Genomic DNA, 124,704 nt, shown 5'->3' with positions numbered 1-124,704 from the left:
TGCTCCTCCTTTGATCCTCATCTGTTCGTCAAAAAGCTGCAAGACTCCGCAGAGACAGTAACCAGTCTGAGGGGAGGGTACGGTAAACATGGGTACAATTTTCTTGTGTCGGTGCTCAGGATTTAACTGTGAAGTTCACGTAATGAGATCTGATGGGGGGGAATAGCGGCCCAGGCAGGGCCTTGGCGAAGGGCTCTCCAGGGTGACGGGTCATTGATAAAATTTGAGGAGACGCTGAGATGTTTCTCCCGGGCCGGAGAGAAAAATGGCCCTATTTTCCTCTTTTCCTCCACAGTCCTGAGCAACTGAAAAGAAACAGACACCATTTGTATAAGCTTCCAAACAGTGAAAGCGCAGCTAAAGTGCAGTTTTGGCTTTGAGACCTGTGGTCAGATACACTAACAAAGGCAATTGATGGGATTTTCTTCTCTCTGTAAAGATCTTCCTTCCAGAGTTTTCTTTTGGCCACGGTGTTTTATAGCACTGTGGACCTGCAGGCACCTTCTGGCCTTACAAGCCTTCTGGCTAAGAACACCAGCGCTGAGTATAATTGGCAAGAGCAGCCTAATGTCAAATAGGATTTAAACTGTAAGCCCTCCATAACAGAATCAAGGCAATGATAAGGTCCCTCTGTAATGTAATTAAGACACTGATGAGAGTACCTGAATGCGCGTGAGGGAGGATGCATGGAGCCCGGCCTATTCGGCGCGATGGAAGTCGAAAAGCTAATGTGCTCCATTAGCTGCAGTCCATATATGTTTAGCACTGAGTTAGCGTGTGTTAGAAACATCCACTGAAGACACACTGGAGACCTCCACGGCGCACTTTGATCTCGGCGTTAGAGAGAGAGAGACAGAAAGAGAGAGCCTCGTAAATGTGTCTACCCTTTGAAGCTTTATGATATTACATAGGGCCACCTCCGCCTACAATCCCCCTCCGCGGCCCTCTCTGCTTCAGGGCAAACAAGGCGGTGTTTGCAAAGAGCATCTTTAAAAAGGGGACGTTAAACAGGCATCTTTAAGAGGGACGTTAACTTTGATTCTTCAACCTTTAACCCGCTTTGAAAGCAGAACGCTCTCGCTCTGAGGCCTGAGGGACACTGTTTGTTCCCCTAAAGGTGAGAGATACATTATGGTGTCCAAAAGTGTGTAGACACCAGCGTATCCAACGTTTCTTCTAGGCTGGTTGTTTCCCCATCGCTGCGGTGACAGGAAGGCCTAGGAAGGCCTTAAACATTGCATTTGCATTGCATTCAGCCACAAGAGCATTAGTGAAGTCAGGTGAGGTTGGATGATTAAGTCTGGGTCACAAACTCACAAACTCCAGCTCAACCCGAGGATATTCAGTTCCTCTGCTAAACCACCCAATGTTGTGGCCATCGTACTCCTCAGGGCATGCTGGACCTGCAACTCATGTAATGCTGCTTCTGGGTATCTCATACTACTGGCAATGCTGTGCAGATTAAACACAAGGGGTGTCTGGATGCTTACGGATGTACAGTACACCTAATTACCAGGCTGGACCAGCTCTGGCAGCCTATTATTATTATTGCAGCTCCCATATAGTACCACCAGGGGGAGCGCTGTCACATTCAAATATGAGGTCAGTCACCTTGCGAGAAATACAGTGGAGACTGCAACATCAAGACAACAAGCAGTAGTTTAAAAAAGACTTGAAATTGTATTAAAAAATGTATCAAAGTAAATATCTCAAATTTATCGTCATTCTAAAGAAGAATATTTACTATATGGCGGTGCTGCAACATCACATCAGAGAGTTAAAATGAGGATGCAGCCCTCAGTCTGTAGGATTTTGCATGTTCACTGAGCCAGAGATGCTCCAGCAGCTTTATCCTTGCTTCCTCCATGCCATGGCCTTATCACACTGTTTATACTCTAATAGTGAACCAGTCCAAACTCCTCCAGTGAAGACAGACCCAGCATGCATCATTTACAGACATGATTGCAGTTTGGCAAGACAAAATAATAATAAAAAAACCCACCAAAGCCCACGAGTTATGCTTAGTTAAATGTAATTACTGCTTTACACACACACACGTTTATGGTTTATGGATATACTCAGATACTGGAAGAGGAATGACTGGGATTGGGTTTATGTCCTGGACAAAGTGAGGCAGGATCTGAGTGCCCTTAACAAGAAGATATCAGGGAAAGTGGATATCAGGTATGGTGGCACACTTAAAGGGCCCATATGCTACAATTTCCTTGTACTTTCACTGAGGTTTCACTGAGGTCCTCTTATAACACTTATGTGGTTTGATTTACATACATTCAACGTCCGTTTTCTACAAGGCCGTTTATCAACCTCTCATTATTACTCAAAAATGGGCGGGGCTAATATGATATATGTTAAATAGGTGGGTAGTCACAACTACTAACTGGCTGCTTGGGTGATTTCCCATGATTCCCATGACCCTTTGAGCTTAGAGGCACTGTACTTTGTTGCTTTTGTTAGCGAATAACAACAAGTATTACATACACTATACTATAATGGGTTTTCATTGTTGTGGGCGTGGCCACATAGTTCACATCTAATCTGAAAATATTATATTGTATTATGACTTATAAATAATTCTCTATACTGGTAAAACAAATGGTGTTATTGCATCATTTGTTGATCTTTTATTAACACTGTATTCCATTTAAATTATAATTATTAAATATAATAGAAATATAAATTATATTTATAATTATATATATATTAAATATAATTAAAATTCTACAAATAAATACAAATTATATGGAAGAAGCTTTTCACACTTTATGTATTATGAAAGTCTTACCTTGCATTTGCCTGATTCAAAAGCAGTCCAGGCTGACACACTACTGATAACGTCACACTGAATGGGCGGAGCTAAACTGCTGTTGACTGAAATGTATGTAAATGCGTTGTTTTTGTGACATCACAAAAAACAACTCCCTACAGGCCCTTTAAAGATGTGAAAGTGGGCTTTTATTGGACTATTCTGATCCCTTTGTCGTAAGGAGTCCCACTTTACCTGCTCCCCCCACCATAGAAGCCCCCCCACTCCCCTCCTCCCCTCCCCACCACCCCTCTCCTGCCAATAGTGAAGCGATGCGCGCGTATGTAATCCCCGCTCCCTCCGTCAGCAGCAGCAGTCCTCCCTCTGTCATGGAGCAGGAGATGAGGGCTCGGCAGCGAGGAGCTGCGTGACGGGGGCACAGCTCCCACTCAGCCGTTCCTGCTAAGAATACACACTCAGATCAAACTCGGGAAGGATCCGGAGCTTCTCTCCTGCAGCACCATGCGCGCGGGCTCCACTCGCGGCGCGCTGCTGTCAGTCTACTACCCCCAGATCCTGCTCATCCTCAGCAGCGGCAGCTACCTGTGCGTCCACACACCTCTGCTTCATCCGGTGTTTGTCTGATGGGTCGTTTGTGAGTGATACGGGGTGTTTTCAATGTGTGTTATGCAGCACGTGCTGAGTCTGACTGGAAGGGAGCCTGGTGGTGCATGCGCTTAGTGTGAATGTTGCGTGTGTGCGCGCAAGTGCTGAGTCTTTCTCTGCTTGATGTGAGTTCAGTAGTGCGTGTGTTATGTTTGGCTTAGTTTGGCGTGTGCGTAAAGGTCCTGTGTTCAGTATGGCGTGTGCGTAAAGGTCCTGTGTTCAGTATGACGTGTGCGTAAAGGTCCTGTGTTCAGTTTGGTCGATTCTGGCGTGTGCGTAAAGGTCTTGTGTTCAGTATGGCGTGTGCGTAAAGGTCCTGTGTTCAGTATGACGTGTGCGTAAAGGTCCTGTGTTCAGTTTGGTCGATTCTGGCGTGTGCGTAAAGGTCCTGTGTTCAGTTTGGTCGATTCTGGCGTGTGCGTAAAGGTCCTGTGTTCAGTTTGGTCGATTCTGGCGTGTGCGTAAAGGTCCTGTGTTCAGTTTGGTCGATTCTGGCGTGTGCGTTAAGGTCCTGTGTTCAGTTTGGTCGATTCTGGCGTGTGCGTTATGGTGCCTGCGTTTAGTCTGGCTGGTTTAGTGTGCGCGTTATGGTGCCTGTGCTCCGTGTGGCCGAGTTGTGGTGTGTGCGTTATGGCCCTGTGCTCAGTGTAGCTGTGTTTAGTGAAGAGAGCAGCAGGTGCAGTAGGAGACGAGCGGTGCAGGCAGGAGCCGCTGCTCAGAACTCCTCTAGCTGTAGTATTGACTACTGCAGGACTTCAAGCAGTGAGATATAAGCGTGCATATAAGCAGGTGTAGTTTGGGATGTTATGTGTTCTACAATATTATATAATTCAATAAAACAATAAAAATAACAATAGCATCATGCTAGAGAAAAATGCAAACCAATTTATTATTATTATTATTATTATTATTATTATTATTATTATTGCTGTTGTTAATGAATCTATAGTAAAACAACAAGAAAATAAATGATTTCCATTAGGCTATAAATCTAGGATATAATTGTGTTATGTAATATTACTATAACCTGACCGTGGGCCTGTCTATGATCTTTGATACTTCAGTAATTACTATATGATTCTCATATGAATCTTGTAGTATTTCATTAAAAGTAGTGGTAGTATTAGAAACAGTAGTAATAGTAGTAGCAGTAGTTGTAGCAGTAGTAGTAGTAGTTGTAGTAGTAGTAGTAGTAGCAGTAGTGGTAGTAGTAGTAGTAGCAGCAGTAGTGGTAGAATTAGAAACAGTAGTAGTAGTAGTAGTAGCAGTAGTTATAGTAGTTGTAGTAGTAGTAGCAGCAGTGGTAGTAGTAGTTGTAGTAGTAGTAGTAGTAGTAGCAGTAGTGGTAGTATTAGAAAGAGTAGTAGCAGCAGTAGTAGTAGCAGTAGTTGTAGTAGTAGTAGCAGTAGTTGTAGTAGTAGCAGTAGTTGTAGTAGTAGTAGCAGTAGTTGTAGTAGTAGTAGTAGTTGTAGTAGTAGCAGTAGTAGTAGTATTAGAAGCAGTAGTTGTAGTAGTAGTAGCAGTAGTTGTGGTAGTAGTTGTAGTAGTAGTAGTAGCAGTAGTTGTAGTAGTAGTAGCAGTAGTTGTAGTAGTATTAGAAGCAGTAGTAGCAGCAGTAGTAGTGGTAGCAGTAGTAGTAGTAGTAGCAGTAGTAGTAGTAGTTGTAGTAGTAGCAGTAGTAGTAGTATTAGAAGCAGTAGTAGCAGCAGTAGTAGTATTAGAAGCAGTAGTAGTAGTAGCAGTAGTAGCAACAGTAGTAGTAGTAATAGTTGAAATAGTGGTAGTAGTAGTTGTAGTAGTAGTTGAAATAGTGGTAGTAGTAGTTGTAGTAGTAGTAGTAGCAGTAGTTGTAGTAGTAGTAGCAGTAGTTGTAGTAGTAGTAGTGGTAGTAGTAGTATTAGAAGCAGTAGTAGCAGCAGTAGTAGTGGTAGCAGTAGTAGTAGTAGTTGTAGTAGTAGCAGTAGTAGTAGTATTAGAAGCAGTAGTAGCAGCAGTAGTAGTATTAGAAGCAGTAGTAGTAGTAGCAGTAGTAGCAGTAGCAGTAGTAGTAATAGTTGAAATAGTGGTAGTAGTAGTTGTAGTAGTAGTTGTATTAGTAGTAGTATTAGAAGCAGTAGTAGTAGTAGCAGCAGTGGTAGCAGTAGTAGTAGTAGTAGTAGTAGTTGTAGTAGTAGTAGCAGTAGTAGCAGCAGTAGTAGTAGTAATAGTTGAAATAGTGGTAGTAGTAAGATTAGAAGTAGTAATAATAGCAGTAGTATTACCAGCTGCTATTTTTGCCTATTACAGAGGACATTCAGCTATAAAACCATATCAAAATATTGAATCGTTAAAAATCCTGCAACTTCACCCAATCAAACAGTGGAGACTGCAGTGGAAAATAGTAATCCACTCTCAGAGAGCTGTCGCTGTTCTCCGACTGTCCAACACTGGTCACTGGAGCAGTGGTGTTGTGGTCTCGCTTCTCTGGCTGCTCAACCAGCCATGCCCAGTGTTGAGAATCACCCCGTGAGGAACAGCAGGATTTCACACAGAAATGCTGAACTTACCGTCCACTGAGTAATGCATTAGAACACCATGCTTGCTACTGAGAGGCTGTAGCTGGACGAGGCTGTGTGAAGAACAAGCAGAATCAGTAGGTTAGAGTCAGAACAAGCTCTCGCAGTGTTTGAATATCGTCCACCCATGAAGAAAGCAGGTAGGCGCCTGTTTAGATCTTGTCTTTGGAGCACAGATCTGATGCTTCTTGTAGATGCGTTGGTCTTTACTGTGGTCGTTAAGAATGAAGCATTACTGCAGTGTACTGTCTTCCTCAGATTTTATTCTTATGCTTCATGACTGTAAGAGTGGTGGAGGGGATCCACGCGAGGAGATCTTCAGAACTTTCAGTGTTTTCTCCTCTGCTATGAAATGCTCACTCTGATCGTCCAACCATAGTTAAAAGCCTCAGTTATGAGGAGCTCAAACAAGTGGAGCCAGTGTTTTGTAGCACTTTGCGTGTATGTGGACGTATAGCTTCATATGGCTGGCTGTTAAACCTTTACAGATCTGAGCGTGGAGATAAGCTCCTCTTGTGTTTGACAAGTGCAAATAAACGTAGGACTCTATCAGGGCACAGATGGCTCGGCCTTCTTCGTTTAGGAGGATGTTTCAGGCCCTAGAAACAGGGGGATTTGTTATGCATGGCAGTGTTTTCCTGCAGTAACTACTACACAGCGTATACGTTTGGTTCCAGAGTATACTTCACTCTAGGTTGAACGTTTTCGAGAACCAGATAAACGTGGAGCAAGCTTGAGTTACAAGAATAATCCAGGTTTTATGTGTGTGGCTGTGTTTTAATTGGGCTGTATATTCCGTGATGGCTTGGTTGCGTATTGTACTCTCTCTGTAGAGTAACATACTTCGCCGTGCTAATTCGTTTGGACGTTGTTTGGGGGCCCCCCCCCCACTAAGTGTAGCTCCTTGCCTGCATGCGAGTGCTTGTTCTTGTTTACTTTATGAGAGGTTTTGACTTGTCGGCTGTGTTTTACGTGAACAGAGAATGAGATACGCTCGCATGCTTGTACTTCTTGTAATGACGTTCTTTTATTAATAGTATTTTGTAATGCTTTCTATAATGCACTGAAATTAAAGAGGAACAGTATATTTTATATAGAAATGGGAAGGAAACTATGTTAACCTCCTAAATTGCAGGGTTTCTTATATAGTTCTTTATTTATTAAAACTTTCCAGTAGTTACTGTAGGTTATTGTAGTGTATTATTATCAAAAACCTTACATTTAATGTTTTTTAATGTAACAAGATTGTATTTTTCTGTCATTTTGGACAATTTCTGTTGGTCAGGTCATGAGATTTTGACAGGCCGGCTGGCATTTTCAAATTATGTATATACTATAGTATATACTGTATATATAAACAATAAAAAGGGAAACCTCAGCATACGTACTGTATTACTGGGGCAATTACATAATATTTATCAATATCACTATAAATTACATCACAGGATGTAACAATACACTTCTCTGAGATATCATCAATACTTCTAGATCATTGACCAGCTCGTTTGAACTTATCAGATGCCTCCTTCTAATGAATGCATTCAGCCTCCTCAAGTTGCACCCATTGCTGACACAAACACACACAGCTTGTCTAGTCACTGTAGAGATGTACTGCCAAAAGAATAGGATTCTCTATAGCAGATCAACACAAACCGATTGGCACCATGCTGCCTAATGCTAGGCGTGGGCTAGAGTAGGGTATTAAGCCCCCCAGCATTGAGCTGTGGAGCAGTGGAAGAACTGTGTTCACTCAAATGATGGATGTTGCTCCATCCAGTACTTTTAGGACAAGCTGGGGAGTTGAGATGATGAGGTGGGGTGGTGATCATCCAGCTTCCTGACCTCACTAACACTGTTACTGTACTGTTGCTGAATGCAATCAAATCCTCACAGCAAGACAATCCAAAATTTGGTAGAAAGCCTACTTTACTGGACAGTAGAGACAGTTACTCCATCAAAAGCAGGATCATGTTTTTAATATGTTTGATTTTGGAAGAAACAATGAATGAGCAGGTGTCCCAATACTTTTATCCATATAGTGTAACATGATATTATGTTTGTATAACTATGTATAACTATAATATTATATATTATGGAGTTATTATTCAAATCAATACAGTTAATCTGAAACCTTTTTATTCAGTAATTAAAACTGTAATTGTGAAGGTGAGGAACTGAAATACTGTAGTCTGGGCCCTCATGTAGGCCTCCCTACACTTCTATGAATGCTCACAAGATAAGGCTTCAGTAACTGTAAGGCATATTTCTAAGGTCTTAAAGTATATAAATTATAATTAAATTATAATTATATAAGTTATAATGAGTTGAATTAAAATTCATCTAGGTGGATAAATTCAAGTGGATAAGTCAGATTATCCTGCAAGTACTCTTAATTAATTTTCATTGTGTGTGTGTGTGTGTTGTGCTCTACAGGGCCCTGTCCTCGGTGGTGGCTCTGGGTGCAAATATCATCTGCAACAAGATCCCCGGCCTGGCCCCCCGACAGCGTGCCATCTGCCAGAGCCGCCCGGACGCCATCATCGTCATCGGCGAGGGCGCTCAGATGGGCATCAACGAGTGCCAGTACCAGTTCCGCTACGGCCGCTGGAACTGCTCCGCCCTGGGCGAGAGGACTGTCTTCGGCCAAGAGCTGCGAGTGGGTCAGTAGATCAGCTCAGAATGCTGCCTTTCATGCCTGTGTATGTGTGTCTGTGTGTGAGTACAGTGCTGTGCAAATGTCTCAGGCCAGCCAGGACAGCAAGTGTTTGGGGCAGCAAGTGATGTTTGGCCTGTAAATCACCTTAGAATAAATACAAATAAACATTAAAGGAATACTCCAGCAATACCCCTTTCAACCTGATCTCTGTCTGCCACATCTGTAGCATGTGGTCACGGACCACAGGCAATCATTTAGACATGCCCCTGTACTTATAACAGACGCCCACGGGCAGGTGCTGAAATAGCCACAGATAGAGCTTAGGATTGAAACAGTAAGACGTAAAATGGTTATGCTGCTAGGTTTTAGAGCATTGCTGTGAGGATTTAATTGCATTTGGCCACAAGAACATTAGTAGTGAGGTCAGGATGTTGGATGATCACCACCCCACCTCAGCTCCAACTCCCCAACTCATCCCAAAGGTATTGGATGGGGCACCAAGTCAAGTCAAGTCAAGTCAAGTGGATTTTATTGTCATTTCAACTACATACAGAGTACACAGTGAAACGAAACAACGTTCCTCCAGGACCATGGTGCAACATAGACAGTGCATACAAGACACAAGTGCAACACAACAAACAAGTGCGGACAGACAACACAACACAGTACAGACCAGAGGATAATAAATAATTGACGGTAGTGTGCAAATTGTGCAATGTGTAATAAATAGAGTCCAGTGAGGTAGTAAAGTAAAGTAAACCACCATCCATCATTCCAGAGAACACAGTTCTTCCACTGCTCCACAGCTCAATGCTGGGGGGCTTTATACCCCTCAAGCCCACGCCTGGCATTAGGCAGCATGGTGCCAATAAGTTCATGTTTAACTGCTCCAGATGGTCCTATTCTATTGACAGTACTTTTCTACAGTGACTAGACATGCTGTGTGTGTTTGTGTCAACATTGGGTACAACTTAATGGAGGTTTAATGCATTTATTAGAAAGGGTGTCCACAAACATTTGGACATATAGTGAATATGGGGGGATATGGACCGTTACACAGTGCTACAGCTAACCCCAGCTGTACTTTAGCAAGGCTAAACCTCACTGCAAGTATTTTGTGTTCAATCGAAGCATGAATGGTTCTATATGGAACAAAAAATGGATGCTTTGGCTCATAACAATAGCAGAACATATATATATATATATATATATATATATATATATATATATATATATATATATATATAAAGAACCATCTAATAAAGAACCACAGGTTTTCCATCACAGTGAAGAACCATTTAAGCATTCTGAACGTTCTTTGAGATCCCATGGTTCTATAACTACCGCCTTTTACTTTTCCCTTAAAAAGGGTTCCTCAATGGCATGTAGAACCATTGCAACTCTAAGAACCATTTGTAATCAAAGGGTTCTTTGCCTGGTTGAATGGTTCCTCATATACAAGGACAACCTTTTGTAGATGTTTCCTCAAAAAAACTTCCGAAAAGGTTCTGCTATGGTTAAGACTCAAAGACCTCAAAGTACCATCCAACGTCAAAACATCTGACCATTTGAGGCCTGGACTCCACAAGACCTCTGAAGGTGCCCTGTAGTTTCTGTGGCACTCAGACCAACATTAGCAGCAGCAGTGAGGTGGGACCTCCATGGATCATATCAGTGAGCCTTAGGTGCCCATGATTCTGTTGTTGTTTCAGTGGTTGTCCTTTCTTATAGTGGTTTTGGTAGGTACTGACCACTGCATACCAGAAAACCCCCACAAGACCTGTCTGATGTTTTGTTGGAGATGTTCAGACCCAGTCGTCTAGATATCACAATTTGGTTCTTGTCCTGGGTTCTTAAGCTTGTCCATTTGTCCTGATTTTAACACCTTTATCACCTTCAACAACTGACGGTTCACTTGCTGCCTGATATGTTTGTGGCCAGCTCTCTCCAGATGCACGCGCATGTATGAACATGTGGATCCGATGTATTCAGTGTTGCTGTGCGCTGCAGGGATGTAAGCAGGGTGGAGGATGGCTGCCAAATGTGCAGTTTCTGTGGTGGTGCAGCCTGTAAGACAAGAGAGGAGATGAAAAGAGGTTAACCATGGGGGGAATCTGTCCTCAATTGCTGCGGGAGACTAAGTGAAAGCAAGTTTCATTCTCCCACCAGCAATGAAATTACTGTGAAGAAATCTGTGTCTGCGTCACGCACATACACACATACACACACACGGATGTTTCCACTGACTTGGACTGAACCTCAAACTACATGACAGTTGCCGAGGTTCACATTCTGTGGATTTATTCCTTCATAATGTGGCTTTTAATATGGAGCGCTCATATAAATGGCCTTTCAGTCAAAAATGTTTTGTGTCGGTCAGAGTGTGGTTTGAGGCTGTGTTTAATCCAATGGCCCTGGTAACGATCACTCTTTTGGGGGGGTTTGGGGGGGATGGTTGGCTCAAAGCTGGCTCCTTTTATTCCTTTTGTTCAATTAACTGTATCTGTTTCTCAGCTGTGGCGTTCTCCACCATAGGCTTCGCCTCGCTGCGGCATGTCCCTCTCTCATGTTCTTTGGTGTGTGTGGGTTTCTGAAGCTGGTTTTCACATCATGATCTCAAAGGCAGCCCCGTGTCATTATGACGGTTCTCTTTGTATGCGCCGGGTGTAATATTTGTGTATCGTTGCTGTCGTAACGAAACCCTCGTTCCTGAAACTGTAACTTTATAGGAGCTGGGAAAAATGTTCTCAGCAGCAAGTGCGAGTTCATGTAACAGGGTTTCGTTCAAGTACTTTTGAAGCATTCCTATTGGCCCATTCGTCATGAAATGCTGAATCCCACAATGTAAAGGGCAGCTGGCATTTCCTCATGGTGTAAAGAAAGGAAAAACTGAGCTTTTAAATATGGATTAGGTGGGATAGTGACCAGCTACATGACAACTTTACAAGAGAAGGTAAAAACCTTCTTAGTTTTCAGTGGAAGTGAATGTGAAGAACATTTTAGAGCATTTCTGTTGGTCCATACATCTTGAGATGTTCACATAATGTAAAAGGCAGCTGCCTTTGTCTAATGATGTAACAGCAAAGTTAGCTTTAGATATCATTTTGATAGGATTGTGACCAATTGCATATTATTTGTGTCATGAAAAGACCTTGTAGTGACAACTTTACAACAGTATGTAATATTCAATGGAGTCAATACCATTTTTATTCCATTTTAGTCAATATTTCCATTATTTCATTTATTTTGGAGCATTTCTATTGGCCTATTGGTTATGAAATGTGCCCACAATGTAAAGGGCAGCTGGCATTTCCTAATGGTGTAAAGAAAGGAAAAACTGAGCTTTTTATATATGGATTAAAATATGGAAAACCAGCTGCATGACAAAACCTTAAATTTCAATGGAAGTCAATGTAAAAATATTTTATTTATATGAAGTAATTTTAGAGCATTTCTATCTGTCCATTCGTCATGAAATGCTCCCACAATGTAAAGGGCAGCTGGCATTTCCTAATGGTGTAAAGAAAGGAAAAACTAAGCCTTTCAAATATGGATTAGGTGGGATAGTGACCAATTATAGGACAACTTTACAAGAGAAGGTAAAAACCTTCTTAGTTTTCAATGGAAGTGAATGTACAGAACATTTCTGTTGATCCATATATCTTGAGATGAAATGTAAAAGGCAGCTGGCTTTGTCTAGTGATGTAAACAACAGAAAACTGATAGATTTAGATATAAATTTTATAAGATTGTGACCACTTACATATTATCAGTGTCATGCAAAGATCTTGCATCTACAAAATGGCAACTTTACAGTAGAAGAAATACAAATGTAATAATCAATGGAAGTCAATGTAGAAAGATTGTTTTCCATTTATTTCATTTTATTACATTTTTATTTCATTTTAGTCCATTGTATACATTTTAGTCCACAGTATATTTTTCTTTTGGAGAATTTCTATTGGTCCATTCATCATGAAAACCTTCTTAACTTTTAATGGAGGTCAATGTAAAAATATTAGATTTTTAGCGATTATATTTAATTTTCATTTCATTCATTTTGGAGCATTTTAATTGGTCCATTCATCTTGAGATGTTCACACAACGGAAAAGGCAGCTGGCCGTGTCTAGTGATTTCAACAGAAAATTAGATTTTGATATCATTTTGATAGAACTGTGACCCTTTACATACAATCTGTGTCACGCAAAAACCTTGTATCTCCAAAATAGCAAATATACAGGAGAAGAAAAACACTTCAGAAAGATTTTCCATTTTTAATACATTTTGTTCATGTTTCCATTATTTTATTAGTTTTTGAGCATTTCTTTTGGTCCATTCATCAACCGCTGTAAGGTTTAAATGATGCAAAAAAGTGAAGTAAAATGTAAAAACAAGCCTTTAAGTGACAAAACTGGTATGTTTTACTATTTCTTTTCATAACTGCATCCGACATTTACCAAATAAAGATGTGAATATTCTGTATACATTACACAATCAAAAAATTGTGAGCTCGGAGGTTTTGATATGATGACAGTGTAATTCTTCTTCAACTCTCGGCTTATTCATTTGCAGCTTTGACACACAGTATTAGTTATATGCTGGGTTCTGACAGAAATGATTGTTGGCAGGAATGAAGCGGAACAGAGTATTTCCCTAAAACACACTGCCATCCATTCAAGCCAGCGCTGAGGCTGAAAGCATAATGGATTCCTCAAAATTCAGAGTCTTTATAGGAGTTTGGACTGTCAGCTCAGATTAAAGTATTATTACCACGCTTCCCATTTCAGCTCTTACCCAGAGCATCTTACGCTAGACAGCAGAAATATAGCTACGAGCCGCACGTTATCAGCTGAGATCTCCTCCATGACCTTTCTGGCTCATGGTTCATGACGAAGCTCTCTGCCCACTCTGCTCCCTCTCTCCCCAACTGTTATTCCATTATCATTGTGGGCTGCTGAGAGAGGCCTGCAGCGTGTTCGCCCTCAGAATGCATGGGAATCACGCTAGTTTAAATTCATCAGTGAAACCAAGCACGCATTACTGGTCAATCAGCTTACAGACTGCGCTCGCTAGACGCTAGACGCAGACTCTTGGCTGGGTGAGGGAAAATTCCTCGCTCTGCGCCACCCGATGACCAGCGAGAGGGCTTCTCCATTCGGTTGGAGTTAAGAGGGCTGGCGTGATCACAAGTGCAGTGCATTAATAACTGAGCTTTTTTCTTTTTTAAGTGGAACAAGAGCCAGCCTGTCTTTGCTGTGGCAAAATATTCATAACAGAAAACAACTGCAATTTGGTATTTATTTCCTCTTCAGTGAGTTTATGTAAATCTGTCCTGGAAAGGGGAGGTCAGGGGCAGGCTAGAAGAACTTTTTTGGCAATGTGATTTGATAGAAAGTCACGCAGTTGCAACTGCATACTACCAGATTACGCTAGGTCAGCCCAAAGCAGCTTTCTGTGTAAAATACAGTCACGCAGAATGCCCTGGTGGGAAATGCTTCATTCTGGAGGACTTCTTTTCAGTGGTGGTGAATGGAACCTAGACGTGTAAAGCCTCTAAAAGCTACATCACAGCAATGTGTTTACATGTTATTAGATCATTAATATGATAATAATAATGATAATAATAAATGTGACGTTTATAGCGCCACTATAGTTTCACAAACGCAAGGCCACTTTACAAATTGCAAAGAGGCGGGCGGAGTTAGACACTGTTTTATGGTACGTTATAAAAAAAATAATTTGACCTAAAATCCATACACAGTGTAGAGGTACAGGTACAGCAGTCCTCTGTGATTATGATTGTTTTGAAATTTCATGATGAATGGACCAATAGAAACGCTCCAAAATGAAGGACAAGAGGCTTTCTTTCCTTCTCACAGAGAATACTATTATTTATATATTTACTATTATGTATTTTTACTATTATGTATTGCTTATGTACGAATGGTTGATGGGAAGTCCTTTCTACATCAGGTAGTTAAGGACTGATCTGGAGGTTGACTGAGGTAAACTGAGCAGACTTCCAAGCTCTGTGATAAATGTAACACATCTAGTGTGTTAGAGACAGCTGGAGATCTACCTGGTTTAGCATAATATAATATTTCTATTGTATATTTATAGATACACTGTATGTCCAAATGTTTGTGGACACACCTTGTAATGAATGCATGGGATACATTAGGGAGTTAGGGAAGAGGTGGGGTGGTGATTATCCAATGCTCTTGTTGCTGGATGCAATCAAATCCTCACAGCAATGCTTCTCCAAAATCTAGCAGAAAGCCTTCTTCCCTGGACAGTAGAGACAGCTACTCCAACAAAACTCCAAAAGCAGGAGAAGCTCATTTTTTAAGACCCTTGATTTCAGAAGAAACAACAAATGAGCAGGTGTCCCAATACATTTGTCCATGTATTGCATTTACTTTAATACCAATAATTAATAAGAGGGGAAAAAATAAAACCCAATATGTTTTATAGTAAATAGTGAAGTGTAGATGGATGGGTGAGATTGTTAGACAGTGGATGACTGATATTAGAACCAGTCTGAGAGTCAGGGGTAAGAGGGATACATGCTTTGGGATAATTATGATAATGATGTGATGAGAAGTTACAGCACTGCGGCGACTGTGCTTGAGTTCCTCTGATGGCGGTTTGCCGCTCTTCCACCATATTGTGAACGCTATTTATTAATTAAAATATTAGAAAAACACTTCATTAAACTGGTCAGTGGTGCCCCCCCAATGCTGAAATGTAACCTAAGGTCAGTTATAAGGGCCCATCAGGCCACCAGCAGGGGTCACTTTTGTCCCCCACGTCCCACTGCAGATGGAAGCTGAGAGAGTGATCACAGTTCAGGTTAGATGCAGGTTAAAAACTCTACTAACACCCACCACCCAAATACTACCTGCTCTGTGGTGGTCTGTCCTTTGGGGGTCCTGAGCATTGACGAACTGGGTGAAAGGAGGCCAATAACAGAGTGTTCAGAGAAACAGATGGATACAGTCTGAAATTATACTAATAATGCTCCTGTATGGTCAGTGGAGCTAATTTATTTACAGCTGAGACGCTGTTAAAATGTCCAGTACAGGGGTACTCAGGATTCCCAGGATTGGGAAATGGGAAATGCAACATTACTGAACTGTTCATTGTAGTTTATAGGTGCCCCAATCCTTCAGTTTTTTCGAACCCTTCCAATATTCCATCAGAATATTACAGTAGTCTCTGTTCTCCCTCCTCTCCCTAGGCAGCAAGGAGGCAGCGTTCACGTACGCCATCACAGCAGCAGGCGTGGCCCACGCAGTCACAGCGGCCTGCAGCCAGGGCAACCTGAGCCACTGCGGCTGCGACAGGGAGAAGCAGGGCTACCACGACCACGAGGAGGGCTGGAAATGGGGTGGCTGCTCGGCCGACGTCAAGTACGGCTTGGAGTTCTCCAGGCGCTTTGTGGACGCCCGTGAGATAAAAAAAAACGCCCGCAGGCTGATGAACCTGCACAACAATGAGGCAGGCAGAAAGGTAAGCATTCTTTAACCCAGTAAAAACACACAAAAGCAGGTCTCTGAGCAAAACCCTGGCATGGTCAGTATTTAGTAACACCCCTTTTAGCATATAACCGCTTTTCGTAGCCAGATAAGAGTCTTTCAGAGAGAGTGAAATGTTTTCTGTGCCACTGGCTGCAGCACAAGCCTTCCACCATGCTTAACAGTTGGACAGGTGTTCTTTTCATGTAAGTCTGCCCCTTTTTCTCCAAACATTCCATAACTGTGGCCATAAGGTTCTATTTTAACTTCATCAGTTCACAGGTCTTGTTTCTAAAGGCTTGTTTAGATGGTCCTGAGAAAACGTCTAGAGAGCTTACCCTGGTTTTGCTGCAGTAACTGTCTCTACTGTCCAGGACAGATGGCTTTCTACTAGATATTGGAGAACTGCTGTGAGCATTGCGTTCAGTGACAAGAGCATTTGTGAGGTTAGGATGTGGACTGATCAGCACCCCACCTCATCCCCAACTCTCCAAATCGTTCCATAAGCACTGGATGAAGCACCAACCATCATTCTAGAGAACACAGTTCTCCCACTGCTCCACAGCTCAATACTGGGGGGCTTTATACCCCTCGAGCCCACGCCTGGCATTAGGCATGATGTCAATAGGTCCATGTTTACCTGCTCCTATTCTATTGGCAGTTGTGCCACCCTATATTATTCTCCTATACATACACTATATGGACAAAAGTATTGGGACACCTCCCCATTTACAGTTTCTTCCAAAATCAAGAGTATAAAAAAAAAGGTTTACTGTGGTCAGGATGTTGGATGATCACCACCCCACCTCCTCATCCTCAACTCGTCCCAAAAGTTTTGAATGGAGCACCACCATCCATCATACCAGAGAACACTTTTCCACTGCTTCACAGCTCACTGCTAGGGGCTTTATACCCCTGGCATTTATACCTGGCATTAGAGATGGTACCTATAGGTTCATGTTTACCTGAATCATATCTATTCTATTGTCAGTCCTTTTCCCTACAGGGACTAGACGAGCTATGTGTGTGCATTTGCACATCTGTATCAGCAATGAGTGCAACTTAAAGTAGCTGAAAGCATTTATCAGAAGGGTTGTTTAGCAGTTAGTGGATGTGTTGGAAGCAGTCTATCCCCTCTTAAAGTTCTATTTGACTGCTAGTGTTTAGGGAGCAGGTGTGTTATATTGGGTCACTTCACATTTAGTTGAGCTACATTTTTGGCGTGTGATTGTTTTGGCAGTTTGCAGAACGCTAATGAGTGGCTAGAAGCTTCCATTACATGTTAGCTAGAGTGCAGACCTGAAGAACCACTCTTTTGACCCCAAGCTACATTATCCTGGTAGCGGCACTGAAAAAACAAGCAACCTGGGGACACGAAACATGTCTTGAAGTCTGATTAGATTTGTGGTTACGGCAAAATGCTGCAAATTTGAAAATGATGGTAACGGCATAGCAACTCATTAAATGCAGAGTAATTAACAGCACAGCAGAGGTCTGCAGGTCTTGATAGATTTCGTATGTCTGTAAGCAAAACCTTTAGCAGTGATCATTTTCTCCAGAGCTGGTCAGTTTCTCCAGGTACAATATATAATTAAGCCAAGTCGGTATCCATTATGGACCCGTTCCACCTCCCGATTAACCCAGCCTGCCCTAAGCCGTGCTCCCCAGCTTCATTTGTCACTTCAGAGGCCAATAAAAAGGGGGCCGTTAGGCGTACAAAAGCCATCCATAAGTAGGGAGCCTAATGGAGCTGGTTATAGAGTTGAGGCTTTCGTCGTGTGTGACGGGAATGCAAAGGCCAACCGCTTGCCAGTTGGAACTCTGCCACAAGCCCTCAGTCCGCTCATTGAATTACAGAGCATTAAGTCAGGATACAGGATATTATTGCTAGTCTCTTTCTCTTCCTCTCCTTCGCCCGCTCACTCGCTCTGTCCGCACAGTTAAAGCAGGACATGCACAACTCTTATCAGCGGCCCATGATGAGGCCTTCTTCAGTCCAGAAAACGGGTCAAACCAAAACTGAACAGGTTTTATGCGAGTCTTGATTGGTTGCGTGATTTACAGTTGTTATAAAAATAAATGAACACTGGGAGAAATGGCCGCCTCCTATTTTCTTAGACCGTCAGTTGGGATTTGAGGGAGGAATAGCTTGTGACAATATTATTTTAGTTATAAAAATGATAAACTCTGCCTGTCCACAGTCAGTGGACACAGAATCAGGGTCATTACCAGTGAAATCTTCAGTCTTTTCTACTCAGACAAGCCAAATGAATCCAAATGAAATGGTTAACAGTTGACTGTCTGCAAAAGATATTCCCGACACATCAAAAAAGCAAACAGATCCACATTTAACTCAAACGCAACCATATACACGGTTACTTGAGAGTCATGGACATTTTCTTGCCCTTTGATGCGGCCCTTCGGAAGGTAGTGAAAATTACAGGGTATGTTTTGGCAAAAACCTAATTTTTCCTCTCCGATCTGACATATAGCTGGCAACACTCACCGAGTCATTGCTCAGGATCTATTGAATAATGGGTTTTGGTTCACGTTGCTGAAAAGAGTCACAGTAGAATGTCAAGCATTTCCTCCATCAGTCAGCTGCATGAATTTGCTCATGCCACAAATGTCAAAACTGATGAAATAATTTTTAGTGTCAAATTCTTAGAGGTTAATAATAAAACTGTTTGCTTATACAAAATCAATATTTTTGAATTTGAAGTAGAGGCTATATACACATTGCAAAACCGCTGTTACTGAAAAACATCTCAATTTAGAAAGTATAGTCTTTCAGCTGTTAATGTGAAAAGTAGTGTATCAGCCCCTATCAGATCAGAAAATCACTGAATGAAACGCACAACTGCAACTAATACTATTTGTACAGCTCAGTTTTTTGATTGAATTGACACTTCCCAAGACCTTCCTGTGGTCCCTGCTGTTCACATGCGTCATTTTTTCTACTCTCCAGTTCACGAAGGGCTTTAAAACTAACTGGAGTGAGTTTCCCCAAAGCGATCTCTCTTAGAGAATAATGAACCAACTAACGAAGGATGTGACAAAAGAAAGAGTCAATTCAACAAGCTTCCCGAAAAGCTTCGCAAACTCAAACTTAACGAATGAGCTCAAAGAATGTCTTTGTTGACTCCTCCCCAAAACAGCATGACCAGTCGCACCTCGAGCATCTATTCAACTCAGTCAGATGCTCAGTATGTCTTTTTATTACACACAGAAATATCATTATACTGATTCTGTGATCTGATTGGCTGACAGATGTTCTTAGCTGTTGTAAAATACTCTATACTAATAATAAAAATACTAAAACCTATATTAATGCCAAAAATACATTATTATTGTCACCCTTTCACAGATTTTTATTTACACTCAGTCTTATACAAAAGTATGGCCATCCCTGGTAAACCTTTATTGATTTCCTAAATGTAACTAAGTGAATAAATGTATTAAAAATAAATGATAAGTTAAATATAAACTTTTTTTATTGGACATTTAGCCATAAATCCTGTTACTTTCTGAATTAAAATTTTTGTACATGTTAAATTCTGTAAATAATATAAATGAAGAGCAGCAGCGTGTCTCTGGAGACTTTATGTGATTTACACCCATTCAGAAAATCAAACACTTGCAATGTACCTTGCAAATTGTAATTCATTATGTGTATTTTTATATATTTTTCTATATTTTATATTTGATAATACAGATCAAATGTTTATTATTGCTATGTTTTCATGTGGATCCCTTCCCCCACGAAAAGTGCTGAACTGAAACCAAACGCAGCTAAAGAAGCACTGGGTTAATAACGAGCAGTTTGAGTTATTTAGGAATTTGAAAGCGAGTTCAAGTAGCACTTCAGTTACGGCGGTTTTTGGGAAACGCTTGTTAATTAACAAACTAGTAAAGAGCCAGTTAATGAAGTACTTTGCGTTATCAAGCGTTTGGGAACTCACCCCTGTTGGGTTGCCCAGAGTGGTATAGTAGAGAACTTGCTGTATTCAGCTTGGTTCCCATCAACTACAGAACTTGATTTTGACAATGCCACCATGTTCTAGGGTACTCAGATTTAGGTGTCTTGGCTCTCAAGCATGTGGTCTTCAGTACTGTTCGCTAAAGTTCTCTTTGACTTCATTTAAAACATTGTTCATAATTTCAATCCTTTTGGAGTATTCTTTAGTTTCATAGCAGTCACAGATATTTTCCTTAATGGAAAACCTTGGAATGCCCAGTAGTTCAGATCTAGGCTTATTCCCTGTCTGGGAATCTTCTGAAATCAAGGCTGTTATTAAGAAGTCCATCTTCCTTTCCTCGACTCTTCTTGGATGATTTTACAATAGATGTTGGAACATTGTGAACACAGTGAGGATGTGTGTGCATTCAGCCACAAGAGCATTATTAAGGTTAGGTAACATCAGCTGATGTTGGTTGATTAGGTAATCTATGAAGCTCCATCACCCCAGAGAACTGGGGCAGTGCTGGGCAGCTTCATGCCCCTCTAGAAAGTGTGTCCCACTGGGTTTCAGAACGGCCTAATGGTACATAAAAACAATGTGGAGAAAGTTACCACAAAATAATAGTGCATTTGTGTGTGTGTGTGTGTGTGTGTGTGTGATCTCAGGTCCTAGAGGAAAGGATGAAGCTGGAGTGCAAGTGCCATGGCGTCTCGGGCTCATGCACCACCAAAACATGCTGGACGACGCTGCCCAAGTTCCGGGAGATCGGTTACGTGCTGAAGGAGCGTTATGGGGTGGCTGTGCAGGTGGAAGCGGTGCGGGCCACTCGCCTGCGGCAGCCCTCGTTCCTGCGGCTCAAGCAGTCACGTGGCTACATCAAGCCCACTGACACGGACCTGGTCTACCTGGAGCGCTCCCCGAACTACTGCGAGGAGGACGCGGCCACGGGCAGCGCAGGCACACGCGGGCGATTCTGCAACCACACCTCGCCCCACCCAGACGGGTGTGGCCTCATGTGCTGCGGGCGAGGCCACGACACCCACCAGTACACCCGGGTGTGGCAGTGCAACTGCAAGTTCCAGTGGTGCTGCTTCGTCAAGTGCAACACCTGCAGCGAAAAGACAGAGGTGTTCACCTGTAAATGAGGACAAGGAGAGGGACGAGGATGAGGATTGGGGAAGGACGGGCAACATGCCACTGAAAAGGAAGCGGAATCGGGAATACTTCGTGTTTTCGTGGCTTCGTTTTGCACATAGGGCACTCTTTACGAATAGAGAGGCAAATGTCTAGAAGAGTCTTTAGGGGAAGAACCGAAAAGATGCATTGACTGCAGTCTCACTCCTACTTTGATCCCAAGTGCGGGATCAAGGAATTCAGAGTTCTCGGCCTCTGAAGCTCAAGGAAGGTCAGTGGAGGCTTCTTCTGTGGATCTAAACTGACTCTTGACATCGACTAAGAAATGGCAGAGAAAGAGGCTACGTAACGGATGAGAAAATGGAACGACCACAAAATCTCAAAACCAGAGGAGGTGTCAGATATATAGAGGAATGAAAGGAAAGGGTGGGAAGAAAGACTCTGGTGACTTCCTCGACGTGAAATGCTGGAACGCTTCGAATGCTCAGTCACACTGTATCTCCTGAACACTGAAAAAACGACTGCTTTTCTTTTTCCTTTCATTTGATAACAGACTGATAATGGACTGATGTCTCGTGCTGACCTTGTTAAGACAGATGTTTCTTTGATGACATCGAGAATGACTGCTACTGATATGTTGCTAATGTATTTCCATGTCACATAATAATACACTACAGCCGTACACACGGAAACGTTGTCATCTCAGCCGGCATACAGACTTCAGTGGTAACTGTTAATGCTTAAGACCCCCTATGCTATACTGTATCCCAGCACTACAATGTGGTGACGAGATACTGCATTGTCTGTCTCGTCATCCTCAGTTTGTGAATGTGTCTAAGGCTGCCTCTGTGTACATGTACGGTTAGAAGTACAAGGACGCTGTTAAAGAAATGCTCCAGTGTTCACCACTTTGACCTCCATTTGCCAGATCTGAGGTGTATGTTTGATTAAAATGGACAGAAATTGGTGATGTGTTTCCCTGCATTTAGAAAAGAATAGAAGACACTGTGTCAGACTCATAAAACTCAGCGCTGCTCTCTCCTCACTGCTGCAGTATTTCTACATGCAGCTTGTTAAATACAAATATTCACTGATCAGCTATAACATTAGCATTATTAACATACATTATTATATTATTTTATATATTACTTCTATATATATTATTATATATAAAACTTCAGCAAACAATCTTCAGCTACAGTGACATCTGTCAAGGGGTGGATATATCAAGCAGCAAGTGAACAGTCAGTTCTTGAAGGTGATAAAGTTGTTAAAAGCAGAAAAAATAAAAAGACAAGCTTAACAAAATGAGACACTTTGACAAGAACCAAACTGTGATGGAGACTAGACGACTGGGTCAGAACACCACCACCAAAACATTAGGCAGGTCTTGTGGGGTTTTTGTGGGGTATGCAGTGGTCAGTATCTACCAAAAGTGGTCCAAGAAAGGACAGGATCATGGACACCTAAGACTCATTGATGTGATCCACGGAGGCACCACCTCACAACTTACAGGGCTTAAAGGATCTGCTGCCAGATACCACAGGACATTCACATTCAGAGGTCTTGTGGAGTCCATGTCTGACTGTCTATGCCAGATCTGTTGTGGAGGCACATTGGGACAGACTCAGTATTAGGCATTGGTGGTGCTAATGTTATGACTGAGCGATGTGGTGCAAAGAGCTCATGGATCTCAAGATCAAGGTGTTTGAAGATCAAGGAAAATCAATGGGTGCTTACTCTGTGGATTTGAATAGAAAAAACTGATATTACAGTATCAGATGTCAAAAACGTGGCAGGAAAACTAAAATTTCAGATACAGTCATTGTTTCACATCTTCTTTTAAATGTTATAAAAGCAGCAAAGTTGTAATTCTCCTCAATTTGCTCTGATTAGCCATTATCAAATAGTCAATTCTTATTTTCTGCACTCAAATCCTTTCAGATAGTCACATTATTTTCAAGTGCAGTTGTAATGTGTGCCAGGCTGCTCAATTTAACCCCACAAAAATGCCTTTTAAATATACTTAATAACCTGAGTGAGTATATGTGCATAATTCATGACTTTCATTCATGACAGCATTTACACCTGGTCTTTTTATGTGACTAGTATCTGGAATTAAATGCCACATGCATTTGCACTCAGTAATCAAATGCATCTCCGGTTAGTCAGACTGAAATCTGATTGCTGTGTGAGACAGAATATGCAATTTCGCTTGTTGTTCAGCAATTATTACTGGTGTGTCCACTGTACAGGGAGGGGTTTTGGTTGTTAATGGTGTCTTGGAGAGACAAATGTGATTACACTGCTATAATGTGGCTCAAATGCGCCTCAGACCACCTCCTGAAGGAATTTAAGTGATGGGATTTTTAATTTACACTTGCATTTTTATGTGACTTGGCCTTATCCAGATATAATCCTGATAAAGGGGGGAAGGGGTCTTAGATAACATGGTGTTTGCCTGAACATTTTAGAAAACACAATGGCTGGGAAATTTACTGGTGGTGGTTATGATCTGCTAATGTCACATGTCAATAAGGGCAAAGAAAATCAATGCCTTTATTACACAAACAGTGAAGCACAGCAGTCATCTGTGCTTATCTAAGAGCAAGCATGCTGCTATAAACCTACTTCTCTACTAACATCATTGGGAATCTGACGGTGTGTTTAATGAATCTGGCCCAGTGTCTCCATTGGCACATGTACACGTAAGGTCAGTGGTGCCCACTGGCTTATAAGCCAAGCCTGTTTTGAGTCAACAGTTTTTTGTTCTTTCAGGGAAGTACAGGAAAAGGCCTTTAAATTGTTGTGCATGGTAATCGACCATACTGTAGAAATAAGCATTCAGAGGATATTTTAAAAAACACTAAAGCATTCCTTTAACATGCTTCACCAAAATGCATTTGTGTGGCCAACCCGCACACACAAGGTTCTCATGAATTCCAGAGACATGGGGTTCCACATCACTGGCCTCGCCTCAGCCAGTTCTATTCCGCCTGAGCCATTGGAATTTGCCTAACCATACAGCTGGGGTCTGAAACCGCTAAAGGTCATGCAACTATTTTGGTAGCAACTTCTGTTTTTTGTTTTTTATTCAAAATTTGTACACATTTTGTGGCTGGCAAATTTGTAAAGGTATATTTTTTTATGTAGAAAATATGGCACTTTACGTCATGTATATTCAGAACAAAAACAGTAAATATTACCATTTTCCTTATTATTATTATTACATTGTTTCCTCATGATTTGAGATTATTTGAGAGCCAGAGATGCTGAATTCTGTCCCAAAATGATTGATTGTTTCTTTTGTCTGCTCCCAGTTTTATTTGGACCCATCTCATCCTTTTGTAGCCTGGTCATACTTGTGGTGTTTTTGGCAGGAATGTAAATCAGTAGGTGAATAAATGAATCAGTGTTTAAGGATATCTGAACTGAACAGCTGCTTTTCTTGTCCACCATTTTCATTCATTCATTCTTTTCAAGACAGAAAACAGAACTGCACACTGTCGTTCTCGCAATGGTTTTATCTGCAGGGCTCAGTTGTTTCTCAAACGCATGGCTGGTACAGTAAACTATTCGCCATTTCTCCAACTGCATCAGTCGAATGATGTGCGATCATGGATGGTGTTCTTGCTGGGCCCTCCTCTTCTCTCCTCCCTGTCCTGCCTGGCGAGCGCTTGAATAGCTGTACCTCATTCATTCCCTCGCTCAGCGCTCTTTTTCCTGTGTGTGAAAAGCATTGCAGGCAGCCAGCGGAGCAGAAGTAAAGGGGACGTGTTTTGTTAGCCGTCTGAACCGCTGGCCACCGGAACCGCGTAAGCTCCCCACACTATAGCCTGGATTGGGAGAAAAGTCAACCCTGATTGTTTCACACAAACATTTTGTCATTAAAAAAATATGAGGCAGAGCAAACAGGCGAGGAGAGGCCTCTGCGGCGGGGTATTATGGAGGTGTCAGGACCACTCAGCTCATTCTGTGGACGAGATGTCATCCCTGCAAGCTAATGCTTCTGGTCTGGTTGAGCGTGGAGCGGTGTGCTTCGGTCGAGCCGGACCTGGACGCACCCGAGGGACATTGAGGGATACAGAGGTGCTGGCAAAAAGGGGGCGAAAGCCTGGGATAGCCAGAGAAGAGGTAGCCTTTTTCTTAAAGCAGACACTTCTGCATCAGAAAGACAAATCCAACTCATTTATAATAATAAAGCTACACGAATACTCACCAGGATTTAGCAATGAAGAAGCTCCACACAGGTAGTAGGATTGGCATTAGTTCATTTAGTTTTCAAAGAGAAAAGCAGCACAGGGATTTTGTAGGCCTGTAGATAAACCGGTGATGTTCTAAAGCACAAAACAGAGTCCCCCCCCCCCCCCCAAAAAAAAAACCCTCAAAAAACAAAACAAACCCAACAAGGGGAACCAAGTCCCACGGCTATTGAGTCAACCCTTGTGTGAACGGATCAGGAGGCCCCAGGTCTCTCCATAAAACTCACTGGATTAGGGATTAACCTCTATTCCCCACTGGTCACCAGAATCTCTTTGGTAGCTGAAAAGCCAGGAAGACATGGGTCTCCTTGTTTCAGAGGATTTGAATCCTATTCAGGGGGGACTCTGGAATCAAAGACCACTAAATGCATCACAGACATCAGCATGAGTCCCTGGAGAAAAGCCCCTCTGCGTTCTTCTTCTGTTGATGGCACAAAGCACAGCCCCCCCCAACCTTTCTCTCCTTGTGTTCTCAATACTGATTGGATATTAAAATGCCCTCTGCGTTTTCTGTGTGCACAACGGACTCAGTGGGTGTCTTAAGCTGTCTCCAGAGTGTAATTTAGAGCACAGGGGAATTGGACGGGGTGGAAAGAACTCTGGTGCTCTAGGGTTAGCGCTCTCCCGGCTCCTCCTCCTCTTTCTTCAGTGGTCTGAGGAGCAGGCTGCCGTCCCTCTCCTCCACACGGAAGCCCATCTCCCTTAGCATCGAGTCGTCAGCCACCCCCTGCCTCCTCAGGCCCTGCACCAGCTTCTGGTTCTCCAGGTTGTGTTCCAAAATGTTGCGGATGGCAAAGACGGCCCATTGGCTAATGACTGGATTAAGAGTGAAGGAAAAATAATGGAAATTGAAGTCACACAATTCGATCAGCCAATACATGTTTGGTGTCTTGAATTTTGCACTGGAGATGCGAGGCTGATGTAGCTGACGGGTAGTGGAAGCTTATACAAAGATATTTTGACATGCAGACATAATGAATGCATCAGTAGCATCAAATTCTTAAAAGCTGCTACTCAAATACTCTCCTATACAGAGTCGAGTAATTTATATTCAAAATCTGCCGCACTTCGTACCATTAAACAGCACTAATTACACTCCTTGTACTGAAAGGTGTAGTTGGTCAGGGTTCTTTTAGCACTGACGATATCCACAATACACTCGCTTGTATCCCGATAACAAAATTCATCAAGTAGATCAAATATCGTCACACTGCTCACATCTAGAATGGGGTACATTACATTTTGCTCTATTGCTTTAAATTTAGTCTATGCAGACATATCTTTCCCTTAAGGCACAATTTAAACAGACAAGAGAAATTTGCTTCTGCGTCTTCAGAACATCAGTGCCAACATCAACCAGGGAGACTTCACTAGCATGGTTGTGACAGATCAGATTATTGAGTTATTAATGACGCGTACAGCAATGAATGGACTTGGCAGGAGCGAAGTCAATATCATAAAAATGCTAAATGTCTCATAAGTTCATTTAAGAGGCTGTTTCGGCCCAGGGTTTCAATCAAGTGTCAAACATCAGTTAAAATGACTCTCTCCCCTCGCCACATAATCATTCACAGAAAGAACACATATATTTAGCTCCATAAACTATTACGATCAGATATTTCACAAAAGACGACTGATGTGTGAGGCCGAGAAAATGATCGGGGAATCAGCTCTGGTATGCCTCGTCACACCAGGGGATTTCTTTCATTTGCTTGGGGCTGCATTAGGTGGAGCGCCTTATGACAGCCGGGCACAACAGTGGCCGTGAACTCCAGCCAACAACATCCACATTTTGACCCTGATAGAGTGATCATACATAGTGTGGTCAACCCTCCATTAGTAATGCAAGCTGAGGGGCTTTTTTGCTGTGCTATTTTCACTTTCACGAGTGATATTTCAGCGTTTTTTGTGGCGGCTGCTGCTAAACCAGAAGATTGTCATTACAGCGTCCGCAGAAGCACAGACGTAGGGGGCCGAGAGAAGGAGGCATGACCAAGGATACACGGATTGTTGCTGTCGATGCTGCAGTTGTCCAGGATGAGGGCTATACCGTCCAGTTCTCTGACCTAGAGAGACAACACATGGAAACGAGAGTGAGGACAGGATACGTCTGAGGGCTAATTAGCAGCACACAGCAGTTACTGCAAGCTAAGGGTGTTACAGGCCAGATCAGTTAAAGCACAATGACTTTCCAAGGAGCATAAGTGCATGTGGTGAAGTTTTGGTTTGGAGCAGTCATGTCAGTCTGCGCTGGTTTCTGTCACATACCGTATCTCACTGTACATTAACCAATATGTTCACTGTAACTCAAGAAGGGTCATAAACCACCTTAGTGAAGGGAAGAAAAAACCCACACAACAGCGAGGTTAACTACAGGCCTATTCATTCTGCGCTATATGGAGGGCCAGCCAGGAGAATGTGAGCGATAAGCCAGTTCCAGAAATGAAACTATAACAAAATAACTGAAGTCAGCACATCTTTGTGCCAGCGCAGACCCAATATGCTACAAGCAGGGGAACCCATGAGAACGCAGCAATGAGCGGCAGCCTTCATAAGTGAAGGATTACACGGTCAAATAGTGAGAGGACAATCTCGGGGTCCCTCGCTATTGTTTTTTGCCCTCTGACCCTCCCTTGTGTGCCCTGACCCCATTTAACAGGGCTGGTACACGTCTCTGGCTCTCAGCTGACTGAATGGGACACATCTCAAAAGGGTGCAAATTCCGTCATCACAGGAGGGTGCTCACAATGGAATTCATTAAAAAGAGAGACAGAGAACAAAGTGGAAAACAGCTCAGGGAGGGGAAGAAGCGATGATACAAGCAAAGAGATTCAGATTGGTTCTGGAGCCTTTATCAGTACATGCTAATCCCTAGATTAGTTTTCAAGGAGGTAGCCTGCACCGACAAAAAGACAGAACTGAAGCAGTTAGTCAATAAGGGTCTAAAACCACGACAAGGGAGTTCACAGCAGATGGCTTTCCGTGCTCAATTCGAAGCACGGAAGCAAAGTCTTAGGTTTCCTCTTTCCATCTACTGTCCATTTCTGAAAATCGTTCTACTTAATAATAATGCGTACAATTTGGAGGGGCGGAAACATGAGTGGTGGAGATTATCCAGAAAAGGGGGAAAAAAAAAGATTTTAGTTGCTTCGGTTTTTTACTGTCTAGGATCTTACCATCCATACGCTCCTTATTTTTTAACAGAAATTTAAAGAAACATGTATGTATGTCACTAATAATGACTGAAAGCTAATTCAGCCTACACAAACAATGACACTGGTGCTAATTAGTCTTCATAAACTTTAATTCACTTAAAGCTATTCTATTTCTGTGCTGAAGTGTTCCTTTAAACCTTTAATCCTGGTCCAGGAGATCTACCATAATAATAATGTCAACCACAGTCCAACACACCCGACCGGCCTCTGAATGTCAAGAGCAAGGCGTGTTTGATCTGAACTCTCCAGAATAGTAGATCTCCGAAACCAGGACTAAGCACCACTGCCTTAAACAAACAACTACACAAAGGTTTCACGTCCACGAGTCTTATATGGGGTACCTGATCCTGGTTGGTTGTGTGGCTGTGGCATAGGTTTCCGATCAGCCGGATGAGGTGGGCTTTGAAGCTGAGTGCAGGACGAGCACAAGCACCCCCTGGACCTGTGAAGGTGAACTCTTGCGCCACACTGAAAACGTTTTTACTGGCCTTCCCCAGCAAGTGGACTTCCTTCAGGAGCTCTAGAACATGAGAGAAAATAGCAATACTTAAATGAATACCTCAATCTCTTGCCTCAACCTTTACAGAAGGTCAATACATCCATGGGTTTAAGGGTTAAACAAATAAGGTGAGTGAAAAAGGGGAGTGGACAAAGGAAACTGCAGGATGGACTGCACCTTACGAGGTGCAAGATCAGACGCACTAGAAGAATGTAGGTCGTGTATTCCTGTGGTTTGACCTGCCGGTGGACTGAGTTCCCTGCCTTGGCCCATACTGATGACTGCTTTGTATGTGTTCTGAATGAGAGTGGCTGCAAACAGCACAAACTGGCCAGAAGTGCACACTTTCCAGTCATTTGAGTGACCGCAGGATACAGAGACTGAAAAGTATCCCATCACCAAGAAGGCCAAATCTGCTCACCCAACCAAAACAAATACCTTGTATCTAAAAAACAAATGAAAAGTACCTCGCTGTCTAGTAGCATTTGCCTTTTCATATAGATCACATCAATAACTTGTTCCAATTGTGAGTTTACAGTAAGCCTACCATATTCCCTTACTGAATTCTCCATTTACGGATTCCCGTTAAGCTGACCACCCTGAGAGTATTTACCAACTGTTGTTCGGAGGAGATCTGGGTGATCCTGCAGGGCCATAAACGTCTTCTGGTCAGAGGTCATCTCGCAGAGAATATCCAGAAGCACGATCACTGCCAAGGCCTTCTTTACAAACACAGCCCAATGAAGAGACAGTCAGTGCTCAAGTGATTAAAATCCAGACTGATTTTTACTTACTAAGGTCCACTGGGTATTCGACATAGTTACCTGGTCGTCTGCCGATACATCAGAGCTGAGAGCAAGAACATCCTTGCAGCTGTGCTGAAAGCAGGTGGCCAAGAACTGGGCTGTTCTCAGAGGAACCAGACAGTCCTCTTTACCTTCCCCAAGCTGGGCTGAGACTAGATCCAGTAATGTGAGCCTTTTCAAAGAGAGAAAAAAAATAAAAAAATAAAAAAATTATGAGACACAAGATAACATAACAGTACACCGTAGACACATACAGCATTAATGCACGTAATACATGCTTATAAGGTGGGCTTTTTTTGTCTTACTGTAACAGTACATGATTAGGCAGACAGTATCTCACAGTATCTTTTTTGTTTTTCCCTTGTGCCACAAAAATAAAATGCTTCAAAATAGTAATCAGTACAGCCTAGTTACCATGTCATACAAACAGAGAGAGATCGGTACATACTGCATATCACTGAACTCATTTATTCTATGGAGTTCCTAATCCCATCCAGTGGATCGGGATCAGGGCTAATCCAGACACTTTTTTTATGGATCGGGTATTGGATATTTTAAACCTGATTCACTTCTGATCTTTAGCTTCTACCACAGTGTTCTAGCAGAGTGCACTCTGGCATTCTCTAGGCACCCCTAACAGATATTATTCACAGGCCTCAGCATTGACAAGGGTTCTCAGAAGACACCAGAACTATTTTACAGTGAAAGACTAAAACTCTGAAAACTAGTGGTTCTAATGCTTATACTGCATTTGAGCTGCTTTTCCTTCACATGACTGTCAGCTTCCTGTCATTTTTGCCAGTAGCACCAAAACTGTGTACAAATATACTCCCACCACCTTTACTCTTAAATATGGCTGGTAAGAAATTAAACTATGGTGGAAAGACCATTTTACTAGCAGTAGTACCGCAAAATCAGTGTGTTCAAAGAAGGAGGATTATGCTAATGCATGCATGTTATAGAAAAAGTAATTGCACTTTCACAAAACTATAAAACAGCTATTTCACATCAGTAACCAACAGGTATCAGTTCAGAGTGTGTACCAATACACACACCCCAAACATGAAGTGATTTCACTGCAGCATTTTAAAAGTAACTGAAAGCTGGATGATCAGGGAGGTCAGTTATACTGTATTATAAGACAATAAAGCCTTACACCTTGTACGTAGACCCACACTTCATTTCACTCTCACTTGCAACACTCTCATAATTAGTGATAACTTCATAGGCTCTTAAACTTAAATGGCTACTAAACAAAAATTCTAATGGTATCTGCAATGGGACTTACACATTACTAAACAGTAAATCTATGATTCACAACGTTAAACACACTATAAAAAGGTCATTTTTTAAAAACTGTAGTTTATCAAAGAACATAAATCTGTCCAAAATTCTACATTCTTTAAATCGTTTACTAAAATCTAAGTGACTTTACTTCAGTATTAATATTTTGTGGCTGTATTATCTACTAAGATTGAAATCAGACAATATTTGATTTTAAATAGGGATCAGGGCCAAAGAACTGGATCTAGACCTCCCTGGTTTGGTACCAACAAGTAGCACAAAATTCAAAACCCACAGATGAAAATGTGTTTGGGAAAACGAGGACGTTATTTTCTGAAGAGAGAACTGCAACATTTTCCTATAAACTGACAGCTGAACCTCACTGTAAAGTGAGTACCCTGACGTTCTGGCCCATACATTATAAAATGTACTTAAGTATTTGCCAGTGTTCTACATTACTCCTGTCACTGTAATTTGCTGCACACATTGAGCACTTATGTGTCTCTTTATCAGTTTGATTTCACCCTTTCTAGTTCTTCCATTGGCTACTGGATATAAAATCCATGTACATTTTCAGTTGGAAAAATGAAATATTCTGGAGGTAGAACACAGGGCTTACAATTGGCTCCTTTCTGCTCTCACATCCCCGGATCATCTGTGAAGACAATCTCTGTAAAAATGAGTAGGGTGCGCCCAGCTTCCAGAAACATGTCCAACAAAGTACATTTACACCAGTTTGCTTTAAGGGCTAGACAGTTCGATTTCAAACCACTTTATGAATAAACTTCTTGTTGTCGCAGCAGATATAACAGGTAAATATGAGTAAGTCTGGGTCATTAAATGCGAGCAATTCCATTGCAAATGGGAACACAACTGAAAAAGCAACCACATGTAGTGTAGCTCTGATGAGACTAACAACTCTAGCAGGTGGTTTGCTAGAAACAAATCCTGTGTAAATATACACTATAGTACTGGGTAAAAGTATAGACACCTACGGTCCAGTATTTTTTGTTTACTAGTTTGCTGTGAACAATTGATTGCATTCAATGACAAGAGCATAAGTGAGGTCAGGATGTTGGATGATCCCCATCCCACCTCATCCCCAACGTATTGGAAGGAGCACCATCCATCATTCCAGAAAGCACAGCTCCACAGCTCAATGTTGACCACCCCTGTAGCCTATGCCTGGCATTAGGCAGCATGGTGTCAACAGATTAATGTTTATCTGCTCCAGAGAGTCCTATTCTATTGGAGATACTTCTCTACGGGGACTAGACAAAATGTGTGTATGCGCATTTGTACATCTGTGTCAGCAATGGGTGCAACTAAAAATACCTGAATGCACTCATTACAAGGGGTGTCCACAAACATTTGAACATATAGTGTATTTCTTTGTTCTTAAATGTTGGCTCAACAGCTCATGAGTAATCACCATCAACCGCTGCATGCAATTGGCTCAAGTGTTAGCATTAGCACATTATCTCATCTGAGGAGGGAGGTCTCCTTAAACTTAACAACAAAAATCTAGCAGGGTTTATCAGCTTCAGCAAGATTCCCTGACTAATAAAACATGTTTTGAATGTACACCTACTGATTTTCTATAAGCTCAATGTGAGTGCAATGGTGTCAAATGTGTTTTTTACAAAGATCATGCAAATTCAAATTTAGGCCAATTCAGTACTTAAGGCCTTTAGCCTAATGCTCTTTGCAGCTTCACTGCAGAATACTGTAAAGATTTACCTTTACCTTTCCTGATCATTCATCTCAGTATACATCCTCTGGGTGAGTTCGGATGATCTGAAGAAATGCCGTGTGACAATCAGCACTCTGCCAAATAAACACAGTATAATTCAGACATTAAGGTCTGACCTAAGTCTCCACAGACAGAATCAGACAAACTAAAAGGTGTGCGCCACTACAGACACCTGCGTGGAATAACTTATTATTATTATTATTATTATTATTCCATTTAAAATTGTTCCATTTGGAAGTTGGATGCCGGAGCTGGGAATGACATCATATCAGAGATGACCGCATTGCATTAGCTAAAGACTTTACCAGCGGTCACCACGGCGGGTTTGGTGTGGCAGTGTTTTCTGGCGAATCTAGCCCACATATGCCCCACTTTGTAGGTTAGCATTGGCCCAGGTTAGCACTGTTAGCGGTTGACAACACATACTGTATACTGTATTACACAGATAGAAGTTGGACAGTACTGTTTGTACGATTGATTTAATGAGACACTATTGGATAGTAGTGCTAATAAACTGTATAATACTACTGCTTTTACAGCCATCTTGGATTTTGAACTTGGGGTTGGTGAGGCTCTCCCAAATTTCCCAGAAAATCTGCCATCCCAGTTGAAACAGAATGCAACAAGTGTACAGAACCTGTGTATGTAGTGATTTCAGTAGTGTGGCCCAATACGCCAGTCCACATGCAGAACCCCCCCCCACATCTGACTTCAACGTACGTCCAGTCTACGTCAGGCAGGGTCCGGCACAGCTCTGTGACCTTCAGCGCCACCTTCAGCTGCTGCGGCTCTGTCCTCAGCTGCTCTATCCTGTTCTCATCCAGACAGGTGTGCAGCACCATGCACGTATACGCTACAGCCTTCTCATCGGGGAGGTCCAGCAGATCCCTGAGAGGAAAGAGGACCCAACTCAAGAGGCAGGACTCGTTCAGGGCACCAGCACATATGGAACTCATCTTACTGTTAAGAGTTAAGACCTTCAAACAACGATTTTGAAATAGTGTTGGTTGGTCTGGTGCAAATTCACTTACGAAAATATGTGTGGAAAACCATGGTCCCAAATGTCAGTTTTGCAGAGCTGGTTCCCAACTGCAATGTTACCGAGAAACTGAATCCCACATCGGAGTGCTGCCAAAGCAGAGATGTGGACAGCCACTCAAATCACTCAAAAATGCAAATGTAGTCTAGACACATTATCATTTTACCACACAACATGCTACTGATCTAGACAAGGAAGGAACAAGAGTAGGCATACGCCTTTATGGAACGTCAGGACGGACCAAATTCAATTTCTGTTCTTTTTCAAGAGCATTTCCACACAATAGTGTGCAAACATTTGGGCACTGCTGGTCAAAATATCTGCTATAGTGAATAGCTAAGCAAGTAAAAGATCATCTGATTTACAAAGTTAAAAATAAAGCATTTCTTTAATTTTTAACATCCACTTTGGCAAGTATCTCGGCTTGCAAATGCTTTTTGTAGCAGCTACAAATCTTTCAATTTTTGGCACTTGCAAAAGACTTCCAGTTCTGGGATATTTTTAGGCCATCTTGCATGTGTTGCTTATTTGAGGTCCATCCAAAGATGTTTAGAGCATAAGACTGTAAAGGCCAAGGCAACACCTTCAGCTTGCACCTCTTGAGGTAGTACACTGTGGATTGATTCCCTTCTTCCCTTCACCAGTGATATGCTCCGCATGCCATTGGCTGCAGCACAAGCCAAACGTATGATCAGGTCACCTTCAGCTTAACAGTTGGAAAGGTGTTCTTTTCATGAAAATTCTGCTCTTTTTTTCTCCATTGAAATTGTCTGATGCTTTGTGATGTGACTCCATGACAGTCACAGAACAGTGCATCACCATTCCAGACTCTGCTTAATCTTTGTAAAGGCCTTTTGTAGTCAAATGGTGGCTTTTATTGGCCTGGCCAGCAATACTATGAGCAGTTTATTTGTAAGCAGTTTATTTGTTTTCTTGGTCTTACAGACCAAATTAGCTGCAATTTCCAAACTACATTACAAACTGAAGAAACATCTACCTGGCAACTCTTTGCAATCTTCTTACACCCTGCTCCTGCTTTGTGGGCATTAATTATTTTTATGTCCAGAGTGCTAGGCAGCTGCTTAGAGGAGCCCATGGCTGCTGGTTGTTGTAACACGGTTTGCGGCTAGTAGGATTTATAAAAGCTTCGAAATTTACATCACCTGGAATTTGGAAAGTCTGAGAGCTCAAATCTCTTGGGGTGTCCAAACATTTTAGTGGTGCTCCTTAATTTCTTTTTTTTACTCTACAACCGTACAAAACAAAACTAACAAATATTTTTTAAACGTGAAAATAGTATCATCTTTAACTTATCAATCTTATGTCTTTTGTGGTTGGTGTGGCGCTATGGATAACACCACTACCTGCCACTAGCCACCACACCACGTGGGAGACTGGGGTTCGATTCCCGGTCTGGGTGACTGTGCTGCGCTACACCAATAAGAGTCCTTGGGCAAGACTCCTAACGCTACATTGGCCCTCCTCTGTAATACGAGTAACCGTGTAAGTCGCTCTGGATAAGAGTGTCTGCTAAATGCCATAAATGTCAATGTCAATGTCTTTTGGTGATCTGTTCTTCTTCTACTCATTTAATTATTTACAGTGACAGAAAGGTTGATTAGGACATTCTATACACAAACGATGTATGAACTGGGAGAAATCTACTTGGATTAGCATAACATTTGTTGAGGGTTATAAACGCATAAGAAATAGCCAATTGCTTTAAAATTATAATTCAGGGGAAAAGATCCAGGAGTTTGTTTCCATCAAACTAATTTAATATTAGTGAAAAAAACGCTTTATGTTGTATAAAATAATTTCCCGCAAAATCATACGTTCTGATTCAGCATTAAAGAAATCGACATTTGCTATATTTACATTTTCTGACTTCCTCATAACCTCCTGAAGTTAATTATTAATTATTATAATTATTAACAATATACTTATATTTCTCTGACATTTTGAGATAAACTAAGACACAAAATGAGTTTTGCGTTTGTTCATTTGGGACAGAAGTGCTCAGTGCAGGTGCTGGAGATCGACCTCTCAGGAGAGTTCATATTTAACATACTTGCCTTTAAAATTCAAATGCCATCAGGTGTGTTAGATAAGGGATGGAGCTAAACTATGCAGGGCGGTGAGATCAGCAGGACCAGAATTGGTCAAAGCAACTCTCAACCTTAAGCAAAGAGACTTACCATCAAAAAAGTAATCCGAGGCTCCAGACGCAAGCTTGAGAAGCTTCCTCAAAATTTCTAACGATACCTGGATGCAGCCTTGATCTCTATTGGACAGAAAAAAAGATTAGCTAGAGTTGGACGTGAAGCCTGCAGGCTGGTAGGTGTCCAGTAAGATGATTGTGACCACGGGTCTAAATTGTTACAGTCTGAGTGTGCAGTACCGGTACCACATCCAGTAAGTTACCTTAGAATACACTGGTTGCGGGAACACTGCACACAGGCATTTCGTTGAGCTCGGAAACATTCGGCTGTAAGCTGAAGACACAGCAAAGCAGACTGTTGTTCTTGGTTCTCTTCGCTCAGAACCTGAATCTCCTCCGAGAGCCTGGACAGCACTGCGGAGAGTCTCTCAAGGACGTCCACCTCAACACTGAATCTGAGAGCACAAAACATGAGTAGGACCAAAGTTGATGAGTGAATCAGATTCCGGTTTCCCAATCAGTTTAACAATTAGCCAAAAGCACGGGTAAAAACAGAGCAACAAATGAGGCGTGTGTGTGTGTGTGTGTGTGCTTACAGCTCATCTGTGAATGTGTGTAATCTCAGTAATGGCAGGCATTAAGGCACTCTGCATATACATCACTGTGCAAAAGCCTGAGCACACGAACCTGAGCCTTCTGCTGCAAACTTACAGGAGAAGGGGACATATTTTAAGTCATTAACTAAGAAACTCAACATATTTTAAGTCATTAACTAATAAACAACATATTTTAAGTCATTAACTAAGAAACTCAACATATTTTAAGTCATTAACTAAGAAACTCAACATATTTTAAGTCATTAACTAATAAACAACATATTTTAAGTCATTAACTAAGAAACTCAACATATTTTAAGTCATTAACTAGTAAACTCAACATATTTTAAGTCATTAACTAATAAACTCAACATATTTTAAGTCATTAACTAATAAACAACATATTTTAAGTCATTAACTAAGAAACTCAACATATTTTAAGTCATTAACTAGTAAACTCAACATATTTTAAGTCATTAACTAATAAACTCAACATATTTTAAGTCATTAACTAAGAAACTCAACATATTTTAAGTCATTAACTAATAAACTCAACATATTTTAAGTCATTAACTAAGAAACTCAACATATTTTAAGTCATTAACTAATAAACTCAACATATTTTAAGTCATTAACTAAGAAACTCAACATATTTTAAGTCATTAACTAATAAACTCAACATATTTTAAGTCATTAACTAATAAACTCAACATATTTTAAGTCATTAACTAAGAAACTCAACAAAATGATCATTACAGCAACATAAAAACTCAATAAACACTAAATTATGATTTCTTTAATCACCATCAGCCTCGTGCACCATCTGGTTGGTTAGTTAGTTGGTTAGTTAATAAACTGGCCCTTTTTTGGGGGTAAAAGGAAGCATAACACTAGCTACTATTTGATAACTATTGATAACCTGCTTGTTTGAAATATTCCTTATTTAATAAATAAGGAAATATTTGCCTTGCGATGGACATATTACAAAAGTAGATGTTTTATAATCAATTAAATTGAGTAATTCTTTATTAAAAACTTAACAATTGAGTCATTAACTCTAATAAAAACAACTGAATACTGAAGTTTCTGCACTTTTTACAGACTATAGGTGCTAACATGCTTTCTGCTGAGACAGGACTTCTGCACAGTGATTATATGCATAGTTTAATTAACTAATTTGACACTGAAACTCAACAAAATGATCATTACAGCAACATAAAAACTCAATAAACACTAAATTATGATTTCTTTAATCACCACCTGGTTGGTTAGTTGGTTAGTTAATAAACTGGCCCTTTTTTAGGGGGTAAAAGGAAGCATAACACTAGCTACTATTTCTAAAACATTGATAACCTGCTTGTTTGAAATATTCCTTATTTAATATAGCTATCATTTATATTTCCAGCAGGTTTTAAGACACACTGGCTTTTCTGTGGAGTCTGTGTGCTAGTTTGTGGAGAAGCCTCTGCCACTAAGCAACCCCAGGGATGCTAACCGGCTAACCGGCTAACCAGCACCGTGGGACCCCCCTTTTCACTTTGGCCCCTAAAACACGTCCCCGCACCTGAACTGCTCATCTCGTAAAGCCTTCGCCGCAGCCTGCAAGACAGCGAGATGCTGCAGCGCTAATCTGTCCGCACACAGCTCCTCCAGCTTCACTGACTCCAGGCTAGACATGCTGCCTGTCCTGACACTCTCAGGAGCAACGCAGTGACAGACAGGAAACGCCACACTTCAAAATAAAAGTCTCTGAAAAGAAGTTTCTGTTCAGGTCACTGTGGACTTTTCTACTGCAGTGGTTTAAAAAAGCTTAAAAAAATAAAAATTAAAAATAAAACTTTTTTTTCCCCTTCACTATAATACTGAGATTGAGGAAATACACTAATTCTCTTACTACTCAGAGTTGTGCAATATCTGTAATTATATTGTATATATTTTCATCATCCACTGTGTAAATTTGTGTGTATATATATATATATATATATATATATATATATATATATATATATATTTTTTTTTTTTTTTAGTTGTGTTATTTATTGTATGTTTAAGCACCTTAAGGATTGCTGCTCAATTTCGTTGTACATTGTGCAATGACAATAAAAGTATCGTATCGTATCAACTGTCTAATAAACCATATCAAATACACTATATGGACAGAAGTATCGGGACACATGTTCATGCATCATTTCTCCTGCAAAATCTTTCTCCATATTATATTATCCTTATCTGAGATGAATAGATCTAGTAAAAGTGCATTTAATATTGTATTTTGTTTTTACTGTTTTGAAATGTTTTCCCGATACAAAATCAAAAATAGTAATTTATTAATATAACCCCTCATTTGTAAGATTTCAATTATAGGTTTTATTGCTAATTTAACTCAAATTATTTTTTAAATTTTCTATATTATGACAATTGACTAAAGTAATTTTTTTTTTAATAAATATGCGTACATTCATTCATTATGCTTTATTATTGTCAAAACCCCCAGTGTTTCAATAGTGACCACACTGTTTCTGTTGGGACTACAGCTCATTGTTTACTTTTTTTTTTCTTCATATTTTCCAGCCATGTTTAATCTTAAATATTAGCCTTGCTATGGACATATTACAAAAATAGATGTTTTATAATCAATTAAATTAATAAATAATAGTAATAAAAGACATAACAATTGAGTCATTAACTCTACTAAAAATAACTGAATACTGAAGTTTCAGCACTTTTTACAGACTATAGGTGCTAACATGCTTTCTGCTGAGACAGGACTTCTGCACAGTGATTATATGCATAGTTTAATTAACTAATTTGACACTGAAACTCAACAAAATGATCATTACAGCAACATAAAAACTCAATAAACACTAAATTATAATTTCTTTAATCACCGTCAGCCTCCTGCTGAACTACAGTTCATTGTTTACGTGTTTTTCATAAATTCCAGCCATGTTTAATCTTAAATATTAGCCTTGCGATGGACATAATACAAATATAGATGTTTTATAATCAATTAAATTGAGTAATTCTTTATTAAAGACATAACAACTGTTCCCACCATGCATATCCACTTGATTTAAAGGGTAAACATTACTTTTCAGTCGCCACTTCAGCATACAGTTTATTACAAATGAGAAATCCTTTTAACTAATAACTAACAAAGTGAGTTCAGCTTAAAGAAAACCCTCAATATAGTAGTGACTGGTTTGGTAGTGACCAAAAAAGTAAAAAAAAAAAAAAGCTGTGAACAGTTGAACACAGACAATCATAGGCACCAACTGTGGCGGGGAGGCTTGCGAACCTTTTTTAAAATTATTTAAATATTAAACTCATTTCTCATAATCTAAATATCTGAACACTTCTTAAAAACAATACTGAATAAATACAAAATTAGTTATTATAAGTATTATTTTCACAATTTTTTTTATTTTTTATTTAGGTGTCAAGATTCCTCCTAACAGTACCTCCCAAAAGTAAATACCCTATAAAGTATGACGTTGTGTGTATTTAACGTATTACCCTCTCAATTAAGCTTAACTATTTTAATGTGTGTTGGGAAAATTGCGGTTTTACTAAAGCCGTAAAAGTCCAACTGTACGCTCAGCTGTTACATCAGTATTACTCCATGATGTAACATTTTCAGCCTACTACTTTAAGAACGACATCACCATCACCACCACCAGCACCATTAGAAACCAGGCCATCTGACATTCATTCATCTGAATCAACTGTTCCCAAGGCTTTGAGATCAATGGCTCCATTTTTCCCAAACAAGTTGCGGAGACAAGTGCTCCAGCTGCAACAACAAAGGGCAGCGTTCCCTTTTGAATTTTCATGAGTGCTGGACTATTTTTGATCCCTGGCTCCCTGGTCTGTGGTCCATCTCATGTTTTCTCTGGTCTAGGAAATGCAGCAGAGGAAGCTGGTTGAGGCTGAAGAATATAATTACAGGTGGCCGCGTATCAGACAGCTATCCTCTGGCTAGGGTGGGCCCACAGCTAATACACAGATGGTGTGCTGAAGCGAATGACCAAACCCTAAGATAGACTCATTGATCATTTGAGAAGGAGGCAAAGTGAAAGCATCTACTTCATGGCTTAGCTGAAAATGTTCTGCTCGCTGTGTCTGTCTTTGAGCAGTGGAAGGGTGGAATGTGTAGTTAATCAACATGTGTAGATTACGCAGATTGAGGAAATACATGCTAATAACTATACTAACACAAATAAATAAATTGACAAAAGTATTGGGACACCTGCTCATACATTGTTTCTTTTGAAATCAATGGTATTAAAAAGAAGCTTATACTGCGTCTGTTGGAGTAAGTGTCTCTACAGTCTGAGGAAGGCCTTCTCTTAGATTCTGTAGTTTTTCTGTGAGGATTTGATGGCACTCAACAGCGACAACAGCGTTATGGGAGTGAGTTCAGGATGTTGGATGATTACCATCACACCTCATCTCCAGCTCCACAGCCCATCCCAAAAGTATTGGACGGATCACCAACCATCATTCCAGAGAACACAGTTCTTCCATTGGCTGGCATTAGACACGGTGCCAATGGGTGCCAATATTAATCCCATACTATTAGCAGTGCGTAAATAGTGTGTAAATAGTCTCATTTGTTAATTTTACTAAACTAATGAAATCAAATTAATGCAAGGAGTCGTTCCCCCCAAAAAAAGGCAATCAAACGGAGTCAGAGATTTACACCCTAAAGGTCCATCAGTTTGGTCATCTGCCATGTGATCTAATTACACATCAACTCCAATAGTAAAACTAAAGCTGGAAAGGTCGTGTAGTTCCAACAATGTTCTGCAGGCCTTCAGACATGCCGAGCAGCTGATAGGTGTTACTCTCTTAAGAGCCAAACACTCTCATTTGACATGGGGGATCTCTGCCTCCTTTCTAGAAAAATCACATCTGGCTTTTGTCTCCCTTGTTCCCAGCATTCTCCAACCTAAACTCTCCCTAATCACTCTTGCATCTGACCCCGATTCACTGGGGGGAAAGTGGAGTGTGACTGGGTGCCAGAGGATTTTTCTAAGAAGCCCTATTGTAGAAAAGGAGCGATTGCTAAGGAACAAATATCCCAGTGTTTATATTCTCTGTCAGTGCTCCTTTTCTTAGAGGAGCACTTGTGACATTTGAGCTCACACGTCGCCAAATTGCAATCAGACTGCCACTAGAAATGTCTGTCTGCTCAGCAAACTCTCCATTTGCCTTACAAATGGTATTAGGTGGAAAGAAGCTCCCAGTTAATGTGACGTGTTTTCAACTAGGGAGATCTATTCAGGGCTGTCTACATAGTAACACACCCCCAAAAGTATTCCTACACTTACCAGCCAGAATCCCTGGAACCTTAATGGCTGAGAAGTTAAAGGGCCCCCGTCCTACAATTTCTTGTACTGCACCGTTTTCCCAGAGGTCCACTTTTAACCGGATCACGTACCAACAGCAGTCAGAATTGACTTTTACATAACCAATAACATAACACTGTGCCTTTAACACTGATGTATGTAAATGATTTCTGCTCTGATTGGTTGCCCAGCAGTCCAGGTTAATGGAGTGTTGATGGAGGACTACACTGCTGTAGGATGAATAGGTAGAAGTACGTAAGTGCATTGGTTTTTGTAGCCTCATAAGTCGGTGGCTCAGTGGTTAGAGCTCCGGGCTGTTGATGACAGGGTTGTGGGTTCGATATCTGGGCTTGGCAAGCTGCCACTGTTGGGCCCTTGAGCAAGGCCCTTCACCCGCTCTGCTTCCCCAGGTGTTGCAGCAATGGCTGCCCACCGCTCCGGGCATGTGTGCTCACAGTCACTGTGTATGGGTGTCTTATCTTGTCTTGACTTGACTGACATGAAAACCAACCAATCACAGGCTGTTTCTATTACATGTGAAGGGCATGAGATTTTCTAAATGGTAATACAGCAAAAACAGACCAGCAGGAAACAAACAGTGCATTATCTTGCTTCTTACCCACATGTAGTCAATGTTTGGTGTCTAGATTTAGCTTCTCTAGTCTCTAGCTGGAGGTATGAGGCTAATGTAGTTAACAAACACTAAAAACCAATTGCCACCAAAATCTTTCCCAGGTTCTCTCAACCCACTCAGCCTGCATCCAGGTCTTCACTGAGGAACACTGGGTACTGCCATTCTGGACAAGAAGTGCTACACAGTAAAGCTTTGTTGATTTGGCTGCACCCAGTGTTCCTTAATAAAGACCTGGATGCGGTTTGAGTGGGTTGAGGGAAGCTTAGACAAGACTTGGGTGACTATTGACTTTTTGTGTTAGCTTACTACCTGTTGGCCTTTAGTTATTCATTTTTATAGCTCATAGTAAATCACAGTACGTCACCTAAATGAGGCCTTAATGAGGACCTGGACATGGTTTGTGGGAGTTAAGAGAAGTGTTTTAGCGTGACTTTTGACTCCTGATGTTTGTTAGCAAGCATTAGCATTAGCCTTGTAGCTCCAGAGCTGGTTTATCTCTACAGGGTGTTCCCAATACAAAGTACGCCACGTTTGGACTGCTGTACTTGGTAGTGCTGATTTGGCAAATTCAGCTCACGAGGACGGGAGGATGCCGTACAGTAATTCTGCAACTGGAACAGCAGTATGGTGTGTAATGCATTCTGGGATATTTGGATGTGCCAATTAGTACATCAAACTTTTTTGTTTAAACAAGCACAATGTGAAACCTGTAGCATATATATATATATTTTTTTTTATTTATTTATTTTTTTTTTTTGCTGCTGCCCTCCCTAGTCAGGGAGTGAACTTCACTTTTACACCACTGTTGTAAATAGAGCAGTTGTACACATGCATTTGTTGACAAGCTTAAGAATATAGAGCTGGCAAAGACAACCTCAGGAGTGAAAGGCCCATTCGACTGACAGGATTTACACAAATGTGACTCTGCCTAGTTTTAGTTCAAGATATATTTCACATAATATACACTGAACAGTGGCAGTCATTCTAAGCTAGCCGAGGTAGGTTTGCAAAGATGACTCTGTCGTGCAGATTTCTCCTTTTCAACATCCGGAGAATTCGACCCTTCCTCTCTAGAGAGGCCACACAGGTGCTTGTTCAGTCTCTTGTCACTTCAAGACTTGATTACTGCAACTCCCTTCTGGCTGGTCTCCCTTTGCGCACCATCAGGCCCCTGCAACTGATCCAGAATGCAGTAGCACTGTTTTTTCAATGTTTCTATGTTCAGTCATGTAACTCCTCTGCTGCGTTCTCTCTTCACTGGATTCCTGTAGCTGCTGCCTCCATCAGGTTCAAAACCCTGATACTGGCCTACAAAGCCAAGAATTGACCAGCCCCTCCGTACTTGATGCCAATGGTCAAAAGCAGATCTGTACCAAGAGCCCTTCCAGCTTCAAGTACGGCTCGGCTCGACCCGCCATCCTTTAAGATCCATGTAAGAGCATCCAGGCTCTTTTCTGTCCTGCACCATAGTGGTGGAACTTCCCCTTGGAGTCCAACACTCGCTGTCTTCAAACCCAGACTGAAGACCCTCCTCTTCCGGGAGTACTTGGGCAAAGAGTGTTGTGGTCTCCATATTGACTTTTGTGTTTAGTAGTATCTAAGCCTAGAGGTATTTTTTTTTATTCTAGTCGTCTGAAACTAGCTAAGGATATTTTCTGAGTAAACAGTGAAGCACTTTTGTAAGTTGGTCTGGATAAGAATGTCTGATAAATGCCTTAAATGTAAATTTGTAAAGTCTTTTTCACAATTGCTTGGTTTCTTTGTCGGCCACTTTCTTTCTCTCTTCTTCAGACAACGTCTTCTTCAGTCTTTTTGGAGCCTCTGCCATGATGTCCTTACTGGGAATACTGAGCTAGCTTCTTCTGATAGCTAGCTGAAGTCCCTGGGTGCATCCCAATTGCATACTAATTACTAATACTAACTAGTTTTAGTATAAAGTATGTGGTATAGACCAAATTGTCAAAGTTGAGTATACTCAAATATACTCACACCTGTGCTTCTGTGACCGGTTAAATCAGCATCTGGTTCGTTTTCACCTCTGGTGCGATTTGTTTGGGCAAGAGATTCGAACCAAAACAACCACAGCAAGACTTTAGAGGTTCATTTGCGGTGATAACGTGATCTGACCTCGATCCAACCCAGCTATCTGGTATACTTTGCAAGTTGAGCTAAACGGCTCTCTTGGCCAGGTGTTAATCTGGTACACTGCTCAGGTGATTACTACAGCTATGAACGAATGCCATCTCTCCTCTCGATCCATGTTAAATTGCATAGAATGGCTGTTTCCCATTTGCATACTACACACTATAAGATACTATAAGGTATATATACACTAATCGTAATGATTTGTGTGATTCTGCAGGTTAGTACCTAAAATAAGTGATAACACATTGCTGTGCCAACATAAGACACTGCAAGTTCTCCTGACACCATTACCCGCTTGAGAGAAACTTTCTAATAATATACTCTTTCTAATAATCGTTCTAGACATGAGTAGCTCCCTCTTTCTGCTTAGCATTGCATTGTTGGATAATACACTACATACTTCATACTCAAAAACTGGTAAACTAGTATTAGTAATTAGCACACCCCATGGGACACACCCTTGCACCCACTAGTCCAAAACACCAGACGTTCTTCCTGTATTTACTTTCTAACTCCCGCCCCAGACAGGTCTGACCAATAAGCAGAGAGAGCGTCCTCATGGGGTTTGTTGTGATGTATTTTAAAGTAATTGGATTTTCCCCTTTGTGACAATAAACCAAACCAAGGGGAAAAGGCTCCAGAGCAGTGGCTTATAGCATAGCAACCCTCCCTTTACTTCCTGTTAGTATGATAACCCTGGTCATGGAGGCACCCTGCCCTGCAGCTCTTAAAGGCCTTGTTAATGAGCTGATTAGTTGAATCAGGTGTGTTGGGAGCAGGGAAAGCACTAAGAAGCTTGAGAAACACTGCATTAGTAGTTTGTGCACCAACCTGCTATTACGATTAGTCTGTACCTTATAGGATTAGTGTGTAGTATGCAATTGGGACACAGGCCCATGGTTGTTATTGTGCAAGGTGTGCCACACTAATTAAAAAAATGCAAGGCTTTCCATGATTAATTTTCTCTTTAAAATCTGTTAACTACTGACATCATGTGCTATAATATAGCAAAATTATACTCACTGCAAACTCGACTGGCACTAAGTACAGTACACAGCATTAATGTACATAATAAGACTGTTCTCGTGTAGAATAGACCCACCACATCTTCCTGGACAGTGTGTTGTAAATAAAGCTTGATTCTCTAGCTCAAGGCACTGAATTGGATTGTAACTGGCACACAGTCTTTCCAAGTTTGTAAGTTTGAGCTACAAAGCCACAAAATGGTTGTGTGGTAAAGGCTGGTGCTAATGCTGAGTTAGACAGGGGTAATACATCTTCTGCAGCTTTCTGATAAATCCTCAAATGCGGTAAGTGAAGTTTCCAGGCACATAAGAAAAAATAAAAAGAGGGAACCATCAGTTGTTAAAAATAACGCATAAAGCAGACTAGGCAACAGTGGAGTGAGGTGCCTCTGCATGTCTGTAGAATCTATACAGCAGCACACAGGCTGTAGGTATATAGATAGGAGGAACCCATCCAACCCATAACGGAAAAGATCCCATAAAAAAAAAAAAAAAAAAAAAAATCACATCCATGGCTATTTCTCAAAGATCATTTACAAGTAGCCTATTGATTACTACCCAAGACCAACAGAGAAAGACATTATTCATCTTCTCCACAGTGAAGTCTCCCAGCCACAAACTGTGTGAGCCTCCACATAGCCAAATATAGAGAGCACCATTATTTTCACCATTAAGCACTTTCACCACTTTCACCCTGTTTCTGGAGGCTTGATTAGCACAATAATTAACACAATTACTGTAATTCACAAACTACTGTACCTGGGCCTACTGGTTTTATTTCACCAGCTGATGTCTGGTAAGAAAACCAGTGATTGGGAGAAAATAGTCTGATCTAGATCAGTCTAAAGACAAGTGGAAAGACAAATACAGAAGAGGAACAGAGGCTTTGAATATGCAATGGATTAGCAAGAACACTTACACCAAGAGGTACTTTCAGGTCACGCTACAACAAATCCCAGAGCAAGTGCCTCCTCTACTGGTCACCCATAGCATTGCAAACAACAATCACTAAGAGTGTGTCATTCAACCGGACATCCAGTCCTAAAAATAGAGGAGCTTCCAAAGGTACTTTAAGCAATGCCGTAGAAGGACCACTTTTGGTTCCATGAAGAACCATTAGTTGTGTATGTGTAAAGAACCTTTTAAACTGGTGATGAATCTTTACATCACGTAAGGGTTCTTCACACTCTCACATATGGTTTCTTTACGGAAATGAAAGTGTTTTTGTATGGCATCGCTCCAAGAACCTTTTGAAGCTCCTTAAATTTTAAGAGAGCATTCAGTACAAGAGCATCAAACAGACTATATATAGAATAGGAAAACACAAACACAAAAAAGTTCTAGATTCTGTTGACTGAAATATTAAAAGACCACTTCTAATTTAAAAAAGGCATAAAAATAATACCAGTATTAATTAATATCCATATTAAGTCAGGACCTTATTGAGTTTTGAATTTACAGTCCAGAAAGAGTTGGTTGTACCAGTTTGTCCTGTATAGCTGGAGTTGTATGAATACAATAGCTGGTTTGGCTTGGCTTGTACCATGGCCTAACCCACTATATGGATGACCGGGATCTATGTCCAATGCCCAGGGGTACTTAAAGCCCAGGGGTACTTAATGTCCAGGGGCACCAAAAAGGTAAAATCATCTATTACCATGTCCTGTTTGCTTAAAATCTATTCATACACAGTGTCTAATGTTCCTGATAAATTGGTGGACATCTACTTCTACACTACATGGCCAATGTATTGGGACACCTGCTTGTTCAATGTTTCTTCTGAAATCAAGGGTATTAAAAAAGAGCTTATCCTGTTTTTGTTGGAGAAACAGTCACTACTGTCCAGGGAAGGATCTGATTGCATTCAGCATCAAAAGTGTTAGTGAGGTCAGGATGTTGGATGATCACCACCCCACCTCATCATCCCCAACTCCTCAGCTCATTCCAAAAGGGCACCATCCATCATTCCAGAGAACACAGTTCCACTGCTCCACAGCTCAATGCTGGGGGCTTTATACCCCTTGTAGCCTGAGCATGGCATTAGGCAGCATGGTGCCAAAAGGTTCATGTTTATCTGCTCCAGAGGGCCCTTTTCTATTGTAATACTTCTCTACAGGGACCATTCATGTGTCATCTGAATGCATTCATTAGAAGGGATGTCCACAAACATTTAGATGCAGTGTATATTGTGACGACTAAACAGAGCAAAAGTGTAGCATGGTCTTTTTTAACTGAATTTGGACATACTGAATGTTTAGTAAATCGAGATTTGGTGATAATAATAATAATCATAATAATGATAATAATGAACTATTATTATTATTATTATTATTATTATCCGTAATAATCCACTAATTCTTTGTATAGTGTGTCTGTGGGTCGCTGTGCTAAAACTGCAGGCTCCTCAGCTTATCCTCGTCTGTGGTTTCTCTGCCTCGTGTGCAGTGACTGGCTCCTGGGGTTCTGCCTCATCTTCTGTGTTTGAGGCCTGGCTGTCGGAGAATTCTGTTTCGTGAGCGACGTTTGGTTGGTACTTGGTGATGAACTCTGTGCTGGTCAGCGCCTGGCCGTGTTTGGGGCAGTTGGCCTTCACTGGCAGGCGTTCCATCTTGTCTATACAAGGACAGAGGGAAGACAGCAAGCATGTGGTTAGATGAGCTTTCAATTAACTCATGTGTTGCGTTGGCATTCTGTATACTCTCCTTGTCCTAAGCGTCAAAAATGGCTCGGAGACAATCTATGTACTCTGGTGGTGGGCAGCTTTTATGGAAGTACATGTACAAAGGCGATTTGTCTAATGTTGGGTTCAGCCTAGGAAAGGTATTAAATTTCAAGCTGAAAAAAATAATAATTTAGGGGTGTTACCTGCTGGTGTGATGGGCTTCATAAGACAGTTCATTTGGACATTCCATGGTCTCATATACTGAACCTTTAAATGTTTCTTTGACATTTTCTGTACAGAGAAAAATGAGAAAAGCACATCAAATGAAAATGCTGGAAGAACAACTATATTTGCATATAGCCACTGCCATCTTGTTTGTAAATTCCTGATGACTCTATAATAAAATACAGTTTTAGATCTGGATCTGTTTGTTTATGTTTTTCATATTCTACAATTTTTGGTAAAGAGATGAGATCTTCTCAGAATATTCCACATTTTCCATGCAGCTTCTATGCGGTTGATGCACATGCACATCAGCTCCTCATCATTTTTGCTTTCCGCCCCCTGGTTGTGTGCGCATCTCTATGATGGCGTTGAACAAACCCCCCTCATATTGTCTTACATGCTGTAGCCATCAAGCTGTCTATTTAGTGTTCTATCAGTTAACCTTCTTTCTCTCATGCCTTCTTGTTGAAATGCACAGATTGCATTTTATTGGTTAATTCCAATTTCCATTTCTTTTTAAACCTAACTTATGTGAATAGAAACTTATCAAATCTAGCACTAGGTTGCAGGACAAACCTTTTACTTTTTATAAAGCAAATAATTAAAAAAAAAAATTAATTGCAGTATTTGTATAGGCTCGCAACAGACTTGTAGCAGGGCGTGTTTATGTGTGTGTGACGCCAGATTAAAAAATTATGAAAACACAACATCCAAGAAGTATTGCCTATTTTGTAATGTGTGTTTTAGGCTAGTGTAATATATCAAGTTCCTAAAAGCTCTTTATCAACAGAAAACAGCTGGTAGTAAGACAGCAGAGGCCGCTTTAGTCTCTTTGCCGCTGTCTTTTCTTGCTTCTACACTCACAACATGGGAGTGTGGGTGTGCTGCTGTCGCGTGAAGTTAAGTGTTATATGGTGCATGAGTGTAAATTTGACCAGCATAGAACCGAATATTTGAGACTGATCGGCCAGTCATCAGTCATGGCTGATCAAGCTGAGAATCGGTAGATTCCGGTCATCAGCCAATCGGTTGGTGCATCTTCACTTCTTTGTACCTCGGGGCTGTACTGATAGGTCTCAGCCACTTCTGTAGGAGGATGGTCTGCGGGGGAGGTTGTCTGGGGTTTGCAGGGCTGAGTAACCACAGAGGGGGAGAAGGAAGAGGAAGTGGAGGAGGCAGAAGGGGGGTTGTGGTGCTCTTCATCCTTTAGGGGTTCCAGTACCTCCTCTTCGTTCTTCTTTGTGGGAACAGGAGCCTCCATTTGTTTCTGGAGAAGTATCAGCTCACTCAGCTTACCCTGCTCCTCCTCCAGTTGCCTGTGAACCCCCCCACACACAAACAAATATTTGTGAGTACTTCTTTTTGTCTGTGTGACTGTGTAAGCACTCAATCTATTATAATTTAGTAGATTTTACATCTACTGCGAAACATTACCCTACCTTTAAACCGTGGTGTAATGGGTAGTAATCAGTCTATATACAACGATGAGCCATGGGCACCTAAAGCTCACTGATGCACATCGAGGTCCCACCTTACAACTTACAGGACTTACAGGAAGTTAAAGGATCTGCTGCTAACTACTAGCAGATGCCACAGGACACCTTCAGAGGACTTGTGGAGTCCATGTCTTGATGGATAAGAGCTAGAGAGCTGTTTTGGTGGCATGAGAGGTATCTACACAATATTAGGCAAGTGGTGTTAATGTTCTGGATGATTGACACATGTCTCTCTAGGGCCAGTGTAGTGTAATGTAGTATTGTCTAAAATCAAACACTGGTGTTTTGCACTAAAACAAAATAGTGTCTACCCTGAATCATTGAATCATGCTAAGGTTGGCAGTGCCCACCCTGAATCACTAAATCATGCAGAGGTTAGCAGTGCCTACCCTGAATCATTGAATCATGCTGAGGTTGGCAGTGCCTACTCTCAATCACTGAATCATGCAGGGGTTAGCAGTGTCTACCCTGAATCACTGAATCATGCAGAGTTTAGCAGTGCCTACCCTGAATCACTGAATCGTGCCTAGGTTAGCAGTGCCTACCCTGAATCACTGAATCACGCAGAGGTTACTAGTGCCTACCCTGAATCACTGAATCATGTCTAGGTTTGCAGTGTCTATCCTGAATCACTGAATCATGTCTAGGTTTGCAGTGTCTATCCTGAATCACTGAATCATGCAGAGGTTAGCTGTCTCTATCCTGAATCACTAAATCATGCCGTGGTTAGCAGTGCCTACCCTGAATCAAGCCTAGGTTAGCAGTGTCTACCCTGAATCACTGAATCATGCAGAGGTTAGCAGTGTCTACCCTGAATCACTGAATCGTGCCTAGGTTGGCAGTGCCTACCCTGAATCATTGAATCATGCTGAGGTTAGCAGTGTCTACCCTGAATCACTGAATCATGCCCACCTTAAATAACTGAATCGTGCCTAGGTTAGCAGTGTCTACCCTGAATCATTGAATCATGCCGAGGTTAGCAGTGTCTACCCTGAATCACTGAATCATGCCGAGGTTAGCAGTGTCTACCCTGAATCACTGAATCGTGCCAAGGTTAGCAGTGTCTACCCTGAATCACTGAATCGTGCCAAGGTTAGCAGTGTCTACCCTGAATCACTGAATCATGCCCACCTTAAATAACTGAATCGCGCCAAGGTTAGCAGTGTCTACCCTGAATCACTGAATCGTGCCAAGGTTAGCAGTGTCTACCCTGAATCACTGAATCATGGCCACCTTAAATAACTGAATCATGCCGAGGTTAGCAGTTAGTTTAAATTACGATGGAAATGGATCTGCAGAGTCATATCAGTTGTTTCTGTGTCTGACTGTAGTTACGAAATAGGACAGGAAGCAGCAGCAGGTGCCTGCCTCTGACATTTCCTGAGCTGCAGTGTTGTATCTCTGCACTCTTATGATATAAAGAGTGCAGAGTAGCCTGACTCTCACAGGGAGTTAACAACTACTGATTAATCAAGATGGTGCGTTTTAATTGATCCCTTTTTTCATTGTAATAGTGACAGCCTCATCCCAAACTTCCAAACATTTTAATGTTCTGGAAAAATATCTTGGATTAATCTACCTGTGACCTCCTGAACCCTGCATCTGCTACTTAATAACTACTATATATTATTCTGCAACAGAAATAAAACTTGTATATATAAGTTATGTAGTTGTCAAAGTGACGAACTGATCAGCTTATAGGAACGATTCACATATACACTATATTGACAAAAGTATTGGGACACCTGCTCATTTGTCATTTCTTCCAAAATCATTTATATATATATATATATATATATATATATATATATATATATATATATATATATATATATATAATAGTTTATCCTGCTTTTGTTGGAGTAACTGTCTCTACTGTCCAGGGAAGAAGGATTTCTACTAGATTTTGGAGTAGCACTGCTGTGAGGATTTGACTGCATTCAGCAACAAGAGAATTAGTGAGGTCAGGGTGTTGGACGATCACCACCCCACCTCATTTCCAACTCTCTAGCTTAACCCAGACGTAAGGAGAGCACCATTATTCCGGAGAGCATAGTTCCCCTGCTTCACAGCTCAATGCTGGGGGCTTTATACCCCTCTAGCCCACACCCGGAATTAGGCATGGAACCAATAGGTTCATGTTTATCTGCTAAAAAGAGTCCTGTCCTTTTGTGTGCATTTGCACATCTGTGTCAGTGATTCAGGGCAAGTGTCTGAATGCATTCATTAGATGGGGTGTCCACAAACATTTGGACACAGTGTTATAGGGTCTAAGGGGTTAACTGGTTAAATATGTTTTGTGTTGCTGACCTCTCAAGCTCATGCCGGATTTTCTCCTCCTCTAATCGAGCCTGAATCTGCAAGTTAAGAGCCTCCTCCAGTTTCTGCTGAGTCAGCTCCAGCTCATGAATTCTCTTCTTTTGCTGCTGTACCTCCTTTTCCATTTTAGCCAGTTCTGCCACCATGCTCTCCCTGACCTGTGCAACGACCAGCACACCGTCAAATAAACCTAGTTATCTTAAAAAAGCCTTAAAAGAAGAAAGACAATATGATAAAAACACTGTCAAATCGACAGTCTTATCTGACTGTGTTAGCCTCCTCCAGCTGTCTCTCCAGCTCTTGCTGCCTCTCCTTCTGCTTCTCTTTCTCCTGGGCTTCCTCCTCTTTGCGCTGTGCCTCCTTTTCCAGGTGTTGCTAAGACAAACACACAAACACAGGCCTGTGAGAGGTGTAAACAGCTACCTGCCAATTGTGTCATTTGTTCTGGTCACGCCTCTGACTTGCCAATTTTTGGTTTAACATTTGTGACATACTTAATCCAGTCTCCACTCTTGCAATTGAGACCTTAATCCCTTAACAGCCCTATTTGGTATCCCCCTGATTTGTGCCTACCTGTAACACCTTCACAACATGTTATTGCCTTTACTACTTTACTGGCAAGAGGTGGCATTCTTCTTAAAGGCAAACATGCCTCCCCTCCAAGTTCTATCATGCATTAGGTTAATAGAAAAAAACAATGATTCTCCCTGAAAGACTTACTGGAATCCTTTTACAGAACCTGGAATCCAATTCTGAACTTTATTAACAACCTTACTATTTCACCTGAAGAGGATAGCAATGCCCAAGTGTGTCATTCGAGAGAGGGGCCCTCCCTTCTCCCTGCCCCTAATTTTAGTGTACTGACTACACTCTAAGCTTCATTAACAGAAGTTTTACCGGCCTTGTTTTGTTAGATACTTGATGAATTATTGTTAGATTCTCAGTTAGATTTGCCGCTTGAGAAGGTGGAAAGGGTTTGAGGGTGGTGGGATGGGTGAAGGGTTGAAGGGTTAGCAAAAGATATCAAAACATACCTTTTTACAGTGGTCTTTGTATATGTATATATGGTGTGTTTGTGGCTCGAACAAATGCAATAAAATGTTCAGATTTAAACACACACACAAATTGACACAAAATCAGGAATCATATCTGTATTGGTGAATAATCACTTAGGCAGATATAAATTTAAAGAAATGGCATTGGACAGATGATTTTACATATAGTTGGACATTTTGGAAACAAGTCCTGTAGACTGCTGGAGTTACTCAGCCAAGGTATGTTTGTAGAAAAAGGGTGCAGAATTTCATGTAAAAAGAATACCTCTCCAACTGTTAAACACGAGGGTGGATCAATTATGCTTGGGTTTGTGTAGCAGCCAGTGGCACTGGAAACCTTTCACTGCTAAAGAGAGGGATTCATCATTTCGGCTCCAGCAAATTCCAGAATTAAGCATTCACACTGTCTAAACTAGCTGAAGATAAAAAGAGGATGAGCTTCTACAGCAGGATAACGATCCTAAACATACCTCAACATCCACAATGGACTACCGTAAGAGGCACAGCCCTGTAATCTCACAGAAACCTGATGCACCAGAAGCCTGTTGGTCAAAAATCCATTCTATCATCTGTGATAATGTCCAATCATCAATAGTTGATGACATATTAATTGTCCTCCTGTTTACAGTATATATATCTATATCGTTAGTCCAGGTGCATCTAGCAGTGTTTTCGCATTGGTATAGACCTCGGTACATCAAAAATGAACATGGTGAATCAGGTGAACCCCTCTTACCTGGATGATGTCTATGATCTCCAGGTCTGGTTCCTTGGTGTCTGGCTCCCCATGGTTTATCCCAGTGCTAGGCTGTTCACCCTCAGCAGGGGGTTCACTCTGGCTGCTCTGTCTGCTGCTCTGACCACTCTGGCCGCCGGTCTCACTGTTCTGTCTGCTCGTGACAATCTGGCTGCTGCTCTGACTGCTTTGGCTGCACTCCCGCATCTCTCGCCGGCGCATCTTCAGCTCCTGATGCAACGAGTTCTTCCCCTCTGCCTTCAGCCTCAGCGCTGTCTGCATAGCTAAGGAGCAACCACAGCGGTCACAAGAGCACAGGACACACTGAGCCAAACACACCCTGCACTACCGCCACAAATCAAACATTAGCGTATTAACATCTAGAATCCTCTCTGAACTTCTCAGTGCAGGGGCTGACTTTGGCTCAAAAATGTAGCTAGAATGGAGAAAATTTACTTTATGACATTCTAAACTAAATGATATTCCTAACTAAATATTATTATACAGTGTTTCTGAGGGTTTTAATGAAAGGCTCTCACCTTGAACCCACTCCACTCTCTGTTTCTGGTCTGGAGCACTCATCTCATATGTCCTGCCTGGAGTCTTCATACAGAACAAACAGCGTTTCCCTTCCTTGTCAGGGATGGTCTGGCAGTCACATAAAAACAGAATGAATGAAATATTTTTGCTATTTTAAAGACAAAGACAGCCACATGCACCATTTGTGTTAGACGCAGATGAAATTTGGCCCATCTGTCTGGTGAACATACCTGCACAGTGGTAATGTGAGCACTCAAGCCCAGAGCGGTGGGCTGCCATTATCGCAGCACCCATGAAGTAGTGAGGGGTAAGGGTCTCGCTTACTGGCCTAACAGTGGCAGCTTAGCCAATCTGGGTATCAAACCACAACCCCGTTAACAATAACCTGGTGCTCTAACTACTGAGACACCACTGCCCCTGGTTTCATCGTAGACCTCTGAAGTGCTTTCATTGAAAAAAATGTCGCTTGACTATGACACTCAGACTTTTCTCAGACAGAGTTTCCTGGTTTGCACAGGCTATTGTTGTGAGGTTCCCGCCCTTACAATGTATTTCAGCATCTCCAATACGACAGGCAGGTCTTTCTTTGGTTTTTCTGGTCTGCAGCAGTTAGTACCTCACAAAAGTGCTCTAAGGAAGGACAACCGGTGAACCGTCAAAAGGATCATGGATGCCTAAAGCTCACTGATGCTAGTCCACCTGGTCCGATCCCACAGGAGAGCTACTGTAGCACTGTAGTCAGTACTGAGGTTTTGCCACTAAGAAATATCTTAGGGGCAGTGGTGGCTCAGCGGTTAGAGCGCCAGGCCATCGATAACAGGGTTGAGGGTTTGATTCCCGGGCTTGGCAAGCTGCCACTGTTGGACCCTTGAGCAAGGCCCTTTACCCTCTCTGCTCCCTGGGCGCTGGAGTTGGCTGCCCACCGCTCTGGGTGTATGTGTGCTCACTGCCCCTAGTTCCCCAGTGTGTTCACTACCACAGATGGGTTAAATGCGGAGGACACATTTCGCTGTACAGTGTACACTGTACAGTGACAAATGCCTGCACCTTTACCTTCTTCTAAAGAAGCTGCTTAGAAGTTTCTAATGGGCGTTTTCACACCTGCATTCTTGGTCTGGTTAAATCATACTCTGGTTGGTTTTTACCCTTCTTCAGGTGCGATTTATTTGGGCGAGTGTGAAAACATTAGTCACTCTTAGTCACTCAAATTGCAGGGTGCACTCTGCAATTTTGAGCCAAACAGCTCTCATAGCCAGATGCTAACCTGGAAATGAATTACGACAGAAATGAAGAAATGCCATCTATGCTGCTGCTCCATGTTAAACTGCACAGAAAGCAGCACTAGTCCAGAACACAGGACTGCTTCTTCCTGTATTTACTTTCTTGCTCCCACCCCAGACAGGTCTGACCAATAAGCAGATTGAACGCCCTCAGGCGGTTTGTTGTGACGCATTTTGGTGAGCTTGAATTGTTCCCTGTGTAAAACAAACCAAACCAATTCCTTAACTGATTCAGAGTAGAGCAAACCAACTGTAGGTATGAAAATCCCCCCTAACAACTCCTGAAGAAGCCACAGTGATTCCCCATAGAATGACCCAACCCACCTCAACCACACAGCTCCCGTCCAGCTGCACATCCCCTTTCTTCTCCTTCTGATCCTCGTTGACATAGTAGACCACAATGTCCGGCTTTAGCACAAACCAGCGCTCCTGCCAGTTCCTCCGCACATGCCCCTTTTTTAGCATGTACCCCTGAAAAAAGGTAGAGGGGCAAAAAGTAAAAAACATGTCAGTTTCAGGCAGTCAGTTCTTGAAGGTGATGTGTTGGAAGCAGGACAAATGAGCAAGCATAAGGATCAGAGCCACCTTGACAAGAACCAAACTGTGATGGCTAGACCACTGGGTCAGAACATCTCCAAAACATCAGACCGGCCTTTTGGGGTGTATGTGATCAGTACCTACTTACTAAAAGTGCTCCAAGAAAGGACAACTGGTGAACCGGTAACAGGATCATGGGCTCCCAAGACTCATTAAAGCGATCCATAGAGGCCCCACCGCACAACTGACTGGACTTAAGAGGATCTGCTTCCAACATCTTGGTGCCAGATACCACAGGACACCTTTAGAGACCTTGTGAAGCCCAATGCCTTAACGGGTCAGAGTTGTTTTGGTGGCACAAGGGGCCTACACAATATTTATATGGCATATGGCTGATGTTATGGTGTAAACTACAATGTAGAGTACCTGAGTGAATGCGTACAAGCAGGGTGCACAGGTACACAGTGTACAGCTCTGGGCCAAGCTGTTTCCGAAGTTCATTGGTATCGGTATTACTAACTACACTAGATGGCAAACAGCAAGTATGCATGCTGCCTTATCTAGAATAACCAAGCTTTGAAAGTTCGAAGTGTTTAAGAAGGTGTTGCTTGGTTTATTTACAGCTGACAAAACCCTATTTCTTCTCTGTTTGTTAACCACTTTGTGTGATGTTACTAACTAGCAGTATGGCACTCTATCTATTTTTAACAGATGTGCACTGTAGAGCTGGCCCTGGTGTGCATGGCAATAAGAACAAGGCTGCTCTAGTGTGTTTCAGGGTGAGTGAGAGAGAGAGAGAGCTGCAGCTACAATATGCTGAGAACCAATGGTTTATAGAACCTAAAGAGGGGATCATACAAACGGATCATGTGCCGTGACTAACTGTGAAACCATGACACTGTAGCAACACAAAGTCCAAAACGTCAACATGGCAACAGGCCTGTGCTGCATATGGTATCTATTTCAATCACCTTCTTTAGTACGTTGTGGTACATCTCCATGAAGACTTCATCCAGGGCGAGGCTGAAAGCTTCCTTGCTGTCCACCCGCATGAGGCGTCCCGCACTCAGGTGCTCCAGGAACATCCATACAGACAGGCCGTCCTGCAAAGACGGCTCCTGCGCCAGCAGGATCTCCAGCAGCTTCCCATCCCACTCTTGGCCCATTGCTGTGAAGATTTTCTTTAGAAGATACTCCAGCTGAGGCAACAGAGGTGGGATGTATGTGAGCCATCAATGTGAGGACATTAAAAAAATGTAATTCACAGACCAATTTAACCCTAACCCTATAGCTCACCACGTCTAATAACAAGTGCTTTCTCCAAATTCAGCAATAAATGCCTCTTTTAATGACGACTGAGATCTCAGAATTATTCAACCCCTGAACAGAATCCCTCAGAAGAGCACACATTTGCAATTCAGGTGGCAAATCAAGGTCTTCGTTAATTGCACCTAGGGGGGTTTGTTGACTGTGACGTTTGACTGCATGTTAGAAAAATAGCAATGGGCCAAGAAGTAAGGCAAGAGAGTTGTCCAAAAAGTTCAGAGAAATCCCTGCCTTCACAATCAAGGAAAAATATACAAAGCACTGAATGTTCATAGAGATACAACTGGAAGCATAGTTCACAAGTTCAAAAATTAAAAGGACACCAGGATGTGGTAGAAACAGGAAGCTATAAACGGCTTCCAGATTCCTGAGAAGACAGGTGGTCAGACCTGAAGTTACTGCAAGTATGACCTGCATCAAGGTTTGGGGCAGCAGGCTCTGAGGTTTAAGTAAGGCACAATCGAAATACTGTCGAAATAAAGTCTCAATGTCCGTACACCTCTACTTGTCCCAGAAGGACAAGAACAGTTGTCTCCAATCTGCTCAGAACCCTATAAATAAGCCACAGTTTTGGGATTTAGGTCTGGGGAGTGAGTAAACAAATCTGGAACTGTTCAGGCCTGTGGATCAGTGGTGTGTCTGGAGGAGGAAGAATGAGGCATATGCTGGAAAAAACACGCAAGGTGGCCCGGCGATGTTCTGAGCGGGATTCGTTTCCTCTTGCAAAGGAAACTTGCAGCATGTGAAGGGCGGGATGGATTCAATCAAGTGCCTTCTGTGAGGAAGCTGAAGCTAAGGAGTCGTTGGACTATCCAACAAGACAACAATCCCAAGCATACTTCAAAATCCACCAAGACTTTGAGGTATGAGTTTTTAGAAGAAGTCCTGGAAGATTCTGGAGTGGCCTTTACAGCAAACCCAAGAATATTAGTCAACTGGAGGCCACTGCTAATGAGGAATAGGCTAAGATACCTCAGAAACGCTGCCGGAAGCTGGTATCTGGCTATGCATCACGTTTGCAGCAGGTCATAACAGCAAAAGGGTGCTGTATTCCGAGACTGCAGTCATCATTAAAGGTGGCATTCAATGTTGCATGTGGAGAAAGCACTTGTTCTATTAGGTGTGTTGCGATATTAAAATTGGTCTTGTTTGATTGGTTTATTATAGACAGCTGAAAGTTTTACATTTTGTTTTTTTACACAAGTTTTACCTTTATAATGCAACTGTATTTTCAAAAAGAAGAACCTTTTTAAAAAAAAAGTAGCAGGACCAGCAAATTTCAACACATGCTCTAAACTTTTTGTAGATCAAAATGTTGCATGAGTGCATGGGTAATCATCAGGAAGCCTTATGAGTGATATTTTTTTTTTATTTGACTCCCCTTCAACTTCCTCTCTAGCACTGTTGTTGTATCAGATTAGTCACATATCAGGTCTCTGTATCCCTCACTTATGCGCTAGATCTTATCAACGGTGCACTTTACATTTCTTAGACAATTACTGCTTTTTTCAAACGTTTTAATGAGTCAAACATGGCAGTTTGGGAAGAGAGCTGAGTCACTAATGACATTTAAATCCAACTAAACAGAAGAGCATTTACTGTGATCAGAACTCTAAGCTATTTTAAGACACCTGGTGAATTCAGACAGCTTTTTCTTTAGGCAGCGGTGTATCTCTCACTATCTATCACTGGTGGTTTCTCTCTTTCTCACACTCACTCCCACACATTCACAAACCTCAGGCTGGATGATGACAAGCGGGTAACGGTCCTCAGACAGCAGATTAAAGAGGCAGAAGAGTTTGAAGCAGTCTCTCTGTGAACACAACCCCTGCAAGACACTGGGCTTCAGGTTTTTCTTAGCGGTCATCATCCAGCAAAGATCATCAAATGTCTCCTTGTTGAATGTTCCCTCAGTGGCCTGAGTGTCAAAAGGACAAAAAAGGGCAAATACAGTAAAAATCAAGATCAAATTCATGAACATGAACCGTTTCCCTTCATAAACAGTACTCTCTATTTATCTATTTATTATCTTTATGTGCATATACTCCGTTAATAAAGTTTAAAAAACTGAAACTGCTCAAATTTAAGATTTTGCTAACCAAAGATAACAGAAGATAATAGGAAAAAAGCTGCTCTTATTTGGTGTCATTTGACAAATCATGCTTAACATAACCAGGGACAAGAAACTAACAAGGTAAAAGGGTCTGTCCTCATTCGTTTCTGGTTGAATTTGAGCAGACCTGAAATAAGTAGTTAGGCCTTTAAAGCAGTACAGAGTGCACTACTGGATAGTACAGAGATACGTTTAGCAGAGGAGTCAAAAGTATGAATAACAGAACCTTTGCCAAAATGTACTGGTTGAGGTATGGCATATAGCCGTTGCTGGACACCGGCCCATTGTCGTTATCCTGGAAGTGCTCCTCCAAGGCCACAGGGTCATGGGGGATGTTCAGAGCTGTGTATAGATTATGGGAGAGCACCTGTGATACAAATGCAAAGAAATAAAGGAAACACCACACATCAGTAGAGCGTCATAATCAGACTGACATATATATATATATAAAATGCAGAAATGAGGGGGTAAGAGTATAAGTATGCAGTCTGTAAATAGGTATGTTAAAAACAACACCAAAACCTCAACTGGACAGATCTGTGTGACTACTAGTGGACAACACATTTTATATTACTTTCAACTTAAACATGTATGAACACATAAGGCAATACATTTAGTCCATTTTTACACATTTTTTTGCCTTAAAAAGCTCCTCGGTTGGCTTTCGCAGTATGTTTTTGGTCAATATCCATCTATACAATGTAGCAGCAGTTTTGCAGCATTTGGCTGAATAAGAAAAAGTATAGTTTCACACACTTCAGAATTCATCCTGCTACTCTTGTCTACAGTCTCATCATTACTCAACACCCAGTGCCCCAGTTTCACTGACAGCACATACAGTGCCATAACAGTGCCTCCGCCATGTTTGACAGATGATATGGTTTGATATGCAGATCATTAACGCTTTTTTGCTTTCTTTGGCCCAAATGATTTTGTTCCAGTTCTGGGTAGACTGTTTTACATGTTCTCTATCAATCTGATCTGACCTTTCTGTTTCTGAGTCTTATCAGAGTCTTGAATCTTAAAGTAAACCTACTGTATTTAAATTCCTGAAGGCACGTCATGCCTGTAGATTTTGATAATAATAGGCCTACTTCCTTCAAAGTGTTCTTGGCTTGACTAGATGAACTGCAAGGCAATATAAATTATTCTGCAATGGAAAATATTCAGCAGAAAATGGCAAAAAAAGCACTAATAAGTGAAAATACAGAATTGTTTATACAGAAGAATGACGTGAGGAGCTCCTTCTAAATGTAGCAAACCTGTTGGCTGAGTGGAAGCATTTTAAAGACCCAAGAATGGCTGTTTGCAGATACTGTTTTGCCGAACTGTCAAGAGGGGGTACATCTGCAAAGAGTTACAGCACAGCAATGGTGAAAGAAGTGGCAAAATGAATGAAGACCTGTGAAAAACCATGCTTGGTTATCCGTTTTCAGCCTTCGGTAAATGTGTCATTTTGTTGAGTTTCGATTTCAGTAAAAAGCATATTCTAAAATTGTCCAGAAATGGATATGAACTCCTGGGTAATCTCCCCTAGTGCTTCTTTGTAGTCCTCCAGGTGGACGGTCGTGTCTGGTTGAGACTATGCTGTGGGCAACTGGCTCACGTTTCTCGTTGGGGTGTGTGCTGGACGATTGTTGAGTGTAAAGCGTCCCTGAGTATTAGAAAGGTGCTATACAAGTGTAACGGTAACTGTGAAAAAGGAAGAGCTACTTAACAAATGTCTGTAATGTTTTTCTCAAATCCCTTGAGTTAAAGCTGAACGTTTACACACAAGATATTTACTGCTTCAATTCAAATCCATTGTGGGGGTGTACAGAGGTAAATTACAAAACTAGTGTCACTGTCCAAATACTTATGGACCAGACTGTGAATGTGTAACAGGCAATGCGAAAAGTGCTGTTTATCATATACCTTCTCACATGACCACTTTGCCCTGTTAAGATTATTTTGTAAAGCAGACAGACAATAAAGGTGTGGTTTATTGGTGGTGTCATAAGATCTACCTCCTAACCTACCTAACCTACATTTTCCTACAGCTGCTCTCCAGTAAAAAGGTCTAGAGGTGGTTTGCATGTGAGACGTCAATGTATGTAGATAAAAAATGTGAAACAAGAACATCTGAACACGTCTAAAGTAATATAATAATAGTTCCAAGTGTCTAAATATCAGGAACTGTTTATTTATGACACTGGATTTACTGTTTTTTTATGCTTTTTTGTGATTAAATGATTTTTCAAGTAATCGAGTAAATGATGGCACTGTGGAAAGAGCAGAAAACAAGGAATTTCCTTCTCCAGGACCATACACTGACAAAGGTATCTTTGCCTGGTGCACAGCATGTCTAGACGACTACCTGTTGCTGCATAATTTCAACCAATTGGCCAAGTGGGACGTGTTTCAACATGAGGGCTTCCAGAGAAACAGGTAGTGAGACCATCAGTTTAACAGTTTAACTTTTTTTCTTTCGCAGGAATAAAACCCCACTTGCAAAAACATCTATACCAACACTACAGGACACTGTAAGACTCCTGTAATGCAGAATGTATAATAGCAGTCTACATTAAATGCAGTAAATTATAATAAAGGCTTGAGCCTACAGAGCTAATCAGCCAAAACATTAACACCACCACAACCTGCCTAATACTGACTAGGCCCCCTTGTGCCACCACAACAGAGCACAACAGACCTCCGAAGGCATCCTGTGATATCTGGCACCAAGACCAACATTAGCAGCAGATCCTAAAAGTCCTGGAAGTCGTGAGGTGGGCATCCATGGATCACATCAATGAGCCTTGGACGCCAATGACCCTGCTGGTAGGTACTGACCACTGCACACTGAGAACACCCCACCAGACCTGCCTGAGGTTTTGGTGGGGATGTTCTGACCCAGTCGTCTAGCCGTCGCAGTTTGGCTCTTGTCAAAGTGGCTCATATTCTTATGCTTGTCCATTTTTCCTGCTTTTACCAGAAACATCGCCCTTAGGAACTGACTGTCCACTTCCTGCCTAGTGTGTAGATCTCAGCCCTTTTGACAGATGCAGCCAATGTTCTTCACGTGGTATTAATGTTCTGGCTGTGCAGACTGGCAGTGTATGTGCTGAGGAGGCAGAGGCTACCCTCAGGGTGCATTTTCTGAGCTTCAGGTCGTTAGACTAGTTTAGGAAGGACTGCAGCGTGGTGGCATGCTGGAAGTTCAGTCGGTGAGAAGGAACTGGTGAGAAAAGAAAAGGCTGAGGAGCTTCTCACCTTCAGCTGAGACTTCGACACTTTCCCACTGTGCTCGACGTCCAGAGAGGTGAACGCGTACCAGATGGACTTCAGCAGCTCCGACTTTAGATCCATGCTCCCATGCTGAAGTAAGAGCAACAGTGTGTTAATGTGTGTGTGTGTGTGTGTGTGTGTGTGCTCCACCGAACACCAGTGGCGAATGTGCTAAAGGGCTGTGCTAGTGGGCGGGTGCGGTTTCAGCTCAACACCCTGCTTGTGCTGCAGCTCCTCACTCAGGTAGAGTCAGGACTGGGGGGCAGCTGCTGATCTGCTGATACTGAGGTGGTCTTCACTGCTGTAGCCACTGGGCACCTTCACTGTAACTGTAATCAGGTTTCAAGGCCCAAACATGAATAAACAAGCTCAGCAAACACACACTTGGTTCATAGCCCACAGGGAAAGGTGTCGATAGGCTGAGGTAGAAGTGGGTGGACTTCTCTGTGGTCAGAGTCCAGTAAGCGTTTGAGGCTAAACAAGCTGTGGAGGAATCCAGCGTCTGGCACCTCGCCCGTCCTCCTCCTGGGCCTGATCTGTGCATACATTATATACACATGACATAAACATAACTCATTTCATTTCTTTTATTATTAAGAGTTTATTACGGATATGTTTCATGAACAGTATTTCATTTTTATTTTAATTTGATATTTTTGGAAGACCAAGTATAAATATATGAAATAATGTAGTTTTAGTCTGGATAAAATAATAGTTAATACATATTTAATTCATTATAATTAATAAACAATAATTTTATATGTATAAATAATTAGAATAGATAATTGTCTCCATGCTTATTTTTTTTGGAAAGCTAATATATTGAAACACTTCCTACTCGGTCAATCAAAGGGTAATGAAGTGGGAGACTTCAAAGGTAAATAAATAAAAATATATTAAAAATATCTTCTATTGCTGTTTGATTTATTTTGCATAATAAAATTTGTGTTTATAAATAAATGAAATACTTTCAATTATAATGTAGTATATATAACTTCTAATTCTGATTATTTATTTTTTTTAAAGCTATGGATGCATTTAATTTGTTTAATACATTTAAAAACAATACATTTAAATAAATAATTTAGATAATTAAATAAATAAATAAAATTATAATTAAAGCCACTGTGATTGGATGAGCTATACACAAACCTCCTTAATTAGTATTATGTTTTTTTTAACATTAATGACATAATTATCAGCTACTTATTACAGTTGTGCTATACAGTAGTTGTTATTGTTTATAGGCTTAATAAGTGGTCTACATGCCTCTATAATGCTAATAACATCTAAATTGACCAAATTTTCGACATTTTTATATACTAGCATCGTTATGGCCATTAGCAGATATGCACATGAAAAACATTGCCATAAGCCCAGAATACCAGTATTGGTGCATCTTTGGTATATAGAATTATGTCAATAACTTGCTATACAGCCAATTGCAAAAAGCGTTGCAAAAAACTTCTCAGAGTAGAAGTGCTGATCTAGGATCTGTTTCTGTCAGTCAACATTGTATCAGCAGTTGTACTTTGCGAAGCTGCATGATTATGTACCCTGAAATGTTATTGTGTCTCAAACATCAGCTATTTCCAGCCGACACTAAAAACCTTTTATCTAAACCTTCTACTACAAACGTGACATGTTCCACTAACACATGTAAAGGAGAGGGGCAAATGTAAGACCTCTGAGGTGTGTGGATAAGCGTGGTTTGGCAGAAATAGTGGGAGGTGTGCAGGTGTTAACCATAGGTGACAGTCAGTCAACATTAGGCTAATGCACTGAGCTTAAGAAGTGCTTTAATGACTGGCAGGATAGAATAGGTATGTAGTTCTTCATACTTTATGCAGTATTGAGACTGATATCACTTCCGCTGGACTCGTGACAGGCTCTGACCATGTTGTGAATGACTTTTGTGTTGTGTTAGCACAAGTGACACGATGAATCATTTAGTGCATTAAGGCAGTAGATGGTGCTGTAACACAGTAGGTCAATGTCTATGAAGAAACAACTGCAGTTGGTGGTGCACTTGTAAGACAGAGAGTGCTGGAGCGAAGGCCTTAACGCTTTTCTTGAAATTACACAGGACCTAGACTGTTCCTATAGCCTCTCTATAGCTTTTGGAAACACAGTTTCTTGGTCATATCGTCTGATTCTGATGCAGTTGAGAATGAGGCCAATTGTTCGGCTTTGACAAGGTCCTAAACCCCAAATGGGATGTCTTTAACTCAGAGTAGTTTACACAATAAACACATTTTGCACTATAAAGAATGGTGTCACCTAAAAAACAACTTATATAAACACTTTAAATTTATTATAAATAAGTATTATTTACAATTCCATTCTACCCATTCAATTCATTATCTTCATCTACTTCATCTGTCAAGGGGTGAGCAGGTGAACAGTCAGTTCTTCAAGGTGACGAAGGTGTTCAAAGCAGGAAACCTGGACAATCATAAGAATCTGAGCCACTTTGACATGAGCAAAGTTGCAATGGCTAGTGGACTGGGTCAGAGCATCTCCAAAACATCTCCTTGTGGGATTTTCCTGGTATGCAGTCAGTGGTCAGTACCTACCAAACATGATCCAAGGAAGGACTACCGGTGAACTAGTAACAGGGTCATGGACACCTAAGCCTCATTGCTGCGATCCATGGCGGCCCCACCCCACAACTTACAGGACTTAAAGGAGCTGGTGCTAACACCTTGGTGCCAGATACCACAGGACGCCTTCACAGATGTTGTGGAGTCCATACCTTGAATGCTTGGATCTGTTGTGAATGTTAGGTGCTAATGTTATGGCTGATCAGTGTAATACAGGTCTGCAGCTAATAATATTTTAAGTAGTGTGGATCTTTTTTTTCTTTTTTTTTATTATTCTGTATATAGCCTATCTTCAGTAGGCCATGCATGGTCCATTTTTACATGTTTTTAATTAATTTATTTATTTATTTATTTTTAAAGATTTTTTAAAATGCCCTTTTTTCCTTGGTAGCTCCTGAGAACTCTTGATCATTCCATGTATGGTTTGTAGTGCAAATTTTTCACTCACTGCTCAGCTAAAAATAGCAATGCAAAGGTACTAGGAATTTGTTCTACCCACATAGCACTGTATTCTGTTGACAGTTTTACATGCAATGCTATACTGAGCTGTTCTCAATTTTTGGAACATTAACACCACATTCTGTTGGAATTCTGCTTTTTTATGTTGTGCATTTTATACCTGTAATGTTTCATAGAAATGTTGACGGAAGTTTTAAAACTGGACCATCACAAATTCCTTGTAATTCAAACAGGCCCAGAATATGCACTGGTGTACAATGAATAAATGAGGTCAAATAACCCGACGGACCCGACAGTCACGTTTAGCTGGCAGTAAATTGTATGTGTAGAGCAATTGAATGGACATGATTAAACCCTAGTAATAATACAATTCAGGGAAAGAGGTGGGATGTCCTTGTCTCAGAGTAAAGGCCAGAGTACACCGGACGGACAAACACAAACTAACCCAAATGCTCTGCTGCTGTTCAGGAAAAGAACTGACAGATCCAATGGAGTAGTGGGAAGGAGAAGACAGCGTTCTAGATTCTCCCCAAAATCACCAACCCAATGTCTAGGTTTGTCTGAGTTTGTCTGGCTGGTGGACTCTGGCCAAAGAGCCCTGCCAACACAACTGAGCTGAACATACACTGTCTATAAAAAGTATTTACCCCCTTCAGTGTTTTCTGCTTTTTTTTTGTTTGTTTTTGTAAATGAAATCATGGCCAATAAAATTTGCCATTTTTACAAGAATGTACAAAAGAAACTCTTTAATGTCACTCAAGGTGTTTTTCTATGTCAATTATATGAAATTATAAAGTCTCACAGTTGATGATGAAGATCACCTGAGGACAGTGAATGTGTCTCAAATGATTGTAGTATAAAGACACCTGTCTGGAGGCTCCAGTCACTGGTTAATCATTATTTCTTGCTACAAATGAAGACAGAAGACCACTCCAGAAGGTTATTGAAGAGTATAAGTCAGGGAATGGATCCAAGAAATGACCAAAATAGCCAAATAATATTAACCATGATTTCATTCATGAAAGCAATAAAAGGGAAAACGTGCAAGGGGGTGAATACTTTTTATAGTCGCTGTAATTCTACTCATAGACGTACATGAAGTGGGAGAAAATACATGCTCTCCTTTGCCACAGTGCAGATGATAACAGATAATCAATTTCAAGTATTATTCCTGAACAGAAACGGCACAAATCCTCCTTCACTCTCACATAACAAAACCAGATAATTTTATTAGATACGCTATAAAAAATCATGCAAACTCCAAACGATGAGTTGAGATAACTGTAATAACTCTCCTAATCCCACTTTTTAGTACTGTATCTCAGTTAAGTCAACAGTACACACTTGTGACTTTGAGCTGAGTCAGCTAGGTTGACTAGTGAATGCATTGCAGGTGAAGTTGTTTAATTATTGTGTATGATTTCAGTTGGTATGTTTTAACTGTTTTTAATTGACTGTTGATTCCTATCTACAGGTTGGGATTCCTCCGTCTCGTACTGTGCCCAGATTGGTAGACCTTTGACCATATAGCACTCTTCCTTGTTGGGATTTGGGGCATGTAGTGAGTGTGTTGCATAGCTCCAGAGGACTAGGGTGCTCCGGTTTCTCCCCGCATCCCAAAAATCCACACACTAGGGAAATTGGCTATGCTGCCTTAAGAGAAAGACTCATTGCAGTGTGATGGTACACAATGTAGTGTGGGCAGTGCTGCACTGTACTTTCTGCACAGTTGGCACTTTGGGGTGGTCATACTATTCTGCTATGACTGATATATGTTGTTTTTTATTGTTTCATGTGACGTCATGTGATTGTCAAAGCATTTCACTGCGAGTTGTACCGTGTATGTGACAAATACATTTTATTTGACTGTATTGGATTGGACTTCAGCCACAGCTGGACGATCTAACTTCTTATCCCTTGTGTTGTCTTAAGGGTCATTGATCACCCAAGACCATATACTTCCATTAAAAGCTGTACACCATTGTCTTCGGGTCATTGTTGGCCTTTTGGCATTTATTGTCTTTGTACTTAATGTCTATGCACCCTGGCTCGTGTTTTGTCTATTGTCCTTGCACTTCATATCATGCCCTACCTATTCAGTGATTTAGCCTAACAGTGTTTCATTGTATGGTACAACACTGTATTTGCATAATGACAATAAAGTTGAATTGAGATTGAATTGAATTGAACAAATACAACACATGGAAACACACCTAAGAGCACACACCACCTCCGAATTCACCAGATATCAGAGTAATTACAGTACAACTAAAATTAGCTATATTTTTATCAAATTATGACTTAATAGTTCGTTACAAAAATGAATAAATTCTTAAAAATATTTATAACACTTTCCTGAAGGGAGCAAATCAAATTCAGCAATGACTAGGATCCCCCACGTTTTGCTGTGCTTTCTTCCTGCTAACAGACACATTTACCTCACATGACTGTTTTTGTGGTTTACATATAACCTATATAGACTGGTGACCTCTGCCATTTCAGACAGTAAAAAGTTGTGTGGTTTTTGTAAGAAAGTGGGAAATTGTGGTATCCAGCTTTTATCTCTGTTTTTTGTGTAAGCATTTCCTCAACAGAATGGCTTACCCACAAACAGGGCCGGCTCTACAAATAGAACTAGCTACAAGACACACATACTAGGAAACTGTCTTTCATAGACACAGGCAGGCCTACTAGGAAAGTGGAGCACATGCAAACTACCTCAACCCACCATGTCCTAAAGATGAAGACTCATCACCACTCAGCCAATATCTCACCTGTATTCTGTTAAATACTGACTTTACAGTTGGACGATGAACTGCAGGATTTACATGAGGCTTTAACATGCTACAGTCCTACAGCCTACAGTAGAACATCAGATTACTGATCAGTCTGATTAACGTAATGCCAAAGTAGCTCCCACTCATACAGAGGCAGTATTCCTACTCCTCTCTCCTTCACACAGAGTCAAAACACACACAATTCAAAAATGTAGACACGTTTTAGACGTGACAAGATGTGACAAGAAGTGACAGACACTCTGATGTCATACTCCCAGGCTGTCTCCACCACCACAGTCATAACAGACCTCCCACAGCCCCACTCTGCTTATAAATAAATGCAAAAGACGGGAATACGGGTCTTTCCTCAGAGAAAGGTGAGGAGAGGAGAACACCAAGTAGAAGCGTGGCTTTTTCAGTTTATGGGATTTACAGATTTTAAGTCATGGGTGACCGACGCATCCTCTTCACACTGATCTAAGAAGTTTCCGAGGTGATTTGCAAGGTAAGATCTGTATGCTTTTAGCATATTTAACTTTTGACAACTCTTAAAAATGCCAAATGTGCCAAAAGGATCCTTTTTTTCTCAAGTGATGCCACAGAAGAACCACTTACAGTTGTGACCTAAGAAGAATGAAAAAACCTCCCACTTAAAGTTTCCATATCGATTAAAAGACCCAGCAGTGGAGAGATCGGTGACGTGACCATAATGTGAGGAGAGTTGTTCATTTAACTCCAGATAGAAGCACCTCTTATTCAGGGCAATGCTCTGCTCTGTATTGTCCCCTTCCTTTACCTTCCTCAGAGCAGAAGGGTTTCTTATGTCAGTAGGGGCAGTTTGGTCAATAGAGACTTGGGTAAGTGGTTGCCTATTGACCACAGGGAGCCTGGTGGAAAAGGGAGCTGGGATTTTTGTTGGGGGGGGGGGGGGGGGGGGGGGGCTGGGGGACGTGGAAGAGACTTACTTGTTTTAGTGGGATCTTACATCTGCTCATGTATCTGTTCTTAGTTTATGCAGATGCCGATGGTAGAAATAAGCGAGACGATTTCTAGATATTACGGCCTTGTTTTAGCCTTCACTTTACCTGCTGAGATTTAAGGCTTTTAACAAACAACAAAAAATGTATATGTCTATACGCTATATGGACAAAAGTATTTGGACACCTACACATTACACCTGCAGGAGCTTTTAAGGTATCCCGTTCTAAATCCATAGGCATTAATATGGAACTGGTCCCCCTTTGCAGCTCTAACAGCAGCAGGTCTGGAGCTCTGCAGTTATTAGGTCAGCAGAGCGTTGGAGACTTTACTTACTACTGGACGCTTCTCCTGTTCAATAATAATACCACTCACAGCTGATGGTAGAATGTCTAGGGAGGAGGGAGGAAATTTCACTAGCTGACTTCTTGTTGTTGCAGCGGTGGCTCCTATTACACACAGAACCACGCTGGAGTTCAGTGAACTCTTTAGAACCACCCAGTCTTTCACTAATGTGTGGAAGGCAGACTGCATGACTTGAGTTTCTTCACCTGTGGCAATGGGACTGAATGAAACACCTGAGTTCAATGATTAAGAGATGTGTCCCAATACTTTTGTCCATATAGTGTCCAAGCCGTCATTTCACATCACATACTGTTTATGAACATTCCCGAAAGTCCTTAAATTAGATCGGAGCAGTTGATTCATCTTTCACTACTTGCAGAACACAGAGTCTGCCTCTTAATTGCTTAAACTCTACACCCACACATTCCACTGATACCATTCTCTAGAACAGCAATCAGCCTCTCTGTGTTCTCAAAGACATCAGCCTTGAAATCTAGGTCTGTGGAATGAAACTGAGCTGTGTGGTCACTTTAAAATCCCTGTCACCATTAACTTTCAAAATGTCTCACATTCTAGATCAGGTAACTATTCAGAATGGACAGCCAGAACCAGTACTGTGTGGCCCGACCCATCTACTCCACAAGGGCCTTCGAACATGCCAATGAGAGGCAAGTCCGGGAGACCAAGAGCTTTAAGGAGAAGCTCAAAAACTCCTGCAGGTGAGTCGGTGCAGGTGACTGCTTTGATGTACGATTTTGTGTCAAATACTCAAAATATTTCTTGTATTAGATTTATTGTTGTACCTGAATTATTACTGGTTATTCAAAACAGTTTCTGAAATTTTACATGGGAAAGTTTAAATTGTCTATTTAATTTTCCATGTCTTTCCGTGCCTTTAAAACCCCTGGGAACACATTTGTATATATCATGTACCATGGCAATTTTAGCTTTTCACTTTGAGCTGCGGTTGTGATTTCACAGATCTTTAGGGTTTACTAAGGTTCTGATATCTGGTACTGAGATACCAGCCCATATATAGACACAAGCTCGAGCCGCAACTGGGCGAGCGACTGCTCCGAGGGCCCAGTTGTCCCTCCTGTCTGTCACATGTCGCCTCTCCGTTTCTGTGCACGGTTACGCCCTGTGCCAGCAAGGTGAGGCACTGCTGGACAGGGTGGGTAACGGGTCTCTCTGGCCCCTAAATTCAAGGAAGAGACCTGGGAGGTGACGTGCGTCAGACGTGCTTAGCTTAACTTCAGCTTAAGCGTTTACTCTACAGGTTGCTTGGACTTAAAAAGAGGGCGGAGCCATGTTACCCTTGTTTAGGGGTGTGCTGACGTAAACCTGACCCACTTTTGGTACAGCCTATTCCACATCAAGAGGAGAGCAATACTGGTGAAATAGAGCAGACATTTATTAGACTTTGGGAAGATCTTCGTAAGACATACTTTATACATTTACACCTGGGGCCCTGAGGAGCCAGATTAACTTCATAAAAAAATAAATTATGTCAGAAAATGTGTCATTTGAAATGGTATACAATGTTGTGCTGGCTTCATGACAACATGAAAAATTGAGTGCACATCGGATCACATCCCCCTACATGTTTCGCCACAATAGCCGCAGCCGAAAGGTCTTAAACTGGCAACATGTTCATGGCTGTGACATCACAACCATAGACACGTTTTCATTTGACCATACATTTTCAGTAACTGAGAGCCTGTGTTTCATGAAACGGTGTAAATATGTGCATCATGTGGGTGTATAACTGGCTCATTACAGATTGTCTCCTAAACTGCCCATGATGATAGTTAAGAAGTTCTTCCCAATCTTCAACTGGCTCCCAATATATCAGCTCAGGCTGTGGCTTCCTGGTGATATTGTAGCTGGAATCACCACGGGAATGGTGTGTGCTTTACAAGGTATGAAGCTCTGCTCTGTAAACAAATTTATCTGTCTGTGAATAAAATCAGTCCGTGTCACTTGACAGAATTTTCTTTTTTCTTCTCACAGGCTTGGCCTACTCACTGCTGGTGGGCGTTGGTCCCATTTATGGCCTCTTCGCTGCTTTCTTCCCCATCCTCCCCTACTTCATTCTGGGCACTTCCAGGCACCTCTCTGTGGGTAGGGTTCTCCATTGCATTGGATGATGCTGGACTTTTTATTGAACCTCAAGCACCATCATTTTGTCGGCACCATCATTTTGTCGGCACCATCACTTTGTCGGCACCATCACTTTAACGAGAAGGTCGATTAGACCCAGAAGTTCAGTGGTGTGTTCAGCCTCGGTTCAGCAGCTTTGAGCAAGGTTGACCTCTCTCTCTCTCTTGTTTGTCTGACCTTACAGGTCCTTTTCCTGTCACCTGTCTGATGCAGGGAGCTGTGGTATTCAGTCTCGCTCCTGATGAGATGTTCATGTATGCAGGGAATACAACAGACAACGGGACAGCACCGATGGTGCTGAACGTAACAGCAAGGGATTCCCAGAGACTCTCAATAGCTGCTACTATGACTGTGCTGATAGGACTGTTTCAGGTGTGGCTGAAATCTTCAGCAAAAGTATGGAATTAGGGTGCACTGATGCGAGAGCATATTTCAAAAATTCTGATGTTTCTTGGTCTCCTAGTTCGGCATGGGTGTGGCCCAGGTAGGCTTCCTGGTGCGATACCTGTCTGATCCACTGGTGGGAGGCTTCACTACGGCAGCAGCTTTTCATGTAGTCGTCTCCCAGCTCAAACTGATCTTTAATGTTCCCACCAACAACTACAATGGCATCCTGTCTTTCTTTTATGTAAGTTTTATGATGTTACGAGTATCTTAACCATTAGTCACCCCTCACTCTCTCTCTTTTATGCTTTTAATAACCCATAGCTTACCAATCCACTATTTGTAACTGCATTTGTTCTTCCTTGTTAGACTATTGGCGACATATTTAAAAACATTAAACAAACCAACATGGTTGACCTGCTTGCTGCGGTGCTGACCATCATTGTGGTAATGGGTGTAAAAGAGATTAACGCCAAATACCAGCATAAGCTTCCAGTGCCTATCCCTATAGAAGTGATTGTGGTACGTACCAGCTTTATTCTGCTGTGCTAAATGACCTCTGTTTATACAAAAAATACAACCAGTCCCAATAATTATTATAGTAATGCTCTGAAAAGTTGAATAAGGGTGTTTTTTATTACTCTACTCTCTCCATGTGCCCCTCAGACAATCATCGATTCAGGGGTGTCTTATGCATTGGACCTCAGCACTCGTTACAATGCTGGCATTGTTCGCATCATCCCAAGAGGGTGAGACCACTTTATTTTGCCCATAACAGAGACATGGTCATGGACTTATGGACTTATGGCAGTTTTTTTAAGCTGCCACTGATGCAAATCCATGAAACAATAAAAAAGAAGAAGATGATAAACCTACACTATGTGTCCAAATGTTTGTGGACACCCCTCCCAATGAATGCATTCAGCTAATTTAGGTTTAAGCACCCACTGCTGACACAGATGTGCTGTAAAGAAGTACTGCCAATGGACTCTCTAGAGCAGATACACATGAACCTATTGGCACCATTCCTAATGCTAGGTGTTGGCTGGAGGGGTACAAAGACCCCTCAAAACTTTGGGGATGAGTTGGGGAGTAAGGAATGAGGTGGGGCAATGAAATCCTTACAGCAATCTAATAGAAATCCTCCCTTTCTCTCCCTGGACAGTACAGAGACAGTTAGTCCAACAAAACGCTGGATTCTCACTTTTTAACACCCTTAATCAGAGAGAAAGCAATGAATGAGCGAGTGTCCCAATACTTTTGTCCATATAGTGTATTTACTCAATACACAATAATCATGTGTGTGCATGTGCTTGTATGCTTCTACAGGTTTATTCCACCTCGACAACCAGACGTGTCGCTCTTTAGCAGTTTTGGCGGCCCCAGTTTTTCCACTGCAGTGGTGTCTTATGCCATAGCAATATCAGTGGCTAAAGTCTATGCAGCAAAGCATGACCTCACAGTTGACGGCAATCAGGTACGGGTGCATCTACAGGAATGAACAGTACCTACAAAATGTGCAGCAGTGAATGTTTTCTGGGACATTAAGGGGAGGAAACGGGAAACACACAGATCGACCTTACAAAGGTCACCATTACCTGCTAGAACAGAAATGAAGCATCTGGAGGAAAACAGCAACTCCCATCACTGTGGAATGCGGATCAGAGCAGTGGAGCACACTTTCATACCAGCTCTCCCCTTTTCCAACAGGAGCTCATAGCTTTTGGCATCAGCAACATTTTCTGTGGCTGTTTCTCAGGCTTCGTGGCCACCACTGCGCTCTCACGCACGGCAATACAAGAGAGCACAGGAGGGAAAACTCAGGTAAGCATACACACATATACACTGACACACACTGACATACACTGATAACTGTTATAACTGTGGAAACATGTGGGATTCACTGATGCATGTGATGCAGGTGGCAAGCATAATATCAGCCCTGATGGTGCTGATAGTGATTGTGGCTCTTGGGCCTCTACTCCAGCCTCTACAGAAGGTATGTCAAAGGGCTGCAGAATATGAAATTAATACTGCAGTGTTAATTCAATAAAACTATACAAACCACTACAACACAGAGGACACACTCAGCATTAATAATAACAAAATCATTGAAAAAAGGGCTAAATACTAAAATTACAATATAATGAGGTGACATGAACATGAGCATTTAACATTAACACATTAAAAATAACCGATGTAGTTGAATCTATGCAAATATCACTAAAATCAGAGAGCTCTGAGTGGCTCAGCAGTCTAGTGCGCTTCCACTATGGCCCTGGGGTCGCAAGTTTAAGTCTGAGCCATGCCGCTTTCCCATCAGTGGCTGGAGTTTAAGAGAGTGCAATTGGCCGTGCTCTCCCCAGGTGTGTAGATGGAGCTCTCTTCCCTAATCACTTTTAAGTGGTGTTGGCCAGCACAGGCATCTGCTATGCAGTACGGTGGAGCTGGGGATCCGGCACGTTCCTCAGAACGTGTCGGCAGCCTTGCAATGCCTTAATCTGCGGCAGTTCGAAGTTTTGCATGTATGGGAGGATTCCTTACTGCATTGCTAGTGCTAGGGTGAGCTACAAAGAGCTAGGGCAAATAAATTGAATTGCCAAATTATAAAAACAAAAAACTAAAACAGCTACACATTTGAGTCATGCTCCTTCCACATCACGTTCAAATACCTGTCGTAAACATCACTGAATCTTTAAAGGAACCTCTGAACCTCTTGGTTTTTTGATGTCTCCTTGAAGGATGATCCAATAGCCCACTTTGCACAGTTCAGGACATTCTGTCCAGTAGTTAAGCTATCAGTCTGACTCCCCTTTGCTCCCTCTGAGAACTCCACCCCTGCCAGCACTCCAGTTATGATATTAGGCTCAGGACTATGTAACTTCGGTGAAGCGGCAGGACAACACTCGAGAGAACTGTCTAACACTGTGTAACCCAAGTCATATTAGTGTAAAATCCTGTAATTATACTCAACCGCCTCAGTCTGCATGCTTGGTCCTATATCTCTTAGCTTGTCCAGAAAGGCATGTGTAAAGCTTGTCCTTAGTGTTGGCTCAAAGTGAGAATGAACACTGAACAATCATTTATACTATACACTGATTTACTGTGATATTATATTATTTATTAACTAGGCAAGCGAAACTCTGTTTGTCCCCTAGTACAGCCAGTAGTCTAGAAGCACCCCTGTAATAAGTATTGACCAAGTAAGGTGTCCAAACACAGGCTTAGGCACAGGCTACGTCTATGATTTAGACTTTTTTGGAGTGTCATCAGTTTGGTTGATTGTTATATTAAATGTCATGAAAGACATGTTCATGTCCTGGTACAATCATACCACTAACAACTTACCTTTGTGTCCTCTTGGATTTCCAGTCAGTGTTGGGAGCCATTGTTGTTTCCAATCTGAAAGGCATGTTCATGCAGGTGCATGATGTGCCCATTCTGTGGAGGAAGAACAAGACCGACTGTGTAAGTCATCACACACACAAAAAAACATAGAAAATACATTTTTATGCACCAAAAAGCTTATGAAACCCAACATAAAATATACATCCATACATACACATCCAACCATTTAGTAGGTTATACTTTTTTTATACAATACAAAATTAATGCATTAATTCTTTTTGAGATATTAATATAATACATTGAATATGATCCTACATGGTAATACAATTTAGATCTAGAGAGACACTAGAAGGACATAGAAGGACCACTTTTGGTTCAATAAAGACCTATTTTTGCAAAAGATTTGTGAGTGTGAAGAACTTTTCAAAGGTTTAAAAAACATTTTTGATGCAAAGGTTCTCCACACTCTATTATCAGACATTTCTATTGTAAATAAAGGTGATTCTTCTATGGCATCACTCAAAGAGCCATTCGTAGCACCTTTATTTTTAGGAGTATGGTTTAATACAGTTAGGAAATCCTTATCTGCAATTTGGCTGTGATTCAGAAGTGTATGCATGTTGATAATAGCTTGTACAATCCCACAGATTATCTGGGTGTTTACGTTTACTGCCTGCATCTTCTTGGGACTGGATGTGGGTTTGCTGGCTGGTGTGGTGTTTGAGCTGGGCACAGTTGTGATTAGGACACAGTTGTAAGTAGCTCTGGCACACTGACGTGACACTGAATGAGACTGAACCATTGAACCAGTTTGTGAAACAATTTATGAAACGCAAATGAATCATTTTATCAAGTTTGGGCCCAACTTTCTTCCGTAGGTCCCTCTAGCGTCGCTGCTGTTGAGCTCAGAGGGTAGATTACACTTTATTTATGATGAAATATAGATTTATTTCATATAATATTTAATTCTCTTACACACATACAGCTGCCCCTCTCTTAACTCTTGGCTAATTCTAGCCCAATGACCCCATTTATCTCTGAAAAAGTTGGGGAAGCATTTTCTGTATTAATGCTTTTGTGTCCAAGCCTTCTCATCTTTGGGGCTAACGTTCTCCAAATTACACTGAGATATTATATGCAAAAAATAATGACTCCTCTAGCCAGTTTATTAGGCATACCACACATTTATTTGTTCTCCCGCCGTGCTAGCTATCATTTTAACTTGTGATTATTGATAATTAATCACAGAATATTGTTGTGATTAATGCCACTGAACGTTTGAATTAATTGACACCACCAGTTTTAAGTATTCTCAACTGGAAGGTGAAGATCTTTGAAGAATATATAATCTAGAATCTGTTCTGTGTGTCTTTTTTAACAACATTTAGCCCATCCTGTGCAACACTTGGAAATGTACCCAGCACAGACATCTACAAGAACATGAAAGACTACAAAAATGTAAGGCAAATTGCACAGCGGTTCATCCGTCCCGCTAATAGGAGTGCTTACTGTAAATTTCTTCATTTCTGTTCACTCAGATTTTTCCTTTTACCTTTTTTTCATTTTAAGATATAAATGATACTGTCCCTTTTTTAGATTACAGAGTTTCCTGGAACAAAGATTTTCAAATGCACTGCGCCCATTTACTTCGCTAACATCGAGTACCTCAAAGATCAGATCAAAAATAAAGTGAGCTGGTCTTCAATTGCTGATTATTTTCCAAATAAATGTCATGTTATTTGATCAGTGTATTCATGTGTATGTTCTCAGCATTTCCACTGTCCTTCAACAGGTGGGATTCGACGCAGTGCGGGTGTTCAAAAAAAGGAACAAAGCTCTAAAGAAGATTCACAGACTAATTAAAAAAGGGACGCTGAAAGTCACTGAGGTATACAAGCAGAACATAGAACAGTAATTAATCCAGAAACACAATTTTATTAAAACAAACTACTTCTAGGAACTACATTTCCAAAAAAGGCATCATCTTTATGTCTAAAAGTCTATAAAAGTCCAGTTTTGTGTAATCCAGCTGTTTAATTATGGGTGTGTGTGTGTTTTTTTTATCCTTGCCATCATTATGTCTCTTGCAGAACGGATTGGTGCCTGTGGCTCCTCTGGGTGTGGACAACGAGGCCTTTGAGAGTGAGCGGGACCCTGGGCAAGTAGAAGGTGGATCTCAGAAGGAAGTGGAGGATGGGGCTCGCTCTGCAACAGAAGTGGAGGTGCAAGTGGACTGGTCCTCCACATTGCCTGACGGTGTGACAGTCCCTAAAGTCGACATCCACAGCTTTGTGATGGATTTCTCCGCCGTCTCCTTCTTGGACGTAATGGCTGCAAAGTCCTTAAAACTGGTTGGTTTTCATTTTCACAGGGATGGACTGAACTGATTTGATTGACTGAAGAGTCATTAGCATGAAAACATGGCCAAATAACAATAAACAGAGCAAAAACACCCACAGTAGTATTAGGATTATTAGTTATTGCATACTTACATTGCCATAATTTGAATTCTATATAATATGACCCAACAGTTGGGTTCACTGTTTGCTTTTTTGCATATACACTATAAGGACAAAAGTATTGGGACACCTGCTCATTCATTGTTTCTTCTGAACTCTATTAAAAAGAGCTTATCCTGCCTAACTGCCTAACCAGGCAAGGCTTTGCTAGATTGTGGAGCATTGCTGTAAAAATTTCATTGCATTCAGCGACAAGAGCATTAGAGAGGTCAAGATGTTGGATGTTCACCATCCCACCTTTTCCCCAACTCCCCAACTCATCTCAAAAGTATTGGATGGAGCACCAACCATCATTCCAGAGAACACAGTTCCACTGCTCCACAGTTCAATGCTGGGGGCTTTATACTCCTCTAGCCCACGCCTGGCATTAGGCAGCATGTTTATCTGAGTCCTACTCTGTTGGCCATACTTCTCTACAGGGACTAGACAAGCTGTGTGTGTGTGTGTGCATTTGCACATTTGTGTCAGCAATGCACACAAAGTAGCAGAATGCATTCATTAACAGGGGTGTCCACAAACATGAGCATGACTGAACTGGATTGTGGGATTTGAACTGATCAGTGATTCATATGTTTTAATTCTTCACAGATCATAAAGGAATTTATACGCATCGGAGTCAACGTCTACATTGCAGGATGTGATGGTATGGTTTGCATCCGAGAACACAGTACTGTTGATGTGTGGATTTATGTGAAGTTCTTTGGTGGTCAGATTATTTTAAATGTATAATGCATGGATACTAAAAAGGTACTTGACTATTTTGAAATTTGTTTGTAAATTTACTGCATACAGTCACTGATTTTTAGCACATTGGTAGCAACACTGGCACACATATACACTCATGCAATTATCTATCATCAGCCAATCGTGTGACAGGAGTGCCGTGCACATAATTATGCAGATATGAACCAGCAGTTTCAGGTAATGTTCACATTAAAAGGGGAGAAAATGTTTTCTCAGTGAATTTAATTCTATAACTGCTGATCTCCTGGGATCTTCAGCACAGCAGTCTCGAAAAAAAAAAACAAAAAAAACGTTAGCAGCTGCCCTGCAGATCTCCTAGTTAATAAGAGAGGTCAGCGAAGAATGGCCAGACTGGTTTAAACCAACAGAAAGAGGCTGTGGTAACCACTCTGTACAGTTTGAGGAGAATAGGTTACAAAAGCAGTCAGCCAAGACCAGAAAGCTGAGGCTGCAGTGGGTACAGGCTCACCAGAACTCAACAGATGAAGACTGGTATAACATAGACTGGTCTGATAAATCTCGATTTCTGCTGAGGCACACAGACGGCGCCAACAGCATGAATTCATGGACCCAAGGAATTAAGTGATGCTATCATGTCAACATGAACCAAAATCTGAGAGGAATGTTAATCTTCTGGATTCCATGCCACAAAGATTTGAGGCTGTTTTGAAAGCAAAGGAAGGTCCGACCCAGTATTAGTATTCCTAATAAAGTGCTTGTAAGTGTTAAACAGTAAAAGAATCAGCATATCAGAATCACAGTTACATTTACAGATGGATAAGCAGACTGTGAAGATCTCTACCTTGTTTTGAGTACTTAAGAAACTTTATGTTACAGATGAGATTGTCATGAAGATGGAGTCCATGGGCTTCTTTGATGAGATGGTGAACAGAGGCATGCTCTTTCTTACTGTCCATGATGCCATTCTCTACATCAAGATGGAAACAGGCAGTGAGATTGCAGATGGATCAGATGTATTTGCAGAGAAGGTAGGCAGTACAATACAGTATTACATTTCATGGCAATGCAATGCAATACAATACAGAATTACACCTTAAGGCAATGCAATGCAAGGCAAGGCACCTTTTATAAACAAAATGCTTTACATAAACACAGGAAGTTAATATAAATGAAAAATATAATAGTTACTTATTTTACCTGCTGGATAGCAGCTGTAACTAATTAATTAAATTAATTAATTCATCATTGGGATACCCATGCTAGCATAACTATTAAACCTCCAGGAGTTCAGGCAAATTCTTTACTTTAGATAGATGTCTTTGAGCTGGAGTTGGTCAAAATGTGTACTGAGGATCTATAAATTAGGTCTAGAAATGAATTAACTGAATTTTAATAGTAATTACTTACTCTTTAATTAATTAGGACATGACATGAATTGTAAGCAGGCATCTAATCACTACTGGCTGGCAATAACACATGAACTTTGATTGAATTTTCATGCAACGAACCAGTGTGAATGTAAATGCTAGCAACACACCATCAGGCATCATTGCCCTCATCTCTAACATTCCTAAAATTCTTCTTGAATTTAGTACATACACCAGAAATGTTTCTAAACACACTTATATCATGGTAGCTGAGGGCCAATGAATAGAATCTAGCATTCATTTCCACGAGTTCACCTGCAGCACCTGCTCATGTTTTGCCACCAGACTAGAACCAGATTTTCCATTTTTCTTGCCATTTTCCATTTTAGTTAAAGGAAGAGCATGTTCAGAAATAGGCCAGGCATTGAGTTTAAACTTTACAGACATGAGCATAATCAAACACACTGGATATACAATTAAAGGCAATTTGAGCTAAGTGGTCGATTATTTATTTTTATTGAAGGATAAACACAAATAAACACATCTAAGATGGAGGACAGACTATACTTTACTATACCTGGATGTTGTCTGCACAAGACCATTCCCCTCATTCCAATGTTCTTCCAATGTCCAGATTTCACAGCTGCAGGATGAAAAAGCTCTTCCTTATACTGAAGATGAAGACTTCATTGAGACCTACGACAACCAGCGCTTGGTGAGCTCTTTGAATCATTCTGCTTGCAGTGTTAAACAATTTCATTTATCCCATATAACAATACATTAATGCATATTCTAGATGCTGTAAACACCAGTAGCTACATAAGTACTAAGGTTTTACTATTTTAGCAAGATTTTTTAAGTTTATTCAAAATTTCCCCTGTTTGCAGTAGCCAGATAACATTTACTCCACCTTGAGTTCACATTTCCCTCCCTCTCTCCCTCCCTCTCTCTTCCTTTCTTGCTTGTTTACTGATTTCTTGACAGCCACAGCACTTTTTCAAAGTAGCTCGACATCCCGCTTCCTGACAACTTGACCTGTGGCTGCCTTTTGAAACTCTGCCTTTGCCTTTAGGGGGCAGTATAATTCTAATGGCTTGTGATATAGGAAGCCAAGCCAAATTGGCCTTTTGAATGCTTTGTTTACTTCTCCTTCTAGGCAGCCTACAAAACAAACAGACAGGGTTGTCTTTATTGCACATTTGGTAGGAACTCCTGATACCCAAATGTCTGTGCACAGTCACTGTAAGGTTTTCATAATATGTCTATCTGTTTTTTTCCAGGCTATCCATGGACTCTCAAGCTGAGCCTAAACCATAACTCTATGTAGAGTCTATGTAAAGTCCAACAAGGGTTTCTTACTGAGAACATACAGCTCACGACTTGCCCTGCCTTGTTTTCAGAGGATACACATAGCCTGAAGAAACTTTAGGTTATCATCTTCCAGTCTTATTTATTCAAAAATGAAGCTTGATCTGTTTAGGTCATTTACTATTATGCAAACCTTTTTCAATATGTAACCTCATGCATATTTAAAATATAGCAATGATTCTAAGAGTTTCACTTTATATGGGAAGATTTTAAAGGAGAAAAATCAATCAAATGTTTTTTTTTATGATGGTACATGTGTCTAGTACTTCAGGGAACTCACAGCCTCAGGGATAAATGAGTCGTTTCAGGCAATTATTTTCTTTCTCACATTCTGTACAATTTGTAGCACTTTTGCAATTTGAGTATTTTTATCACTACTACACATAATCAATGCAATTAAACAGCACTTTTGTATTGCACTGGTATTTCAGCCCTTCATTTCCCTACTCCTGCAGTTTTCAAGCAGCAGTAAAAAGGAAATGAACATATGAACTACTACTGTTTCTAATAATACTAGATTACAGATACTCCTTATATACTTATTTACATCTGAATAGATGTCTTTCTCTTCTCTAACAATCCACAAGCTTTCTCTTCCAAACCCTTTGCTTTATTTTCCATAGTGAACTCACATTGTAATATTAACACACTTACGATTACTATGTTTTTTTTTTATTATTATTTCTACCTTTGTAGGATCTCTGCAAAAGAGTTTTGTCTTTCAAAAAACAACATTCATTTTTATTTGAACATGTACAAAGTTGCTCTCTGGTCTCTGGCTTGTAGCTACACTGTAATTAAAACTAGAATGTAATATTAATGAACTGTATCTGTGCTTTTTTGTTATGTAATCTTACTCTCAAAAACTGTGTGTATGTGAAAATATTTTGGTTAATCATACTGCCATCGCTCTGCCACTCTTCCAAAAACATTTCAGAAACAAGTCCTGTGGACAAATGAAGTGGTCGCAATGAGCAAAGTTATATTTGGAGTAAAAAGATTTTATGAAAAGAATACCTCTCCAAAGCATGAAGGTGGAGCGATCATGCTTTGGGCCTGCATTGCAGCCAGTGGCACAGGGAGCATTTCACTGGTAAGGAGAAGATTGGATTTAGTTAAATAGCAGCAAACATCAAGCAGTCTTAAAATAATCTAAAAATAATAAGAGAATGGGTTTTACAGTAGGATAATTGTCACAAGAATTAAAAGACACTTAGCTGCTACAAAAAGCGTATACAAGCTGAGATAAGTTTTGAACATGCATGGTGATTTTTAGAAATCTGGTCATTTTAACTTTAGCTATTCACAGTAACAGTAATTTTGAGCAGGTATGCCCAAACCTTTTCAGAAATAATGGCTTTGTTAAAAAAAAAGTGCATTTAATGTCCAAGAGATTTTTGTAACATACCAAAAATTCTACTAATGAATCATTTTTAAAGCACTGTATAAGAATAGCTTTCAATTCAGGCAAGTGGAGCAACATTCGGGAATCATGAAGTGTTTTGGGGTCATGCCCCAGTTCCTGCTAGATCAAGATAACATCAGATGAGAACAAAGACCTCCCTGGTGAAAGTACACTCCGCTCAATGGAGCAGAATGAGAAAGAGTGAACCACTGTCTGGTAATTTAGAGCTTTAGAGCTCTTTTAAACCTGAATTGACTTCGTTGAAGTGTTTTGGGACTCAAACAGCACCTTCTATGTTACACCTATGCAAAGCAGGGAAAGTGTCACTGTACGTACCCAGCCTGGTGCTTCTGTTACTACGTTTCAATGACCAGATGTCCCACTAGAGGGAGGCAAAGCTGTGGTTATGCAAATAAAACGTTCACTTGATGTTTTGGCTTGTGTAGTACTTGAACACTCTTCTGACATAAAACCTACTTGGTAAGAAGTGAATAGAATTGACTATCATGTGCTGTATGTAGTTTTGCGTATTCACTGTGGGCAAATACCATGTTCTAAATATCTATAGGGAAACTGTATATGTTAACATGACACTTTATACAGTTTAACTATTGTCAAAATGTGGCTTTTTTATTAATCATTACATTTTACATAAAAAAAAAAAAAAAAAAATATATATATATATATATATATATATATATATATATATATATATTGGCTTAGTGATCTTTGTGACCATAGATGAGGCACATTTTAGCATTAAATGTCATTACAGCAGTGAAAGCTAAATCATTTCAATTCTATGAGGAACTGATTGCTTATTGGGTCTTATTGTTTTGGTAAAGCACCAATACGAGATTTGTGAGGTGCTTGTTTTTTAATACAGTAACAGAGAGATGGTTCCATACTGAAATAAAGAACCAGAGTTATTTATTCATTTAACTATTCAAGCCTGATCATGTGGTAAGTGGGTGATCTGAGTATATGGGAACTGGGAGTGCTCGCTAGGAGTGAGTCTGATATCCCAGCTCCCTGTGGACACAGCAACCAGATAAGCTTCTGTTACAGCCCAGCAGGAGTCACAGGCCAGTTTTTTGTTTTAGCAATGCATCAGATTAACAGCATTAAAACACTAGTTACACTACACACATGCATTAACACACTTTCAGTGGTTTCTGACATGCATTACATGCATTAACTTTGACTACTGCATTTGTCTTAAGTCAACCATGAATTGAACCAACATGAGGCTCTTACCTATTCAGACAACTGCACTGCTAATAGTACAGGTTTCACAATACCACCCGCCCCATATTGACACATCATATTGACAATCAGCCAGAAATTACAACCACTGACATGACGTGATGTGTATATTATTGATTATCTGGTTCCAGTGGCACCTGTCAATTGGTGAGATACATTAGGAAGCAAGTGAACAGTCAGTTCTTAGAGTTGATGTGTTGGAAGCAGGAAAACTGGGCAAGCACAAGGATCTGATGATTTTGACAGTGGTCAAATTGAGATGGCTAGACCACTGTGTCAGGGCACCTCCTAAACACCTACCATAAGTGTTTCACAGAAGAACGCCCTGGTCATGGGCGCCCATGTCTCACTGATGAGTGAAGGTCTATCCTAACTGGTCTGATCCTACAAAAGGATTACTGTAGAAGAAATGGCTGAAAGAGTTCTTACTGTCTATGTGTTGTGGAGTCCATGCCTCGATGGGTCAGAGCTGTTTTGGCAGCACAAGGATGACCTACACAATATTAGGCAGGTGGTTTTAATGTTATGTCTGGCCAACACATGTACAAACCCACTCAGAGCCCATGCCCACCTGGAATCCACCTAGCTTATGTTGGCTGGGTTACAGGGCATAAAGGTATTTGTGACAGAGGACCAACAGGGGGACTTATCTGGGACTGTGTTTTGAATGAGAGCAGAGATCAGTTCCTCATAATCAGGGTTAGAAACAAGCTGTTCTATGGGATAAAGAGAGGAGGCCAGGACATGTTAAATAGGCATCTTAAAATTAATTAAGAATATTTTTGGTAAATAAAGCCACACAGGCGCCCTTTACGATCTGTGTATCTACTCCCATAGGAAGACATACACAGCAGTGTGTGAGCTTTTCCAGGCTAGGTTTTGCTTAAAGACTGGGTTGAATTCATTATGTTTGTCCCCTCTGATATTAAATACAGCATTTTCTGCTGATATCAACCTATATTCTGCCACCTGCAATTCTAACTAACAGAGATCACTGCTGTCATGCAAAAACCTTGTATCTCTATTTCTGTTTTTCACTTTTTGACATAATGTGAATCTGGCAGTTGTTCTTTACACTGTGCCCCATTTATTGACCAGAAATGCTCCAAAATGACTTAATTGTTTCCACATCGACTTATTTCGTAAATTAAGAAGGGTTTTACCTTCTCCTATAAACTTGCTGTTTTGGAAATACAAGGTTTTTGCATGACAGCGATGATATACAGTCCATTTCTATTAGCTTTAATCTGAATAACATCTTTTTTTCAGTCTCTCTTGCTTTCTCTTTCTCTTTCTCTTTCTCTCACACACATGCAAACACACCCACACACACACACAGACACACACACACACACACATAGACCTCCAGCTCTTAGTCCTGCCAGTCACATACATATAAACGCAAGCCACACTCTCCCTTGCTTTGGGGTGTCTGACCTAGTTGGATACAATTCGCAAAAAGGATTCTTACTGAAACCAAGTGGGATGAATAGAAGTCTCTCCATGGAGGCAAGTTGCAAAATAAAGTCTTTCTCATTAAACAGTCTATCTAACTGAATTCAGCACACAGCAGCAAGGCCAAAACGTGAAGAGATGTGCATCAAAAAGCGATGAAATGTTCATGAACCTGTGAAAAAACAATCAAATACCCCCCCAAGGGATCAGTAACCAGTTACTGGACTTACTACTTACTAAACTTCTGCACAATGCTTGCTCACTCACTGCAGATGCTGTCCTATAGCTTCACATTTCAGATGTTTCAGATGTAGTCTGGGTGATAGTTGAATGCTACTGGACATTCAGACATCCAGGTCAGGTTTAGTTCGGTACAGATTCTATCTGACTGTGTACACTTACACCTCTACAGATCAGCACACACACAAAGCCTGAGTCCCCCTCTCCCTCCAGCATGCACCCTCTATCTCAGACATACACACAAAAGGCTATGGGCTACCTTTGGCAGATAAGTAATTGTTTCTGTAGCCCACCCTTACAGACACACACACACACACACCCAGACTTCTTCACAAAACAGACACACACAAACAAAAGACGCAAACACTTTCTCACGTGATGTCGAGTGAAGGCCACCGTTGGCAGGGTGTGTGTTTGTGGGCCCCTGATGTCATCCCCTCCAGCTTCCTTCATCTCCAGAGCCTCGCTACACCTCCCACAGCCCGACTCTGCTTATAAAGGAAAAGACAGGGATGCAGGACCCACTCTGAGAGACACATGGGCAGAGAGGGGCAGGGAAGGGCAGCGGAGAGAATGGGCCTACATCTTCACAGACTTTAACAGCATGCAGTGGGTCAGGGAATGAATGAATGCAGGTTAAGTCATGGGTGGTGTGTTTTCCTCTTCTTCACTTTCGACCTGATACCAGACGCTCAAACTGGGACGAAAGGTAAGGCAAGCTCCACTTGCTTCGAAATGTGTTCGACTGGGACGGTGATTACAGCTTGATCCACTTTTAACTGTAACGTAAAGCAGAGATCATTGCATTTTAAGACTCGAAAACAAATGATACATAAAAATAAATATGCACAAGTCAATTAAGCAAGTAATTAATGAAAAAGCTGGTTTTGGAAGGGCTGTTTTTACTCTAGCAATCCTGCCCTGAGGGAAGACAATGAGTTCAACTGTGTGTTTATATTGTTTCTTAAGGTTCTGATCCGGTGACTTGTGAACATTGCCCTAATGAGGGGAAGGCTGCTCGCTTTACTCTGGATACAAACCCCCTTATTCAGGGCAATGCTCTGTATTCTTCCCCTCCTTTGCCTTCCTCAGCGCAGAGGGGTTTCCTATATCAATAGGTGCAGCTTGGTCAATAGAGACTTGGGAGAGTGGTTGCCTATTGACTGGGCTGGGACCGGCGGAAAAAAAAGGAGCAGGGCTTTTTGGGGTAGGGAAGGAAAAGGAGGGGAGTGTTGGGCTGAGGACGCTGGGTTGTCTTGTGGATGTCTTTGATTACACTCCACTGAAGCTTGGCCTCTTAGTGTTCCTCTTTTATTTGTCCTCCAAACAAATATGTGATATTCCTTTACTCGCCTTTCCAAGATCATCTTTAAAACAGCATACAGGGATATGAATCCCACTGGGCGTCTTTCTAAGTGGGTGATGGACAGGTAATGCTAATACGCTCACTGTGGGTCTGAGAAGTGAACTCTTATCATAATATTGTCTCTGCTGTTATGAAGAGTTTCACCCTTACACGTTTTAAAGGACTTCTGGATCATGTACATTGTGTGTGTGTGTGTGTATTTATATACATGTACACAAACTGTTAAATCAACTGAACAATTTACTGAATTTAGAGAAAGATTTATTTCATTGAGGGAACAAATTGTTAGTCAAGGGACCATTTTTAATTGATAAATACAGTGTTAAATAAAATGATTTACTAAATTGAAAAAACTGATGGTTAAATTGAAAGATTGATGTTTTAACTTTAGGGAATTATTTATTAAATTAGGGGAATTATATATTAAATTGAGGGAACTGATGGTTAAGTCGAAGGAACAATTTAGCTACTGAATATAGAGAACGATTTCTGAACAATTGAGGGAATGTTTTATTAAATTGAGGGAACTGATGGTTAAATTGAAAGATTGATGTATTAACTTTAGGGAATGATTTATTAAATTAGAGGAATTATATATTAAATTGAGGGATTGATGTATTAACTTTAGGGAATTATTTATTAAATTAGAGGAATTATTTATTAAATTAGAGGAATTATATATTAAATTAGAGGAATTGTATATTAAATTGAGGGAATTATTTATTAAATTAGAGGAATTATTTATTAAATTAGAGGAATTATTTATTAAATTAGAGGAATTATATATTAAATTAGAGGAATTGTATATTAAATTGAGGGATTGATGTATTAACTTTAGGGAATTATTTATTAAATTAGAGGAATTATATATTAAATTAGAGGAATTGTATATTAAATTGAGGGATTGATGTATTAACTTTAGGGAATTATTTATTAAATTAGAGGAATTATTTATTAAATTAGAGGAATTATATATTAAATTAGAGGAATTGTATATTAAATTGAGGGATTGATGTATTAACTTTAGGGAATTATTTATTAAATTAGAGGAATTATTTATTAAATTAGAGGAATTATATATTAAATTAGAGGAATTGTATATTAAGTTGTGGGATTGATGTTTTAACTTTAGGGAATTATTTATTAAATTAGAGGAATTATTTATTAAATTAGAGGAATTGTATATTAAGTTGTGGGATTGATGTTTTAACTTTAGGGAATTATTTATTAAATTAGAGGAATTATTTATTAAATTGAGGGAACTGATGGTTAAGTCGAAGGAACAATTTAGCTACTGAATATAGAGAACGATTTCTGAACAATTGAGGGAATGATTTATTAAATTGAGGGAATGATTTATTAAATTGAGGGAATGATTTATTAAATTGAGGGAACTGATTAATAAATGAAGGGACCAGCACATTAAATTGAGAGCGCTTTGTGGGGACTGTTTAACTGAGGGAAATTTATTATATTGAGAGAAATGAGGCGACAGATTTATATATATAATTAATATATAACATATAATTAATAATTAATTAATATAATTAATTTTAAAAATTATTATTAAAAATTATTTATTAAATTGCGACAACGTTTTATTAAACTCCGGGAATGGTTTTAAGTCTTTATATTATTTTGTTAATCTTTGGAGGCTTCAGTCGAGGTTCCGTTGATGTTTAACGGTTAACATCGCTAGCTAGCTAGCTAATAGCTAACTATCGTTTAGATGGACAGTTACTTTTCCAGTTGTTTGGAATTGGTTAACTTTACGATATCCAAATAATCTGACTGTTAAAATTACGAAGATGTAATTAAGATGGCTTATTGCATCATTTCTGACTAAACCAGCTCGCTAGCTACCAAGCTAGCACTATCTAGCTAACGTAGCTAGCTATCAAGCTAACTAGCTAACGATTCTGTTCGAGGACTTTCAAACGTAAATATCTAGACTTTTAATCACAGTTTTCTACAGCTTGTGTGTCTGTATATTATGCCAGAAGCTTATTTCTGTTAAAATAACAATGCAGGTTACAGTAAAGCCACACGATGAACCGCTACAGTGTCTCTCGACCGATCTACTCCAAACGGGCCTTCGACGAGGATAACGAGAGGCAGCTGCCGGAGAGCAGGAGCTTCAGGGAGAGGTTCAGCGCTTTCTTTAAGTGAGTGTGTCTCTAATATTTCATTAAAATCAAAATCAACTGCCTTACGAGTTGACTATCTGCTTAATGTGGCTTTTTAATGCTAAGCCAGTGTTTCCCAAATCTCCACCTGCAGCCCACCTGCAGCCCACCTGCACTGTATAACTTCATGATGTAGCTAGTTATACTGCACCTACAGCATACCATAGCTATTACCATTAAAGTCAATCATGAAGTTATACAGTGCAGGTGGACCATTAACGTTAATGAGCTGATTTGGGTGAATCAGGTGTGTTATGTATGCTTTATACACTTCTCTAAGCAGTTCAGTCCTTGAATAGCTGTGTGCATGCTTGTGTACTGTATGTATTTGCACCCTGATGCATGGTTATTACAGATGCTCTAGTAGCCGGGCCAAACAGGTTCTTAAAGGCCTTTTTCCAATCTTGGACTGGCTGATCCAGTATCCAGTCAAGCTGTGGCTTCCCAGTGATGTCATATCTGGAGTTAGCACGGGACTGGTTTGCTGTTTACAAGGTAAGCGTCTCTTTCCGATTATGAGAAAGACTGTGGTTATTGTTGTGAACGTTGGAGTATTTACTGATTTGTTTGCTGTTTTGTTTCTTCACAGGTTTGGCGTATGCACTCTTGGTCTACGTTGGTCCAGTATATGGACTCTATGCTGCTTTCTTTCCTATCCTCACGTACTTTTTTCTTGGCACCTCTAGACACCTATCTGTTGGTAGGTTTCTGTGTTCTGCAGAATACACATGTGTATTCTGGTGTGAGACCCTGTTGATATCAGGAGTCCCATTTCCTGGCATGGAAAAGACATTCATTGGCACCTCTTTTTCTTTCAGGTCCATTTCCAGTCACCTGTCTGATGGTGGGGTCTGCAGTGTTGACTCTAGCACCTGATGAGGATTTTACACGCCCTATGAATGGGACTTCTGTGAATGAGACTGGGCTGGTATCAGAGGCAGTGGAGGTGGATATTATCGCAAGGGACGGCCAAAGAATTGTAATAGCATCCACTATGACTGTTTTGATTGGACTGTTTCAGGTAAGGTTTCAGTTCTATACTAGTCTAAAAACTAGGTCTAGAGTAGGGAAGGTTTTCATAAAGATGTGGTAGGATTCGATTGGTAGGAATGTCCTGCACATTTTTACAAAGTGGGAATGATCAGGAATGACCAGAAATTATCAAGATGGTTCCATCCCCAACCTAGTAGCACTGCAGCTGTTAAATTCACAGTCTTATTACATCATACAGGATTGTTATTCACAGACTGCTTGGAAAACAATTGTAATTGACTGTTGTTCTTCAGTTATAGAAGGAATGGACGTCTGGACCTGCCAGTGGGCCATTCAGGGAGTTAAAAATCTAGACAGATTTAGACGATCAGCATGCTTGTTATCTTCATGTCACTACCAAAACTTTATCTAAGATGACCTTTTCGTGCATTTCTGTGTTTGCTTGCTTTCCAGTTAGGAATGGGGGTACTTCATGTGGGCTTCCTGGTGCGGTACCTGTCTGATCCACTGGTAGGAGGCTTCACCACAGCAGCTGCTTTCCATGTGCTCATCTCCCAGCTCAAAATGGTCCTGTCAGTCCCCACCCAAAGCCACAATGGCTTCTTCTCTATTGCCTATGTAAGTTGATGAAGTGAACACATTATCACTTGAAGAGCTTGAAAGAATGCAGTGTTGCTTTGCTGCGATTGGCCTTAATTCTTTCACTATGTTACTTCAGCAGGCTGCTGATTGATGGGGCAGCAGTTTATGCATAATACAACACACAGACATACGCATTTACCTTTATGGCAGAAGTGCTTTGCCGTCCACTCAGAAAATATCCCTGTTTGGTGTGAATAAGCTAGAATGCAAAGATACCTCTAAACTTAGACACTGCCAAATACAGAAGTCAGTATATATACCTAGATACAAAAGGTGCACAGTACTCAACATCTACATTGTGCCTTTAATAAGTGCAAGATTAGTGCAAGATTAGTGCTGAATTAAGTGCTCTTGAAAGAGATGGGTCTTCTGTCAGCATTTGAAGACATCAAGCAACTCCGTTCTACCACCTTGGTACCAGGATAGAGGAAAGTCTAGATAAGCCTTTCATATGTCTTGAGGGATGGTGGGTCAAGCTGAGCTGTACTTCAGGCCTGAAGTTCTCTTGGTATGGATTGTGTTTTGACCAGTGTCATCAGGTAGGGATGGGCTTGTCCATTTTTGGCTTTGTAGGGCAGTGTCATAGTTTAGAATCTAAAGTGGGCAGCTAAGTGAAGAGAGTGCTATATATAAATGAAATGGCTGAATTTCATGCTTCTGCATTCTGGATCAGGCCTGATGGTATGCGTAGGAAGACCAGTCAGGAGAAAGTTGCAGGAGTCTTGAGATTATAAGGAACCTGAACAAGCACCTGTTATAATCACCCTGTTTAGTTTACATTAGTACAAAAATATTTACTGGCATCAAAAAAGTAAATAAATGTTGTATTCAGTTGTTTTTGAGATGACGTCACTGGTATTAACGAGATCGGTGTCTGCAGGAACCTTGAAAGCACCAATAAGAGATTTTGGGAAAGAAATGTAGTGGTTGTTGTTGTAATATATATACACTGTGATTTCAGGTTCTCAGTGATGTGTTTCGAAATATCAAGCAAACCAACGTGGCTGACCTTGTTGCTGGCTTACTGGCTATAGTCACAGTGATGGCAGTGAAAGAGGTCAATGCCAAATTTCAACATAAGATTCCAATTCCAATTCCCATCGAAGTGATTGTGGTACGTATGTGCTTTTACTACTGACATACAGTATACTTTCTCTAGGTAAAGTTACACTAAACTGGAAAGTGTGTAGTTATACCCTTGTTGTACCCTGGCTGTTAAGATGTGTAAGCCTCAGTGTGGCGTGCAAGTCCAGTATGAGCCAATCTAAATACACCATAAGGACAAAAATATTGGGATACCTGCTCAATCGCTGTTGTTTTTTCCCCCCAAAATCAAGGGTGTTAAAAAAAGAGTGTATACTGCTTTTGGTGAACTAGCTGCCTCTACAGTCCAGGGAAGGCTTTCTAATAGATTCTGGAGCATTGCTTTGAGAAAGTGAATGCATTCAACGACATGAGAGTTAGGGAAGTCAGGACTTTGGATGATCTCCATTTCACCTCATCACCATAATCACTCCAGCTCATCCCAAAAGTATTGGATGGAGCACCATCATTCCAAAGAACAGCTGATCCACAGCTCATTGATAGGGGGCTCTTTACCCCTCTAGCCCATGCCTTGTTTATGTTTTTCTGCTCCATAGAATCCTATTCTATTTGCAGTACTTGTCTACAGGGACTAGACGAGCTGTGTGTGTGCCTTTGTCCATCTGTGTCAGCAGTGGGTGCTCCTTAAAGTAGCTCAATGCATTAATTAGTACACAAACATTTCAATACTATATATATATATATATATATATATATATATATATATATATATATATATATATATATGTGTGTGTGTGTGTGTGTGTGTGTAATCTCTATACTATATATATTATTACAATCTCTCATCTCTTTTGCAGCAATTGCACCAGTGGCCACTTATGTTTATAACATAGAAATCATTTCCAACATTGAAAACATTTCCAAGCATATATATATATATATATATATGTATATATATCATACATAATATTGAACATGTACAAAACTGTACAAAACAAAAAGCATGCACTTCTTAACAATCACAGTTCCCTTTAAGAATGCTTTTCCAAATGTTTTTTTTCCTTTCAAAAATGTATAAGACCTTCTCTCTCATAGACAGTGATTGCTACAGGGGTCTCCTATGCAGTGGATCTACATTCCCGCTACGGCGCCAGTATTGTTCACAGCATCCCGAGGGGGTGAGAGCACTTCCTGTGGCATTTCCTATTTCCTGTTTAGGACGACGAGGACACTCATGATTTTTTTTATTGACACACTATTATTATCATCTCTGCAAAATCATTCAGCAAATGCCATTAGAAGCAGGGCGGACTCTGAAATGTAATCGCTGGAACAATGACATGAACAAATGGTTCAAAACCATGGTCCAATAAAAACAAGAAACAGCAATGTAAAACACAAACGCTAAGTCAAATTCAGATATCAAAGCTGGCACTGCAGAGAGCCCTCAATGTTTATAGGGAAGAGGAAATTTATCCAAGCCCATTCCAGCTAAACAAGTGATGGAGGTGCAGACCTTATGAGAATCTATCTGTCTGAGCTAATATCTGCACATTGGTGTGTTCCACAGGTTTGTTCCTGTCCAGGTTCCAAAGATAGAACTGTTTGGACGAATTGTGGGTTCTAGTTTTTCCACGGCAGTGGTGGGATATGCTGTAGCCGTGTCAGTGGCTAAACTCTACGCGGCTAAACATGACTACAAAATTGATGGTAATCAGGTACGTGCAGAAATAATTTGTCTGTGTACACTGTGTGCCTAAAAGTATAAAGACAGGCTTTAAGGTGCATTAGAATGCACCCGCTGCTGACTCAGGCAATCCAGTGTGCATTCACTGCTTGGATATATCTGTAAAAAAGCAATACTAATGCACTGTAAAGTAACTGATTACAGATTACGTTTTTAAAATGAACTTAACTTACTTTAGTCAAAAGCTCTCTTTTTTTGTAGTTCCACATCTCTGTTTGATCAGCAATACATATTCGAAGAGCCTCAAAAACATTTACACAGGGACACTATATGTCAAAATGTTTGTGGACACCTCTTTTAATTAATGTGTTCACCCATTGCTGACACAGATGTGCAAATGCACACACACAGCTTGTCTAGATCCTATAGAGAAAAGAACTTCCAATAGAATAGAACTCTCTGGAGCAGGTTAACAGGGTATAAAACCCTGGAACTGTGTTCTCTGGTATGATAGTGATCCATCCTGTACTTTTCAAGTAAGTCTGGAAGTTGGGTATGAGGTGGAGGGGTGATCATCCAACATCCTGACCTCACTAACGCTTGTCACTGAATGCTGAATCAGATCCTCACAGAAATGATCTAAAATGTAGGAGAAAGCCTTCCCTGGGCAGTAGAGACAATTACTCCAGTAAAAGCAGGATGAAGTCCTGCCCTTGGTTTTGGAAGAAAGAGTGAATGAGCAGGTGTCCTAATACTTTTGTGCATATAGTGCATGTACTTGGTTTCATAGCTCTAAAGTGGCGCAATCGTTTAACTGCCTGCTTGTTAGGAGACAGGAGATAATCAAGTTTGAATCCCATTAACACCACAATCCTCCATAGTCAGGAATCTGAGAATAGGAAGGCCTACACCCATGTGATGGGGGAGTCTGAATCTAAAGATGGGAATAAACAGTAAACAAATTGGTGGGAGATGCACAGACTAAGATTTGTACATAAGTGATGAAGCGCCCTCCATTACCTTTGGAATAAGATGGAGTGGTTTGTGATTCAAACTCCAGTGTCAGTACCAACCTTACTCATGCTTTTGTGGTTAAATGCAATTTAATCCTCGCAGCTTTGTTCCATCAAAGCCCCCCCACCATCCCTTAATTTGAGAAGAAATATTAGATGAGCTGGTATCTACAAACGTTTGTGTGTTTTTGTATGTTTGCCAGATATATGAATATAATTAAGTGTGTGTCTGTGTACTTGTTTGTGATGGATCATTTCCTGAAATTAGGCACTTATCAGACTGGAAGTCTCTCACAGGTTGAAAAGCTTCCGTGACGCAAGGGCGGGAATGCACTGAGTGACCTTACAAAAAAAGGTCACCATTACATTATTAAAAGAGCGATAAAGCATCTGGTGGAAAACAGTGCCTCCCATCACTGTGGAATGCAAAATCAGAGCAGTGGCGCACTGATTCTCCCAGTTTCTAACCAGCTTCTCTTCTTTTCCAACAGGAGCTCATAGCCTTTGGCATCAGCAACATTTTCTGTGGCTGTTTCTCAGGCTTTGTTGCCACCACTGCACTTTCACGCACAGCAATACAAGAGAGCACAGGAGGGAAAACTCAGGTATACATACACACATATACACTGACACACAAATACACAGAGGTGGAGGTGGAAAGTGTACATATAAACATGCACAGATGAACACAAACAAAGTATTTGCAGAATGTTTTGCTGTTTTGCAGGTGGCAGGGTTAATATCAGCTCTGATGGTGCTGATAGTGATTGTGGCTGTTGGGCCTTTATTGCAGCCTCTACAGAAGGTATGTTTTTATATATATTTTTTGCCTGCCATCACTCCCCCTCTCATATGTATTACTGAATGTGCGTGTCCTGCAACACGGGAGAAACATATACATATAAACAGGGTATTTGGAGTATTATATGTGTATATTCTATTGGACTTAGAAAGAGAGGGCCTCCAAGTGGTGCAGCCTTCTAAGCCAGTGTTTCTCAACCCCAGTCCTGGAGACTCCCTTCCTTGCACATTTATTGCTTTCTCATCTCCAAACACACCTGATTTAACAGTTCAGTCAGCAGCTTGTCTAGTCCCTGTAGTGGAGTGTTTCCAATAGAATAGAACTCTCTGGAACAGATAAACATGAAACTGTTGGCACCATGCCTAATGCCAGGTGTGGGCTAGAAGGGGTGTACAGCCCCCCATCACTGAGCTGTGATGCTTTTAGGGAACATGGATAAAAGCTGAAACAGAAGTCTTATACACTCTCTTTTTTCAGTCCGTGCTGGCCGGCATTGTCATTGCCAACCTGAAAGGCATGTTCATGCAAATCAGTGACGTGCCCATACTTTGGAAGCAGAGCAGGACAGACTGTGTGAGTGACCCAGACATTGCAAATACACAGCACAGTACGAGATCAGAGAACAGCATGTCAGCAGCTTTAAACAAAGATATAATCACCATTAAACAGAACATAATGTACATTATTATACTGTAAACCAGCATTACACTGAAAACACTTCTATTAAACCACTGTTTATATTTTACCGGTAAATGTGTACAATCAGTCTCTGATCATATGAGGTGTTCTGAGGCTTTTTTTTTTTCCTTTAGACTTTAGACCTCTTTTTTTCCCCCAAAAGGTTTAAAAACATCCCAGTTTGGGACATTTTTTCCAGTCAGCACTAGGTTACTGTGTAACAAAACTCTGTGTTAAGCTGACCCAGCAATATCCCAACATGCTTTCAGAAGAGTTACCAAAATATATGGTTTCTTCAACCCTGCACATAACTCTTTTATTGTTATCTTTTGTAGTGTAGTTTTCTTTTCTTAGTAAAATTAGCTATGTATTTCTAATAGAATGTCTAATGTCTAACAGAAGTACTGCTCAATATTGACTGTTAAATTAAAATCTAGCTTTAACATTTATGCTCTGTCTCTTCCTGTACTATTTTTGCTCCAGCCTGTTAAGAGAAAACTTTACAGGCGCACAGTAAAACATATGAAGCATTTTGCGCTGCTTTAATTCAGTGGACTAATGTGCTACCACTATGGCCCGGGGGTCGCAAGATCAAATTCAGAGCCATGCTGAAATGAGTAGATGGTGCTTTCTCCCCTCATCACTCTTAAGCATTGTTGGCTGGGACAGGCGTCTGTTACTTCAGTTGTCTGCCCAGCGATAGTTAAAATACATTATTAAAGTAGCAATTTTAGTATTATAAAATTGGAGAGTGGAGAGGTGCTAACATCATTGTGGTTGAAATAATGGCCATCTTTATGGAGCACACTTGCAGTTATCGTATTTTGCCACATGGTGCTCTCCATACCCATGGCTTGGGTAATACTTGCACTACTAATATTACAGCATGTGTAAACAGATAGGCATAGTGCATAGGCAGTATTATTAAACAAGAAGGTAGTGTCAATCAGGCATTCACTGTCTATCAGTACTAGCTTTAGCACTTTTGTAAGTCGCTCTGGATAGGAGCGTCTCCATAAATGTAAATGAACTTGAAAAATTGAAAAATGGAAATGTTATGAGCCCAGTGGTTTAAAAACATGCTTGCAGGATTCATGCACTTCATACACTTCATGCAGAAGATGTGCACAGCCTGGTGATCCTAGTAAATATATAGAATTGGCTATGAGTAAATTAAAATGTGCCTTAAATGAACCTTTTTTGCTTGAATAAAATTGTCCTCTGCTTGATTGAAACTGACAGTTCATTTCAGGAAGGTGTTGTGTATATAATGTACTGCTGATGATATATTTATTGTACACAGTTCATTTGGGTGTTTACCTGCATTTCCTGCATCATCTTGGGTCTGGACGTGGGGCTGCTGACCGGGGTGGTGTTTGAGCTGGGTACTGTGGTGGTCAGGTCACAGTTGTAAGTAACTTTGCTGCTTTATTTTCTTTGAACTTAAATATTCTGTGGGATCACTGCATTGTCACCATGTGCTGTTTATTGCCTTATAGATAGATCTTTACTACAGTCTTTTGTAATTCAGTGACATCATATCAAGGTCATTGTGGAAAGATTTACAGGATATTAGCTACCATAAAACAAATCAATGACTACAAATGATCTTAAAGGATAAGTGTAAATCTAGTGTAAATGACTTAGGGAAAAAAGATCAAATGATCAAAATCATGAATACTGTTATTAATGAACAAAGAAGATGAAAAATGAAAATATAGATGTTAATAATAATAACAACAATATGTTATTACATGCCAATAGCTGAAAAAAAAACACTAGTGTTTAGAGTTCCAGCTTTTTAACAAGGATTTACTGTATTATGAATACATTTTCTGGCAAAGTAGTCTAAGGTTTCTTGTAATCTTGGCTGTTCTAGTGAAAACATTTGTACGTGGAGTATAGACTACTTGTATTGTAAAAGCATTGTCTATATTTTGGTTACGTTAGGCAAAAATAAACGTTAGGTGATAATAATATCAGACGTAGAGGTGGAGAATTCAGGTCAAGAAGGTAATAATTATTCAGAAGATTTTGTTCCGACTACCTGGACACCTCTGCTTTTTGGATCAAAATCTTGGGGAAGATTTTTACTTTCTGCACCTGCATGTTCCACCTGGTTGGCGGTGGATCTAGTAGTAGATCTCCTTCAGGAGCAAAGTTACGTGTCAGTGTTTTAGACATTTGTTGAAGTACAAAACATGACTTCTTAGTAGTCAGTCTAAAGTTTGAAGATTTTTTGCAGTAGAGTCATACAAAGTTTCAATATTTTTTCAGTACTACATTTTGGAAAACAGTTCAATAAGTTTTTATTACATTCTGTTAATTAAATATGCTATTAGACTCATTTTGTATTGAAAAAAGAGAACAGATCATTTGTAACGCATGCATCAGCATGCCATATCTGGACGGAGTCAAGACTTGTACACTTTGTCACTTGTTTTTCATACAGCCCATCCTGTTCAACACTTGGAAATGTACCTGGCACTGATATCTACAGGAATATCAAAGATTACAAAAATGTAAGCCAGTACTAACTGTAATAATCACAGTATGCCTCTTTTTAAAATTCCAATATTTTAATGAATAATAACTGTAAATCATATCAGAATTCTTAAAAAAAACTGTTTCCCTCTTAGATTAATGAAATTCCTGGAATAAAGATTTTCAAATTCAACTCACCCATATATTTTGCCAACATCGATTACTTCAAAGAGCAGTTAAGAGATTCTGTGAGTAGAATGTGTTGTATTTTCATTTTTGCTGGATACATTAAAATGAACAAAAATGTTATAAATGAAAGTGTTTTTCACATTTTTTCGCATTTCACTGTTGATGTTTTGTTCATAACCATGTAAATGCACAAAGAACAGGTGGGATTTGATGCCGCACGGGTGTTTAAGAAAAGGAACAAAGCTCTAAAAAAGATCCACAAGCTTATTAAGAAGGGGAAGCTGAAAGTCACTGAGGTACACAAGAGAACTACATTTCATTTATACATGTCATTTATTTATTAATGTAAATATATAAACATGGTTTCTGTGTGAGGCTTATTTAAGATCATTGGAGTCAGGTGCCTGACATATGCTTAAAAAACTTAGCACACCTGTGTGATAAGCAGTAAGGTGTAATCTTGTGTAATCTTACCTTTGATATAAGTCATTGATGTCTGCTGCAGAACGGCTTGGTGCCAGTGGCCCACATGGGTGTGGACAATGATGCCTTTGAGAGTGAGCGGGACCCTGAGCAAGTGGAAAGTGGAGCTTCGCAGGCAGTGGAGGGTGGGCCTCGACGAGACATTGAAGTGGAGGTGCAGGTGGACTGGACTTCAGCACTGCCCGTCAATGTGACAGTCCCTAAAGTGGACATCCACAGCTTGGTGATGGATTTCTCTGCTGTCTCCTTCCTAGACGTGAAGTCTGCAGACTCTCTCAGACTGGTGGGTCTCTACTCTACCTGGGGTAAATTGTGAACTAGTGTGAAATCTTAAAGCACATGCTATTGATTTTTTTCAAAATTTCTTTTACACATCAGACATGAAAATACTCAAGGCAGGTATTTTCCATCATATACTCTTGCAATTAAAAGTGCCAGATGCAACAAGAAAGGGTTCTTTCAAGCAGTGCCACTTTTGGTTTTCTTAAGAAGCTTTCAGTGGATGGTTCCTTATAGAGACCTTTAAAAATGATTATATAAAGCATCAAAGGGTTCCACTGTTGTTTCAAATCAAATAATACCATGACATTAACTACACTATATGTCCAAATGTTTGTGGACACCTCTTCTAATAAATGTATTCAGCTGTGTCAGCTTTATTGTTTTTCTACTGAATTTAAATTAGGATATTTATCTTTAATTTTGTAGGTTCTTATATAGCAGAAATTGCTGCCAATCATTTGGCCTTTTTTTAACAATTATTTATTTTTTTGCAGTGAAACTGTGTCAACAATGGGTGCAGTGAACAAGTTCAGTGCAACGTTGCTGAATCATTAGAAGGGGTGTCCCCAAACAATTGGCCATATCAGTGATCTCTAACTATGGTAAACACTGATTTCCATTCTAGAGCCCCTTATAAATTCACAGATAGTCATCATGTTTAGGTTTTACCAATTTAAATGTTTAAAATCAATATAAGATATTATTTATATATAATTCTCTTTAGCATATTGTAAATAATATAGTCCACATTCAGCGAGATATTAGATTTTGCCACATATACATGTAAATTAAGCATAAAAACAAGTTGTGACAGTAATTGCTCTAAACGCTCTAAGGACTATGTTTTGCCTCTTATATGTGCTGTTGAGAGGAGATTTAATTTTAGGTAAACTGAAGTTGGGTCTCCTCGCTTGAAATATTACTGTAAAGGCAAGTGGTGCGAAGACATCTGTAGCGTTAATGTGCGCGTGAAAATTTGTAGCGATAGTATGTCAACTCAATACTGGCCTTGCCCAGCATTGCAATCGGAGCATTAGCATTGCTTCTGCGCCATTGTCTCAAGCCATGTTTATGAGGTCCTGGGCCCTTCATGTCTAAAAGCTAGTAAATATGTGATCTACATCTTATGGCTCTGAGGGCAAGGCATGAGTCCTTTACCAGGCATGTAATGGTACATAAAACATAATAGAGGTAATTTGTTGCCACAGAACCTTTATTTTAAAATAAAGAGCAAATATTTTGGTACCAAACCTCCCATTGTTGAAATGCCATTGACCATCCAATGGCAGACCGGCCAAACGAGGCTTGCTTGTTTTTTTCTTGTTTTCATTATCATCACATTCTGTCATTGTTTGTAAACTCCAGTAAAATGACCTTAATCTTTTGATGCTGTTGATGGTGCGGACAATGAAGTACACATTAGCATATTGTACAGTATTTCTCAGTTAAAAGGCTCTGATGCACATGAAGTGCTATAGTGTGGTTCTCACTGTGTTGATGTGCAATGTTTTCAGATAACAAAGGCACCATTCATTAAGAACGTGGTGTATCTACTGATAACTCACTCATAGTTTCGTATTAGTCAGTGATTTGTCATGTCTTTATCCTTCACAGGTCATAAAGGAATTTATACGCATTGGAGTCAGGGTCTATATTGCAGGCTGTGACGGTATGGCTTGTGTCAGAGCACACACTGATGTAGATAAGATTAACACATTCTATTTTGTTTCGTAGTACAGTCTTGGCACAATATACAGGCAGTGTATTTGATATCAGTTACTGTTTGGAGTTTTTTAATTAGCTCTATCCTATATTTGTTACAGATGAAACAGTAAGGAGGATGGAGGCCCTGTGTTTCTTTGACGACATGGTGACCAGAGATATGCTCTTCCTCACTGTCCATGACGCCATTCTCTTTATCAAGCTGGAAGCTTCCAATGGGAATGTGTCTGACCCCATGGTAGACAAGGCAAGTTGTAAATAAACTAATGGCTATTAAGAGGGGTGGCAACATCAGGAGGGTTTAAGGTTCACAATAAGCATTTACGAATGATGACTCTTGATTTTTTAGAGTGCTAGACTGCTGCATGAACAAACTAATGATGAACAAGTGACTGTGACGGACTAACATAGTTAAACTGCATTCTGAGATATATAGCTGTTTTACTATCTCCAGTGGAAAATCCTTCTTTTTCAAAGGAAACCATTCTTCACTTAAAAGGTGAAAAATAATGTGTTATTTAAGTATTTTTGGTTATTCTGTGACAGATAAGTAATACGTTTATGACTTGGTTGGGGCGAAAAAGTCTTAGATATTGTTTAAGAAACCTATTTACCATCCTGTTATTTTGCCTCAGAATTAAATATACAATTTTTTATTTTACGGAGGGCTTGTGCTTTTATTAGCTAGTTTTATGGCACCAGCGACAGTTTGCAGAATCCACATATTATAGTTAAACCACTGTAACAGAACTACATTGTATTACTGTCTTCTTGTTCTGTCCTCTGTTCTGCAAGCTGAAGAGATTGTAGCCGGTTTGCTATTAGCCTTGCCTCTACTCACTTTACAGGGTTTGGCTTTCTAGAGTCTTACCAGTACAAAAAATAAGCCAGTACTTTCCCTTCTGATGTGGATTTAGCTTCAGTTTCAATTAAGGTATTCCAGTTTGTTTTTGAAGGAGCAGATAGAAGAGCTAGTAAAAGCCACTTGGCTAGTGTTAGCTTGTAGCTTTGCTCTTTAAATGTAAATTTTGGAGGTGTAAGCATAACAAATCATAACTGTTATGAAACAGTCTAGAGATCTTGGAATTTGCCAATTTTCCAGCTCTGTTTTGGATGGGCTGGATCTTCTTTTAAAGGGCACAACAGTGTTTGAAACCTCTTCATTATAGGGTCCCTTTAAACCAGACTCTACTGCATAGGTTAGTGTGTAGTATATAATATTGGGAGATTTCCTCACCTAGTCCTGTATCTATGTCCAGATTTCACAGATGCAGGCTGACAAAGAACCACTTCCTTTTACTGAAGATGAAGATCAGATAGAGACCTATGACAACCAACACTTGGTGAGCTCCATGCAATTTTCACATGATTTTACACAATATGTACAAAAGTATTGGGACACCTGCTCATTCATTGTTTCTTCCAAAATCAAGGGTATTGATCCTGATTTTGTTGAGGTAACTGTCTCTACTGCCCAGGGAAGGCTTTCTATTAGAATTTGGAGCATTGACATTCTAAATCCAAAGGCATTTTTGTGGAATTGCAGCTCTAACAGAATTTGATTGCAATCAGCGACAAGACCATTAGTGAGGTCATGATGTTGAATGACAACCATACCATCTCAAAAGTATACCAAAATCCATAGGCAAAAGTATAGAACGGAGCACAATTATTCCAGAGAACACATGTCTACTGCTCCACAGCTCATTGCTAGGGGGCTTTATACCCCTCTAGCTTATGTCTGCCATTAAGCCCTGGGCCAGTAGTTTCATGTTTATCTGCTCCAAAGAGTCAAATTCTGTTGGGACTAGTCAAGCTGTGTATGTATGTGTTTGCACATCTTTGTCAGCAATGAGGGCAACTTAAAGTAGATGAATGCATTCATTAGAGGGGTGTCCACAAACATTTGGACATATAATGTATATTGATTATCTATGTTAAACCTTTGTTCTTGGTGTGACATGTATTAACTAAACCATCTCTGCATTGTTTTCAGGCTATTCATGGACTCTCAAACTGAGCCTCAGCAAATTGGTTGGGTTTTTGGACTCACTGGTACGACATATGCAGTGTTCCTACTTAAAATAAACAGTTCTGGGTAGTATTCAACTATGTATCAGAGGACTTGGGTTATGATTGGATAAAACCTTCTTTAGTTCTGGATGGATTATCCTATTTTAGTTAAGATACAAAACCAGATGTTTATACGCTCATAAACTAACCACACCACACTAGTTTAACACTTAGCCACTGTTACGATTCTCTTTCTCTCAAGCATTACAAATCTGTATGAGCTGCTATGTGAGAACAACAAGAACAGCAAGCACAAGGCATGTGGTTGAATCTGTGTATACACCAACCGGCCACTTCATTTAAGCCACCTCCTTGTTTCTACACCCATTGTCCATCATATCAGCTCCACTGACCATATAGGAGCACTTTCTCTGCATACTTTGTTAACTTTCTTTCACCCTGTTCTTCAATGCTCAGGACCCCACAGGACCACTACGGAGCAGGGGGGCGGTCATTCTCAACAGTGTCACTGACATGGTCGTGGCTTGTTAGTAGTGTGTGGTGTGCTGGTACGAGTGGATCAGACACAGCGGTACTGCTGGAGTTCTTAAACACTGTGTCCACTCACTGTCCATTCTGCTTCTACCTAGTGGTTCCACCTTGTAAATGTAAAGTCAGACAAAGAAGGTCGCTGGACGCTGGTTGGTCATCATTTAGTCCTTCATGAGTGCTCACTCGATGCTACCCACAGGACGCTGTTGGCCGGATATTGGTTGAATGGTTGGTGGACTATTGTCAGTCCAGCCGTGACGCTGAGCTGTTTAAGATCTCCAGCAGCACTGCTGTGTCTGATCCAGTTGTACTGGCACAACACACACTACTAACATGCCACCACCACATCAGTCAGTGTCACTGCATTGCTGAGAATGACCCACCACACATATAATACCTGCTCTGTGGTGGTCAGTCCTGTGGGGTCATGAGCATTATGGAACTGGGTGAAAGGAGGCTAACAGGCTAAGTATGCAGAGAAACAGATGGATACAGTCTGTAATTATAGAACTACAAAGTGCTCCTACATAGACAACAAGTGTAGAAACGAGGTGATTTTAATAAAGTGGCCGGTTTTCTTCCCTGTTATACCCTGTAACACCCACCCCGAGTAGAGAGAGGGGCTGGAGAACTTGAATGAACCCAGAGGAAAGTAACTGGGGCTTTTCTCTTTGCGTTGTAGGCTCCTGCCCTGCATCCATACATTTGTGCACACATGTGTTACCCCCCCCCCAGTTATACCGTGTTTATATAGTTTTGCCTTAAATAATATGGATGTGAGAGTGGAAGCAGAGTTTTTTGGCACTTGCATTGTCATTTTGACAGTATTGCACTCGCAGTGAATACATTTCCATTCTAAGGAATATATGGTTGAATGTGGTAATAAAGAACTGAAGTGCACATGGATTATGGTTGTGCTCAGTTTGTTGTACCGATGTGCATTTTGCTGAGGTTGTCGGTAACTGGTTACATTTACTTAGTAGAGTTAAGTGTATTCAGGTAAAAGTTTGCTCAGTTTCACGTCAGCCATTCACGTCGAGTTACTAATTCTCTTCTCCAGTTACTAATTCTCTTTGCTGTGTTTGATTTTCTTCTCTTCAGTTCTATTGGACTGCTGTACTTACTGCCTTACTCGCTTTCTATTACTTTCTAGACCGAAGGGATCCCAAAAAGAGAGAAATAGACTAACATTCTTCAGTACATGTGGCAGATGTTTCTCTGCAGGTCTGTGAGGTACTCTTGAGCAGTGTTTTGAACTAATATGAGTAACTCTCATGACTTTATTTTTTACTTTTACCTCAGTGATTGATTTTGCACTGTAGATGAAGGAACAGAGCTACATGTACTATGACAATGTCAGATATTCCTGAATTAAACAGTCTGCTACACTGTACAAACCACTGCTGACATTTGTAGTATCAACTGTGTGGAACAAGAAGGTTTAGGACTGGGCTTGCTTTGTTAAAACCCCTAACACTGGTCATTCAATCGTATCATGTTAGCCACAAAGAATCATTGTGTATTCAACCCCCATACTAGTCTTATCTGTTTTGACGCTGGTGTTTCCAATGTCTGCCAGAAAAGCTTGACACCAGCATTTGGCACTGTTACAAGTAAGTAAGCTGCTAATTTAACTCAGTCGATCAGTATCTTGGCACAATTTCAAAAAGAAAAGTAGCAGAACCTCTCTGCCACCTTCTGTAGGAGCTTTGCTTTCAGTGTTCTTCATTTCTGACATTCTCGGATTAATTTTACAGATGTTTCCAGGCCTGATTATTACAATTATTTATTTTATTACAATTCTTTATTAAGTGCTTTAAGTTCTACCCACAAGGCAAGGTCACAGAATAAAGCCCTCACCAACAATGAACTTGAGAATATAAGCAATATGCTGGCATCTGCTTGGGTGGCTTTGGGATTTAGGTACAAAGTAGTTAGTCTGACTGTTTGTGCAAAGGACCTTAGTATGCTTCAATAAAGCACCTGTGTTCCACTGACATTCTTCTCTTAGTTACTCTGAAGGTCTGTTGTGTGCTTTCTCTCCTCACGTTCAGTAACAGTAGCTAAAAGCATTAATCACCCAAGCAAACATACACATGAGCCCGAGCACACACACATAGACTCACACACACCTACCTACCTTGTTCTCCTAATACTTTTAAATGCACTCAGTCCAACTCCACTGCCTGACCCTGGTTGAGAAGAGGTAAGTCATGGTAAAGCTGTTCTTTGTGGTAATGTCTAAGCTAACATTGACTGTTGAGTATGCATAGAATTCAACTTTGCAGGTCAACTGGGGTTGAATTTAGAGCTGAAGAGATAGAAAGTGTAACAGTCTTTACACACCTCATGTGGCCTTTTTGTGCAGATTCACCTTTTCTAAGACCTCTCCAGCAGTAGTGCAATCATGTTTTCATCAAAGCAAGCTGTGTTGCAAGAAAGCAGTGTAAATGACGCTGGCAGTACGAGGGTGTGCCTCTATGAACTGATCAGAGGGCTCTGTCCTCAGGATTATTATTATTGCTCTAATTATTGATAACATTGCTAAGCACAACGTATTTCTAAGTGTCCGACTCTTCAGGACTGCCGAAGATAAATCCTTTATCTGATCATCTATAGCCTTGGATTAATGATGAACACAGAGTGCTGCATTTATAGTCCGATATAAAATCACAAATTCCTTCAGTACTACGTTTGGCCTTTTCCAACCCACCATGGAAATTATATCCAGTGGAGTCAATGGACAAATGGGATGAAGCCCAAACCTTTTACATTAACCTTTTTCCAAGGATAAAATTAGACGTGCTTTTTTTTAAAGACTGATAAGGAAATGTTTATTCTGAAATTGTTTGCGTAGGATATCTTCAATGAAGCTTAACCTTGTTTAACTGTATTGATTTAGCCTACTTACTTGACTTATCATAGACTTATGTTTATTTATATACTTTTGCTTCGTTATATTAGCTGAATGTTCACTGTTTACTTCCAGTAAAATAACATGCAAGACTGGAACTGTCTAGTTTACAGTAAGTTTCAGGTTTACAATAAGCTGCCAAAACTTTCAGAGCAAAGGCTTAACAATAGGTCCCAAAAATATCCAGCTGTTCCTTCTCTGGTGAACTGCTGACCTATTAAGCGTTTATTAAAACCTGCAATAGAAATACGGTAGGTTTAAACAAGTCTACTGGAATCCATCACTCATGTTTTCTGCAATGGCAATGCAAATTTGGGTTATGTCTGTTATTTTACCTCTAGCATTTCAGGTGTTGTATGTATTACAATATAATATATTATTGCCAATTGCCAATATAATGGCAACCGAAGCAATATAGTGTCAAAATACACTCTGATCAGCAATTCCTAATGTAGTTCTAGTGAAATGACAGTATATTACTGATAAACCAGTTTTTAATAAGCAACATTTCATGAGCCATTCTGTTTGTGCTTTTATTTTGAAATTGTTAGTTTTATTGTAGTGTTTATTTTCAATGACAAAAGTTTTAATAGTGCTCTTATGTAATGGAGCGGTGCTTATTTATGATTACAGCTGATATATAAAGGATAATAAATTATTGATTAAAGAAAGGGCAATCAACCCTGTATGAGAAATAGTTACAGAATATAACGATTTTGTAAGTTTAAGTATGTTCAGTGTCAGCTTATTTTAAATACCCTTTTGTAAAGATATTAAAAAACACTATTTTTCAGATTCAGATTCTTGATTAACTGCACACTGCTCACCGGCATACATAATGTTCAACACTAGCCCCAATATTTTTAACTTTTAACCTTTTTACTGACAAACTCGTTTCCAGGTATGAACTGGACGACCTTTGGATAACTCGAATACTGTTTTACAATCCCAAAATAACACATCTTCCAGCTACTGAAATCTACTGTCACCACTGCAGAAATACTTAGCGCCTGATAACAAGGTCTAGAAAAAAAGAGGTAATGTACATGACCAATTAAAAAAACAAACATGTTTTATGGCAAAAAGCTAAAAGTTTACATTCAGCTTCATACAAAAACAATACATTTCAGTTTAGGATTTAGGTTGGGAAACTAAAATGCTTTAGCTTTCTCTGGATGAAAGCAATTACTGTGCTTTCAATACATTTACAACCTGGATAAATACCAACCAGCCAGCCATATAATCATTATCAATATAATCAGTGCTTACATAAAGTTTATGTGGTTAAAATTTCAACCTGGCAACAGATAACACTGGCTGCTGGCCAAATATTAATACTTTGATTGCTTTCTTACAACTTATGGATAAATATGTAACAAGAGTGATGTGAAGGGTGAATAGATAAATAGATTTCATGTAAATAAACACTATATGTCCAAATGTTTGTGGACACCCCTTCTAATAAATGCATTCAGCTGCTATATATATAAGTTGCAGCTTGTCTAATCCCTGTAGAGAAGTTTTGTCAATAGCTTGGCATGGGCTAGAGGAGTATAAAGCTGGGGAGTTGGAGTTGGCGATGATGGATGAGTTTGGTTGTAGACCACCCAACATTCTGACCTCACTAGTACTTCTGTTAGCTCTCTAGCTGAATGCTATCAAATCCTCACAGCAATGCTCCAAAATCAAATAGATAGCCTTCACTGGACAGTGAAGACAGTTACTCCAACAAAAGTAGGACAAACTCTTTTAAAAGCCCTGTTCTCAGAAGAAGCAATGAATAAACAGGTGTCCCAATACTTTTGTCCATATATTGTATGTTATAATACATGAGATATACAAATGATTTCTGTTCCGTAGCTGGAAATCAAGTGAATTTTGGTTTTTAGAAGGTCAAGCCTTGGGAAGATACTGCTCGATAACACCTTTAAGACTACTAAAGTTCTGTTCTACTGTCCAGCCAGAACTCAAGGTTAGCTAGGACTTAAGGTCAACCTCACATAGTCAGCTAACTCCTTTAAGGGTACCATCAAAGAGCAGATTAAGCTTATGGAGCGCTTTGGACCTGTCATAAAGAAGGCCTTGAAAGGACAAGACTTGGTCTTGTAGTCAAAACACTAGTAAATTTCATGCGTTTCCATAGAGATGGCAAGCTGTGACTACCTCGTCACCTTCCTTCTCCAGTCTGTTACTGACATCCTCAGTTCTGAAGTAGTTTACTCACATGCAGGCTAGACTGCAGGCTTTTCCCCACCTTAAACCTCATGCTATGCTGAGATCATCTGACCTGCTGTAAGTGTAATCAGAATAATCATTTCAAAATTTCTTTGGTTTGTTTAATTTATTTGTTTATTTTGTTCTGATTAGCACCTAGTGGACAGAGAGTAACTGAAGCCTTAATGCTCCCATCTGCAACAAAGTATGTCCAAAAGTATTGTCCAAAGGTTTAGGCACTTGCAAAAACTCTTTAAGTGTTTATTTGTTTAGTAAAACACTATTAATATAATCCATAATAGTAACATTGCTACAAAAAGTGGTGGTTCTCCATCACTGTGTTCATCATTAGAACATCTCCAAAGTTCTCCTCATGGAGTCTAGTATTATTCAGAGTTCTCATCCAACACGTGGTTTGGTGGTAAATCAGGGCTTAATGATGGTAAATCAGATGAGCTGCTGCTGCTGCTGCTGATGGAGTTGAACACATTCTCAACGCTGGGCTGGCTGGACTGGGGGACGTCCAGGAGAAACCTGGAGGAACCAAGCTCTGTTCTTCAGACTAGCTCACAAGATTCTACAGTAAAACCTCTCTTATTGCTGAGAGTAATGCCTCTAAATAATGTGATTAGGTGCCTAAACCTCTGCACAGAACTGCAAATATAATTTCTATATATATATATATATATATATATATATATAATTTTGTGGTAGAAGGCGTCTGTACAGGTTTTGGTCTTCCAAGAAGTCTGAGGTCAGAAGTCTGACCCCAAACATAACATTAGTGGTTAATTGTTGAACACATGCAGATTTAGATGCTTCCGAGAAATGTGGTCCCAGATGACCCTATATTCCTGTTTATAGACAGGTCGGTTCAAGAAGTTCATAGGGTCTCAGGAGGGAGGACCATGAGTGAGGTCTGGTGCTGTATCAGGAGATTGGTGGTTGATTATCTGGAACAGTTCTATTGCTCCAGTCATCATGAAATGTTCACACAATACAAAGAGCAGCTGGTGTGTAATAATACAGAAACATACAAACACATGGTGAGATGTTATGAGATGATGGGGGATGATACAAAATGCAATGTCATTATGACGTTATCTCTGGAAAATCAGTGTTTTGGTCAGCTCTCACTGACCCTACAATTGCAAAAGAGTGAGTGCACCAAGTTCAGGTTTTTTACGGACTGGGATTAAAAAATGGGACTGGGAGGACTGGATTAAGAACATTGGATATAAACATCAGATCAGATCTAACATAAAACATCTGGCAGCAAATAAAAAATAGTAAACAGGATTTAATGACCAATAATTACAAACGTGCAACAGTGACTTACTACAGGATCGTGACCTCAAACTTTAGGACACTCGGGGGGGGAAAGCCTTCAGCCTTTCTGAACGTGAGTGGTCTCTTTGAATGCCTATAGGAAAGACTTGCACAGTGTACAGTCTATTATCAGGGGTTTTATCTGGAAGAACAATGGTCAAGGAGATGGAGCCCATAAAGACGGTATTGGGCCTGCTGTTAATAATTACAGACGTGGGATGAGATTTATGGATGGAAATATTCTGAAAGATCGCAGATAATCTCAGAACTTCCTCTCGGAATGAAGCTGTAAAGAACCGGAGAGAGAGCAGAATTACTGAACACCTGAAGCGATACTACAGGTAGGGTCCGAATTTTGCATCGCTGGTTACTGTACAGATAATAACATAAACAAATATTCATTTTAGTACATTACTATTAATTCAGTATTCATTTTAATAGCAGATATACATTTATTCAGCATGTATAAACAGAATGTATTATTACTTTAGAGTATTTATATATATATAAGTATAGTTTTGTGCTGCAGTAATGGTCTGTATATTGGTTGGTGGCTTTCCTTGTTGTAGATCAATGCTGTACTGCACCTTTTGCTTTGAGATACTGGACAGGTTTAATTTATGACAGGACATCGCTAATGTTGTTAAACCCCACCAGAACAGGCCTGTACCTTCTGTTGTGCTGCCAGTTTATTGAGCTGTCCTGTTTATAGTGTTCAATAGACTCCAGGATTAAAGGGTACATCAACTGAGAATGATGGGCAACAGGAGCAATTTTGAGAGCCTGATCTCAAGAGGAACAAATGTACATATGTGACTAAAGGCCTTTCAGGTTACGCACAGTGTGTACTAAATATAGTTAAACTCTCGGACATAATGGTCTTAATTACTAAGACTACGACTTACCGAGAATGGTACAAAGCAACCTGTGAAACTGTATTACCTCAACCTAAGCCTAACCTGAACCATGACATAATGTAACCCTAACCCTAAGCCTAACCCTAACCTTAACCTTTACCATAAAGTAGGCTAAACTTAACCGAACCCTTACCCTGACCCTGACCCTTTCCTGCTGGGGTTTCTGTCCATTAATCCCTTTTTTAAACTCCATAATAGAGAAAAGCAGCACCCTGAGGCCTCCCACAACATCATCCATCTGCAGAGCTGGAGAGCCAGTCGCAGTTCTAGACCAGCAGTTTCAGTCCAGCAGTTTCAAGGTGTGCCGTAGTTTTTAAGACGTTAGCTAACTTTAGCAACAAGTTGTTTAATTCTCACTAGATCTTACTAAAGCCTGTTGAACTACCCAACCTAACTAGCTCGCTCACATTTATCTAACTAGTGCTAACAAGTTACTATTACGAGTTTTATGTTCCACCCTAAATGGTGAACAAAGGATGCCTTTATTAAGCTGTATTTGATATATTTATTAGAGAGCATGGCTAAATTGATCTAAATAAATGAGTTTCTGATCATAGAACTTGTAAAGAAATGTTGTACATAATTTCAAACTAAATATTTTCAGGAGACAAGCTTTTCTTGTAAATGACAGACCGATCAGTTAAAGCTGTCTACGAAAAAAGCAGTAAGGCTTTATACTGATGGTGGGATTATTCAATATTAAATCATTTGGTGAACAAACTCACTTAAAACCTTGTAAAAATAAAGTAATTGGGTTAAAGACTTTGCTTAATAGGTTCGGAATCAGTAAGCAGCTCTCTTCCCAATAAATGACCATTCTCTTTTCACAATCAATCATTTGAGATTCTTAATCATGTTTATTTGAAAATAAGATCATCTGCATAACTCTGCATTATTCACAACAGCTCGTAACAACAATGTAATAAATACATTTATAACCTTTATAAGGTCTCTGCTGTTATTTTCTATGAGAGATATAGCAGTATCCTCACCAAGCTGTAGTAGGAGTTTTAATGGTAAATGTAAAAAACTGCTCCAGCGTCTTTAAAACTCTTTTCCACCCCGTGTAAACTACACACCACTAGGCGGTGCACGTCTATGCACTATGGCACGCCTTGAATTTGCTGATCTGAATCTGCTAGTCTAGAACTGCAGCTGGCTCTTCGGCTCTGCAGATGGATGCTGCTGTTTTTTTAATTCTTCTTCGAGTACATGACAGGCCGGGTTGTGTGTATTTATCGAAACTATGCCGTCAGAGGAGAGGAGATTCTTGTGAATTTTTAAATATGTCCGAAATGCGGTGCAATAATTTGTGCATATGTTACAAATCTCTTGGGGTACACCGATGAGTCCTTGATTTTGAGGGGGTTGAGCACAGACCTGTGGAGATATACTGTGGAGTAAACCATGGCAGATTTTGAAGCATCACTTACTGCAGAAAATCTGCAAGGGTTTCAGATAGTACACCCTTAAAAATAAAGATATCAGCAACTATTGGCTTGAGCGTAATATTCTATGGGAAAACTGGAGCTGCTTTAAAACTTTAAAAACTCTAAAAATCCACAAAAAGGTTTTTTAGGAAGCCAAAAGTGTCTCTTAAGTAGCATTGCAATGAACAGTTCTTTAGCTTCCAACACAAAATTCAGTTGTTAAAATATATTTTTAAATTGTTAATCATTTCAATATGGAATACATTTATTTAAACAGTTTCTTTGGATCGTAATAAATAGATGTATTATGAATGTATTATGTATCATCAAATATTTATCAATACAAATTACTTAAAGCTACTACAAGAACATCCATTTATTTCATGTTGAGGTATTTTCAGTTTTTGAGTCTAACAACCCTGTTGGTTATTTTTTTGTGTGTTAAAAAAGTTCTGTAGTGGAGAATAACTATACCAAAAACATTTAAATTACTTTAACTAATTAACTTTTTTTAGTTCTATTATAACCATTGCCTTTACTAAAGAACTTTAAAAGAACCTCTATTTTGTAGGGTGTGGAAGCTTTTGGACTGTATTTTGGAAAATCACACTGGACCCTTTTGTACTTGAGACATGTGCACAATGTTTAGACACAAAGTCCTGTGCCGCTTACTGACACGGTGGTGCACACAGATAACACAAAAGTACAGCAGTGTCATAAGCGCATGCGGTCCACAGATTGCTCTAGAGCTGTCCAGTAATAAAAGTTGTCTCCTGACACAGAATTCCAGACACATTTCATCCCCAGCACCTCAGGAAGCAGCGGCCCGACAATGAGGACTCCAGTAAATCAGTATGTGGTGACCAGGCCGCTCTACTCAGAGGACTCTTTCGCAGACGATCATGAGAAAGTGTATCGGAAACACAAGACCACGCTGGACCACGTTAAGCAGTTCGTCACGTAAGCCTGAAATGATTGTTTGCTCCTCAGACAGTACACAGAGCCGAGACACCAAACTAATCTGTGTTAAACAGGGCAGGGAGACCAGCAACAGAGAGACTTTACTGTCACAGCCAAGAGAAGTTTACTCCGAGAGGAAGGATCTGCTGTAATTTAGTCTGTCTAATGTAGTGTGGTAATATACTACAATTTAAAGACTGAGGTTTTACTGGTTTACTTTTTTATTTTCAAAATTAATTTTTATTTATAATTATGAAAACATCTGTAGAAGGTTATCTTGCTGTAATTGATGAAACCTGTCAAAAGGGACCAGTCAGAGAGTCCAGAACAGAGATGGATTGTACAATTTTCACATGTGTGTGTGTGTGTGTGTGTGTGTGTGTGTTTGATACAGTTGCGATTCGAAACGAGTGAAGAATGCAGCACTGTCTTTGCTGCCCATTGTTGGATGGATGAAAATGTACAGAATTAAAGAATGGATGCTGGGTGATATAGTGTCTGGAGTCAGCACTGGACTGGTGGCTATACTGCAAGGTAAGAAGTGGCAGCTATCCAATATCAATAGAGTGCACAGTCTGCCACAAAGCGTATCATCACTGCCATGGCAAAAAAAACTTGTATCTCCATTTTTATAGTTTTTCACATTCTGACAAAAACTTTGAGAACGGAAGTCAGAGCAGGCTGCTCTGCTCTTATCTTTTTGGGATTATTTTGATAAACCTCAAAACCTAAAAGTGTGACTGATCTTAAAGCAGTGCACCAAAAGAGGCACTGTGAAATAATCCAAAAATCTATTTAGTAACAAAATTCCAGTGACAGTAAAGATAGTAAAAAGTCTTTTTATGATAAAATCAAGAACTTTGTTCCAACTGCCTGAGCCATTTTTACTTTCTTGAGTTTTTCATCTCTATAAAGATCCCAAACGTTCTTTAATGGAAATGACTGTAATTTAACTGTAATTTAACTGCATTTTAATGCAATTCTACACTAATGTTGGAAATAGCAGTGCTGCTTAACCCTCCTGTTATGTTCAGATGTAAGGAACAGCAATAATGTTCAAATCCAGGTCAAACTGACCCGTGTTTAGACATATTTAACCATCCCAAAGTAGTTAAAAGGAATATTTTCTGTTAAACTCCTTAAATCTTTTTTAATCAATTTATATAATTTAATGGAAACTTAGCATAATCAAAGGCCTCAGTATTGGCCTAAATTTGATATTTTTACCCTTTGAAGCTTCTGTATTCATTACAGGGTATGTGTATAATGTAAACGTACAGTATCTTCACATACATTCAGTAAAACAGATTATTATAATTATAAAAAATAATTTATATAAGTATAAATAAGTATTGCTCTGTATTTTTAAGCTTTGAAACAGGGCAGTTTGGCCCACAACATAACAGGAGGGTTAAAGTATTGATATTAAAATAAAAAAAATGAATAAATATTAAGTTTGAAAGTAAAGGTGTGACTGAGTATCTTTATGAGCTTCACTTAATGACTTTTCAGATTAGTTTACAGCGTTATAAGACTTAGTAGACTCAACACAGCTAATCAGCCAAAGGCAGTAAGTCACAGTAGGAGGTGACTTTGATCCGATTAATTATGTTTTAGATAAAACGTTTTGTGTGACCTGTTTTGTGTTTGGTTTGTTGTTTCTCAGGGTTGGCGTACAGTTTACTAGCATCTCTCCCTGCCTGGTATGGGTTGTATGCTGCCTTTTTCCCTGTGATCATCTACTTCTTCCTGGGCACGTCTCGACACATTTCCGTGGGTGAGTCCTAGGCATCTTTAAGGTAGTGTAAATGTATAGATAATATAGATATGTAGGGCCTAAAGTAATAAAACCTAGAGCATATATGATGATGCAGGAGATTTAGATCTCAGTGGGTGCCTGTTGGAGCAGTAAATGTGCAAACCTGCAGATAACCTTCGCCTAATATAACAACAACATTAAGACTAGCAAGAGGGCGATAATAAAAAAAGAACACCACTGTCTACAAAACGGAGGTACACCCAGTGACTTGGATCAGATACAAGTCATGCCATGTGTCATTCAAGGCCAGAAGTCCAAGGAGCTGGATTCCCAGTAACAAAAGAATGGCCAGCAGGGGTCACTCTCTTACCTTCTTTGAGCCTACCCGGCCTACCCAGCCCTAACCATCAAGTATTGTGTTCCTAATAAAGTGCTTAGTGGGTGTATATTTTATCTTGTACATAGCAATTTAACAGTGGCTCTTTCAGTGAAGAGCTGCTGCTGCAGTTTTTACAAAAACTATCACAGCCAGTACAATATCTCTAGAACTTCCAGAAAGCCTAGAGGGACGTTTTTAGATGAAACTAGTGCCACTATTAGAAAGCTGAACGTGGCTGGTAAATTCCGATTATGTTGATGGTTAATATGATGCATTAGGCCTTCGACTCTGCTCTGAGTACAAATTAATTAGACATGCATTTATAAGTTCCTATATGACTCCTTGAAGGCCCTGATCCCTGATTTCCCTACTGGCAGTATCCACCCTAGCCATTCGTTTCTACACATTTATGCATTATGGCTCTCATCGCTGCATGAAGAGAAATCAGAACAACAGCATAACAGTAAAACCTTTTCAGCTTGTACCTAAGAGTGGATAGAGCAGCCTGTAGACAAACCCATGCCCAAATGTATTGGTATTTCAATAAAATGAGTCTCAAAAATGGCTCAGGTCTTATAGTATCTACATGCAGAATCTGATTAATATGCATACACCATATAAAACTGCATGTTTTTATTAATACGTTTACCCTAAAAAAAATTTGTTTGTGTGGCAACAAGCAATTAAACTAGATTCGATAGATAGGACAAAAATATATTTCTTTTCATTGTTGAAATCAATGGTGTTATTGCTTTTGATGGAGTAACTGTCTCTATGGTCCGGTGGAGGAGCATTGCTGGGAGGATTTGGTTACATTTAGTGACAAGAGCATTATTGAGATGAGGATGTTGGATGATCACCAGTCCACCTCATCTCCTAACTCATCCCAAATGTATTGGATGGGGCACCATCCATCATTCCAGAGCACACAGTTCTCCCACTGCTCCACAGCTCAATGCCAGGGAGGCTTTACACCCCTGTATCCCAATGTCTGGCATAAGACATGATGGCAACAGGTTGTAGTCCTTTTCTATTAGCAGTACTTTCTCTTTTTTTGAAATGAGACAAGCTTTATATGTGTCTTTGTGCATCTGTGTCAGCAACTGGTGCAAGGTAGGAATTGGGACCACTGTTGGTGTTAGGTTTTGGGTAAGGCTGGGTTAGCTTTTGCTACTACTTCATGTCAGTAAAGCTTCAAGAGACCATCTTCAAGATGTTTACCTCCGTGTATTCAGATGTTTCACTGCTGCTTCTGCACTGATATGCTGTTGGTGTGTTACTGATAGGACCACTCCAAATAAAGTGCTGCCCTTGTCCTTGTTTTTCAGGAGCGTTTCCTGTACTGAGTCTGATGGTTGGGGCTGTGGTGACCAGATTGGTTCCTGATGAGGGCCCTGCAGCCAACATCACAGGCTTTGAGGGGCTGACCATGGATGAGCAGAGAGCTATAGTGTCCGCCTCACTTACCTTCCTCATTGGCATTTTCCAGGTACACACTCGTAGCTGCAGTACTGTGCTGACTGACCTAACCCAACATAACCTATTCAAACCTACTTACTGAAACTAAAGCCCTGCTGGTCACTTCAGCATTCTCAATGCGGTAATGTTAATGTGGTAACTCCTCTGCTCTCTCACTCAGCTGGCTATGGGAGCGCTGCAGGTGGGCTTCATAGTTATTTACCTGTCAGATACTCTAGTGTCTGGATTCACTACCGCTGCTGCAGTTCACATCCTGATATCTCAGCTCAAGTTCGTGTTGGGGCTGAATGTACCCGGCTTCAGTGGACCACTCGCCATTATATATGTAAGTACGCCTGGCAGTGAGTTACTCAGACACTACTGTTCCAACGTCTGGAATCGTTGGGCCTTACTCACCAGTATCTTCCCTAGAATTTCCTTTGAAATCTGGTTTGTTTTTTCAAACCACAGAATTCTTCACAGCTCTGCTCTGGTAATGATGTCCATGTAAATTAAAATGACATTTCTTCTTAAGAATGATTGGTGAAGGAGGCCAATTGTTCCAACAGTATAAATGCAGTTTGTTTAAGGGTAAATGCATGAGGTGATTCTAATATGTGTGTTGGACAAAAGTATTGGGACACACCTCCTAATCATTGAATTCAGATGTTTTATTCAGTCCCTTTGCCACAGGTGTATAAACCCAAGCATCTAGCCATGCAGTCTGCCTTTACACACATTAGTGAAAGAATGGTTGGTTCAAAAGAGATCACTGATCTCCAGCATGGTTCTGTAATGTAAATCTTAGGAACCACAGTAACTTAGCCATGAAGTGTCAGATCATGTAAAGTTACAGAGCGGGGTCAGGGCCGAGTGCTGAGCTCAGAGCAGAGTGCAATTCTCCAACGCTCTGCTGACTCAGTAACTGCAAAGCTTCAGACCCGTTGCTGGGGGTCTGGAGGGACCACCTCCATATTAATGCCTATGGGATGTTATAAAAGTTCCTGTAGGTGTCCAAATACTTTTACATATAGTATATGCATTCATATATTCTGGTAACCAGTTCTGATGAAGTACAGTAATATCTAGATTTTGGGGCCTTCCTGGTACCTCTGTTTTCTTGGGCGTTTCTTTTTTGTCTTGCCAAACGCAAAACTGTGTCAGAACACAACACAGATATCTTATCTTAGTTCAGCACTAAAACAGTACATTACATGATACTTGCGTCAGAGCCCTGGTGTTAATACTGTCACACCACTCTCTGTTCTATTTCCCGGACTGTCAGATCACTGAACGTCCTGCTGCCACCCCTTCCCCTCCCCTTCGCTCCCAACACCTGGACCAATTTTCACCCTTTCCAACAACCACCAATTGCTTGCACTACACTCTTAGTAATAAAGGTGCTACAAAATGTTTTATCTATGGCATCACTCCAACAACCTTTTGTAGCAGCTTCGTTTATTTTTACACCACATGTCCAAATGTTTGTGGACACCCCTTCTGATGAACGCATTCAGCTACTTTTATAAGTTGCACCTATTGCTGACACAGATGTGTAAATGCACACACACACACACACACACACACACACACACACACACACACACACAGCTTGTCTAGTCCGTGTAAAGATGTACTGCAAATAGAATAGGACTCTCTAGAGCAGTTAAACATAAACATAAACTAATGCCAGGTGTGGGATAGAGGGGTATAACGTTCTCCCGCATTGAGCTGTGGAGCAGTGGAACTGTGTTCTCTAAAATGATGGTTGGTGCGCCATCCAATTCTTTTGGGATCAGTTAGGAAGTTGGGCTGAATGCAATGAAATCCTTAAAGCAATGCTCCAACATCTAGTAGAAAGCCTTCTTCCCTGGACAGTAGGGACAGTTACTCCCACAAAAGCAGAATAAACCCTTTTTAACACCCTTAATTTCAAAAGAAACAATGAATGCACAGGTGTCCCAATACTTTTGTCCATATAGTGTAAGCTATTGTTATGTCTAGTAAGCATCATGCAACCTATGGAATCCTGTGTAATATGCCACTGTCCCAATTTTGCCCCAGATTCTGGAGAGGGTCTTTGCCCAGATCACCTCCACAAACATCTACGATCTGGTCACCTCCATAGTGGTGATGGTGGTGGTGTTCGCTGTGAAGGAGATCAATGAAAGATTCAAGTCAAAGCTTCCGGTGCCCATCCCTATAGAGGTCATCATGGTAAGTGTTGGTGGTGAATCGGTACGCATTAAAGACTGTGACAATTAATCATTCATAGTTATGAATGATAAAGCAATGAAGGACAGAACTCGTTGGAAACATTAGCCTTTTCATGCTGCTATATACCTCACCCTAATACACGAAACACACTGGATAACTATCAACCACAATGTCACTCCTCTTACAGACCATCATAGCATGTGGCGTCTCCTTTGCTTTCAATTTTAAAGAGAATCATGGAGTGGATGTTGTAGGAAAAATACCAGATGGGTAAGCAAGATCTTCCTGACAGTCTCATCATCACCCATGTACTGTATTGTGTAAGGAATGAAATGAGCACACCTCTCTTCTCTTAGATTTGAGGCACCTGTGGCTCCTAATCTTCAAATCTTTAAGGAGACAGCGGTGGACGCTTTTCCCATGGCCGTAGTGGGATTTGCTGTTGCTTTCGCTGTTGCTAAAGTCTACTCTGTCAAACATGACTATGTTATTGATGGAAACCAGGTGAGCTTCATCATGGGAATAGTCATGGTCCACATCATTTTAATGGGACAGTGTCATGGACAGCCTGTTTATGTGGGAAATCATATTTCTATTATATTAAATCATATGACTGTTATGTAACTTGGTTTGGACCTTTGATCATTTGCACATGTGCATTCACAGATTTGTATATTTTTGTATTTATTGTATTTATTGTCTTTGTACACATTGGCTCATGTTTTGTCTATTGACCTATTCTGCATCAAAGACTTATCATAGCCTAACAGTGCTCATTGTACTGTACAACCCTGGATTAATATAATGCCAATAAAGTTGAATTGAATTTAACTGATTACAATTTTTTTTATTTGTCTCTACAGGAGCTTATTGCTTTCGGGGCAAGTAACATCTTTGGTGGTGCATTCAAATCCCTGGCGGCCAGCACAGCTCTGTCCAGGAGTGCAGTGCAAGAGAGCACTGGGGGGAAAACACAGGTACAGTTCTCAACAACAACAACAAAAAATATATATCCAACAATTATATCCAATGTATCGGCCATTTTTAAATATTTAAGTAATTTTAATTATCCGATACCTGATCCAGCTAATTGTGTTAATATCGGGACCAATATCCGATCCTAATATCGGATCAGTGCATCTCTAGTTTTTACATTGACTTCCATTTCCAGTTAAGAGGGTTCTTGCATGACTGTGACGATATGCAAACGCAGTTATAGTATTCATACATATAAACAGTGTATAAACATACCCCTACCTGTTTCAGTTACTGCTCTGGCACTAATTAATCACTGTCCTCGTGATCAGGTGGAGAAATTTTGGCCTAATTTTGGCTTTGCTGTTAAAAGCAGTCTATAAAAAAACAAGTGCAGCTCGCTTTAAGATGCCTTTTAAAAAGTTACTGCATTTTATGCACACCGTGTTGCACAATATTGGTGGCACATTACATTTAAGAGGACTTAATACTTAGCCTATCCTTGAACCCGACTTCACCAAATAGATTTCATAACCAGGTTCATCAAAAAGTAACCAGAATTCAATGAAACTGCTGTGATTTTCCAGATTGCTGGCGCTCTCTCTGCAATCATTGTCCTCGTAGTGACCCTGGCTATAGGATTCCTGCTGGAGCCACTGCCAAAGGTGAGGTTTAAATTTTTACCATTTCTTTGGAGCCTCACAGAGATGCAGAGTATTAGGAACAGCATGACCAGACAGCACTGATGCATCAACTTTTCAGTAATGACTTCACTCCGTTAAGTAATGGTGTGTGCTGTGTTTGCAGTCGGTTTTGGGTGCAGTGGTCATAGTGAATCTGAAGGGCATGCTGATGCAGGTGCGGGAAGTCCCTTACCTGTGGCGGAAGGATCGGCCGGACTGTGTAAGAGCCCCTTGTGATTTCTTTTTCTTCCCAGCATGAACACATGATATTCATTAGTGTATTAGTAATACCTATTGAAATTACCTATTCATTTAGCATTTGCACATGGAGAGAACTATTTAATGAATAATGGCTATTAACTATATTATATTATACCAGAAGGAATCGCTATAACAGTATTTAGAAATGACTATCAATGCCTACTATCTCTCCCTCCAGATTATCTGGATAGTAACCTGTTTGGCCTCCATCTTGCTGGGGCTGGATCTGGGCCTAGCTGTGGGACTCGGGGTAGAGCTGATTGCTGTGGTCTTCCGCACCCAGTTGTGAGTATAATTGAAATGCAGTCTGTTGAGCAAATAATATTGATCCAATAATGCCAATAATGAAAACATCATGAGCCAGATTAAGCCCAAGCCTGCACTAAAATGTGTTTTTAAATAAAAGAGATTTGTAAACTTCATGGAGGAAAGTGCAGAGTGGATTTGGGGGCAATCCAACACTTGTAGTCATCACACCAGGCAAATCCATGATTTAAATCTATACAACCAAGGGCCAAAAATCAACCTGGAAAACCCAGGAATTTGCAGCAGACTTCACAAAGCAAAGCCAAACGAGGGGGTAAAATATTCTGCAGATAATGTGTACAAAACTAGATGCAGGTGCTGAAGCTGGAGTTAGCTATAGGCATGTTTAAGGCCACTTTCACTTGTATCTGGGCATATTTTAAAAAGCAGGGTTTTGCCCAAATGTTGTGTTCTAGGTAATTGATAATAGAGATTAAAAAAATAGAGATTTTTTTTTATAGTACAAATCAGATTTTGAGAAATTTGTGAAAGAAATAGGATTAAGGAGGCCTGTTAAATTTTTTTAACCGATTCACGTGGGTTAAAAAATCTTGATATAAATGTGAGATGTTTTCATTTAAATCCCACAGATTTAAATGATCAGAGGTATCAGTGCCATGCATGACAAAACGAAATGCCTCCTCAAGTGCCTACAAACTTGAGAAAAAAAACTCATTTTCCACAGGATATGTGACAGAATATATATATTTATTTATTAGAATTTCGGTTATTTTTATGGAAGGCAAAACGCGCTGAGACCCCTGAGAAATTATGACTATAATAAAAATCCCATTACCCCACTTTAATGTAAAATCAGCCCCATCCAAATAGGGCTTTAGTTGTTTAAAAAATGCATCATATCTTTGCAGTGTATTTAGGTCTATTTTGGGCATTACGCTTACTTCCTGAGGAATTTGACATCAAACTTTGTGAGATATTAGCACCCCCTGCTGGACTGGCATGATCACGGAAGTGTTTTTGAGTCGTCTTTTTGTTGTCATGTAGATGCAGGGATTTTCAGAAACACTATATAGGAAACTATAGGCGAGTACATGTGGACGGGGCCCAAGTGGGTCTCAGCAGAGAATTGTATTTAAATATTGCATATAACATTCCAAAATTGACCATCATCCCAAGAACATATAAATAATATATATGTAAACTAAGTGGTTTAAAAACATTTAAAAAACATTTTAAATGATCAAGTGAAGACAACCATGAGCACATTAACATATTTCCCACATTCCCCATTCTGTCTACTGCAGTTTAACACATCCATTGAGTGTTGAAGTGATAAGGAGTGTTGTTACTGTCAGTTGCAAGTGTATTAAATGCAATTCTGTTCCAAATATATAACTTCAGGGGGAAAATTAAATCCAGGAAAAGTGCAGAATAAGGCACCTTTTAACAATGTAATATCTGTAAGACCTGTGCCAGGTAGGTTTAGTTATTCACAGAGATGCTTTCTACTTCCCAGCCCACGGTGCTCCGTCCTGGCAAACATAGCTGGCACAGACATTTACAGAGACCGTAAGGACTACATCAACGTGAGTAAATGATTATCACAGCTTTACACAATTCTTTCACTAAAACCGAGTTTCATTATAAATCTGCACAAAGGTCACAATACTCAAAGCATCAATGCGCTGAACATCCTCTTACAGTGCACACATCAGCACAGTATTCTGAAAGACTCTGAAAGCCTGACTTTCCTCTCACTTGTCCTCTTCAACAACAGCAAGGCTAATTTCACCAATTTCACCAAGGCTGATTCACCAATTCTTTCACCAAAACTGAGTTTCCTTA

General features: G+C 40.4%; 6 protein-coding genes and 1 long non-coding RNA gene across 11 annotated transcripts in view; 4 read left to right on the top strand and 3 right to left on the bottom strand.

The window, feature by feature from the left end:
* The first annotated feature begins 3,157 nt into the window (after window positions 1–3,157).
* wnt7ba (wingless-type MMTV integration site family, member 7Ba) lies at window positions 3,158–24,686 on the top strand. 3 transcript variants are annotated; one of them, XM_072673151.1, is made up of 4 exons: window positions 3,158–3,369; window positions 8,419–8,645; window positions 15,883–16,154; window positions 20,787–24,686. In XM_072673151.1, exons 1-4 carry the CDS (start codon window positions 3,287–3,289, stop codon window positions 21,264–21,266), a joined length of 1,062 nt encoding a protein of 353 aa, XP_072529252.1. In that variant the 5' UTR covers window positions 3,158–3,286; the 3' UTR covers window positions 21,267–24,686. The 3 variants fall into 3 exon arrangements, with proteins under 3 accessions (XP_072529252.1, XP_072529251.1, XP_072529253.1); XM_072673150.1 differs by having other exon boundaries at window positions 3,158–3,397; window positions 15,887–16,154; XM_072673152.1 differs by lacking the exon at window positions 3,158–3,369 and adding an exon at window positions 3,383–3,419.
* A 73-nt stretch (window positions 24,687–24,759) lies between these two features.
* LOC140549475 (uncharacterized) lies at window positions 24,760–25,609 on the bottom strand. The gene is made up of 2 exons (XR_011978983.1): window positions 25,475–25,609; window positions 24,760–25,369 (listed from the first exon to the last, which is right to left on the bottom strand). It is a non-coding gene; the product is annotated as an uncharacterized lncRNA (long non-coding RNA).
* A 9-nt stretch (window positions 25,610–25,618) lies between these two features.
* On the bottom strand, window positions 25,619–38,553 carry atxn10 (ataxin 10). 2 transcript variants are annotated; one of them, XM_072673148.1, is made up of 11 exons: window positions 38,435–38,553; window positions 36,538–36,729; window positions 36,312–36,397; window positions 34,106–34,202; window positions 33,795–33,962; window positions 33,068–33,148; window positions 30,056–30,209; window positions 29,845–29,953; window positions 29,074–29,252; window positions 27,520–27,583; window positions 25,619–26,333 (listed from the first exon to the last, which is right to left on the bottom strand). In XM_072673148.1, exons 1-11 carry the CDS (start codon window positions 38,545–38,547, stop codon window positions 26,131–26,133), a joined length of 1,446 nt encoding a protein of 481 aa, XP_072529249.1. In that variant the 5' UTR covers window positions 38,548–38,553; the 3' UTR covers window positions 25,619–26,130. The 2 variants fall into 2 exon arrangements, with proteins under 2 accessions (XP_072529249.1, XP_072529250.1); XM_072673149.1 differs by having other exon boundaries at window positions 29,845–29,950.
* Window positions 38,554–43,653: 5,100 nt separating this feature from the next.
* def6c (DEF6 guanine nucleotide exchange factor c) lies at window positions 43,654–63,891 on the bottom strand. 2 transcript variants are annotated; one of them, XM_072673145.1, is made up of 12 exons: window positions 63,564–63,891; window positions 60,541–60,681; window positions 59,937–60,119; window positions 57,847–58,074; window positions 56,663–56,809; window positions 55,058–55,166; window positions 54,519–54,802; window positions 52,995–53,102; window positions 52,719–52,885; window positions 49,967–50,228; window positions 48,891–48,978; window positions 43,654–48,638 (listed from the first exon to the last, which is right to left on the bottom strand). In XM_072673145.1, the coding sequence occupies exons 1-12, from the start codon at window positions 63,657–63,659 to the stop codon at window positions 48,430–48,432; spliced, it is 2,022 nt and encodes a 673-aa protein (XP_072529246.1). In that variant the 5' UTR covers window positions 63,660–63,891; the 3' UTR covers window positions 43,654–48,429. The 2 variants fall into 2 exon arrangements, with proteins under 2 accessions (XP_072529246.1, XP_072529247.1); XM_072673146.1 differs by lacking the exon at window positions 63,564–63,891 and adding an exon at window positions 61,351–61,397.
* A 7,443-nt stretch (window positions 63,892–71,334) lies between these two features.
* LOC140550143 (pendrin-like) lies at window positions 71,335–82,530 on the top strand. The gene is made up of 20 exons (XM_072673973.1): window positions 71,335–71,459; window positions 72,523–72,662; window positions 72,754–72,864; window positions 73,088–73,275; window positions 73,367–73,531; window positions 73,657–73,809; window positions 73,954–74,036; window positions 74,617–74,764; window positions 74,998–75,111; window positions 75,209–75,286; window positions 76,660–76,755; window positions 77,283–77,389; window positions 78,024–78,093; window positions 78,232–78,324; window positions 78,428–78,523; window positions 78,726–78,986; window positions 79,743–79,797; window positions 80,736–80,887; window positions 81,861–81,941; window positions 82,507–82,530. Exons 1-20 carry the CDS (start codon window positions 71,335–71,337, stop codon window positions 82,528–82,530), a joined length of 2,340 nt encoding a protein of 779 aa, XP_072530074.1.
* A 4,956-nt stretch (window positions 82,531–87,486) lies between these two features.
* On the top strand, window positions 87,487–105,356 carry LOC140549469 (pendrin-like). Its single transcript, XM_072673141.1, has 21 exons — window positions 87,487–87,669; window positions 90,357–90,491; window positions 90,868–91,007; window positions 91,102–91,212; window positions 91,331–91,533; window positions 91,959–92,123; window positions 93,109–93,261; window positions 94,287–94,369; window positions 94,762–94,909; window positions 96,383–96,496; window positions 96,619–96,696; window positions 97,171–97,266; window positions 98,675–98,781; window positions 99,824–99,893; window positions 100,011–100,103; window positions 100,245–100,340; window positions 100,550–100,810; window positions 102,424–102,478; window positions 102,633–102,778; window positions 103,791–103,874; window positions 104,528–105,356. The coding sequence occupies exons 2-21, from the start codon at window positions 90,376–90,378 to the stop codon at window positions 104,549–104,551; spliced, it is 2,343 nt and encodes a 780-aa protein (XP_072529242.1). The 5' UTR covers window positions 87,487–87,669; window positions 90,357–90,375; the 3' UTR covers window positions 104,552–105,356.
* A 9,376-nt stretch (window positions 105,357–114,732) lies between these two features.
* slc26a3.2 (solute carrier family 26 member 3, tandem duplicate 2) overlaps window positions 114,733–124,704 on the top strand; it is a 16,565-nt gene continuing 6,593 nt past the window's right edge. Inside the window, exons 1-13 of the mRNA XM_072673143.1 lie at window positions 114,733–114,860; window positions 115,255–115,394; window positions 116,527–116,637; window positions 118,327–118,487; window positions 118,638–118,802; window positions 120,521–120,673; window positions 120,861–120,943; window positions 121,030–121,177; window positions 121,537–121,650; window positions 122,236–122,313; window positions 122,456–122,551; window positions 122,771–122,877; window positions 124,376–124,445. Coding sequence (XP_072529244.1) covers window positions 114,733–114,860; window positions 115,255–115,394; window positions 116,527–116,637; window positions 118,327–118,487; window positions 118,638–118,802; window positions 120,521–120,673; window positions 120,861–120,943; window positions 121,030–121,177; window positions 121,537–121,650; window positions 122,236–122,313; window positions 122,456–122,551; window positions 122,771–122,877; window positions 124,376–124,445 — 1,554 coding nt within the window. The remainder of the gene's footprint in view (window positions 114,861–115,254; window positions 115,395–116,526; window positions 116,638–118,326; window positions 118,488–118,637; window positions 118,803–120,520; window positions 120,674–120,860; window positions 120,944–121,029; window positions 121,178–121,536; window positions 121,651–122,235; window positions 122,314–122,455; window positions 122,552–122,770; window positions 122,878–124,375; window positions 124,446–124,704) is intronic.

The sequence above is a fragment of the Salminus brasiliensis genome, chromosome 2 (genome assembly GCF_030463535.1).
Source record: "Salminus brasiliensis chromosome 2, fSalBra1.hap2, whole genome shotgun sequence".
Taxonomy (NCBI): domain Eukaryota; kingdom Metazoa; phylum Chordata; class Actinopteri; order Characiformes; family Bryconidae; genus Salminus; species Salminus brasiliensis.
The sequence above is the reverse complement of the archived record's forward strand: the minus strand, read 5'-3'. Positions and strand labels throughout refer to the sequence as shown.

Bases quoted from the DNA above. Each gene is read 5' to 3' on its own strand.
- wnt7ba (XM_072673150.1), top strand. From the start codon at position 3,287: ATGCGCGCGGGCTCCACTCGCGGCGCGCTGCTGTCAGTCTACTACCCC. The intron at 3,398-8,418 runs GTGTTTGTCTGA...TGTGCTCTACAG, and splicing joins ACACACCTCTGCTTCATCCG to GGCCCTGTCCTCGGTGGTGG. The intron at 8,646-15,886 runs GTCAGTAGATCA...CTCCCTAGGCAG, and splicing joins CGGCCAAGAGCTGCGAGTGG to CAAGGAGGCAGCGTTCACGT.
- LOC140549469 (XM_072673141.1), top strand. From the start codon at position 90,376: ATGAACCGCTACAGTGTCTCTCGACCGATCTACTCCAAACGGGCCTTC. The intron at 96,497-96,618 runs GTATACATACAC...GCTGTTTTGCAG, and splicing joins GCACAGGAGGGAAAACTCAG to GTGGCAGGGTTAATATCAGC. The intron at 99,894-100,010 runs GTAAGCCAGTAC...TTTCCCTCTTAG, and splicing joins ATATCAAAGATTACAAAAAT to ATTAATGAAATTCCTGGAAT.
- def6c (XM_072673145.1), bottom strand. From the start codon at position 63,659: ATGGATCTAAAGTCGGAGCTGCTGAAGTCCATCTGGTACGCGTTCACC. The intron at 50,229-52,718 runs GTCAGCAACACA...GGGGGTTCACAG, and splicing joins ATCCGGCATGAGCTTGAGAG to GCAACTGGAGGAGGAGCAGG. The intron at 48,639-48,890 runs GTAACACCCCTA...GTCCTTGTATAG, and splicing joins GAAGCCCATCACACCAGCAG to ACAAGATGGAACGCCTGCCA.
- atxn10 (XM_072673148.1), bottom strand. From the start codon at position 38,547: ATGTCTAGCCTGGAGTCAGTGAAGCTGGAGGAGCTGTGTGCGGACAGA. The intron at 36,398-36,537 runs GTAACTTACTGG...TCTGTCCAATAG, and splicing joins CGCAACCAGTGTATTCTAAG to AGATCAAGGCTGCATCCAGG. The intron at 29,253-29,844 runs GTAAATACTCTC...CTCATGTTCTAG, and splicing joins TCTCCTCCGAACAACAGTTG to AGCTCCTGAAGGAAGTCCAC.
- LOC140550143 (XM_072673973.1), top strand. From the start codon at position 71,335: ATGGACAGCCAGAACCAGTACTGTGTGGCCCGACCCATCTACTCCACA. The intron at 72,663-72,753 runs GTATGAAGCTCT...TTCTTCTCACAG, and splicing joins AATGGTGTGTGCTTTACAAG to GCTTGGCCTACTCACTGCTG. The intron at 78,987-79,742 runs GTTGGTTTTCAT...AATTCTTCACAG, and splicing joins CTGCAAAGTCCTTAAAACTG to ATCATAAAGGAATTTATACG.